This window comes from Megalobrama amblycephala, linkage group LG24 (assembly GCF_018812025.1).
Source record: "Megalobrama amblycephala isolate DHTTF-2021 linkage group LG24, ASM1881202v1, whole genome shotgun sequence".
NCBI classification, from domain to species: domain Eukaryota; kingdom Metazoa; phylum Chordata; class Actinopteri; order Cypriniformes; family Xenocyprididae; genus Megalobrama; species Megalobrama amblycephala.
Genome location: NC_063067.1, coordinates 16,257,149 through 16,377,636, shown reverse-complemented (window position 1 = coordinate 16,377,636; position 120,488 = coordinate 16,257,149). Strand labels below are relative to the sequence as shown.

Sequence of the window (120,488 nt, the reverse complement as noted above, 5' to 3'; positions counted from 1 at the left end):
TTAAAAAATGTAAAAATTAATTAACTAACTAATTTAAATTAATAATAAAAAATGTAATTTTTTATATAAATAAATAATCAGTACAGTAATATATCTGTATTATAATAAAATAACAACATAATAATGTAACTGAATAGAAACTAAATATTTTCCAAATAATATTTAGGATATATTTAGAATTAGAGTATATTTTTAATTGTATAAATTTGTTTTTTATACAAGAAACTATAGAGATGGCTTGTCTTTATTTTAAGATGGGGGTCCCTCGCACGAGGATGATCCACTTCGGCTTTTATTATGAAAGAACACATTGGCTTGTGGGCGGAGTTTCAGGCGTCACGCCACAGCAGCCACCGCTCACGCGCAGCACTGCGGATACTGTGAGCCGACACGGCACGGGTGGTGAAATTCGGTCCGTCTCAGAGCCGTGCAGCGGTCATCATGGCTCTCTATGACTATGTCACCCAAGAGCAACTCTCAGGTTTTGATAAGTATAAGGTGAGGCCCTTCTTATCCATCATTTTCTGCACAGTGTGTAGGAGTTTAGGGTGTCGGCTAGCCGTGCCGGGCTGGTAATGCTATCATGAGAGCATGAGGTCTGCCGGTGTGTGCCGCTCTACAGAAAGGACAACGGCAGATTTTTGTCACCTTTAAAGAGAAACTATATATTTCCCCTCGAATTCATATGAAGAATTGATACATCAATTTAGTTATTAGTGTTTATACATAAAATGTGAGAGTTCAAAAGACATATTAGTGGAATTAACCGGCTAATTCATTGGTGTGATACAGTGACTTGAAACCGCCAGTGAAAGTAGATCTTCATTTATAAACATTAGGCGACTGTGTACTTTTACCAGCTGGCCACAGGGTCCAGCTCTGTTTTAGTTGACCTACGTACTTTATGTTATGTTGGTTAGTTTGTAAACCGGGTTAAATTGTAAAGGGATGGGCTCCTGTTTCCGCCTCCAACAAGGATCTGTGGTTAGGACATAATTTGCATGTGAGTCACACACTCTCCATGCTTTCACTTTAATTGTTCGTTGTGTTCATTTAATATTCACGTATTACTAGTCTGCAGATGGCAATGTAGTGTCAGTGCTTTGATACAGTTTACAGTAGAAGTACCTGACACGACTGACATGCAAAGCTGTTTATCCATTGGTTGCATATATACACGACCTGTGACTTGTGTTCATGATCATTATAGTTTTACGATATCACAGTAAATTCTCCTGTGCATTAGCTTGCTTAGTCTGTGTGTCTTGGGTGGTGGTAGACGATAATTGGTTTTATCTATTTATTTTTGCATTATTATTATTATTTTTTTTTTTTACCAGTACTCACACTTAATCTGTTATTTGTAGATTGTAGTTTTTTTAATTATTTTTTTATTCAACAAGGATGCATTAAGATAATCAAAAGTGACAGCAAAGACTTTCAAATAAATGAACTTCCTATTTATAATCCCCAAAAAATGTTTCCACAAAAATGTTAAGCAGCACAACTGTTTCATCATTGATAATAATAAGAAATGTTTCTTGAGCATCAAATCAGTGTATTAGAATGATTTCTGAAGGATCATGTGACACTGAAGACTGGAGTAATGATGCTGAAAATTCAGCTTTGACATCACAGGCATAAATTGCATTTTAAAATATATTCAAATATAAAATGGTTATTTTAAATTGTAATATATTTCAAAATATTACTGTTGTTGCAGTATTTTTGATCAAATAAATGCAGCCTTGGTGAGCATAAGAGACTCCCTTCAAAAACATTAAAAAACAATTAACAGTCTTTTGATGATCAGCATTTTTTTTGGATCTCTAAATAATAGCCCCCAACAATGCCATGATATACCACTGTGTGTTCAACAGGAAACATCAGAAAATGTAACTTCCTTCCTTATTTAATGTTTTGTTTGTACTTGTTTGTCTTGCTAGAAGCAGGACGCATTTGAAGATCTGGCCCAAAAATGATCACAAGAATACCTGACTGCTCATATCTCAAACAGCTAATAACATTATTGTTTTTGTTGAAATTCTCATAATGCATATTATGTTTTTATTGTGTGGTGATTATTTATTATTGTGTTTAATACCTGGAATAAACAATTATGAATCAGTTTTGCATATCAGTTATTGGATGCTAAAAGATGATCATTGTTGGTTGCTAAACATTAATGATGGTGTTAGGCATCTCTGAACATGATAGTTTGGTTAAAAGGGTGTGGATCTACTAGCGGGGTCGAGAGGTTGAATTCCTGGGTGTGACGGAGAGTTTTATGCTTTTCTGAGTGGTTATATGTGAATGAAAGTGGCTTTGACTCTCTGTGTCTCCTGGTGTAATGTCCTCTTGGTCTGATAAGTTGTATTTATTTGCTCCCAGTGTTTTGTGCTGTTAGGTGTAGCCTACGGGCTGCTGAGTTGGTATGTGCTATTCTTGCTCTGCATGTTTGCACATACTTGTAGAGGTCATTCAACACGCATGACGTGCAGATTTTTTTTAACCCCTGTATCTGTATTGACACTGTTAAGCTAAAACAGTGTATCTCTCAAAATTAGATTTTTTGGAAAATGCAAGAGTGCCTGGCTTGTCTATTTTGACACTCACTGCCTTCCTGTAAGTTCTTTTAACATATACACAGAAACAACATCCTCCTATGACAGATACAAATGATTATAGTGATATTTGATCATTTTGAAAATTAGCAGCATTGGCTAATAATAACATTCACATCACTGATTAACATAACTGCATTTTAGAAAGCATGCTTTTCAGGGGTTCAAGGGTTTGAAACAGACTTTCCCAGATCCAGATGTTTTCGAGGCCTTAATGGCCACCCTGCCCCTAAGCTCCAAGTGTGACCTCACGCAGTGAACACATGCAGTTGAAAATCATACTGCACATTATAATATTCTGAAGTGAAGTTTCGTATTTGATAGATATTATTACATTCAGGCCATTCTAAATTGTCTGTAGGTTTGAAGTTTAGAGTTTATTTCCCAGTTGTGTCAGCCACTTGGGCAGAAGCTAATTAGAGATTCAGTGATACTATATAGTTAACATTTTTAATAATAATCTCATCTGAAGTTAGCAGAAACAGTGTGCCATATTAGTTCACACAGCAGCAACACTCTGTTGTGAGCACTTTTCAACATTCACACTTCTTGAGCTGGGTGTTAATGTGGCGTCTTACTCTTCATATTTTGTTGTCTTTCTCTTCTTTTCAGTACAGTGCAGTGGACTCCAACCCCCTCTCTATCTACGTCATGCACCCTTTCTGGAACTCAGTGGTAAAGGTGAGAACGTTCAGAGTCCTGACTGTCATTTTGGATGTTACCCAGAATGCACAAGGGCATTCTGTCCCTCAAATGAAAATAATAATATCACTTCACTGGATAGATCCATGTTTATTTGTACTATTTAAATAATAATTAATTATTTACACAAATAATGGATGCATTAAAACGCAAGACTGAAATTAGGGCAAGAATATGCAAAGGACACTTTCAAATATGACAAAACAAAAATATTTTATTATAATGTATTTAAATTATATATTTATTATACATTGAGCTGAACAAAACATTATGACCAGTCAGGTTAAGTGAGTATCATTGATTTTCTCCTAACAAAGTTCTCGTTGTCAACGTGTTGGGTGTAGGAGAAATGGGCAGGAAAAAGATCTGAGTGACTTTGACAAGGGACAAATTGTTCTGGCAAGGCAACAGGGTCAGAGTTTCTTTGAAATGGCAAGGCTTGTGGGTTGCTTCCGGTCAGCAGTGCTGAGAATTTGCCAACAGTGGTCAGAGGAGGGATAAATATGTTGGCAATTCTCTACAATAAGCGACTAAATCTTCACTCTGGGTGACTAAATAATCTCAATCATTAGCCATCGGCCAAACGGCAATCTCATTGGCTGGCGCTCATCTGTTACTGTCCCCGTTTTGATTTCAGCAAATCAGTTCGAGCGAACGCTGACAACGTGATTAATATTCATGAACCCAGCAACACATTGATCCTTAGTGCGTTGCATATTGTTATTAGTAGTAGAATTATCTTTTAATAATAATTACTATTATCTATTTTTTACAGAAACACTGAATGACCAACAACATCCTAAGCACCACCACCAGTCCTAAGTTCAGTTAAAATGACTAATTGCATTCATACATGGCTACCAAGTTTTACTTCTGATTACTAAAGTTCTATCATTAAATAGTGCTTAATTATCATAATATCATAATATAATGCTTGATTGACTGGTGTTAAGAGTGTACGTTTAGATATTTAAAAAAACTGCTATTTTACAAAGATAAGCTGATGTTTTGGCTCATTGGTGTATATTATAGTTAAAATAATATTTAATATAAATGTGTTGTTATTATATATTATGATACACAGATCAGGCATAACATTATGACCACTGACAGGTGAAATGAATATCACTAATTATCTCTTCTTCACGGCACTCATTAGTGGGTGGGATATATTAGGCAACAAGTGAACATTTTGTCTTCAAAGTTGATTTGTTAGAAGCAGGAAAAAAGGGCAAGTGTAAAGATTTGAGTGAGTTTGAAAAGGGCCAAATTTTGATGGCTAGATGACTGGATCAGAGCATCTCCAAATCTGCAGCTCTTGTGGGGTGTTCCCGGACTGCAGTGGTCAGTATCTATCAAAAGTGGCCCAGGGAAGGAACAGTGGTGAACCGCCGACAGGGTCATGGGCGGCCAAAGCTCATTGATGCACATGGAGAGCAAAGGCTGGCCCGTGTGGTCCAATTCAACAGACGAGCTACTGTAACCCAAATTGCTCAAGAAGTTAATGCTGGTTCTGATAGAAAGGTGTCAGAATACACAGTGCATCGCAGTTTGTTGCGTATGGGGCTGCATAGCTGCAGACCAGTCAGGGTGCCCATGCTGACCCCGTCCACCGCCGAAAGCGCCAACAGTGGGCAGTGAGCATCAGAACTGAACTATGGTGCAATGGAAGATGGTGACCTGGTCTGACCTGAGTCACGTTTTCTTTTACATCACGTGGATGGCTGGGCATGCGTCACTTACCTGGGGAACACATGGCACCAGGATGCACTATGGGAAGAAGGCAAGCCGGCGGAGGAAGTGTGATGCTTTGGACAATGTTCTGCTGGGAAACCTTGGGTCCTGCCATCCATGTGGATGTTACTTTGACACGTACCACCTACCTAAGCATTGCTGCAGACCATGTACACCCTTTCATAGAAACAGTATTCCCTGGTGGCTGTGGCCTCTTTCAGCAGGATAATGTGCCCTGCCAGAAAGCAAAAATGGTTCAGGAATGGTTTGAGGGGCACAACAAGTTTGAGGTGTTTACTTGACCTCCAAATTCCCCAGATCTCAATCCAATCGAGCATCTGTGGGATGTGCTGAACAAACAAGTCAATCCAATGGAGGCTCCACCTCACAATTTACAGGACTTCAAGGATCTGCTGCTAACATCTTGGTGTCGGATACCACAGCACACCTTCAGGAGTCCATGCCTCAATGGGTCAGGGCTGTTTTGGCAGCAAAAGGGGGACCAACACAATATTAGGAAGGTGGTCATAATGTTATGCCTGATCGGTGTATATTGTCGCATGTTTTTTTTGTTTTTTTTTAATAAAAATATGAGGATTTCTTGTCAATCTTTATAAAAACATTTTAAATCCATAAATGCATAGTGGTATTTCACATCAAAGAATAACATCACGCAGTGTTTTGCTTTCATTGAATTGCATATATGCAACATTAATGAATGTTCCGTCTGGATCTGATTACCTGTGAGGGGGAGCAGACCGTTTGCAACTTGCTAATTTCTCTTTCTCTCTCTATGTCTCAGGTTTTGCCTACATGGATTGCCCCAAACCTCATCACATTTACAGGGTTCATGTTCCTGGTACTAACCTTCACCATGCTGTCCTTCTTCGACTTTGACTTTTATGCCTCAGGTGAGGTCAATAAACTTTGGTGTGTATGATTGTTATAGTTTTGATGCACTAGTAGTGATGCATTATGTATTGTTGGTTAATGCCCTCTTCTTCTTTATCAAAGCTTGGAGCTCTTAACATATTTGTAATGATTACAACAATTACCAATTAATGATTATGTACAACGATAAAAAAAAAAGAAAGTGTTTTATAAGTATGTTTCGTTTTTATATGACAAGGATCAAGGTCTCACTTCCAGCTCATCATTCTTACAATTATCAACTAGTCATCATACACTGCCACACCTGCACACATTCACAGCTTCTCTCACATGTGCATAACAGAGCGTAAAACGCAAATATATAAATATAGACTCAAATATATAAATGATTAAACATGTATATTAAATTTAATGCTGTAATGTATCAAATAAATATGTAGCCCATTATATGTGGCCTAAATTTTATATATATATATATATATATATATATATTTTTTTTTTTTTTTACCCCAACACTAACTTTTATAGTATACTAAAAATTACATTAAAATTGAATCCTTTAAATAATGTTTTTATATATATATATATATATATATATATATATATATATATATATATATATATATATATATAAAATATATGAAATAAAAACAATAAATATAATTTTGGCGCTCTTTAATTTGGCGTGACAGATCACTGTAGTGCTTCAATTCAAGCGAAACGGCAGCGCGGAGCATGAGTGAACTGATTATCTCTTCCGCTTTACTACTAGTTACAACATATAATAAACATCAGAAGCTATGTTAAAAGATACAGTACAACTTACCAAAATCCTTATCATGTCTAATGTAATCTCTCAATCAGTATTTCAACTGTGGAAAGACATCAATAAAACGTAAACAATATATCACATAAAGTTACATTTACCTCAGAAAAGCTCTAGAGTGGAGCATTTTGCTAAATATACTATGCACTATATTACATATTCACTATATATATATTACTGTTCTTCAATATTTAATGGATGTTTGAATAAATCTGTCAAATTTTTAATTTTTATATATAAATATAAACTTTTTTTTAAATGTTTATATTTCAAAAAAGTAGAAACATAATTATGTATTTATAAAGTATTATAAAAACTTCCTTTTGTGTAATTTAAATGTTTCTATATAAATCAGTTAATTTCAACCTTCAGTATTATAATAATGTAGCACCACCTGATTCCCTGTATAGTTTACAGCATTAGTTGATTTTTTATTTTATTTTTTTCCTTGAGAAAATTTGCCAGGTACTGTACTTGATATACTGTATATATCCAAATTAACTGATATTAAATCGAAATCGAATCACAAGTTTGTGAATCGAATCCCAAGCTTGTGAATTGAAATTGAAGTTTAAAGCTCTTACTGAGTTTGTACCTCCTAACAAATAGGACTCATTATTTTGTGGGTGTTCTTGTGTGGCACAGGGAAAGGCTATACACATGTGCCAAGTTTGGTATGGATAGCTGCTGGTTTGTTCAACTTTCTGGCCTATACCTTAGGTAAGTGTTTTTTTTAAATAGTACTAATGTTAAGTGGTCAATCTTCTCTTAACTTGTGGTCTTACTGTTTTGGAATCCATTTGCAAAATTAATTCATTTGTTTAATTTAAGGCACATGTTCTTGCTTAATAGGGTTGTCAAAAAATATTTTAAAGGTGCCCTAGATTCAAAATTTGAATTTACCTTGGCATAGTTGAATAACAAGAGTTCAGTACATGAAAATGACATACATTGAGTTTCTCTTTCTTATGTAAATCTCATTTGTTTAAAAGACTTCCGGAAAACACGCGGATCTCAACATAACACCGACCGTTACGTAACAGTCGGGTGTACGCCCCAATATTTGCATATGCCAGCCCATGTTCCCAACATTATGAAAGGCATTAGACAAGGGCAGCCAGTAACGTCTGGATCTGCACAGGTGAATCATCAGACTGGGTAAGCAAGCAATAACAACAGCGAAAAATGGCAGATGGAGCAATAATAACTGACATGATCCATGATTACATGATATTTTTAGTGATATTTGTAAATTGTCTTTCTAAATGTTTCGTTAGCATGTTGCTAATGTACTGTTAAATGTGGTTAAAGTTACCATCGTTTCTTACTGAATTCACGGAGACAAGAGTCTTCGCTATTTTCATTTTTAAACACTTGCAGTCTGTATAATTCATAAACACAACTTCATTCTTTATAAATCTCTCCAACAGTGTAGCATTAGCCGTTAGCCACGGAGCACAGCCTCAAACTCATAGAGAATCAAATATAAACATCAAAATAAATACTTACTCACATAATTCGAAGCATGCATACAGCATTCATGACGAACATTTTGTAAAGATCCATTTGAGGGTTATATTAGCTGTGTGAACTTTGTAAATGTGCTGTTATATAATCGAGAGCTCGTGTGGCAGGGAGCACGCGAATTAAAGGGGCGGCGCGCTGAAAAAATCAGTGCATAGTTAATGATGCCCCAAAATAGGCAGTTAAAAAAATGAATTAAAAAAAATCTATGGGGTATTTTGAGCTGAAACTTCACAGACACATTCAGGGGACACCTTAGACTTATATTACATCTTGTGAAAAAGCATTCTTGGGCACCTTTAAAAAAAAAAAAAAATCACAATTCTTGTTAACAGCATAAACTAAAATGACAACAAAGACAACATTAGGTCTATTAGAGTGCGTTTGTACTAGGGCCTAATGCACATGTGTGATATTTTGACACAAATCAAATTTTTTCTCTCACCTGTGTACATTTATAAACCTACTGAGGTGTGCTATATACATTAATATCTCACTAGATGACCAAAACAGGGACATTTGAGCAGTATACAGCCACAAAACATGCATTTGCAAATGAAAATATGACCATGCAGCAGATTTGCTGAAGCATGCTTCTTAGCACTGTATTTTTAGAAGGGTAGAGCGGCGAATATTTCAGAGAATCTCTGAAACATGCGGATGTGACAGCAAGGGAGTGTGTGTTTGCCTACATATGTGACTTTTAAATATTTTTTGTTGTGTGTGTTCATGCAGATGGTGTGGACGGAAAACAGGCTCGCAGAACAAACTCCAGCACTCCACTGGGTGAACTATTTGACCACGGCCTGGACAGCTGGGCATGTGTGTTCTTCGTCGCTACAGTGTACTCTGTCTTTGGACGTGGTGATACGGGCGTCAGTGTGGTGACCCTGTATTATCTGTTATGGGTTGTCCTGTTTTCCTTCATACTGTCTCACTGGGAGAAGTACAACACTGGAATTCTGTTCCTGCCCTGGGGCTACGACATCAGTCAAGTGGTAATTTATTATGACCTAATGATAAGCTCATTAAAATATATCAATATTTGAATTGATATATTGCATATAATATTTAAAGTAAGACAATATTAATGTGATATAATAATATTCATTAAAATGTAAAAATGCCTAATATTAATTCAATATATTACAATATGCACTAGCATTCAAAAGTTTGGGGTTTGCAAGATTTTTTTGTTGTTTTTTAAAGTTGCTTATTCTCACCAAGGCTGCAATTATTTGATCAAACATACAGTAAAACACTAATATTGTGAAATAGTATTACAATATAAACTGTTTAGATAATATATATATATATATATATATATATATATATATATATATATATATATATATATATATATATATATATATAGTTTTCTATTTGAATATATTTTAGAATGTAATTTATTCCTGTGATACAAAGCTGAATTTTCAGCATCATTACTCCAGTCTTCAGTGTCACATGATCCTTCAGAAAACATTCTAATATGCTGATTTGCTGCCCAAGAAATATATATTTCAGGATTCTTCAGTGAATAGAAAGTTTAAAAGAACAGCGTTTCTTAAATGTAAACATTATAAAAGTGTTTACTGACATTTTAAGTGATTTAATGCATCCTTGCTGAATAAAAATACATTTCTTTAAAAATAAAATCTTGCTGACCCCAAACATTTGCATGGCAGTGTATTTTAAAAATATGTAATAAAATTCTTGCAGGTTAAATTTAGTTTCTTTGCACATCACACACAATAGATTAATACTCTATTGATCCTTGAATGAAAATAATTACCATAAAAAGGCATTGTAATGATCTTTTTGTGTTTGTTCTTTTCAGACTATCTCTATCGTGTACTTTATAACAGCGCTGGTTGGCGTGGAAACCTGGTACAAACCCGTTATTTGGAATATTTATTACAGAGATTTCTTCACTGTTATGATTGTCGGTGAGTGGACTCTGCCCTTTCATTGGCTCCTTTTACAGTTATAAAACATCATATGTTGTGTTTTCATTGGCTCTCAGACCAAACTAACAAATTAAAGGATAATTTCATGTTTTTAACAGGTTGTTTAGTTTGTTGTAACTTTGCCAATGAGCCTCTACAATGTCTTTAAGTAAGTTTCATTCCAGACCTCTTGCACCTCAATTAAAACGCACAGTACTGGTCTACGTTGAAAATGACTCTTTGTACTTCATTGATGCTCTATTAAATTTTAATTTGTTCTCACTCTTTCTATATATTTTTTTAAGGGCGTACCGGAATAACACCCTGAAGCACAGTTCGGTGTATGAGGCCTTGTTGCCGTTTTTCTCTCCCGTCGTCTTGTTTGTGCTGTCTACACTGTGGATCAGCTTTTCTCCTACAGACATTGTCCAGCGGCAACCCAGAATCTTTTATCTCATGGTGGGAACAGCCTTCTCCAACGTTACTGTGAGTGTGCACAGTCTCCTAGCTCTATGGTGTAGATAAACAAGCTGTGCGGCCATGACAATGGATGCCTTTTAGTTCCAGCTGAAACATTTAGCCAAATGTCTGCTCCTGACATGCTCTTTCTCTCCCTCAGTGCAAGCTCATTGTATGCCAGATGAGCAATACACGATGCAAGCCATTGAGTTTGTTGTTGTTGCCGATGACAGCTGTGGTGTTGCTAGTGATATCTGGGACTGTGCAGCAAAGTGAAACGGTTATCCTTTACATATGGACCGCTGTAGTCCTCTTTACTCACATACACTATGGAGTATCAGTGGTGAGTACAGACACACACACAGATAATTTAAATTTAAAATTTAATTTAAATTATTATAACAATTCCTTATGTGGTTTTTAATATTGATAGTTTTAATTAATTATTATATTTAATAATCACTAGTTATTGTTGTTAGTATGTATCATATATTAAAATATGAATTTTATATATATATATATATATAATGTCAAACCAAAAATTATTCTGACATTTTTTTTATATATTTTTACTAGTGGGTTCAGGACATTATAGTTCATTTATATAAGTGAGGATAGCAAAATAAGTAAATTGTGACATATTATATCCAAAAAGTGGACTACCAGTAAAATTGATAAAAATTTGGAACCAAAAATTATCCAGACACTTTGACCTGACCATGTTTTGCTTAAGTGTTATCTGACATAATTAAGATTATTTTTTCAGACACAGTTTAACTCTGAGATCCTGTCATATTTTATTTATTTATTTATTTTATATTCATTTTTTTAAACTATGGTGAATAAACTGTATTAATGAATGAAATGTTCAAAATAAATGAATACATTTTGGTTTGACTGTATATATAAATGTATAATTATATATAATATATAATTTAATAACCAATTATTATTCATCATATTAAATTAATATTAAAATAACTAATAAAAACATTAATTATAAATAATGATAGTAGTAATATAAATGTGATTATTCTTAACATGATGTAAATCTCCTTTGTTAGCTGTGATGTGTTTCTCATTGTCATCTTTTGTTTCTGTCTCCCTGTGCAGGTGAAGCAGCTGAGTGATCATTTTAACATATATGCTTTCTCACTGAAGAAGCCCAATTCGGACTGACAAAACGAGGAGAAAATCGGCCTGAAGGCTGCTGAGGTCTAAGCTATCTCGGTATGCTCTTCAGCTAGCCGACTCTCACCAATCACCAAGGAGACACAGCTAACACCAGGAAACCAAATTGTACTGACCAAACGCGCCTTTTTATTCCGAGGATGCTGCTCAATCAACGAGAGGGTGGAGCTGCACCACAGGGCCCACTAGTCCCTGAGGCAGAGCTGCGCCATAGGGCTCATCGAGCCCTGAGGCAGAGCTGCACCACGGGGCCCACTGTGCCCAGGGGTGGAGCTGTGCCATAGGACATATTGGGCTCAGACACACAATTACACAATGGGACTCAGTAGCTCAGAAATGCAGCTGTACAACAGGACCCACTGAGCCCAGGACCTACAGTGCCTCGACTTGCAGCAGCGTAACAGGGCCTATTCCTCGCAGAAAGAACTATATTGTGTTGCTCGCTCTGAGCGGAAACGGTTTGGTTGTGTGGTATCCGTGAAGCTGGGGATTTCGCTTGTTTCCTAAGGAAATGTGCTTTTCAGCTGAGATACTCGGAGCCTTGAATGGTTAATCTCACTTATACACTCTCTCTCTCAGATGAGTCACACTCACTCCCAACACACTCCATCACATCTAGCAAACCACATGATGATGGACACACACATAGGATGTGATGAATGTCTTTAGCTTATTCGATTTGAAGATTTTAATTGCATTTAATTTTGGCCTCAGTTGCTTAATTTTGGGGGGGAAATGTCTTTTAAATTCTTTCCAGTGTCATTAAAGCAAAAAGAGGCATTACTGAATTATGTTTCGATAACAGACAGTATAAGAAGACTGGGAAAACGGTCTAATTTTCAGTTAATATTAAAGCTTATTTATATGTATGAGGGAACAGGGATGTTAATTGCTTATTTAAAACTATGGTGCTTTTGCTGATCTCTACAACTATATAGAATTGTAATAATGACATAAGACAAATTTAAACCACCTCAAAGATGACTTGTTTGAAGACTTCACTCAATTACAGTGAACGCAAGCAAGTAGTTTATTTATAATATCACACACGGCTCAAATCACAACATCTGACGGTTTGAACTTGAACTATCTGGGATAAGTTTTTGTTTTTGTTTCCTTTTTACATTGGTGATGGTGTGTCTGCCTGCCGATTTTCAGTTTTTTTTCCAGTTTTCTTTTTGTTTGCTCCACTAGTAAGCTTTTATTGAGTTTATTTGTGCTTGAATGAAGAGTGCGCTTCAAACCCTGACCAGGAGAGGGTGCACTTGGAGTGAGCGAGTCAAACCTCGCTCCGTTCTTTAAACACGATAAAAGCACTAGTCTGTGTGCCACCAACATGTCTGTTAAACCTGCAAACTACAGGTGTCATGGCCTGCATCAAGCTCATTCCAGCATTCAGTCTTCTTTTTTTCTCTCACTTTCCTTTACTTTGTCTGTCTACGTATTTTGTTTGGTGGAATGACGGTTTATATGATGGTAATAGGATTTTTTTTAACTTTCACTAGGTGTCCGAAGTGTGCATGAGCTGAATGTATGTGTGTATGTATGTATGTATGTATGTATGTATGTATATGTGTATATATATATATATATATATATATATATGTATATATATATATATATATATATATATATATATATATATATATATGTATATATATATATGTATATATATATGTATATGTATATGTGTGTGTGTGTGTGTGTGAATATGGATGAGTGCCTGTGTGTATGTGCTTATGTACTGTATGTATATATCTGTGTATGTGTTTTACACATATATACACTCTCGCTCTGGAAACCTCATGCCTCCATACGTTCTGTTTCTATGAGATGAGAGCCAGTCAGCGAAACCAAGTGATTAATGTTTAAACATGTACAGCCTGTCCATGTTGCTATAACATTGTATTGCTGTTGTTCATCTTTTATTTTTTTTAATCTCATATACAGTGAGGTACATATTTCTTATCCTCCAAACACCTCCCATTTCATATGAATCAAGAAATGACATGGATTACTTGCATAACCGAATGTTATATCCAAAGCAAATTCTGTATTTGTTGTAATGTCAATATCTAAATACTGTCCAGTACACTTTTGCAATATATTATATTAAAGAACGGTTTGATGAAGCTCATTCCTAAGAGCACTCCTGCAAATTTAGATCGGAAAGCTTTTTTTTTATTTTTTAGACAGCAGATGGCGCTTTTTTCTTTGCATGTGGTAGAACTTTGACATTCTTTGCATAGTCTGATGGTCAAATTTACCTCACAAATTGGCACATTTTTTAAAAGTTATTAGTGCATGTATCGTCAGCGGAGACTGCTGTCAGAGTGGCTGCTTGATGCATTAATTTTGTTTCTTACTATTTTCATTTTTAAACTCTATCCCTCTTAAATGTGATTGTTTTCGAGCTATACAGGTGGCAGGAGTACTCTTAAGTGCTGTATAACTGCATTTGTGTGATGCTTTCGAGAACAAGCAATTGTATACATTTTCTTTTTAATCTAAAGTGGGATAAAAACACTCAAACCTCTGCATATTGTAAAACAAAATCCAGCCATGTTGTAACATTATCTTGTTGTGCTGCCCCATTAAATGTAAGTGTATCCACAGTATCATTTTGTCCTATTGCAGATTTTGACACGCCAGTCTCAGGACAGGCAGGATTTCACTCAGAGGCACAGTCAGTGCTTCTTCTGTGTTTCAGGTACTGAATAGCGCACCACCAATATTGTTTCATAACCAAAACCTTATGTGGTGCTGTATTAATTGATAAAACCAGTGTATTGTCATTGCACATTTTGATAACTTTGCATTTTATATATATATATATATATATATATATATATATATATATATATATATATATAATATAGAAAATTGTATCCCAAGAGAGGTTTATGATGTATGAAATTGAGTTTAAGAGAGTCCAGATGAGATATATACATACAGTACATATGCACATACACACAGGCACTCATCCATATATATTATATATATAGCCTAATGCAGGAATTTCCAAAATTTTGTCAGCTGAACTCCTTAAATGTCAAATATTACTTAAGTAAACCATGGTATTTTGTTATTATTTCAGCAACACACATTTGAATATTCACTGATATATATATATATATATATATATATATATATATATGCCTGCACAACATATATTGCAATTATTCTGTCATAATTTGTGATTATAACTGCAATACTATAAACATTTTACTTTAGCTGGAGTGTTTGAAACCTCTTTTTAGTTGTGCAGTCCAAATTATATTCACACTCGTGTTTTCTATGAACCCAATCAAATAACAATAATAGTTAGGCCTATTATTAGTTTTAACTCTAATTATAAAAATGAAGACGTTTTTTGTTACAAAAGTGTTAGCACAACCCTGTAGTGTGACTTCAGTGACATTCAATATGTTCAGAATTCAGAAACTGTTAATAATTGTTAAACCATATTTAGTAAAATCGCTTTAACACACGTGTTGCAATGTGTTTGAGGGTCAGGGCAATTTCACGGGATGATCCTGGTCTTAAACTGACAGTTAATCGGAGGTTGCATGAATTAAACAACGCCTGTGTCACTGTAATGTTCCTGGAGCGCGGTCCGTTTTGTGCGTGGCTGACCCGGTACCTCGAGTAGCACCGCACCGTCCTGCCCGGGAGAGCGCGCTCAATAATGCATGCACGTCATTAGAAACCGGAGAGGCCCGGTGTATAGCCCTTATTTCCTGGGAAACGCAAGTCAGGCCGAGGTGCTGACAGTCCAGACTCGACCGCACCTCACCTCACACACAAATCTTCGAATATGAGGACGTGTGGCTGTTTTCCCGCCTCGTGTAATAATGTTTGTAGTTTTTCATGCAGTTGTAAGTTTTGTTAAGTTTTACCTGGGTTACTTACTATTAGCCCCGAGCGGTGTCACTTCTGCTTGACCCAGAAGCCCTGGCACTCATCTTTAATTCAAACCGGGATTAACGGCGCGTACATCAGTGACGATAAACTCGAGGTTAATAACGGCTCAAACGCCGCGCGACCTTTCAGCTTACCAAAGCACGTGGGGGGTTAAAATTCTCGCGCTATTTGAGCCTTGTGCGGTGTTTTGAGATAGTTTGATATTATAAATAGTCAGCAAATTAGACATTCATTGAGGCATTTAAGTCTATGAATGAAAAATTATTCGTGGATATTTTTTCCCTTACAGAATTGTTTGCAATCAGGGAATGTCCATATGTGCAAGTCCATCATTTTTCAATTTGACTGGTGATTTATACATTATCTTTGGTGTTAAGCAAGTTTGGGCTTGTTTAATGCAAGATTGGGCTTGACAAGTGCCTGGTCACCTTGACACGGTCCATTGGATAAATTGTTATTAACATTCCTGTAGCTGGAACAGTAGAGTGTGTTAAGCTTGAGAAATCTAGGCCTATTCAAGGATATAAAGAGACGCGTAATAGTGTATTCTGTCCAACCACTTATTCCTGGACAAAAAGCAAACGTTGACATGATCTTGGTCTAAATGTATCACATCTTCATTCCCATGGAACTGTGAGGTGAAGCGCCTCTTCATCACTAGGTTGCCAAGTACAGTAAGATATCCCTGTAGAGTCTTTCCAGTCAAGTCACTCAGGTGGTACATATTTATTTTCCTCTTCAGTGTGTTTAATTAAAGCAGAGACAGATTGTCTTGGAGGTAATAGTAGCACCCTGGTAATGTCCAGACATTAGGTCTTTGGTGTTTTTGAGGTCAGACCACCAGTTGATGTATGGCTTGACATGTTCATATACTGTTAGACAACTAAGCCTGCACAGTTAAAATGAATGTCTTTGCATTATATAGCTAAATATTCAACCAACTGACATTTATTTTAAAGAAAATGAGCTTGCACTTAATTTAAAATAAATTAAAATAGAAAACGTGTTTTTTAAAGTGTTGTAATATTTCACGATACTACTGCTTTTACAGTATTTTTGTTCGAATAAATGCAGCTTTCTTTCAAAAAAAAAAAACTTTTTAAATGGTAGTGTGCACAGGGGTGTAGTTTGTGGGGGTGGGTGGGGTGGGGGGGGGGTGGGGGAAGTAACCCCCCAATATTCAAAGCCATCAGTTACAACCCCCCCCCCCCAATACAATACTACCATACCAACGTTCAACTCCCCCAAAGTTGAAACCAAATCTACGCCCTTGAGTGTGCATACACTAAAAATAACCTTGACGTCAAAGTGGGTTAAAAGTATTTTTGCAAAAAAGTAAATTGAGAAAAGAACAGCATTTGTTTGCAGATGCCACCATTTGATATGTCGTTACCTAATGCAATAAAATTGAAAAAAGTTGGATTATATATAATTTCAGGATGTTTAAGTGTCCTTAAGTTGGGGAACGATGTGGTTACAAGTCTGAGGAGAGGTGCAGACACGCCACACTCACTTCGGATCAATCTCTCTCCAGCACACATATCTATACACGCACACACAAAGGCCAAGCCCCCTCAGCACCATATCATGTACCAAAACAAAGTGTTTATAATTCATGAGCTCCTCACCAGTTGAAAAGAGGGAAAGATTCCTTTACATGTCCATTATTCAAAACCCTTCTGGCCATTGGGGAGCAGCCACAACACAGTTGCTCATTTAACATACACGTTACAAAACAGGCACACCTCAAATACTCAAACATTAGCCTAATTAGATGTTTACAATTACGCAAGCAGTCCAGAATTGTGTATCCTGACAATTTATTTGTAACACAAGTTACAAGTAAAAAAAAAAAAAAGAAAAAGATGTACCAAAATTACATTTCCACATTCCTGAACAATAGTTTTGTACTTCATTGAATTCTAAGTGCCCAGTAAAATACTTCAATTATATTAGCCATTTTACTCCTAAGCTGGCTTACGGATCCTCATCCTTTGGCACCGACTGGCATAGTTGAGTGATGTCATTGAGATGCATTCATTCATAAAGCGAGAAACATGATAGGAGCTTAAAACCTACAATGGGCATCAGTCAAATCCCAACCAGACAATTAAGAGTAGTGGAATTGTCCTGGGACCGAGGGATTAGGGTAGAGATAGAGAGGATGGAAGGCAAGAGGGGGGGTAATGGGAAGATGTTGATTATAATAAGATGACATCTTATTCTGCTTTTTGAAGCCGATAGCAATAATAATGTCGGCAATTGTGGCATAACGTTACCACAACAAATAGAGAGAGGCACTTGCAATGAAAGTGAATGAATAGGGTAAAAATTAATAGAACAAAAAACTAATAGAAATTATCACAGTACATTAAAAACAATCTCTTTGTTTTACAAGTTTAAATATGCAAATTAGATGTTATCTAATTACGTATGCACTGATTTGCATACATTTCCAAAACAGAAATCTTAACATTGGATAAAGCCAGATTTAACATTCTCATTTTATTTTGTTAAAGGTTTTTTACGGAAGAGGATTAGGGCCAAGCAATAATAAAAAAATAAAACCATCTCGAGATTAAAGTTGTTAAATTTAGAGAAAAAACTTGTTAATTTTCAAGAAAAAAGTCGAAATAAAATGTTGAGAATAAACTCATTAAATTATGAGAAAAATGTCGTTTAATTTCGAGAAAAAAGTCGAGATAAAATGTTGAGAATAAACATTAAATTATGAGACTAAAGTCATTAAATTACGAGAAAAAAGTCGTTAAATTATGAGAACAAATTCGTAATTTAATGAATTTTTTCTCGTAATTTAACTACTTTTTTCTCATAATGTAATGAGTGTATTCTCAACATTTTATCTTGACTTTTTTCTCGAAATTTAACGACATTTTTCTCATAATTTAACGAATTTGTTCTCATAATTTAACGACTTTTTTTCTCATAATTTAATGACTTTATTCTCAACATTTTATCTCGACTTTTTTCTTGAAATTTAACAAGTTTTTTCTCGTAATTTAATGATTTTATTCTCAACATTTTATCTCAACCTTTTTCTCGAAATTTAACAAGTTTTTTATCGTAATTTAACGAGTTTATTCTCAACATTTTATTTCGACTTTTTTCTCGAAATTTAACAACATTTTTCTCATAATTTAACGAATTTGTTCTCATAATTTAACAACTTTTTTCTCGTAATTTAATGTCTTTATTCTCAACATTTTATCTCGACTTTTTTCTCGAAATTTAACAACATTTTTCTCATGATTTAACGAATTTGTTCTCATAATTTAACAACTTTTGTCTCATAATTTAATGACATTTTTCTCATAATTTAACGAATTTGTTCTAATAATTTAACAACTTTTTTCTCGTAATTTAATGACTTTATTCTCAACATTTTATCTCGACTTTTTTCTTGAAATTTAACTAGCTTTTTCTCGTAATTTAATGAGTTTATTCTCAAAATTTAACAACTTTAATCTCAGGATGGTATTTTTTTTTTTTTTTATTATTGCTTGGCCCTAATCCTCTTCCGTAGTTTTTACAGAGGGGATCTCTTTTTTTATTACTCCATAAATCAAAAAATATATATTTTCACCATTTTTTTAGGAATAAAATGTTATATGAATATGAACAAACTCCTCTGTAAAAACCTTCAGAATTAAAATTTGGAAAGTTTGGTGAATTTTAGTGCTACTGATGTGGAGATTTCTGTCTTTGATCAGATAACATTTTGAGAAAACAGCCTTTAAAGACATGTATTGTACAGACGCAAATAGATAGACTTGTAAGTCCAGTAAATGTATATTTTAGATGTTTCTTTCCACTAGTCTGAAATAAGACAAGTTATGAAAACTGACCAGTGCATGAAAAAACAATGGTTTGCCTGTCTTGCCTTAAAGAAAATGAGGGACGAATGAACATGATTCATTTTGTAGTAATCAACATTGTCACAAATGCTGTCGAGCAAGCTTAACTTGTATTGAACCCAGAATACTCCTATTAGGAAGGCCTCAAATGTCACCCAAAATCCATTCGGAGTATTTCTGTCTTTTTGTCAGATTTGTTTTGTAAAGCAGACGGAAGCATTGGAAGGTTGAGGTCTGTTACTCTTCGCTGTATAGCCGTTCGCAACTGAATTGAGTTTCTTTTCGCTGTATTACTGGGGAGGCTTGTCCCTCCTACCCCTCCCGTTCCCATGTTCCTCTTCTCCTTTGCATGTCTCAGGTTTTTAATAACGAGAGCTTGTTGTCTTTGAGATGGAAACAGTGGCGGTTTGGACCCATTTACCAAGAAAGGCGAGGAGCCGGTGCCAGCCGTTGTGTGGCGCGTAAGGCCTACCCAAGTGACTTTTCTAGGTGCGGATTCTTTCAGCGTTCCAGTGTGACGTAGTCGCGGTAAGGGGGAGGTTTGTGTTGTGGTTTCCATGGCGCTGAGGTGGCGAGCATTGTAGGTTTTCTCCTCAATGGCCAGTAACAGATCCTTAAAGCGCTGTCCCGTTCTGGGAGAAGCCCCTTTCTCTGAGTAGAACGTCTGCAACTTCTCTAACTTGTCATCATGCTGATATTCACAGTCCAGCGCTTGATATTTGTCAGAGTAAGCCGGTCTCAGATCATGTGGTTTGATTGATGTTTTCATTGTCTGGGAGTCTCTAGAGGTGTCTATGGTTACAGTGGCATCACAAGGGGCAGAGTCACAGAGTTTGGTGCCGCTCTCCTCTCTGCAGGAACACTTAGGGGGTGAGACACGAAGCATCTCCTTTTCACCAAACGCTGAGACTAAAATACACACATATACAATTTCTGTCAGCTGAATATGCATTGTATGAATTTCAAAATTAATCAAATTATACAATCCGAATTCCGGAAATGTTGGGATGTTTTTTAAATTTGAATAAAATGAAAATGAAAACTAAAAGACTTTCAAATTACATGAGCCAATATTTTATTCACAATAAAACATAGATAACATAACAAATGTTTAAAGGGATCAATTTTACAATTTTATGCACAAAATGAGCTCATTTCAAATTTGATGCCTGCTACAGATCTCAAAATAGTTGGGACGGGGGCATGTTTACCATGGTGTAGCATCGAGGTTATGAGTTTCTGGAGTTTTGGTGTTGAAATTTGGTCCCATTCTTGCCTGATATAGGTTTCCAGCTGCTGAAGAGTTTGTGGTCATCTTTGATATATTTTTCTCTATAGGGGAAAGTTCTGGACTGCAGGCAGGCCAATTAAGCACCCAGAGTCTTCTACGATGAAGTCATGCTGTTGTAATAGCTGCAGTATGTGGTTTTGCATTGTCCTGCTGAAAGACACAAGGCCTTACCTGAAATAGACGTCATCTGGAGGGGAGCATTTGTTGCTCTAATATATACCTTTATATACCATTCAGCATTCATAGTGCCTTCCAAAACATGCAAGCTGCCCATACCGTATGCACTTATGCACCCCAATACCATCAGAGATGCTGGTTTTTGAACTGAACGCTGATTACACGCTGGAAGGTCTCCCTCATCTTTAGCCCGGAGGACTTTAGCGTCTGTGATTTCCAACAAGAATGTCAAATTTGGACTCGTCTGACCATAGAACACTTTTCCCACTTTGAAACAGTCCATTTTAAATGAGCCTTGTCTCACAGGACATGACGGCACTTCTGGACCATGTTCACATATGGCTTCCTTTTTGCGTGATAGAACTTTAGTTGGCATCTGCAGATGGCACGGCGGATTGTGTTTACCGACAGTGGTTTCTGGAAGTATTCCTGGGCACATTTAGTAATGTCATTGACACAATCATGCTGATGAGTGATGCAGTGTCGTTTGAGGGCCCGAAGACCACGTGCATCCAATAAAGGTCTTTGGCCTTGTCCCTTATGCACAGAGATTTCTCCAGTTTCTCTGAATCTTTCGATGATGTTACGCACTGTAGATGATGAGATTTGCAAAGCCTTTGCAATTTGACGTTGAGGAACATTGTTTTTAAAGTATTCCACAATCTTTTTACGAACTCTTTCACAGCTCTGCCCATCTTTACTTCTGAGAGACTCTGCCTCTCTAAGACATCCCTTTTATAGCTAATCATGTTACAGACCTGATATCAATTAACTTAATTTAACTTTTTTGAGACCTGTAGCAGGCATCGAATTTGAAATGAGCTCATTTAGTGGATAAAAATGTAAAATTTCTCAGTTTAAACATTTGTTATGTTATCTATGTTCTATTGTGAATAAAATATAGGCTCATGTTATTTGAAAGTCTTTTAGTTTTCATTTTATTCAAATTTAAAAAATGTTCCAACATTTCCGGAATTGGGGTTGTAATAGTATTGTAGTGTTCTGCAGGAAAGAGTCCAAAAACCCAGAAATTAGTGAGCATTTTTTACCTTTTGGTTCCATTGTCCCAAACTCAATGGGTTTTTTTAATTGGTTTTTGGTTAAATGCCTGAAATGAGGTCTGTGGCTATCGCAAGCTCAAGATATTTTCATGTTTTATTCTACGACATAAAATAAATCAGTAATCACTCATCTTTTATACAGGCGGTTGCTAACAAGTGGCTAATTGGGACATAGATGTTGTGTGAGCCATTTAACGTCATCACACCGAACTGGTAAACTCATCTACTCACTAGTTCACTTCCACAGCCTTGATTGTGTTTATAGTCACATTCTTGCCAACATTTTTTAACTTTTTGATTTTAAATAAAGATTGAATGAGTTGTCAAAAGCTTAATGAACAAAATGTGTAACAATGGTGAACTTTTGCTGGTCACAGAGCTTATTTTTGCCAATAATACAAAAGCCTATTGGTTTTTTGTCAAGGGAACCAGGGTGATGCTAACTTCCAGGTTGGCCTACAAAAATATATCATCACTGCAGCACTCTATTAAGGAAAAGAAAGATTGTTCCTATAAACATGTGCATTACCCTTAGGAATCAGTCCATCATGTGTCTCCACAAGTATGGCAATCTCATTAGTTGTATCCAAAGGGACTGAGGTTTGGGAATCTGCTCTGTCCACTAGGCTTGGCTGCTTTGGTCTAATAGTTTCCGCAGGCCTTTTCATGCCACTCTGTGCATCTCTGTCCTGTGATTGGCTCCTCTGGCTCTTACTGGCCTGTCTTGAGCTCCTCTCATTGGCTGTGTCACTCTGAGGAGACTAATGAAGGAAAGAGTGTGTTAAATGTTTTGTGTGTTCATGAGTGTTTCAGACACAAGATGCAATTCTTGAATATAGAAGTATAACTTGACCTATAAATCACCTGCTGCTGACTTTTTGCACTTGCATTGCTTCTCCCTCTCGACAGACCCTTATTCAGAAGATTCCATTCGCTGTTCTCTTCTCTCTGAGGACAATAACTGACATGTTAGCTGTGATCCAAAACCTAATGTGCCCACCTAGAAAGTATCATAGCATCATGTATTGTGATGAGTTTTGTCCTCCAAGATGGAGGACACAAGAAATGCTGATAATTATTCTAATGTTATGGTCAATAACTGATAAATGGTTGATATTAAAATTCATTATTATATTGTGTAAATAAAGTAAAAACTAAAATCAATCATTTTAAATGCTGCAAGTAAATTTAGGCATCACAATATTACAATGTACAGTATGAAAAATGGATGTTAATTTTGAGATTTGCTAAATAAATGCTGTTCTTTAAAATGTTCTATTATTCAAAAAGGATTTTCACAATTGAAATAGTTAATCCTGGGTCATTCTAAACCCTGGGCAAATGGAATTCTGGGTTATCTTGTGTTTCACGTTTTACCTGGGGTTAACAATTAATCCTGGGTATTCTTAAACTGATGTCACTACAATTGTCACATTTTCTGTTGGTATTTAACATTTTTTCCCACAAATGCTTGAACATATGTTAAAACAACACACTGTGTTTCAGTGACTGTCCAAAGCATGCGATTGGTTGTTGGTTGTTAAGCATCTAGCCATAGACGCGTACGCATTTGACGCAGTGAACGCAGTTCAGCACTTCCGTGTTTATGTCCGAACAGCGGCTCAGTATTGGCTGGCTCCAGCGTCAGCATCACACGCATGCATCTTGGTGCTCACGTGAACAGCTCGGCCAATACTGAACCGATGTTTTGACGTAAACACGGAAGTGCTGAACTGCGTTCACTGCGTCAACTACATACGAGTCTGGCAGGATAGGGAAGAAAACGTTATTTTTGTTTTGTTTTTGACACAAAAAGTATTCTCGTCACTTCATAACATTAAAGGTGCCCTAGAATTAAAAATTGAATTTATGTTGGCATAGTTAAATAACAAGAGTTCAGTACATGGAAATGACATACAGTGAGTCTCAAATACCATTGTTTCCTCCTTCTTATATAAATCTCATTTGTTTAAAAGACCTCCGACGAACAGGCGAATCTCAACATAACACCGACTGTTACGTAACAGTCGGGATCATTAATATGTACGCCCCCAATATTTGCATATGCCAGCTCATGTTCAAGGCATTACACAAGGGCAGCCAGTATTAACGTCTGGATCTGTGCACAGCTGAATCATCAGACTAGGTAAGCAAGCAAGAACAAAAGCGAAAAATAGCAGATGGAGCAATAATAACTGACATGATCCATGATATCATGATATTTTTAGTGATATTTGTGAATTGTCTTTCTAAATGTTTTGATAGCATGTTGCTAATGTACTGTTAAATGTGGTTAAAGTTACCATCGTTTATTACTATATTCACAGAGACAAGACTGTCGTTATTTTCATTTTTTAAACACTTGCAGTCTGTATAATTCATAAACACAACTTCATTCTTTATAAATCTCTCCAACAGTGTGTAATGTTAGCTTTAGCCATGGAGCACTATCAAACTCATTCAGAATCAAATATAAACATCCAAATAAACACTGTACTTACGCGATTAGACATGCTGCATGACGAACACTTTGTAAAGATCCATTTTGAGGGTTATATTAGCTGTGTGAACTTTGTTTATGCTGGTTAAGGCAAGCGCAAGCTCCGGGGGAAGGGAGCACGAGATTTAAAGGGTCCGCGCAGCCTGAATCGGTGCATATTTAAATGATGCCCCAAAATAGGCAATTAAAAAAAATGAATAAAAAAAATCTATGGGGTATTTTGAGCTGAAACTTCACAGACACATTCAGGGGACACCTTAGACTTATATTACGTCTTTTAAAAAGACGTTCTACGGCACCTTTAAGGTTGAACCACTTTAGTCACATCATGGACTATTTTAATGATGTCTTTAGTACCTTTCTGAACCTTGAATGACAGTAATTACGTTGCTTTCTATTGGGGATAAAAAAAAACCTCTTGGATTTCATCAAAAATATCTTAATTTGTGTTCCAAAGATGAACCAAGGTCTTACGGGTTTGGAACGACATGAGGGTGAGTAATTAAAGACAGAAATTTTATTTTTGGGTGAACTAACACTTAAAAAAAAATCTTACTGACCCCAAACTTTGAAATGTTTTGTCTTCATATATCATTTTACCTTCATGGTCTTCACAACTTTCTGATGCCTGTTGAGTTTTTTCAGCAGCAGATGGTAGCAAGCTAAGATGGCAGACGGCTTGTTACTGATGACAGTGTGGATGATTTCAGAAAGACCGTAGCCTAGAGATTCAGTCATGTAGTTAAGCACAGCTGAATTTAGATCCTCAGGACGCAGCCTAAAGAAGCAACATGTGTATACACATAAGAAAATGTTGAATGGATATTTTAAGATATCTGTGTCTTTTTCTGAATCTCTGTTCCTTTAGGTAACTTTAGCATTAGATTTCATTTTGCAGGTACCTGTTTTTATGAGTTACAGTATGGAGGGGTCTCTTGGCATAACCCTCATTTAACCATTTATCCTCCATTGCTGCTTTTACTGTTGGCCTTTTTGCTGGTTCTGGCTCCAGCAGAGACAAAACAAACTGTACAGCCGCTAGAAAGACAAAAAAGAGAGAGAACACTGACATCTTAACACTGCTAAAGGAGTCTCAAAACTCTGTTTTAACCTTACACAGAAGATCTCAACACTGATTTGTCAGAGCAGTGAGTGAATGTGTGTGTGTGTGTGTGTGTGTGTGTGTGTCCGACCCAGACTGAACTTCTCAAGGTTTCTCTTACAGAAGGGCAGATCAGATTCAAGAAGCACTTTGCTCCCCTGTGCCACCTTCTCAATCTGGGGGGACTCCTCAGATCAGAGTGCCAGTTTGGCACTGCGCTGGCCTTGTGTGTGTGTGTGTGTGTAAAGGTAGTGTTTGTGTCACTAGACAGTGACGATCACATTTACTCATTCATTTAGAGTGCCATTACAGCAGCCTCAGGATGCCAACAAAACACACAAAATGACATACCGTAAGCTTCTATTATACTTCATTTCCACCACAGTTCATCGACAGTAATGACTGTTTTACACTGTAAAAAGCTCTCAATTGTTAGATTAAAGAGCTACAGTCAGACACCTTGAACATTTCATTCCTTAATACAGTTTATTCACTATAGTTAAAAAAAACAAATGGTAATAAAATATGACAAGATTTCAGAGTTAAACTGTGTCTGAAAAAATAATCTTAATTATGTCAGATAACACTTAAGCAAAACATGGTCAGGTCAAAGTGTCTGAATAATTTTTGGCTCCAAATTATTATCAATTTTACTGGTAGTCCACTATATGAAGAATTTTTTGGTATAATATGTCACAGTTTACTTTATTTTGCTATCCTCACTTACATAAATGAACTATAGTGTCCTGAACCCACTAGTAAAAATATATCAAAAATATCAAAAATGTCTGAATAATTTTTGGTTTGACTGTATTTCTAACTGATTTAACACTTAAAAAGTTGTTGGTATAAATTCAGTGATGTTAAATAATATATTTAATGTAGGTGTTTTTTCAGTGTATGTTTATTTTATAGTATTAATTATTATGCTAAATGATGTCCAGCACACACTTTTGAGTTTTTGAGTTGATTCAGCAGATGTTGTCCAACATCACACTGCTAAATGACTAATTAGTACATACTGTAGATAAATGCCCTTGCATCTGTTCCATTAACTTCCTTTACTCTGATATTCTTCTTTCTAATAAACAATGTATTAGCTAGTTAAGAGAAACAGGAGGCAATTCACCATACGTAATGTACAAACTACCTTACAATGATGTAATGTAACCTGCAATGGAATCGGGGAACCCAGCCGGGTTCTGTTCCACTAGCAGACATTTTGCGTCACCGTGTTTGTAGTGTATCTATTTTTGTGATTGGTGAATATACTCTGTTATTAATATTCATGAAGATTAATATTAATGTGCCGGATCAGATGATCTCTTGATCTGATTGAGACGGAGGACTACTGCACTCAACACCTTTTATCTCTTCTCTCGTTCTCTTTTCTCATTCTCTCTCTGTGTATCTTTTGCTGATGAAGAACTCCTTAGGGATGAATTTTAAATGTGTGCATATACAGTACCGTTCACAAATCTGGGGTGAATATTATTACGATGTATATTACTTTTTTTTTTCTCAGATTTAATATATTTTAAAATGCAATTCATCCTGTATGGAAGAGGATTAGGGCCAAGCAATAATAAAAAAATAAAACCATCTCGAGATTAAAGTTGTTAAATTTCGAGAAAAAAATCGTTAAATTTCAAGAAAAAATTCGAAATAAAATGTTGAGAATAAACTCATTAAATTACGAGAAAAAACTTGTTAAATTTCGAGAAAAAAGTTGAGATAAAATGTTGAGAATAAACTCATTAAATTATGAGAATAAAGTCATTAAATTACGAGAACAAATTCGTTAAATTATGAATTTGTTCTCATAATTTAACGACTTTTTTCTCGTAATTTAACAACTTTTTTCCTCATAATTTAATGAGTTTATTCTCAACATTTTATCTCAACTTTTTTCTTGAAATTTAACGACTTTTTTCTCATAATTTAATGAATTTGTTCTCATAATTTAACGACTTTTTTCTTGTAATTTAACGACTTTTTTCCTCATAATTTAATGAGTTTATTCTCAACATTTTATCTCGACTTTTTTCTTGAAATTTAACGACTTTTTTCTCATAATTTAACGAATTTGTTCATGTAATTTAACGACTTTTTTCTCATAATTTAACGACTTTTTTCTCATAATTTAATGAGTTTATTCTCAACATTTTATCTCGACTTTTTCTTGAAATTTAACGACTTTTTTTCTCATAATTTAATGAATTTGTTCTCATAATTTAACGACTTTTTTCTCGTAATTTAACGACTTTTTTCTCATAATTTAATGAGTTTATTCTCAACATTTTATGTCGACTTTTTTCTTGAAATTTAACGACTTTTTTTCTCATAATTTAATGAATTTGTTCTCATAATCTAATGACTTTTTTCTCATAATTTAATGACTTTATTCTCAACATTTTATCTCTATTTTTTTCTTGAATTTTAACGACTTTTTTTCTCATAATTTAACGAATTTGTTCTCGTAATTTAACGACTTTTTTCTCGTAATTTAATGACTTTTTTCTCGTAATTTAATGAGTTTATTCTCAACATTTTATCTCGATTTTTTTCTTGAAATTTAACGTCTTTTTTTCTCATAATTTAACGAATTTGTTCTCGTAATTTAACGACTTTTTTCTCGTAATTTAACGACTTTTTTCTCATAATTTAATGAGTTTATTCTCAACATTTTATCTCGACTTTTTTCATGAAATTTAAGGACTTTTTTCTCATAATTTAACGAATTTGTTCTCGTAGTTTAACAACTTTTTTCTCGTAATTTAACAACTTTTTTCTCATAATTTAATGAGTTTATTCTCAACATTTTATCTCGAATTTTTTCTTGAAATGTAACGACTTTTTTTCTCATAATTTAACAAATTTGTTCTCATAATCTAATGACTTTTTTCTCATAATTTAATGACTTTATTCTCAACATTTTATCTCGACTTTTTTCTTGAAATTTAACACGTTTTTTCTCGTAATTTAATGAGTTTATTCTCAACATTTTATTTAGACTTTTTTCGAGTTTTTTCTCGAAATTTAACAACTTTAATCTCAAGATAGTTTTATTTTTTTATTATTGCTTGGCCCTAATCCTCTTCCGTAATCCTGTGATGACAAAACTGAATTTTTAGCATCATTACTGCAGTCATCAGTGTCACATGATCCTTCAGAAATCATTCTAATAGGCTGGTTTGCTGCTCAAGAAACATTTCTTATGTTGAAAACTGTGATGCATCTTTCCAGTATTCTTTGGTGAATAAAGAATACTGCATTTATTTGAAATAGAAATCTTTTGTAACATTATAATTGTCTTTACTGTGACTTTCGATCAATTTAATGCATCCTTTCTGAATAAAAATATCAGTGTCTTTTTAAAAAAATCTTACCAACCCCAAACATTTGAATGGTTGTGTATATGATGGGGATCAATTTCCCCACATGGATAGTAAAATCACCTTTCACCTAGTGAAATCACCTTCATTGTATGGAGGTTCAGGTTAGGAATAGCAGAGGATAGTAATTGTCAAGAAAAAAAAAGTCAATGGAAAGTTCCCACCATAATAGAAAAACATTTGTGTGTGAGTTTTGTTGGCAGAGGATATTTACACTAACTCCACCCATCTATTTGCACTAACTCCGCCCACAATTGTCTGATTGAGCCAGGCAAAATTACAAAAGAAATGTCACTGGTAACAGGAGCAGTGGCGTGGAGAGGTGGATGGTGCGCTAGCTTTTGAAGCAAATGACCCAAGTTCGAATCCGCCTTTTTCCAAACTCATTCTTCTTCCTTTTCCCAACGCATATCAGTTCGGAGTTTATTTTAAGTAAAAATTAAGAAAATGGAAATAAATTGCCTAAAGATTATTTAATAGTGGGAATAAAGTGTTGAACAGGTTGGGTTAGGAGTAGGTGTAGGGGAGGACTTTAGGGATGGAGACAAGGCAGCATCTATTTATGATTTTAATAAATATAATCAAATACACTGAATATGTTGTTATTGTTGCATACTGTTTTGTAATATACAATACACTGCCACCAGTATAAATAGCATCTAAAAGCTATTTACACTTAGTGCAAAGAAAATACTGCTTTTTTCACTGCCATACATTTTACCTTTGCTGATGTCCGACGGTATCGCATTGATTTCTGCATTCACCATTTTCTGGTGAAGTTGCTTGATGTTGAAGGGTTCCACCGTAAACGGTAAAGTGCCAGTCAACATGGCAAACATACTCACACCCCTATGCATAAACACAGAAACACACAGAGCTGCATTAAAAAGACATCATCTTCATTTACAAACCCACAATCAGTTTTGCCATTTCTAGAAGACATACACATATAGTTTGTGTACTCACACAGACCACACATCCACTTTAGGGCCGTACTTCCTGTGGGCCAGCAGTTCAGGAGCAGCATAAGCTGGGCTGCCACACTGAGTGTTCAGCAGCTCCAGAAAGAGAGAATCTGCCTTCAGAGTGTTACTCAGACCAAAGTCTATGCACAAACACACTTGTATGTTAGTGTACTTGAATGAACAACCACATACAACTGTCCACTGTTTCTGATACAGATACTGTCAATTGCAGACTGTATAATAAACTAATTCTCTATTTGCTTTTTCTTTCTTAGATGTTTTTGTACTTAGGCATTAAAGAATAAATCATACAGATTTCAAAAGCCTAAAATGAAATACATGAAGGCGACAGAGAAGCATAGCACTGACCCATTCAGTCTCATTACAGTGATTGTGACCATTTCATGGGTTGATGCTACTACTTATATTCCTCATTGGTAATTGATACGTTTTGCTAAATGACTTTAAATGAGATGTCTCTCCTAAGTGCTTGCATTGCATTTATGTGTACTACTGTAACCATAGTAGTTGGTTATGAGTCATTCTTAGAGGTATTAATGTATTACAGTAAAAAAGCATTGACAAAAACTTTCCTCGGATTAAATTATGTACATTTACACACTATGTAAAAGGGTCAAAAGGCAAGACATACTCACCAACTATCTTAATGTTGTTGTGCTCATCCAGTAGGAAGTTTTCAATCTTCAAGTCCCTAGTTAAAACACACAGTATTCAGAGACAAGGAGGTTAGTTAAAAAATAACTCCTACATAGCGGGGTCCAAAATTCTGATATCACACTTAAAATCTGTTTTTCTCTTTTCTTTTCAAATTTAAATCTGGAAATAAACTGTTTTAGGCTTGTGAACACTTACCAATGTTGCAAGAAAAAATAAATAGGTAATATTTGGCAATATTTCTTGGTCACCGCTCACAAGAAAATTAAGCAAAATAATATTCTTGCTTTCATCAGTGTTATTTTAGTATTATTTATATACAGTACTATTATAGTATTGAATTAGCTTTTATTTTTATATTTTCAGTTTTTATATTAATTTTAAGTTTCAGTAATTTTGTTATTAGCTTTTGTCATTTTTAGTCTTTCAAGTTTAACCTATAATGTAATTTTCACAAGATTTAATATAAGTCTCTGGTGTCTCCAGAATGTGTCTGTGAAGTTTCAGCTCAAAATACCACACAGATCATTTATTATATTTACCCCTATTTGGGTGTGAGCAAAAACACGCCGTTTTTGTGTGTGTCCCTTTAAATGCAAATGAGCTGCTGCTCCCCCCCGCCCCCTTTAGAGAAGAGGGCGGAGCTTTAACAGATCACACTTTGGTTGCTCAACAACAACAAAGCTGGAGAATCATTTGTGAAGCAGTCCGGCGTCAAATGACGGCATGGCAACAACACTCTACTAAACAACTCTTCTCTAAAGAAGCCAAACTTTGTTGTGTGTTCCCGTGGGCAGGGTTTATGCAAATTTTGCGGTTTGTGAAGTCACCAACCCAGGTAGAAGCTCAGTGTAGTCCCTACCAGCTGTTTGTTGTAGTCCTGTTTACTAGTTTTAGTTAACAATAACAACACTGGTTTCCATAGAAGCACAAGATGCTCTTTGGATCAACTTTCAGTCAGGCTTTTAATTATGATAATATAATGTAATACATTAGGGGGGGAAGCTAAACAGATGCATTTTTACTAGTGGTCTCAGACTTTGGGACCCCACTATACACAAACACGCATGTGGGTCCAACTGATGGGGAACTCAGATCAACTTTCTCCATGTGCAGGAATACATGACCAGCCAAGGACCTCTAGCAGCACACAAAATGTAATGAAAAATGTGAATTAAAAGGGGATTTGTACTAAAGAACAGACCTAGGAGAGTTATTGTTGGTGATATCACAGCTTGGTGGTCCTGGATGTTCTGTCATTCTGCCAAGTTTTACTTTTACACTCTCCCCTCTCTTTTTCCTTTTATCTTACTCCCTCTTTCTCCCTTTCTTTCCACTTCATAATAAACACTCACACTCACTTTGACGACCGCACGCTCCTCACATATAATATGAAATTATATGAAAAGCCTATAAAAATATCACAGCCCTCAAAGCTATTTTCATTTCCCTCCATTTTTACTGACATGGCTGACATCTCAAAGCTCAATGGGCGGCCTAACGTTCCTTAACACACTCACACACACACACACACACACTGTCCCTAAAATGTCCAAAAAAGAAAAGGCTTAATAGAGTTGAAAAACTACTCTGAGAATCTGCCAGTATTAAAGTTCTCTGACAGAAATGACGTGTATTGGGGAAAACTGGACCACCATCCAGCAGTTTTTGGGGGTATTATTAGTGTGTGATAGTTCAGCAGAGACAGGCTTAAATACATAAAGACAGTGTTTGTGGAGCCAGTTGATAAAATAGTTTGATTTGGGTTGATTAATGTCATTTGAAGTGGGTGAACTTTTGAACTGAAATGGACATGAACCCACACGCTCCTTTCGTTACCATAGGGACTGTATATGTTGACTAACCCCGAAGTAGTCAAGTGTGTGTGTGTGTGTGTGTGTGTATGGCGTGTAGGCTGATGTACGTCCTTTGATGCTTGACATACTCTAAAAATGTCTCTTTACTGAGTGGATTGTGTGTGACACAGACCTCAGCATTGCTTCATCCTGGGACTCCATTAGTAAGGAAGTCAGTGAATGATGTGTTAACCATAGTGGATCTGGCTGATGATGTCATGAGAAGCTAATGACATTCCCACTCTTGCCTCAATTAGGCTTCACTTGCAGACCAAAGAACTGCACGCACACACATATACAGATTTACTTGTTTAAATGAGGACATACTTTAGACTTCTGTTGTTTTTATTATTTTAGGTTCATTTTTACTCTAACCCTACCCCTAAACAACAAAATGTGTTTTTAAAATGTATTAAATGTATTTAATTTTTATTTAATTTGATCATTTTAGATATTTTTATACATTTTATATTGGAATAGTAATCTTATAAATAAATTATATCAAATCCTAAAATTAAAAATATTAACAAATTAATTACATTTTGAACTGAGATTTTTTTATATAATTTTTATTAAAAATAATTCAATTGTATTAATAATCTTTAATTTAATTAATTAAATACTAAATGTATCCCCCAAGTATAGCTAAGTAAACCCACACACATACACTTGCTCTTTTATATTGGTCATATTTTATTTAAAATATATATATATTTACATATAATTAATTGTAATTTACATTATAAGTGTATAATAATACATAAAAAAGATAGATTTTTTATACATTTCGTATTGAGGATATTAATTATTTAACATAAAATATAAGACTAAAATGAACAATATTAACAAATTTCTTTTTCTTTTTTAGAATTTTATATTTATAACAATATATTTTACTAATAATATTTAATATCTTTTATTTATTTATTGTAAAACCATTTCAATTTTTTTTATTGACAATGTATCCTCAGAATATAGCCAAGTACACTGACACACATACACTTGCTATTTGATTTCATCCTTTTTTACACACACACTTCTCTCATCTATGACACATTATTTTAAGGCTCTTATAGCTAGAGTCTGCTATAGAGCAAAGCACTCAGCGTTTTCCTTTCCTTTTCCCATTCCACCCCACTATACCTACATCCCTTACGCTCCATATGATCTCTACACTTCATTTTCGTGGGTGTAATTACGTCAATTAAAGGGTTAGTTCACCCAAAAATGAAAATAATGTCATTTATTACTTACCCTTGGCCGATTTCAAAACACTGCTTCAGGAAGATTCGGAGCACAAATGAATCAGTGTATCGAATCATGATTCAGATCGCGTGTCAAACTGCCAACGGCTGAAATCACGTGACTTTGGCGCTCCGAACAGCAGATTCGACACACTGATTCATCTGTGCTCCGAATCTTCATGAAGCAGTGTTTTGAAATCGGCCATCACTAAATAAGTCGTTATTTTGTTTTTTTTGGCACTCCAAAAATATTCTCGTCGCTTTATAATATTAATATTGAACCACTGTACTCACATGAACCGATTTAAATATGTTTTTAGTACCTTTATGGATCTTGAGAGAGGAAGTGTCATTGCTGGCTATGGAGGCCTCACGGAGCCATCGGATTTCAACTAAAATATCTTAATTTGCGTTCCGAAGATTAACGAAGGTCTTACGGGTGTGGAACGGCATAAGGGTAAGTAATAAATGACAGAATTTTCATTTTTGGGTGAACTAACCCTTTAACATGTCCTATCCGTACCTGTGAACTATCCCGTGTCGGTGCAGGTGTTCCACGGCAGACAGTATCTGGCGGGTGTACCTGCGGACCTCTCTCTCCTCCAGCCGTTTGCGCTCACAGATTCGGTCCATAAGGTCTCCTCCTCCACACAGCTCCATGGCCATGTAATAGCAGTTCTCTGTCTCCAACGTCTCCAGCAGCAAGACAATGTTGGGGTGACGGATCAGCTGGTGAATCCGAGGTTCACGCTTCATGTTTTTTAAAACGTATGAATCCTGACGAGCCTTCTTCTTATCTATCACCTTGATCGCCACCTGACAGAAACAGAGAGAAATTATGCTTCATTTTCTCAGGTGTTTCTCGTAAAACTTATTGGAATAAATAAAGATGTAAGAGGACAATTTAGTCTTAGAAGTATTTAAAGGGTTAGTTCACCCAAATAATTACTCACCCTCATGTCATTCCACACCCGTAAGACTTTCGTTCACCTTCAGAACACAAATTAAGATATTTTTGATAAAATCAAAGGCTCAGTGAGGCCTGCGTCGCTAGCAATAACACTCCCATTTTCAATGCCCAGAAAGCTACTAAAAACATATTTAAAACAGTTCATGTGACTACAGTGGTTCAATCTTAATAAAACGACGAGAATACTTTTTGTGCGCCAAAAATAACAAAATAGTGACTTTATTCCACAATATCTAGTTTATGGGCGATTTCAAAACACTGCTTCATGAAGCTTCGAAGCTTTACGAATCTTGTTTCAAATCAGTGTTTCAGAGCACGTATCAAACTGCCAGAGTCACGTGAACTATTGAAGTTTCAAAACGAAGCCTCGTTTACTGAAATCATGTCATTTTGGCGCTCCGAACCACTGATTCGAAACAAATGATTCGTAAAGCTTCGAAGCTTCATGAAGCAGTGTTTTGAAATCGCCCATCACTAGATATTGTGGAATAAAGTTGCTATTTTGTTATTTTAGACACACAAAAAGTATTCTCATCGTTTTATAATATTAAGATTGAACCACTGTAGTCACATGAACAGTTTTAAATATGTTTTTAGTAGCTTTATGGGCATTGAAAAAGTGAGTGCTATTGCTGGCGATGCAGGCCTCACTGAGCCATCGGATTTTATCAAAAATATCTTAATTTGTGTTCCGAAGTTGAATGAAGGTCTTACAGGTGTGGAACGACATTTTGGGTGAGTAATAAATGACAGAATTTTCATTTTTGGATGAACTAACCCTTTAATAAGAAATCTTTCATTTAACTTTGCAGCTGTTTCTCCTTAAATTCCTGGAGATCTCACTTGATTTTTATATTCTATAAGACAATATTGTGCAAAGAAGACTTCTATAGTATATAAAACTGATTTAGGTGAGCTTGCCATCCTTAAACGGATAGTTCACCCAAAAATGAAAATTACCCCATAATTTACTTCTAACTTTCATAATTTACTTTATGACGTGACATACTGTAACGTAGGACATAGCATAGTACATCAGGAAAAGTATGTTTTATGATCGATTTATAAAGAGCATTAACTTCCGTGACAATGTACACAATGCCATGACGTTCTACGCTATGGATATTTTTAATATAACTGATTGTGTTTGGCTGAAATGAGAAAGTCATATACACCTAGGATAGCTTGAGGGTGAGTAAATTATGGGGTAATTTTAATTTTTGGGTGAACTATCCCTTTAATGGCAGAGCCATAGCACTGCACACTATAGCTCAAAGTCCCTCTCTTTAGGAACTCCATGATAATAATTTACATTCTAAAATTCTAGGATTGTGCTGGGGGTGATGCGTGCTTACGCATCACCAAAGCAACCTGTTCAGGTAAACAGAGTGGTCAGGAAGGGCTCAGTGATGTGTATAAGAGCTGGTAACATTCACACACACAGGCCACAGTTACTGACCCATGAAAGCTCAGGTCACCACAGTGAGGGGAGGAGGATAGATTGAGCTAAAACTCTCTCTCTCTCTCTGTTTGTCTGAGTCATGATGAATCCAGAAGTTTTCAAATTTCCAAAAATGTACTAATTATTGATATTCTTGCAATTTATTTAGTTATAAATAAATAATGTCATTTATATGTAAACAATACATGCACACAACACATTACATGCAAATGCAAATTCATTCACATGAAATAAGTGGCATGACAAAATTCATGTGAGATTTTTCACTCAAGTCAAGTGAACAACACTGATGTAGGCGCATGTGAAATGTTTTCCAGCAAAAGATTAAAAATTTTGCAGCCCATCACTAAAACAATAATGATCTAAAGTATCACGGCATATAATTACCATCTATTATAAGTCTGCAGACAAAATACAGGTAACATCTGCAATTCTTAACATTAGTTAACTAGAATTAACATGAACTTAAACAGAAAAATTATTCTGAAGCATTTATTAATGTAATGTTTCAACATTTACTAAAAGTTGTATCTGTTCATATTATTTAATGGACCTGAGTTAACATGAACTAACAATGAATAAATTATGTTAACGAAGTTACATTCATTGTTAGTGAATGTTAGTTAATGCCTTACTGTAAAATGTTACCAAACTACACACTAGTTTAGCATGTATAAAAATCCATCAGCATAAATACTGAAACACTACTACTAATAGATAAAATGCACTACAATTAATAACTGATTAATGAACTAACTCAAGCTGAACAATGACACTATTTTCTTCTAGAGCTGCTATACAGCCGAAAACAAACTTTGTTGCATAATTTTCCTGTTATCACTGTAAAGCTGCTTTGAAACAACCTTGTATTGTAAAAAACTAAAGATGACTTGACTACTAGCCAACACACACAATTCATGGTCATCCCACTAAACATAAAGTGCCTTTTGTACTAATAAACGTTTCTAGCGTGTGTTTGTGTGGATGGATTATTACTGCGGTGCGTGTCAGAGATTAGGCAAGACGGAGTCGCTATGAAAGCCGAGACAGCGAGACAGCATGAAAAATGGATGACAACCCTTCAGCGCACTGATGACTGACACCCTTAGTGTGTGACACTGTGCCTTTGATTGACAGGCGTCTGCGTGTAAGAGACTGGGTGTGTGCCTGTTACCTTCTCTCCTGTACTGATGTGCATGCCCAGCATGACTTTGGCGAACGAGCCCTTGTTGATCATTTTGCCCACCAGGTAGCTGCCCACACGCTTAGTGTGAGGAAAGTTTTGGAGCAGGTCGCGGGGCACTTTTCCAAGACAGGGAGGTGCCGCCTGTTCCAGCTCCCCTGAATCTGTCATGCTCCCATCCAGAGATGACTTCAACGCAGCCGGCATGATGCCAGTAATGTCCGTCTGCTAGCAGATCCACAGGATGACACTGAGCGGACAGGTAGAGGATGGTGGAAGACAGGTTGGCAAGGGAGGAAGGGCATGTGTGATGGAGGCTGGTCTCATTGGTTCTTCTTTAGCTGCTGGTGTTGGTCTGTCCTGTCAAGAAGGAGAATATCCACTCTTCGCTCCTCTCGTGTTTTTTCTTTAGTCCTGATGCTGATCCACAATCACATGTCCTTGTGGGACCAGGTGCCTGTCTTTTACTTGTCTCTAGCCTCAGATCTACCTCTCTTTATCGGTGTTTTTCATCTAGACTGTCTCTTTTCGGTCCAACGGAAGGTTCTTCTGTCAGTCTGGTTAGTTCATGCACCCTTGTCTTTGTGTGTGTGTGTGTGTGTGTGTGTGTGTGTGTGCCTGGTAGATAATTAACTGTATCTGGTCTCAGGTTGATGCTGTGAGTCTAGCGTAGTCAGAGGACACACTACACCGTAATGACCCCCCACCTACACACACTCACACACGCAGAAGAACGCAAACTGAAAAACACAGCTCCCAAAAATAATGTTATTGAGTTTTAATTTAGAAGTGCACAAGTGGGATTTAAGATATAAGGGAAAAAAGTTAGAATAATTTAAGAATATATATTTGAATATACAAGTTTGAATAATTTTTTTAAAAATATTTGAAATATTCTATGTATATTTTATATATATATATAGTTTGTGATATTTTAAAAGGCTGTAGTGTTATATTTATATTAATATATAAATATAAAAAACAAGTTAAACAAAAAGTCATTAAGCACATATTTTAAGATACCTGACAAAACATTTCTACAGTGTAGTAATATGTATTACATACTTTATCAGCCAACATCTTTTCGAATTTAAAGGCATAGTTCACCCAAAAAATTTAATTATCCCATGATTTACTCGCCCTCAAGTCATCCCAGGTGTATATGACTTTCTTCTTTCAGACGAACACAATCAGAGATATATTTAAAAATATCCTGGCTCTTCCAGATATAATGGCAGTGAAGATATATAATGGCAGATATATAACCAGCTTCCGGTGGACGACCGTATGCATACTGCGCAAGTCGACTTGTGCCAAATGAGTAACCCCCTGACGCGATGCATGACGCAGGATGTAGAAGTATCGTAAGCTTAGACTCTCGTGATTTAAACAAATAGAGCTGTGCAACAAACTCAAGCTAATCTTCTCTTATATATTGGATTCCTCCGAAATTTCTTTTTAAAAATTATTGTTTTAGACTTCTAATTTGTGACCGGTGTTTTGTTTTGCTCTATCCTCTGCGCTTCCGCGCTCATCATTACGTCATGTGTCGGGTCAGAGGTTACTCTTCCACCGCAAATCAATGCGTACGGCCGTCTACTGGAAGCTAATTATTATAGTTAATAAAGTTTTAGATATGTATATTTTTCATACAAAAACCCATCGCTTCACTTCAGAAGGCCTTTATTAACCCCCAGGAGCCATATGGATTACTTTTATGATGAATACATCTTTTTTTTTTTTTTTTGGCTTTAAAAAACCCTTCACAACCATTATAAATCTTGGAGGTGCAAGGATATTTAGGGGCCAAGCACCGAAGATGTGGAGGCACCTATTGTATCTGTTGGCGTTCTTTTTATTTTTATTTTCGATTATTATTCTTCTTCTTTTTCCGCTCTTGAAGTCTATGGCAGCCCATAGAACCGCTTGTGGGAAAGTTGTGAAATTTGGCACACAGTTAGAGGACAGTCTGACCTTTGTCCATAGCAAATTTGGAGTCTCTAACTCAATCCCTCTAGCGCCACCAGCTGTCCAAATTTGCACTTATGTTTATGCTAATAACTTTTGAACCGTAAGGGCTAGAAACAAAATTCTTTTTTCCTCTGATTCCTTGGGTCAAGAACCCTAATGCCTCCTAGGCCATTACTCAGATTTTCATGAAAATTGAACCAGATCATCTTCAGACCATGTCGACCAAAAGTTATGGAATTCAAGTCGATTCGTCAAACCGTTTTCGAAAAACATGCGAACAAATTTAATGTTGCGCTTGCGAAAATAGACGTAAGGCTGTATCTCCGTAACACTTTATTGTATTCAGACCAAACTTGGTACATGTCATCACAAGCATGACCTGAGGCATCATGCAGTGTTTCGGCACAGCGCCACCTACTGGTGTGGAGATATGGAAAATGGCTATTTTTGCTTATAACTTCTGATGGCTTTGTCCAAAAATCATAAATTTGGTCCCGTTAGATTCAGGGCATCATGCCGAGTCAAATGATATCAAATTTCTACATATCAGCCATTTTGGCCATCGGCCATTTTGAATTTTGTGCTAAAATGCTGTAATTTACAAACGCATTAGCGTATCGTTACGAAACTCGGTATGCGTCTTTGGCACCATGTCCTTACAATACTCAAAAAGTTTTGGTGTAGCGCCACCTTGTGGTCAAAAGTTATAACAAAATTTACAAAAAATGCTAATAACTTTTGACTATATTAATTGTAATGAAACTTGTCTCAGATTCCTTGGGTCATGCTGAGAACATAGATATCAAATTTGACATAGTCGGCTGAACTTCCTGTCCGCCATATTGTTTTTCTTTAAAAACATACTTTTTCGAACTCCTCCTAGACCGTTGCTCCGATTTTCACCAAAATCGAACCGTATCATCTTCAGACCATGCCGACAAAAAGTTATGGATTTCAATTTGATATATCAAACCGTTTTCATATACCGGAGCAACGATTTTGAGGCATGATGCAAAACTCACTCTTTAAGCTGTATCTCTGCAATGCTTTGACATATTGACACCAAACTTTGCAAGTGTCATTGTCACCTCACTCTGACCATACCACAACAATTTGGACACAGCGCCACCTATTGGTCGAAAGTGATGAACCAGTAAATCCTCGTTTTTGATCATTTTTCAGCTCGTTTGCCTAGAATGATCTTAATAGGTCTTTAATTGCTCACTGTTGCAGTTGGTCTGATGCTCACAGCCATGTTGGCTGGCTTATTGTGCTGTTTTTGTGCTTGGCCCCGTAATTGCTGCTTGCAGCTATATTTTTAAATATATCTATGATTGTGTTTTGTCTGAAAGAAGAAAGTCATATATACCTAGGATGGCTTGAGGGTGAGTAAATCATGGGATAATTTTCATTTTTGGGTGAACTATCCCTTAATTGCCAAATAATTTTCATATATTGCTCCAATAATGTTCTTTTTTTATGTGTCTGTCTCTCTAAGGTCCAGTAATATATTTCTTGGATAAAATCTGTACATTCAGTATCTATCAACAACTGAGATTAATATCCTCCACTGCACCAGAAATTTAATTATGAAGGAAATAATCACCCCATTAATCACATAGTCAAATTCCCCCCTAATTAATCTTTGGCAATTATTAACTCATCTTCTAAAACCTCTAGAATGAGGTGGACAGATTTTATTGGCTAATAATGTCATGCTGTAATGAGGGTCTTGTCATTGTGACTATCATTTGAGATAATATAATGACGATGAGGAAGTAACAGCGGCATTGATATTAATGCCATAAATGATTTTAGAAAGGTAAGTGCACATCTGGTTTTGGCCTTGGACCAGAGTGTGTTAGTAGGGGTCTGTGTGCTTGAATGAGAGGCCATTGTTGGATAAGTGTGTGGTTGGGGTCAGGTTTCTTTATTTCTTATTCGCTCGCTCCATTCATCCACCGGAGAGGGATGAACTGAGCAGCAAGGGGCTGGAATATGAGACCACTATACTGTACACACACACACACACACACACACATACATATATATACACTGCAGAACGGTAAATATCTCTCATTCATATCTACCATATCCACTTTGAGAAAACAAAGAGAGACCCTATATGGCAAAGCTTTGTGTGTGTGCCTCAACAGTTTTATATCCATGGTTCAAAGCAGGCCATGACAAAGGGAGCCAGAATGTGCAAACACACAGACGCACAGAACAGAAAGTTTTGCGTTCACCCCCAAAAAATGTGTTCCAGCCTCGAGGCTTTGGCAAAACACTGCGTGGTCAAATTAATAGTGCTGAAAACCTCCGTCCATTTCCTGCTCTGTAAGAAACCAATCCCCAGCAATCCATTAAAGCATATCTTAACACTAAATAACTTTTTAAAACCCTTCTGGAGCATCTCCGCGCCTATATGCTAGCATGCTAATCTTCACGCCGAAGAATATCAGCAAAAACATCTCCCTGCAAAATGTACTATCATGGAAAAAACAACAAAGTAAACAACATAAAGTAAAGAATAGCTGAGGGATCAAACAAAGCAGATACATGTGCAGTCTGTTTTGTCTTTTAAATGGGCAGTTCACCCAAAGATTTAATTTCTGTCATCTTTTACTCATCTTGTCATTGTAAACCTGTAGAACTTTCTTCTGTAGGACAAAAAACCTTAGCAATTAAACAACATTGGAGTCCACTGACTCCCATTGTATGGACAAAAAGTCATTCAGTTTTGGAAAACATGAGGAAGGTGTGTAAATGATGACAAAAAAATTACTTGTAACAACTAAAATGATTGATTTTGGTTTTTAGTGTTATATTTTTTGTTTATTTAGACAAATATAGTGTCAAATAATGTATTGGTTAAATATTATTATGTTATTTTAGTATAATATAATAAAAAAAAAACTTATTTTATGTTCATTCAGTTCACAACATGAGGAGGGTGAGTAAATGATGACAAAATGTTCATTTTGGGCTTGACTATCCCTTTAAGCTTGCATAAGTCATACAGCATGTTCTCAACAACATGTGCTCATGCTTTGAACAGCAGTTTACACAGTCTGTCAGCTTTCATCAGAATGAACAAGTACTAACCATTGTAAAGGTTGCCCTCTTGTGGCTGAATTACACATGGAAATATATTATTTAACCTTTCCCCCCTCTGTTTATATTATACTACATCCCTAAGTCATAGTAGAGCATGCAGCTAGTTGTCACACATTTTTACTCCAGTAAATATTTTTAAGGGTACAGTATGGTTTACTATAATCATACATATATGGTGTTGTCAGTATGGAAATGTGCCATTAATTTGCCTAAATTAAGATATCTTAAAGGTGCTAAAGAGGATCTTTTCGTCGACTGAGAAACCAAAGACTGTTAGTGAGTTTTTGAAATGAGCGCATGCGTAAGAACAACCCCCTCCTTCACAGCTCATTTTGAGGAAACGCCTCCCAAAACTCATGCACGAGTATTGGAACACGAGTGTTTACCACCGGCATTCACTGTGTCGTGTTAGTGGATTCATTATGTCGGACTCACCGCAGGTATTACTCCTGTCTCCTGACAAAAACATTGCATGTGGCGCCTGTAGAGTGTGGAAAGTTACTAGAGCGGGCAGCTGCGCTCGTCTCTCACAAGGAACGTCATGGCAGTAATTGACAAGCCAGAGGGCCAATCCGCGCACGTCTTTCACAAGGAACATCACGGCAGTGATTGACAAGCCAGAGGGCCAATCGTTTACGCGATCATCGCGTAAACGATTGGCTGATGTTTTTAAGGTCCTACCTCGTGCACAGATGATTTATATTAATATTATTCCTTTCAGTGCACCTAATAAATAGTCTTTTATCAGTTAGTAAAGACAGTTTCAAGTAATATTGCAAAAATGTATAAAACAAAACATCCTTTTTAGCACCTTTAAAGGTCCAGTGTGTAATATTTAGGAGGATCAATTGACATAAATGCAAAATAATATACATAACGTTTTTCAGTGGTGTACAAAGACCTTACATAATGAACCGTTATGTTTGTATTACCTCAGAATGAGCCATTTCTATTGACATATAGTGAATTAAGGATGATTGGGACACTATTTGCCAATGAGATGAAATAGAAAAAGTGTCCCCCCACATGGAAAAAACCTATATAAACATATATGTTTTAATATAGGTTTTGATATAGGTTTTTAATATATGTGCCGTTTTCCTATATTATATGTACATATATGCACAAATATATATATATACACATATATGTACACATATATACACACATATGTACACATATGTACACATATATGTATGCATATATATACACATATATATGTTACATATATTTTGTTATTTCCTTCTTTTCCACTATCTTCAAACAAGAAAGAATTGACCTTGTAAATGTTTCTGGAAAATGTGTAGATATCATAGTTAATATATCATGTTAATATATTGCCATAGTTAAATTCCATAACATGCCAATTACATGTGATACCAAATTCACGTGTTCACACATACATAAGTTCTTGCATAATTTTTTTCGTTAATTCTTAGTTTTTACCTTGATAATAGAAAATATGAGCTAGGCATCATGTATGACAGTCAAAAATGAGATATGAGCTACAAAATGACCAGATCCTGCCATTAGCTATATAGAAGACATATCTTGTATGTATAGGGCTTATATGTGGATATGAAGAAGCAATACAGGAGACCTATATTTCCTGTATATGCACATATATGCACCTCAGTTTTGCCTATATGTGGCATATATATGCATATATGCAGCATATATGCAGTATATATACGGCATATATGCAGCATATATGCAGTATATATACGCATATATGCAGCATATATATTATCATATATGTGCATATATGCAGCATATATGTGCATATACACTGCATATAGGTTTCATATATGTGCATATATCCACATATAGATTCTTTCCATGTGGGCCAATCAACCTGAATTCACCCTACACCGCGGGTCCCCTTACATGTTAAGTCACCATTCACTGTTTTGCGCCGGCACGTTTCTACAGTAGCATTAAACTGACAAACTGCTCTACAGAGCGCATTTTGTCACTATGTTGGTGTTTTTAGAGGCAGCTTGCATTGTCACTACATTGAATATGCACAAATTAGTAGTAGTAGTAGTAGACGTTTGGTTTATTAAAAGCAGAGACCGTTCTTTGTTAGAAGTAAGACTGACTATGCATTGCTTGACTGGCTACTCTCTGCGGCTACGACATCTTTGTCCTGTGTCGGCCACCATAGCTTCTCTATGTGCTCTGAAAGGGAGGGGTGAGTGGTGGACTGAGCCATTGGTTGCAATTCGCAACCTCACTGCTAGATGCCGCTAAAATTTACACACTGCACCTTTAAAGGTGCCCTAGATTCAAAAATTTAATTTACCTCGGCATAGTTGAATAACAAGAGTTCAGTACATGGAAATGACATACAGTGAGTCTCAAACTCCATTGTGTCCTTCTTATATAAATCTCATTTGTTTAAAAGACCTCCAAAGAACAGGCGAATCTCAACATAACACCGACTGTTACGTAACAGTCGGGGTGTACGCCCCCAATATTTGCATATGCCAGCTCATGATCAAGGCATTACACAAGGGCAGCCAGTATTAACATCTCGATGTGCACAGCTGAATCAACAGACTAGGTAAGCAAGCAAGAACAATAGCGAAAAATGGCAGATGGAGCAATAATAACTGACATGATCGCTGATTACATTATATTTTTAGTGATATTTGTGAATTGCTTTTCTAAATGTTTCGTTAGCATGTTGCTAATGTACTGTTAAATGTGGTTAAAGTTATCATCGTTTCTTACTGTATTCACGGAGACAAGAATGTCGTTATTTTCATTTTTTGCAGTCTGTATAATTCATAAATACAACTTCATTCTTTATAAATCTCTCCAACAGTGTATAGCATTACCCGTTAGCCACGGAGCACCATCAAACTCATTCAGAATCAAATGTAAACATCCAAATAAACAGAGACACCGTTGGCACGGGGGACAGGGGGGTCAGGACCCCCGCAGTTTTGAAAAGATAGAAGTTGACCCCCGCACTTTTGATAAGGGCTGCTTCAATTAGTCACACTATATCATCTTTTAGCTTAGGATATTTTCTTTCAAATGAGACCATTTTCACGTTTCTGTAAGCGATCCGTTCGTAAATAATCAGCTGTTTTGTCGCGGATGTGAACAGGAGATGCGCTCTCGAATGGAGAAACACGCGATCTCCAAACCATCGATCAAAGCATGCTAACGTTTTAGGACAGGTCGATGGTATATAAATTATGTCCAAACGTTAGCGTCTGTCAATCAAGCCAAACCGTCCATTCAGAAACCGAGAAATTTGACACTTTAAGGCTGATCTCTCAGGTTGACGCGAGAGCTGGCTTGACTGAAGTTTTCGTGAGGATTTATAGTTTATGGACTGTTTTGATTTCGGTAATTACATCTTGAAAGGCAAAAGCATTGATGGCACCTATAAAAGAGATATCTGAAATAGAAACGAAAGTGATATTGCCTCATCCAGTGGAGGACGCGGAAAGCAGTTTGGTCCCCCTCACTTTGAAAATGTCTCCTGCGCCCCTGCAAAATAAATACTGTACTTACGCGATTAGACATTCTGCATGATGAAAACTTTGTAAAGATCCATTTTGAGGGTTATATTAGCTGTGTGAACTTTTTTTATGTTGTTTAAGGCAAGTGCAAGCTCTTGGGGCGTGGAGCACGAGAATTAAAGGGGCCGCACACCCTGAATCGGTGCATTTATAATGATGCCCCAAAATAGGCAGTTAAAAAAATTAATAAAAAAAAAACTATGGGGTATTTTGAGCTGAAACTTCACAGACACATTCAGGGGACACCTTAGACTTATATTACATCTTTTAAAAACATGTTCTTCGGCACCTTTAATTCACTTGTAACATTTGAAATGAGTGATTTTGGTTTTTAGTGCTTTATTATTAATTTATTTAGGAATAGTGGTGAATTTAATAAACAATTTTTGTTTAAATGATATATATAACATAATATTATATAATATAATAATACAATCCTGGTAAACCATACGTTGTCCTCACAAGCATAGTAATACCAGTAATTTTTTTTACCTTGTGGGGACATTTTTTGGTCCCTATGAGGAAAACAGTTAATAAATCATACTAAATTTTTTTTTGTTTTTTTGGAAATGTTAAACTGCAGAATGTTTTCTGAGAGTTGTGGTTTAGGGAACAGAATATACAGTTTGCACAGTATAAAATCATTATGTCAATGGAAAGTCCCCATAAAACATGGAAACCCAACATGTATGTATGTGTGTGTGTGTGTGTGTGTGTGTGTGTGTGTGTGTGTGTGTGTGTGTGTGTGTGTGTGTGTGTGTACAGGTTTATATTACATTGTGGGGACGAAATAGTCCCCACAAGGATGGTAAAACCTGAAATCACCATCTTTCAATAGTATATGGTGGATACTGTCAGCAAATGTGTTTAATATTACATTTTGCCTGACTCAAACACACAGTACTAATCATACAATGTCCTGACGCAGCCTTAACAAACACCTTCATTGACTGCCAGCATCACAGCTTGTTTAGAGGCCTTGCGCTGTCAACAGAACTCTCCGCAAGAAAGACAAGGAAAGCAAATAAAACTGAGGAACAGAGACGGAGAGAGAGACTGTCCTGTCTGTAAGCTTGTAGAAGGGATCGAGTTTAAACCATAATTACATTGAAAATGCTTCAACACAGCTAATGAAGACCTGCTGCACGCATGCACACACACACACACACACTCACACAGAGTAACATGGGGCAGGGTGATGACAGCAGTGAAGTGAAGCAGTCATTTCCTGAGCACCATGGCCAGATGTCTCACACACTACATCTCTGAAATCTCACTCACACACACACACTGGTGTGTAATAAGTCAGACATTTAGTTCTCATTAATACCAATGTTCATTCAGACATAGCTGCTCAGCAAAACTTCATTACGACGTTCCGCTAAAGGGCGAACCGCACTATTTCGGGACATAGGTGGGTAAAATAACAGAGTGATGTTTTAGTGAGTGTTCTGAGTAGTGTGTGTGTGTGTGTGTGTGTGTGTGTGTGTGTGTGTGTGTGTGTGTGTAATGCAGCTTGTGGCTTAATTACTGTGTGCTAATGAAAAGCTGTGTGTGAGTTTGTGAGCAACTCAGATGGTGGAACTGCCACGCTGCGCTCACAGCTCGTAAATTGCACACCTTCTAAAGGATGTGGGCTGTTACTTGTGTGTGTGTGTAGAGGCTAAAAGCACAGACTTTAGGGCCCAAATCAACAGAGCGCAACTGCAGAGATTAGTTGGTGTATAGTGGATGTTATTCTGAATTGTTAGAGTGAATGACGTGCTGACGTGGATGTGCTGTAACAGATATGAAAATGTTAAACTTGAAAATGTATCATTAATCATGTAAGAATGCATGTGGATGTGAGAAACAAAGACTTTTCCATTGCATATGGGAAAACATGCATAAATCCCAGATGTTTTCAATAGTCTGTTTTGAGCTATCAGAATTTTTCTATGAAGTTGCCAGAAGAGGGCATTAGAGGGAAACATCTTTAACACTTTTGTTTGAGAGAAAACATCATTTTTGGGTCAAAATACTTGGTACAGTACAGTAGTTTGTATACAGCACACAGAATGTTGATTCTAAACATGAACGTTAGCATGCTAGCCTATATATATATATATATATATATATATATATATATATATATATATATATATATTTTTTTTTTTTTTATATTTTTTTTTTTTTTTTTTTATTCCCTGGGTAATATTTGACCTGAACACCAAAATATTTGACATTTTGTAATATACAACATTAAATATAAATTAGTCACATAATATATTATACTTTTGTTTTACATATTAATTTAGCCTTTTCAGTTTTCTAAGGAATCTGAAGGCATTCTGACCTAATATAACACTAAGATTAGGATTTCATGGTTTTTAACCTTTTAATACAGGTCGAAAATGAATCAATCAGCACAAAAAAGTTTATAAAGAGACCAAATAACTTACAAATTCAATGTTGTTTGGATTGGAACTCCACCGTAGTCCTGTAATATAAATCATTTGACACAATTCATTTTGTGGTCACTGTAAAACTCTCACTAAAACAAGCCATTGCTGAATTAGCTTTTTCTTTAATGATTCACACTCTGAACAACACATAAAAATGCAGCTTTTAAGTTTCTCTAGGAAATCGTTTTAAAAGGGCAAGCACTGAACAAGAAAGGGGCTTTTGTTCTGTGCATTTCATTAATTGCACATGCAAAAAACAGTGTTTATACCCCTTATGCATTTGCGAGTCTTATTTCCAGGCCATTCTGTCACTGATTAGCAGCAAGCTGTGACAAAAGCATTTTTTATGCAAAAAAAAAAAAATCTTCCCAAAAAATGACTTCCATGACATCCATCTCTCCATAAATGTCCCTGACTGTAAATTCACAATTATTTGACTCTCTCTGCCTCATTTTGAACACACAGATTTTTTTTTTTTTTTTTTTTTTACCACAATACCAGTGATTTCCTGCTCATATGGTCATCCATGCACCCAAAGTCAACAGGAGAGAGACCATACAGCATAATGGATGTGTTTTATGGAAAGGGTGTTATATTGAGTTTAATAGCAGTGTGCGGTGAGCTAATGGCTGCCTTTGGCTTTCCTCCTGAAAATAGAACTGAGGGTGGGTTTGGAGGGATTCCTCTGTATGTGTGTCTTAGCGAGAGAGAGATGTATATGGACAGTTCTAGATATAGAACATGCAGACATATTGAAAAAGTGTGACACATGAAAATTGAATGGAAAAAAATATTAAAAGGAAAAAACCATTTTAAATGTTCCATTTATACCATTTTGCTGGGGCAGGGCTAAATAAGGACATAAAAGAGTATAAAAAATATACTTACACTGTAAACCCTTATGCTCAAAATACTTAACTAGTTTAAGTGGGACAAACTTAAATTAAACAAATTAGTTCAGTTAAATTAACTGTTATGAGTATTTAGAACTTTCTTTTTCTTTCGCACTCACATATTTCAAGTAAACTGAACTGTTCCATTGTTTTGAATTGAATGAACTCATTTCTTTTAATTTAGACTGACTTAAGTTTAACTGAAACTGTGCTGGGATTTCTATTGCCCAGCATGCTTTGCCCATGGCACTCGAAAGGGAGAGTAAATGCTAAAATTAAGTGTTATAATGTTTTTTTGTTGAAGATTAATGATAAGGGAGATTTAGTAGTGATTAATGTTTTGTTATGCTAATTTAGAAGAGTTTCTGTTAAAGTTGGTTTTTGGAGAGTTCCCGTCATGGTGACAAGCGGTGCATGCTGCTTGGTTTGAGAGCAGGTAAGTTACATGTTTTAAGTTGCTGTACTCATTCAGTAGTGCTATACCATGCTATTGTTAACACGATGTTAGCAAATTAGCAAGTTGGAATTTTCTGAATTAGTTTGTTATAGCTAGCATAATATTTGTTAAATATAACCTGATCATTTTAAGTTAAATGTATAAAGTACTCAAATATTTCAAGTTAAAACAATAAAAATCTTACTTAAACTTTGAGTTTCTTAACTTAAAAAATTCTAATTCAACTTTTTTGAGTTTGACAACTTAAAAATGTTAATTAACTAAATATTTTATGTTAATCGCTTTCAAAATGTATTTAGCTAACTCAGTACTTCAAGTTAGGAGCAATTAACATGCATGAGTACTACGAACTCAAAACATGATAGTTCTGCTTACTTAAAATTGGGAACATCATAACTCAAAAAAATTGATGTAACTGATTACCTAGTTTGCCCCACTTATTCAGGTTAACAGTGTATAGATAAACAGCCATATATAGTACCGTTCAAAAGTTTGGGGTCAGTATGTTTTTCTTTAATTAATCTTTTTTTTTTTCATCAAGGATGCATTAAATTGATTAAAAGTGACAGTAAAGGGATTTATAAAGCTACAAGAGATTTCTATTTCAAATAAATGCTGTTCTTTTGAACTTTCTATTCATCAAAGAATCCTGAAAAATAAAATGTATCATATATTTCCACAAAAATATAAAGCAGCACAACTGTTTTCAACATTGATAATGATAAGAAATGTTTTCTGAGCACAAAATCAGTATATTAGAATAATTTCTGAAGGATCATGTGACACTATTACTTTTACACTATTACTGTTTTTTGCTGTATTTTTGATTTTACCGACCCCAAACTTTTAAACAGTAATGTGTCTGTGTTTATATAGACAGCTTTTATCAATCTCGTAACCTCTGATCTGATGTTTATGCGATTTGGGCTTTGGGGTTTGTATGTGTGAATGGTCGATAATGGGCTATAATATATTGTAGCCCACTCTTAATTTAGAGGCAGTTTTAAAGGCGCATGAAAATTACAGCAGTAAAATATTCCCTGTGCTGTGCTGAGTACGCCTCTATCACCCTCCATTTACAGAGACTTAATTATTTTAAGAAAAAAAAACGTCTGAAATGCTCTGCTGAATTACTGACGTATCTATCTTTCTTCATCTGCCCATTTCTCTGTCTATTTGACTAGCTCCCTTTGTTTTCTTTCTTTAACTAACCTGCATCATTTTATCAGAAGCGGTCTGAAATGAAGTGCTAAGTGTCGGGTTTTATTGAAAGGAAACAGACTGGAACAACACGTGTGTTTTCTCAGGCCTGTAAAGACTCCTCTGCTCCTCAGGCCAAATATGAATTACAACCTGCGTACTGATGAGTCCTCACTACAGACTCATACCTGCTGAGAGAGAGCAAAAGAGATGAGGGATGATTTGAAATGTACTGCTAATGAGCGTGCGTGCAATACACGTGTGGTTGTGGGTTGATGAAATCATTAATGCATCATAGTGTTAACAAAAATCTGCTCTTAATTTGGCAAGATTTTAATGTACATATTAAATGTGTTGCCAAACTTAACAGCAGTCATGCAAGAGACTGTCTGCTCCACTGAACAAAAGATTTCTGCTAATCTGTCGTTAACTCTAAATGAGTGCATGAAACCATGTGAGAATGCCTTTCACTGCAGGCACATACAGAAAAGTGTCTATAAAGCATATAAATGTTAGGTTTATTATAAAATTATTTTGATTTAATGAGAAAGGGATTGATGAGTAATATGACATGCACAGTTTATCTAGTTCACAGCTTTGTTTTAGAATTTAAAACTTTAAACATATTTTTAATTGCCCTTAAAATGTGCTTTGGCTATCTTCTATTAAAATAAATGCCTCTTGGTTTGATATTTTGTAATATAATATAGTGCATTCATATAATTTATGTGTCTAAATATTTTTTTAAACCACAACAGTTGGTGAATAAATATATAAATGTTAATAATCATATATAAATACAAGCACTAAGTAATAATAATATTAAATATATAATAATAATATATATATATATATATATATATATATATATATATATATATATATATATATATATATATTACAGTCCAAAAGTTTTGGAACCACTTTTTTTTTTTAAAAGAAGTTTCGTCTGCTCACCAAGGCTACATTTATTTAATTAAAAATACAGTAAAAAACAGTAATATTGTGAAATATTATTACAATTTAAAATAACTGTGTACTATTTAAATATATTTGACAAAGTAATTTATTCCTGTGATGCAAAGCTGAATTTTCAGCATCGTTACTCCAGTCTTCAGTGTCACATGATCCTTCAGAAATCATTCTAATATGCTGATTTGCTGCTCAATAAACATTTATGATTATTTTCAATGTTGAAAACAGTTGTGTACTTTTTTTTTCAGGATTCCTTGATGAATAGAAAGTTCAAAAGAACAGCATTTATCTGAAATACAAAGCTTCTGTAGCATTATACACTACCGTTCAAAAGTTTGGGGTCAGTAAGAATTTTTATTTTTATTTTTTTGAAAAGAAATTAAAGAAATGAATACTTTTATTCAGCAAGGATGCATTAAATCAATCAAAAGTGGCAGTAAAGACATTTATAATGTTACAAAAGATTAGATTTCAAATAAACATTGTTCTTTTGAACTTTCTATTCATCAAATAATCCTGAAAACAAATATTGTACACAAATATTTTGTACAATTGTACACATTAAATGTTTCTTGAGCAGCAAATCAGTGTATTAGAATGATTTCTGAAGGATCATGTGACACTGAAGACTGGGGTAACGATGCTGAAAATTCAGCTTTGCATCACAGGAATAAATTACTTTGTCAAATATATTCAAATAGAAAACAGTTATTTTAAATTGTAATAATATTTCACAATATTACTGTTTTTTACTGTATTTTTAATTAAATAAATGTAGCCTTGGTGAGCAGACGAAACTTCTTTTAAAAACATTAAAAATCTTAGTGGTTCCAAACTTTTGGACTGTACTGTATATATATATATATATATATATATATATATATATATATATATATATATATATATATATATATATATTTATTTTTTTTTTTTTTTTCCAGATACAATTTTTTAACTTGTTTATATTTATCTGCACTGCCTGATAAACATCTCTATTCCCACTCTTTCCTCTTTTTTGGGGCACATGGTTTCAAGATACTGTGGCTATGCCACATCAAACCCAAACTCAGCAGCTGGCCGTGTGGTTAAAGAGTGTGTGTTGGAGGGTGATGGTTGCCAAGGAACCAGTATTTAATAAAGTCATCGGGTCTAAGATGGGAAAGAAACCGCAGCTCAGCTCAAGAGAAATGAGAAATCGACAAATGCCACCCCCACATCCGCATTGGCTTTTCTCTCACTTTCACTCGGTGAACACTGTGCTGCTGCTGCTGCTGCTATAAAGCAGATCTAGAGACATTGACTGTGCTGCCAACTTCTGCCACTAATACACGATGAGAAATGCTTCATTTAGACAGAAAAACCATGAGAGATGTATTGATTTAGCTCTGCTTTAGAGTTTATGTACGCGTGTGTGAGTGAGTGTTTTCACTCTCTGATATTTCTGTGTGTTATGTTGTTAATGGCACACCTTGTTTGCCAGGCAGAAACAGCCAATTAAAAGCAACTTGTGTTAAACTGGGTCCATTTTCAGTGGTATGCCTCCAGGACCCACAAAAACAATCTTCAATGTGTGAGTGTGTGTCTGTGTGGGATGGGGATTTACACCTCACTAATGATGTGTGAGTTTAATACTCGTAGCTGTTTTCAGCTTCACATGCAACAGGTTAACACCTTCAGTGCCACGGCTGGTGAACAGAATGTACACTCTGAATTGAGTTTTTACACTGTAACAAAGGGGTTCAGGATATGAGCAGTAAATCCGCAAATCATATGGTGATCCATTATTATTAATAACAGTCATTTTCTGTCATTTTTTCAGTACTGTTTTGTAAGTTTGACAGAAATAGCTAGAGAAGCCTTCTTTTTACTTTAGGACTTTATTGACATTTCTGACCATTTCTGAATGTGTTCAATTTATTCCAAAGACAGAAAATGTCCTGTTTCTTCCTCAGAACTTCCTGCTTACCAACTCCATAATAATTATTGTAAATACTGAATATTGTGAATATAAACATTTTGTCATCATTTACTCATGCACATGTTTTTTCCAAACCAAAATTTGACTGAAAGAACTGAAAAGAACAATATAATTGCTTGTTCATAAAATATATGAACCTGCAAAGAAATAAGGACATTTTGGAAAGTTGTAAATCAGATAAAAGTCAGTATTGTTTTAATAAACACTGTTCTATTTTCAGGTTCTGTGTAAGGATATCCAGCCATAAAGAGGAGGAAAAGAGGAGCACAAGGTAAATTCTGTTATTGGAATTAGGTCACTAATTAAATACAGTGAGGTTAAATGGAGTAAGACTGGCTGCGAAGGAACATCGTTAGCACATTGGCATGACGGGTTGCAGTAATTAGGGGGTGTGGCCTCACATCACCAATCACCCTGCTGTGTTTGGTGCTTCCTGCTGATTTACAGTGTGCAGACTAAGATGTGGCTGTTTTAGCAGGTCATAACTCGCTAAACACACATACACACAACACATTTGCTAAATGAGTGTCAAGTGCACACACACACACACACACACACACACACACACACACACACACACACACACACACACACACGAGGCTTACGGATGCCAGACACACACACTCCCCACACCTGACTGTTTTTTGTTCTCTCTCACACTTTTCCTTCCTCTGCAATTCCCAGAGTGAAAACAGAGGCCAGTATACCAAGATGTCTTGAATATCTGGACAGTGACCCAGGCTATAGAGAGCTGAGGAGAAAAAGGAGAAGAGGAACAATGGAGCTACAGCTTCAAGTTGTGCTGGTGTGAATGTGCTGATCTGTTGATTTGTGAGGGGAGACTTTAAAGGGTTAGTTCACACCAAAAATGAAAATTATCCCATGATTTACTCACCCTCAAGCCATCCTAGGTGTATATGACTTTCTTTCTTTCAGCCAAACACAATCAGAGATATATTTAAAAATATCTAGGCTCCAATGCCCATAAAACCCTTTTTGAACCCCACAAAAATGCATCCATTCATCATAAAAATAATCCATATGGCTCCAGGGGGTTAATAAAGGCCTTCTGAAGCGAAACGATGGGTTTTTGTAAGTACCTAACTATAATAACTTGCTTCGGCAGACGACCGTACGCATACTGCGAATGTCGACTTGCACCACAAGAGTAACCCATGACGCAGGATGTAGGAGTATCGTAAGCTTAGACGCCTCTTGTGATTTAAACAAATCTGTGCAACAAACTCAAGCTAATCTTCTCTTATATCAAACATTAAACATTTATCTATCCTCTGCGCTTCCGCATTCAATATTACGTCGTGCGCCAGGTCAGAGGTTACTCTTCCACCACACATCGATGCGTACGGCTGTCTGTTGGAAGCTAGTTATTATAGTAAATAAAGGTTTAAATATGGATGTTTTTCTTACAAAAAACAATCGCTTCTCTTCATAATGCCTTTATTAACCGCCTGGAGTTATTAACCTCCTTTAACACCCTGGATTATTTTTATGATGGATGGATGCATTTTTTTGGGGCTTCAAAATGTGGCAGCAATTATAAAGCTTGGAAGAGCCAGGATATTTTTAAATACATCTCCGATTGTGTCTGAAAGAAGATACACTCTAAAAAAATGCTGGGTTAAAAACAACCCAAGTTGGGTTGAAAATGGACAGACCCAGCGATTGGGTTGTTTTAACCTGGGTAGTTTTATTTAAACCAACTATTGTTTAAAAATTGCTATATGGCTAGCTTAAAATGAACCCAAAATAGTTGGGAAAATAAAAACCAGATGCAATTAGAGGCAACAATAATAGACAAAAGGTGAATGTTTATTAATAAGCTTTAATATTTTATTAATATAAATTTAATAGTTTATTAATATAAATCTATTAATAAGCAATTTAATAAATGTTTATTGTTTAATAATTATTCATTGAACATCAATAAATGTTCATTTCCAACATACTTTGGGTTCATTTTAATTAAGCAATACAGTAATTTTTAAACAATAGTTGAGTTAAATAAAACTACCCAGCAGGTTGGGCAAACATTTAACCCTACCGCTGGGTTACACCAACCCAATTGCTGGGTGTGTCCATTTTCAACCCAACTTGGGTTGTTTTTAACCCAGCATTTTTTAGAGTGTAGTAATATACACCTAGGATGGCTTGAGGGTGAGTAAATCATGGGATAATTATTATTTTTGGGTGAACTATCCCTTTAAAGAACTTGCTTTAAAATACATTTATTTAACATGGATGTTCAAAGACCATATAAGAGGTATATATAAACCAAATACTTGAAATTATAATATACAAAAAAAAAGTTTGGTGTCAGTATTTTTTTTGAAAGAAATTAATATTTTTATTAAGAAAGAATGCATTTAAATTATTTTAAAAAATGAAATTCTCAATAAAATGTATCACAGTTTCCACAAAAATATTAACTGTTTTCAACAATTATAATAACAAGAAATATATTTCATGAGCATCAAATCATCATATTAGAATGATTTCTGAAGGATCATGTGACACTGAAGACTGGAGTAATGATGCTGAAAATTTAGCTTTGCATCACAGGAATAAATTACATCTTAATATATATTAAAATAGAAAAAAAAAATCTAAATTGTAATAATATTTCATAGTGTTAATGTTTACTGTATTTTTGATCAAACAAAAGCAGCCTTGAACCCCAAACTTCTGAACAGTACACACACACACACACACACCAAAAGTCAAATATTCAGAGTTATTTCTATGCTAACAAGAAAACTGTGTAATTAAAGTAAAATAAAATGTTCTTTAAAAGACATCCAAGACCATTAAACCATTTCATCAGGGAAACCCCACTGATGTGAAACAGTCATTCTATTGCCCATTTCTTCTTTGTAAATTTTTCTTTCATTTCTAAAAGCTGAAGAACTTCCTCTTTTGGGAGACGCATGATGGGAGGATTGCTCTTTAGGCATCAGTGTGTGTCTATGTGTCTGTGTAAGTTCTCATCTAAATAAACCCCAGGGTGCAGAGACGGCAGCGCTGCAGGTGCCAGGCTAAGGATCACAGACCACACACACAGAAAAACATACCATGATCAGACATACCTCGCTCATTTGCACAAAAGTTCCTTCTTAACAATTTAGGCGCAGTCCATGACCATAAAATGTAAAAGGGACAGATCATTATGACAATGAGATCACTTCTTTTCTAGTTAAAGCACAAGCTTCTATGCACACATGGATAACACACACACGGATAACACACACACACACACACAAACGCAGCAGAACAGCCCCGCCCATCTCCATCTCTCTGTGAAGTTCAGACCATCATGCTTGAGTGCTCAGAACAAGTTCGGGTCGAGTCGAGGGGGATCAACAGGGCCCAGGGCCCTTGAAATCCCACTGGAGAGCAAATTAAAAACGACTGCTTCAAGAGCTGGTTAAAATTCTTATGTTTTATTACTCCTTTCTCTCACAGAGCTGTTGACAAAAAAGAGAAGAAAGCAGCGAGAAGTGCGATGTCGAAAGCCAGAAGTAATTCCGCATAGACGTTTTACGATGGAAACTTCAGCGAAATGTAATTTCAGCGCTCATTCACTCCAGAAAGAAAAATCCCATATTATATGAGAGAGAAAAGTGTGTGTGTGTATGTGTGTGAGAGAGAGAGAGCGAGAGACCTTGGTTCCTCATCTTTTCTGATGAAGTTTGAGCAGCTGAAAGCGGCCAGAGCGTCATCTGCTACATGAACTAGAGAAGCCCTGAGTGGATAAACAGTTGAGGGTGTAAGCGTGTCATAAAGGACAGTCAGGATCAGCTGAACCCTGCTTACCAGAGACCAGAGACAAAGTGTCTGACATGATTTATGACCGCCGTATTCCCATGACAATGAACCTGATTTCATGGCATTGTTAAAATCCAGGGCTTTGTATCATTTTAGATTTTCATTTTCATTCTTTTAGGTTTTACAGTGATGTTTCTATTGTTAACGTTATTTATAAAAAGAAAATCAAATTATAATCATATATTTTATATTATAATAATCAGTGTTGGCGGTAACACATTACAAGTAACTTGAGTTACGTAATCAGATTACTTTTTCAAGTAACTAGTAAAGTAACACATTACTTTTTTAATTTACAACAAAAATATCTAAATTACTTTTTCACATGACAAATGAAAGGTTCGTTTGAGCTGCGTTCCTCTACTGCACAGGCGTAAATATACAATTTCCTTCAGCCTGAGGCTTATTCATTTCACTACTGGTGTGAAAGGGCCTTAACATTAGCCAAAATAAGAACTTTTTTTGTTGTTATTAAAAAACAAACAAGCAAGCCCAGCCCAGGTGAGAGAAAAGTAAAGCAAAAGTAATGGAATGTATTACTTTTCATAAAAAGTAACTAACGCAATTAGTTACTTTTTTTAGGGAGTATTGCATTACTTTTAAACGTAACTCTCCCCAACACTGTATATATTATCATACATCATAATATGTGATACTGAATAATAATAATTGTTAACACTTTATTTTAAAGTGTCATAGTTACACGTTACTACATGTACTTGTAGTAATAACAGTAAATTAAGCATAATTACAAGTAACTAACCATAAAGCGAAAGCTAACCCTAACTCTACATGTAGTTAATTAATATTACTCAGTACTTATTTAGGTATGTACAATGTAACTGTGACCTTAAAATAAAGTTTAAGCTAATAATTTAATAATAATTATTATTATTATTCATTAAAGGTGCCCTAGATTATGTTTTTAAAAGATGTAATATAAGTCTAAGGTGTCCCCTGAATGTGTCTGTGAAGTTTCAGATCAAAATATCCCATAGATTTTTTTTTATAAATTTTTTTTAACTGCCTATTTTGGGGCATCATTATAAACGCGCCGATTTTATGCTGCGGCCCCTTTAAATCCTATGGTCCACGCCCACAGAGCTCGCGCTTGCCTTAACAAAGTTCACACAGCTAATATAACCCTCAAAATGGATCTTTACAAAGTGTTCGTCATGCATGCGGCATGCATGCGTCGGATTATGTGAGTATTGTATACTGTTATATTGTTTACATTAATTCTGAATGAATTTGAGGCTGTGCTCCGTGGCTAACGGCTAATGCTACACTGTTGGAGAGATTTATAAAGAATGAAGTTGTGTTTATGCATTATACAGACTGTAAGTGTTTAAAAATGAAAATAACAACAGTCTTGTCTCCGTGAATACAGTAAGAAACGATGGTAACTTTAACCACATTTAACAGTACATTAGCAACATGCTAACGAAAGATTTAGAAAGACAATTTACAAATATCACTAAAATATCATGATATCATGGATCATGTCAGTTATTATTGCTCCATCTGCCATTTTTCGCTATTGTTCTTGCTTGCTTACCTAGTCTGATGATTCAGCTGTGCACATCCAGACGTTAATACTGGCTGCCCTTGTCTAATGCCTTTTATAATGTTGGAAACGTGGGCTGGCATATGCAAATATTGGGGGCGTACAAATTAATGATCCTGACTGTTACGTAACAGTCGGTGTTATGTTGAGATTCGCCTGTTCTTCGGAGGTCTTTTAAACAAATGAGATTTATATAAGAAGGAGGAAACAATGGAGTTTGAGACTCACTGTATGTCATTTCCATGTACTGAACTCTTGTTATTTAACAATGCCAAGATAAATTCAATTTTTCATTCGAGGGCACCTTTAAGATTTAGTAATTATATTATTTTTATTTATTTATTTATTTATTTATTTACACTGACATAAAAAAATGAAGACTACATTGAAAATCTATTTGCCCTATTTTATCAAGGAAGTAAACAGACTTTTTTTTTTTAGAATTTTGAATACATTAAAATTAAGACAAAAAAAAGAAAAAAAAAGAGATATTTATGAAATTGTGTATAAATATAGAAGCATTTTCACTAGTGGTTTCAGACTTTTGGAGCTCAATGTATATTTCAATTATTTTAAGAATTTAAAAAAAATAGATGACTTATTTTTGAAAAAGGTCTGTTTTGACTGTGTGCTGACATTCCACTTAAAGTCTGATGATGGCGCCATGCAGCCAGCATGAGCTGATCTGGGAAGGCAGCCATTCTCTTTCTTCAAACATGTCATTAATGTTCTTTTGCTTTTACTCTCTCAACAAGGTCAGAAGTGAGTGCAAGAGTCTTGATGTTTGACATTAAAATAAGTATTTCCCTTTTGCTGGCTCAATCCAGACACAAACAAATTTCACTACACTATCCACCTAACAGCCATCAGATGTGAAGACCAGGGCCAAAAACATGTGGAGGTAAACAACACAGACAGCAAAATGGGCATTATGAGTAACAAACGAATCATCAGCACTTTGGAACGCCAATGTACAAACCAAACCCAAGCTGTCTGGCAAATTATTTCGATTCATCCATCAAATAAAAGCCACTATACCACGGTCTCCTCAGTCCTTGGTTATCCACACAACATTACCTTTCAATGCAAATTAATTTTGTCCCCACAGAGCCACCATAGACATCCTGTAGCCTGTTAAGTTAGCCCTCAGTGTGATATGAATAGAAGGAGAGAACAAAACCGCAGCTTTTCTATCATATTTCAGCGCAGATCCCGAGTCCTCACCACAAGGCCACGTGACGGCGAGGATTGCTTTGTTTTTACTATGCGGCTTCGTTCTTCCAGTGATTTGATTTATGAAATGATCAGGGGGAATAAAATGATCCACCTCCCCACTGAGAGTCTGTCCACAGGTTCAGTATGAAATGAATTATGCCCAGACCACAGCAGCACAACAGTGTGGTAAAGAACAACTACAAGACAGTTATTATCAGTGTATCCACCACATGAAATAATACGCTTCTACATAAAACATAGTGCCTTTCAAGCAAATAAGAATTAAACGTGAGAAACATTAAACACTCGTAAGACTATAATTACTCTGTCTCATTCAGAACCTGTTCAGTCCAACTACTGTGCTTGTGCGAGTCTGAAATCACTGCCAGACAGTGCCAGACGTCTAAATATGGTAGTCTGCAAAATAGTTGGATATTGGCAGCAGAGGCTTAAATCCAAGAAAGGACCAAAACAAAATGCTGATTGACCCTGACACATCCAAATGGATCATTTAAACATGACTAAAGTTTGTTCCTGATTTAAAAGTACTTTCTGCTGCCATATTTAAATAAGCATGTTTATATGGTCCATTTGGACGTGTCAGGGATAGTTACATGTACACTACAGTGCAAAGGTTTGGGGTCTGTAAGTTTTTTTTTTTAATGTTTCTTAAGAAAGAAGTCCCATATGCTCACCAATGCTGCAAAAATACAATAAAAACAGTAATATTGTGAAATATAATTACAATTTGAAATAACTATTTTCTATTTTAATATATTTTAAAATGTAATTTTTTCCTGAGATGGCAAAGCTGAATTTTCAGTCTTCAGTGTCACATGATCCTTCAGAAATCATTCTAAATATGCTGATTTTGTGAAGAAATATTTCTTATATATATATAAAACAGTATATATATATTTTTTTTTTATATATATATATATACAAACCCGATTACAAACCCGATTCCAAAAAAGTTGGGACACTGTACAAATTGTGAATAAAAAAGGAATGCAATAATTTACAGATCTCATAAACTTATATTTTATTCACAATAGAATATAGATAACATATCAAATGTTGAAAGTGAGACATTTTGAAATGTCATGCCAAATATTGTCTCATTTTGGATTTCATGAGAGCTACACATTCCAAAAAAGTTGGGACAGGTAGCAATAAGAGGCCAGAAAGTTAAAAGTACATATAAGGAACAGCTTGAGAACCAATTTGCAACTTATTAGGTCAATTGGCAACATGATTGGGTATAAAAAGAGCCTCTCAGAGTGGCAGTGTCTTTCAGAAGTCAAGATGGGCAGAGGATCACCAATTCCCCCAATGCTGCGGCGAAAAATAGTAGAGCAATATCAGAACGGAGTTTCTCAGAGAAAAATTGAGTTTGAAGTTATCATCATCTACAGTGCATAATATCATCCAAAGATTCAGAGAGTCTGGAACAATCTCTGTGCGTAAAGGTCATGGCCGGAAAACCATACTGGATGCCCATGATCTTCGGGCCCTTAGACGACACCGCATCACATACAGGAATGCTACTGTAATGGAAATCACAACATGGGCTCAGGATTATTTTGTCAGTGAACACAATCCACCGTGCCATTCGCCGTTGCCGGCTAAAACTCTATAGGTCAAAAAAGAAGCCATATCTAAACATGATCCAGAAGCGCAGCTGTTTTCTCTGGGCCAAGGCTCATTTAAAATGGACTGTGGCAAAGTGGAAAACTGTTTGTTTGTTGAAAACTGATTGTTATCAGCGCTCAGTTCAGAAGCCTGCATCTCTGATGGTATGGGGTTGCATGAGTGCATGTCGTATTGGCAGCTTACACACCTGGAAAGGCACCATCAATGCTGAAAGGTATATCCAAGTTCTAGAAAAACATATGCTCCCATCCAGACGTCATCTCTTTCAGGGAAGACCTTGCATTTTCCAACATGACAATGCCAGACCACATACTACATCAATTACAACATCATGGCTGCGTAGAAGAAGGATCTGGCTACTGAAATGGCCAGCCTGCAGTCCAGATCTTTCACCCATAGAAAACATTTGGCGCATCATAAAGAGGAAGATGCGACAAAGAAGACCTAAGACAGTTGAGCAACTAGAAGCCTGTATTAGACAAGAATGGGACAACATTCCTATTCCTAAACTTGAGCAACTTGTCTCCTCAGTCCCCAGACATTTGCAGACTGTTATAAAAAGAAGAGGGGATGCCACACAGTGGTAAACATGGCCTTGTCCCAACTTTTTTGAGATGTGTTGATGCCATGAAATTTAAAATCAACTTATTTTTCCCTTAAAATGATACATTTTCTCAGTTTAAACATTTGATATGTCATCTATGTTGTATTCTGAATAAAATATTGAAATTTGAAACTTCCACATCATTGCATTCTGTTTTTATTCACAATTTGTACAGTGTCCCAACTTTTTTGGAATCGGGTTTGTACATGCTGTTGATTACTGCTGTAGTTGCAGATTATTGTTGCTGTTATTGCTGCTACAGAGCAAGTACAGGAACTTGCTACTGCCAATACATACGCTGATACACTGCTGTGCGTATGTAAGGCTGCGTTTACACATGGCATTAACATGCAACCTGTATCTGGATGTTGTCCACATGCGCATTGAAAAGACAAGTGTAAACGTTTTTGTGATCGGAATGTTATCCGATCAACGCGTCCTGGTTCCGAGGTAGTCGAGGACGCATTAAGATCTGATCTTAGTGTAATGTAAATGCAATCTAGCCATCGTATCTACATCCAGAGGGCGATTTCATATAAATCCCTGCCCAGTCTCTCCGCATGGCTGTCAGAAAATAATGGACAATTTTGACAAGGAATTAAACTTATTTGAACTTTACAATTAATGTCAATCTTTAAAACAGTTTATTTAGACTTGACATGATACCTTGTGTGTCATCTAAACGAAGCGATCACTTATGTTTGTATTGTTTCAGTTTATTAATCTCCTCCTTGCACACTATAACCTTAAACCCGGATGATGTGACTTGTTTAACATGATCAACCCAGTTATTTTTGCATGATCACCTCTGGAAGTATTTTTTCATTTAAAAAAAGTTAATTTGATCTAAGACTGGAGATTAAAGTAAGTGAGTGAAAGCAATGGGACAATGTTTAATTTTTTTTTAATAATATTTTTAAATTTTTTTAATCTTTATTCTTAATCAGGTGTCATATAGCCTACCCTTGTTTAGTTCTAATTAATGCTCTTTAATGTGATGTGCGTTCTTTATTTCTTTAATGCAAAGTGTTCAGATTTTGCCGTTTTCTACATATTACACAAACAATAAATGCTTGGGCACTCCTTTCAATCATGAAATGCGTCGGAATAATTACTATCTTTTATTATCATACAAGACTAATGTTGGGAAACTTAAATTGGTAGATTAAGTACTCTATTTGTGATCGATTGTACTTTTGTTGAATAAATCACAAAAATTCTGTGCTGTGTGCACTGCATTGATAAAGGCTAAAATGAAAGTTGTTTTACTCTATGAAGCCATTTGAAGCAAATGCCTTTCGAACGCACCTAATTTAAATATTGTGCGGGAAAGATAATTCCGATCGGTTAGCCAGATACAGAGGCCACTTAATGTGAACACACCGTGTCCTGATTGGCAAATGATCCGATCTGCTTGATGTGATCATGGTGATCCATGTTAATGTCAAGTGTAAACACAGCCTAAGATATACTACTGCTGCACAAATAGCATAAATAAAATTACCAATAGCAGATCAACTGTATACAGGTGGAGCTGGGGATGGTGGAGGGTTTCAGAGGAACTCTGAAAGCATGCTGCAAACTGCTATAGTGAATGCTAAACAGCTATTTAAATATTGTGAGCAGCAAGCTTATTGGCTGCAGATGTGATATGAAGCAATCAGCTTGTGCCAAGTAGTTAATGCTGAGAATATCATCAGTTTGCGTTAAGGACCCATCAGCCCATCAGCTATGTATACATACATAATCCAAAAAATTAACCCAAAATAGGTTGGAAATTAAAAATCAGACACATAATTACTAGAGGTAACAGTAATAACATAAAAGGTGAACATTTGTTAATAAGCAATTTAATACATTTTTATTATTTAATTATTCAACTTATTAATAAATTTTCATTTATTAAACATATTAATAAATGTTAATTTCCAACCTTTTGGGTTCATTTTAAGCTAGCAATATAGTAATTTTGAAACAATAGCTGAGTTAAATAAAACAACCCCCAGATTGGGTCAAACATTTAACCCAACCGCTGGTTCAAAACAACCCAATCGCTGTGTTTGTCCATTTTCAACCCAACTTGGTATATTTTAACCCAGCATTTTTTAGAGTATATATATATATATATATATATATATATAAAATTATCTTATTTACATGAGGGTTCCTGTTACAATGTCTAAACTATTACTCCAAGTTTGTCTTGTTTTTGATGGATATTTTCCCCTTGTAAGAGATTGTGCTGAGGCGTGTATAGATTTGGCAGGAATCAAGAGCTGGAAAAAGCCTGTTTTGTGTTTTTTAATGCAGCAGATTAAATTGGTTTAGACAAGCAGCATGCCAATGGTTCTTAGTGTAATGATAGGGATTTTATTTGGTCAAAACTCTGTCATCAATTTGTTGACATAAATATGTATTTAGATGGCCAGTTTTTCAATTATTAACAGACGTTTTTGGGGTTCAGCATGGCCTGATGATGTTCGAAAAGTTGCAAATGCTGTGTGAGTTCTCAATAGTCTGAATTGTAAATGGTGAGCTAAATGGCTGTTTACGAATTGAGTACAATTACGCTATTATACAAGATAGTATTGTGATTACATCCACAAGTGAAATGTGTTGGACAAGCACAGATGTGCAAATAGTTATTTGGTTGTTTGTCAGAACTTCAAGAGCAACATTTTAAGATAGTTAGTGAGCGTTCACCACAGGCAATTAGAGGTGAATAACAATCCGAACAAGGACACTTACGCAAACACAAGCACTGACAAACAGATTTACACACACAATACATTCAATTACCGTTCATTTAATCACTTCCGCCACATGCTAATATGTAAAATGTTTTTATGCGCATCATAAAAACACAAACACGCACGCATGAGGTCTTGTTTTGTCTCATTATGTCCAGCTGTGTTTTTGATAAACACTGAAGCGTTAGCCCGTAAAGACTGATCTCCTCACATCATCTACGCGTTGTCTGGCTTTATCTTTCACAGTGTTTTACTCTCATATACTCTAACATCACACATACTTCATTTCTCCCCCTCTCTCTCTCTCTTATTAGATTAAAACCCAACCACAGCTGCTAATGAGCGCAGTGACTAAGAATAATGACATCCACCTGTTTCAACTTTTGTCCACTTGATTTTTCCTTACTTTATTTTTTTTTACTTATTTACCTTACTTTCTATTCTTTCCTTTCATTTTAAAAATCGACTAAATCATACTCAATGGGAACCATAACAAAGTGTAACACCAACAGAACTGGATGCTTGCTTTTGTTCTGGAGTTTCACAGGTTTGTAAAAAAAAAAAAAAAAAAAAAAAATGCATTGGTTTGACCACATGTTGAGAATAATGCTTTTGAACTGGTGAGATCTGGCTGATTATGTGATAGCATCATTGAGAAGAGAAGGTTTATAGGAGTGACCATATGCCGTAAAGTGTATGTGTACACTACCATTCAAAAGTTTGGGATTGGTTTGATTTTTTTATGTTTTTAAAAGAAGTCCCTTATGCTCATTAAGGCTGCATTTATTTGATCCAAAATACAGTAAAAACAGTAATATTGTGAAATATTATTACAATTTAAAATAACTGTTTTCTATTTCAATATATATTTTAAAATGTAATTTATTCCTGTGATGGCTAAGCTGAATTTCCAGCATCATTACTCCAGTCTTGTGTCATGATCCTTCAGAAATCATTCTAATATACTGATTTGATGTTTAAGAAACATTTTTTATTATTATCAATGTTGAAAACAGTTTTTTTAGGATTATTTGATAAGTAGAAAGTTCAAAAGAACAATAGAAAGCTTTTGTAACATTATAAATGTATTTACTGTCACTTTTGATTAATTTAATGCATCTTTGCTGAATAAAAGTATTAATTTCTTTCTAAAAATCTTACTGACCTCAAACTTTTGAACGGTATAAAATTACCGTGATTTTAACAGTAAAAGACTGTAAAAATGCTGCGGTGAAAAACTGTCAATTGGTTTAGAGAAAGTTTCCGTACTATATACGGTGAATAACTGTAATAGATCTAACGGTACATTTAATGTAATTTTACAGTAAAATACCGTTAAATTCACAGTTTTTGGAAGTGAAAAATAACAATTCATTGTAAAATTTACAGTGAAAAACCGTAAATTGACATTCCCACAATTCCCTGCGTGACACTTCACATTTGATATATTTTCGTTGAAATAACTCTGTTTCTTCTTAGTTTTTCTCATTTTTTTCTAATCAGTTATGTACATTAGGGTTTTATGTTACATCTAATGTTGTTAAATTAATGTTTATTGCATTTTTAAAATTTCATGCATGTTACCATGATGGTGTTTAGTGTGTGTGTGAATGACACTGTGTGCACCTTCTATATGTTAGTGTTGTCCTTCTCAGCTTGTGGAAAAGCTACTTGTTATGAACTTTGATTCATCATGTGACTCTTATCACCACTGTGTTTGGTGACTGTCAGTGTATTATAAAGGTACAAAACAGATATTAGTACTTCATTAGGTTGGTAAATTAACATTATATCAGTTAATGAAATACGTTATTTTACCGTAAATTTAACAGATTTTTTTTTTTACGTTGCTACTGTATTTTTTACGGTAAAGTTCTGGCAACCACAGCTGCCGGTTTTTTACCGTAAATTTTACTAGGATTTTTTTTACAGTAGTGTATGCATGCGTTTTCTAGGGGACGGGGGTGTTTTGTGACCACATTTGACCATGAAACAGCACAACTGGACTCTGGTCTCTTAAAATGACCCTGCAGAAATATGTCATCTCATGCTGATGACCTCATTCTAACAGAACGTCCAAGTCATGCCAGTCCAGCTGGTCTTTACGACGCCATTCCATCCTCGAATGTTCCAAACATTCTGTGCACAGCCCAATAAAGAACAACTCTAAAAATGTGCTGGTTTAAAAAAAAAAAAAAACTGGTCTTGGATTAGCATGAATCAGGAACTGAGATTTGGGTTTATGGGCTCTCTTAAAGGTTGTCTGTGATGACAGCTGAAGAATGAAGCATGATGAAAGATGATTGACACTGATAAGGAGTAGAGTGGCGCAATTGGGGTGGCTATGCCAGTGCAGTGCCAGTGTAAGGCCAGCCATTGCCAGTTAAAGGCTCTAATGTGGCAGTGGTTTCATGGTGGTTGGCTTTGAGCAGCAGGAAAGGGAATAAAGGGGCATATAAAACAGGAAGAGAGAAAGGGAGAGGGAAATGGGACAGAGTTAAAGAACTTTGCTTTTTTCTGTTAATTTATTCAGTTTATTTCTTCATCTTCTACTTTTCCTACTTTTTTATCTTTCCTTTCCTTTATATCTCACATTTAGTACACAAATATGCAGAGAAAAGCCCTCAGTTTAGCAGTTTAGTTGTATCCACCCATCTATTTTCTCTCCACATACTGTAGAGAGGAAAGGAAAGCTGAAAAATCAAAAGAAATAAAAACATGTTCCTTTCCCTATCTTTACATTTTATTAATTAAACCTGTCTGTATATGGATTTCCTAGGCCTCTTCAAATGTGTGTGCAAGAGAGATAGTGGGTGAACCTATACTGGAATATAGAGAAAAGAAAGAAGTTTTATTTCACTTGCCACGTGTTAATCTTAGGCTACTCTCTTGTCGTGTTTCTTCCTTTCTTTGGCACACACACAGATATAATGACTCACAATACAACACATCTCATACTCACCCACTTAATCACTTCAATACTCTTTCAGTCTCTGGGGCCAATCATAAAAGAAGACTTTACAACATACTGTGGAGTCCAAAAGTCTGAGACTATTGAAAATGTTTCTGTTTTTATATTTTGGGGATTTTTTCAGTGACTCTTTCTGAAGGTAACATCGTTACACCAGTAGGTGGAGACAAGTAACTGTCTTTATGAGTGACTCATTGATTTGTTCAAAAACACTTAAACAAATGGCCGACTGAATCATTACCTCAATTTGTTCACAAACACTTTAAAAAAACAAACAAACAAAAAACAACAACAACAACTGATGGACTGAATCTGAAATAACATATATAGCCAAAATAGTGATAGTAGTATACTTTCATAATTCTGTCTTTATAAGTGAGTCACTGAATCATTCACAGATTTGCTCATGAATTCATCAGGGGGGAAACAAGTGACTGATTCATTGAATCATTCACTCAATTGATTTGTTCAGAAACACTAATCTGAATTCATAATTTTCTCAAAATCCTAAAACAATATTCTGAATCCCAGATTATGAACCTCACAGCATGTCAGTCTGTGGAATCCAGCCTCATCGCACACTCACTCACTCACTGCCTACACGTGCTCTTAAAATACAATGAGTCAGATTCTCAAAGTGTTCCATATGTGTGCTGTGTGAGAGCCCTTCTGATGACAACCTGAAGGAAGAGAAAACAACTTTTGTGTGTACATAAGCACACGTGTGATCTCCCTCTCACTTTCTTTCTTTAATCCCCAGTATCTTCTCATCCTTTCCTCTCCTCTCCTCCCATTCATAAAATATCAAACAGTCCAGGTCCCGGAATAGGGCTGCCCTGCGGCTGCCTGACAGTGTGGATATTTTCAGTAGGTCCTTGCGGTGTTATTGCAGGTGTCCAGGCAGGATGCCCTTGTGAATTCGGAGAAGACATCAGACACAGTATAATTCTATTAGTCCTATACACAGATACGTATATTAAAACCATACCCGGCCAGGGGATACTGCAGCGATTAAGGAGCATGGGACAGAGAAACCCATCCTTAAATATGAAACAACAGAGTGTGTGTGAGTGTATATGTGTTAATGAACTGTTAAAGAAAGACTGACGGACAAAACAGATAGCTGATGGATCGCTGGAGGGAGGAATGTTTTGTGTGTGTACCAGTTCAGTAATTCTCAACTCTTTGGTCTTTTTTGCTAGTTTCTTCCAAAAGTCCAGTAGTATACCATTACATTCAATTACACACTCTAAAATGTCTAAAATAAGACTTGCTGTGTGTGGGTATGCTTATGCATGTGTGTGTGAGAGCATGAAACACACATGAAACACTTAACATACTGAAGTATATATGTGCTTCTAAAATAGGAACAACCTCTCACTTTTTAGTTTAATTACTAAATCAACGCTGCATTGTATTCTCCATATATATATATAACATTTAATAATAAGAATCAATGCAGATGGAAGAACTTTTTCTCATGCAGCAAACCTATATATTGGTTTATATTGGTATTTATTTCATCTTTAAATTGATTTGATTTTAAAATGACTACCTTCGGCTGATGTTCTTCTGATCTTGGTTTGCATACAGAAAGGCTGCAAATCTTTTCTAAATAACGAGACCCATAAATTGCAACAATAAGTTTAAAAATTCATTCCTAAGCACATTCTAAGAAAAAGTGTCTTTTGTCTTTTGCTCCTTATTTATTCTTCCTCCTTCTACTTTCCCCAGTCATTTCCTCTGAGCGGCTCACTCATTCATGATTTTATTGCTTTTGGATTTAAATCGTTTTCACTATCTTTTCTCAAGAGAGTAGAGTTCATAAAAAACACCTGCTTGCTCTTTACTTTTTTCTAAACTTTTCATTTTATTCTCTTCTCCCCCCAATCTGACCTACGATCTCTTTCCTATTCTCTATTCAACACTTCCTCTTTCTCCCTTCCTTCCTTGTGCTCTACAAAAGGGAGTATTTCTCTGTACTTCATCCGTCCAGTGCTAATGTTGTCCCAAGAGGAATGGAGACCCTCTGAGTGATGCTCACGCTCCCTGCTGTGGGTCTACAGAGTGAGAAACCATTTCATCACCCTCTAGAGGCTAAAATGAGAAACTACCACCATTTTCTCCAGTCTCAAGTAAAATATATCAATCTTTCCCAAAAACATAGATGCCAACAGCCCTCAAACACTGTCACCAACAAAACCAGTGGCTTTAATGATTGGGAAAAGAATTTACAGATTCAACAAATCACAATCTAAGCAAACCAAAAAAGGGATAGCTATTACAATCCTTAAACAGAGAAAACATTTTCTTTTTGAACCAATCAAACCACACGAATAACCATTAAAACAACACAAAATGACACATACTTCCAACTCCAGAGAGCCTGTTGATTATTTCTATCCATCCCTTCTTATTTGTAATGCATTCATTCATCCATTTAACATATTGTTAAGATGAAAAAGACAGTGACTAATAAGAATGGATCACAAAACCAAAAGCATTTAGAATCAGAATAGCTTAACTATAGGCCTATAATATTATTCAGCTGGTTTGTAAGTTTTAGATCTGGTCTGTTAGCAGTTTTTTTTTTTTTTGAAGGGATTCTGGTCAGACTGAGAGGCCAAAGGCCAGCAAACCAGATTTATTTTAACAAGGGCATCCTAATAAACAGTCTAATATTAACTTGTCCTGTGAAATCTTGTGTGACTAAATTATCCCCATCATTTTTTCACCTTTTGGGCTGCAAGGAATGACAACGATAGGACATATTTCATGCCAGCTCAGCTTCCTTGCCCTTAATAATTTTGTCACACAAACAAAGTTGACCTCTGCCCACGCGTGTTTCGCTACACTCCCGCGTGACAGGTCGTAACGCTCAGCGCGGAAATCCAATGTCAATACCGGCAGAGTCGCTGGGGGTCCCTGTCCGCGCCGCCCCATAAAGACTGTCATAAATACGGTAAATGCATCAGGGTATATGGTGCACGTTAAGAAATACCGCATTTTCACGGGGAGATTAACTTTATGAATGGGTTTGTGGGTCACGGATGGTTTGGCGTGTCGTTTCATTTGAGGCGGATTGAGGATGCTTCAGTGCCCTCAGACATTTAACCGCAGGTTACCGGTTCTGTGATCGGCCTTTTTCTCATATCTGCACACACACATAACGGTGGCAGCAATGGGTCGCAATGGGGTCTCTCTAGTCCTTCTTTCAAAGGACTTTTTTTTTCTTAATAGTTTTTTCTTCCTCCCATATACCCGCGTTCCTCGCGCTGCCACTTCCGCTATAAAGCCCTTGGCTGGCTGCCACGCGGCCATTAGCACTAGCAAAATAACTGTTAACAATATGGTGCCCAGACACAGCAATTCCGACTCTAAAGTTTAACCAGCCGACATGGTTTGAGTCCAGTGATGCCAGAGGTTACAGAGCGAGGATTAGTAAACAAACGCGTTTTACACATGAGTGCAGTCTCATCTGTGCAATCAGTGCACACATCATTTTCACTGATGCGTCACAAGAGACAAAAAGGAACACATTCATTTGATTTATTGTGAAGACGTTTGTAAAAAAAAATATTCTGCTCAATGCAATTATAAATAAGCCTAAATTTAGTTGTGCGATGCCGAGTTAATCACACAGAAATGTGTTAATTGCGAGCTGCGAAATATAAAAAAGCGCATGCAGCATTTCCTCTTTTTTATTGTTATTATGAGCTGAAAAGGCCCGTTGTTATTATTAGGGGCGTGATTGAACTAACTCCACACATGCGTTAAAGGTGCAAGAAAAACAGGAACGAAAGTATGCTCAAAAATTAATAAAATAAAGGATATGCTGGTTTGCAAAAAAATACACATATTCAAACTGGAGGACAAAAAATAGGCTAAACAGTTTTTGCAACAGGCTGCGATCAGCTTATCATTATAAAAAGATTAAAGCATTTAAATGTCGTTGTATATTAGGTAGAAATATAAAAGCAGCATAAAGGCATAGAAATTCAAAATATATAAACGCTTGTTGCAAATTATATATTCAAAATCATCATAGCCTACAAAAAAAAATTGAAAATCGAATTAGATAATCGTTTCATAAGTGTATTCGTTTGCTTCAAATTAAGACGTCCAAATTGATTATTATTATTATTATAATTAGGTAAAGGATGTATTATTGTGATCATATTGTGATACAGTCGTCATAATAAAGCCACATTAACAGGATAAATTGTTTCATAATTTGTTAAAATAATCAAACCTAATTATTATAACAGACCTCGAAATAATTTAAGTAGGCATAATCAGTTAAATCTCTTTAATAATGCACTGTACAAATAATAAAAAAGGTTGTTACAAAGTCAAGTGTAGTTAGCCTACAAGGTTTTGTTTTCCATATGTAAACAGTTTTCACTGAATGGCCAGCCTCGTGCAAAGTTTAGTTCAAAATGAAACTCTTTAACATCAGGTGCAGCTCTCCACGCAAACTCTTACCTAATATTAACCATAATTGGTAATATTAATAACCTAAATGTTATTGAAAAATACACATTTTAAATAAATGGACTCAATTTCTATCGACTAAAACGTTTAGGCTACATGGGCAGCCCAGACCAATCAGGTTCAAAGTATTTAGTAAGGCTGAATTTTAAATCATTAGCCCCCATTGTGTAATTTATTCAAATTAAATCATTAGCCCCCATTAACTAAAATAAAAGTGATTTTTTTCTAAACCTAATAATAATAATTCGTATTATTATACAAAACAGAAACTTCTAAATATATGTTTTATGTAATTTCTAAAAAAATAAATGCTGAGTTGTTAGACTATGTACCGCCACGAAATAAATCATTATTCCTCATGCTTTACACATTATATTCTGAAGGGCAAAAAAAAAAAAAAGTTAAAAGGAGATGCTCAATCAACAGAAGAGGATGTGCAACAAAAAATGTTCAAATGTTCATCTCAGTTGAAGACAATGTGCAACACACTCGAGAAGAAAAGACTAGAGTTTGGATTTTATTCGTTTAAAATGTTTCGGCCATTGTCAAGGCCTTCATCAGACATACTGCAATTAGAAAACAATCAGGCTATTGTCCATAAGTGACATCAACTTCAACGAAGAGTGAATTAAGACAGCTGCTGCTGGTAACTCACTGGAGTGTGTGGTAAACTGGAAATACTCAACTGTATATTAAAACTGTACGTATATTTTTCTTCCACATGTCCCAATTGATCAATAATGAATGACTATATTATGCCTTATACAATTTGTATGAATTTTTTTTAAAGATTAGACTTTATAAAGTGACGACTGTCATTTGGACATTAATTTTTTTATTTGTATTAATTGTAATATTATTTTATAATGAAACTGTGTGTGTTCTCCAAGTTTCATTGCACGAATTCTCCAATGGCAGAGCAATAATTTACACGTTTCAAACGGCGGGAATATTAAGGCACTGTACATTGGCTACATAAAACCCACAAGATGCTCTAAAAATCACATGGGTTTAAAAGATCGAATCGTTTAAAAGCATGATAATTTACGCGACTTATGTGTTTATCTGTGAAAAAACATCTCGCTAAAATAGGCAAGAAAAATTGGTTCATGAGCAAATAAATAAAAAATAAAAAACTTATTTGAAACCATTTGAAATAGGCTAGTTTTTCCTCTCGAATTCAGTATAGCCTAAGTAGGCTAAATAACAATAGTAAAACCAAGAAACACAAACAGCATACACTATCGATATTTATTTAAAGATCAAATGCCTTATTTAAAGCTAAAAGCTATTTATAATCGCCTTGTAAAATGTCTAATTTATATTTATAAATTGTTGCATATCAATAAATGCAAACATTATCTTTCTTTTAAAAATTGTATCGTAATTTGCATTCAGCCGTTTCAATTTTTTTCAATAATGTATACAATTAACAGTAATAGTTCCTTTTTTTGGCTTATTTATAGTACCAGGAAATTGTGTCTCGTAGTAAAAATGAGTGCTTCTTGGGGACTTGTATTTAGAAACTGTATACTGCAAGTCTCAAGTCAGGTTAGTTTGACATGTCTTATTACTGGGCCTCACGCGCAGATACAGGCGTAGATTTGGTAATAATTCTACAGGATTGGCTCACGAGGGCTAGTGAGGAGGTAATGCGGAAGCATGTGGAGTATGTGCAGCCGCAGTGTGAAAATGATCGCAATGCCGCGAGCATGACTGGAGCTCAGTGAGTGAGAGATGATTCATTCAGCCAGGCCGCTTTACCACGTATGGGCGGAACGTTCCGCACGAGGGGCCGAAACGCAGCGCGCCTATTGGCCGAGAGCGCCGGTGATTGACGTGAGGCAGCCCAGCCCATCTTCTGCCCTGGTTATTGGCACTTTAACGAATCCCGGCCACTGCCTCGGTGTCTGTGCGCGTTGACAGACCGATGAGACTGTTTTAAATAGTCTGTCGCTTCGTTTTCAGCGTCTTTGTCACATCGCCCGTGGTAATTAGCTACTGAAGTGGACTATTCTGACTCAAGGAATGCTAGATTAAGTGCTGTTGCAAATGCACTTCTGGTGAACTTCTCGTCCTCGGCCAATCTGTCTTCTAGGTTTGTAACCATGGCTGAGAAACGACGGTCACCGTGTACTATGAGCCTCAAAGCGCACGCATTCTCGGTAGAAGCGCTTATTGGCACGGAGAAAAAAAGAAAGCTGGAGGAGGACAACGAAAACTGTTTTGAGGAGGTAAACGAGGTGTCGAGCCTGACAGAAAGTCCGCAACCCCAGACTAGGAGAACTTGTCCCAGCACCAGGAGTTGCGATATAGACTGCGCAAGCGACGAATCCCGTAAGTAGACTTACTTGAATAACTAAAAAGCTCAGAAATAGTTACGCACGAAACAAACCACAAATATAAAGTAGTCTAAATCTATATTTGTAATTATCTCGGATGAAAAGGAACACGGTCATAGACAATGTTATTCTGTATTTCATCTAGTTTGTAGCCTGTATTTTATTTTTTTTTTTGTAAATAATAATAGGCTGCTAAATAAATACTAACCAATAATTACATTAAAGAAGACAGTCTTCCACTAAGAAAAACTTGTAAAATATCAATAAATTCTTAAGTAAATACACCTCTGTAATTTAGACGTGTAATTGAGTGAAGTCAGGGTGACAAAGACGAAAAATACAGTATAGAAACACAAAATAACACAGTTATGAGCCTCATAAATATGGGCACTAAGAGAGTGACTAATCTATTCTGTGTTTATGAGTTTGGCCACAATCATAAACACAAATCAAATTAACTTGCCATCACGAAAGCCTAAATAGGCCTACTTGCAAAAACAAAAACAACAAAAAAGAAAGAAAGAAAGAAAGATAGAAAGAAAGAAAATATATTTTGACAATGGTATAGAGCTGGAATAAAATATGATCTCGATAATGCATCACAAATTCTAGACTTAAATTCTTAATTCCATAACGGATATGGAGTCAAACCAAAAAATGGGGGAAATGTAGGCTACTTATAATTGCATTGTAATATTTAACAGCATTCAATTAAAAATTATAAACATAGTTTGTAAATACAGGCAGACAGTACGATACAGAAAATCATTGCAAAACACTTTTGCATGCCACTTCATCACTCGTTTTTGCAATAACAAAAGGCTAGTTGAAATAAAAAGGGTTCTGCAGACTGTTACAATATGCAATCATTAAGACCAACTCTTTCTGTCTTTCTCAGCGGAGTCTGAGGACGTGTTGTTGGATAGCCCACAGCCTGCACCCCAGGGCGCGCAGCTCCTCGCGCAATCAGGCACGAGCTCCGGAGAGGAGATGCGCGTGGATTTGCAGGGCTCAGACTTATGGAAGCGCTTCCACGAGATAGGAACCGAAATGATCATCACCAAAGCCGGCAGGTGCATCACACAAAAACACGCTTTTCAGTGTTAAAATATTTAATGATAATTGGCTAAAATCACCATATTCAATATTTACATTTGAAAAAAAAGTGGTAACATAAAGACACTAATTTCTTTTATATAGTAAAATACGCTATATATGACTCGTTTTAATTTCTTTATTTTATTTAATTTCTTTATGACTCGTTTGTTTTTATTTTTAATGCAACCAAACATGAATTCTTAATCCAAAACGCATTTACCAAAGTCTGAATTAAATTGCTGAAATATCCACAGTCTCTTTTGAGGGATGGTAAATGTGGTTACTTTCAGATATGGACTTTGGGAATTAAATACTGAATTAAACTAGCGATTTGGACGAAAATGCCAGATATTTAATACTATATTTAATTTTTTTTCCCGACATTTGATGAATTTTATATTATATTAAGCCTGCTTTTGTACATTACAGCTACTTTTATGTGTAGTATTTATTTAGCCTGACAATTTATTTAAATTACCTGACTTAACTCTAAAAAATATATAGGCTATTTGGGAAAACGTAGGCGATTTGACGTAAACTGGCTGTTTTATATAGAAAAATGATGCCTGCACATAAAGGTAGAAACTCTGGGAATTTTTTTCTTTTGCAGTTCTGGATTGCCTCAATATTATGTAGTCCTTATGAAAATATTAATATGAAATGTCATTTTATCCCAGGCGAATGTTTCCCGCGATGAGGGTTAAGATTGCGGGACTGGATCCTCATCAACAGTATTATATTGCGATGGATATTGTTCCTGTCGACAACAAACGGTACAGGTGAGCAATTTACGGAAGCTGTCTTCCCAACTGGCCGCTGCAGGACAGCCTGCTGTAGGCTATTGATTCTGACAAATGATAGAAACAGTCTAAAATGTGCAAAACATAATATTGAGCATTTTGAACTAACCGTCTCCACAAATGGCACTCCGGGACTTTGTTGACTTGTTCAGTCCGGCCTTTTGCGATGCCCTTTTGGGAGCTTGACCTCGTGGACCTGAAGGTCATGAGACAACTGCAGTCAAAACAAATTCATAACGCGTTAGTTTATGGCGGGTTGCTCTGTGTATCTGAACATTTTGTACAGCTGTAAAGACAGATTGCGGATGGAGTCTTTAAGGTCGGAGACGGTTTGCTAACAGTGCTAGAGTCACCACCAGAAATTTACGTTGCGCGCGACGAAACTCAAATACATTTCGTCTAAAACTTTACTGACAGACATTGCTTTTAAAAGTCGAGCCGTCTAAAATTCACATTAAGTAATGACACTGACTCCTTTTTTCTATTCCAAGGTACGTCTACCACAGCTCGAAGTGGATGGTAGCGGGTAACGCCGACTCTCCTGTCCCTCCGCGCGTCTACATCCATCCTGATTCGCCTGCTTCCGGTGAGACGTGGATGCGGCAGGTTATAAGCTTCGACAAACTCAAACTGACCAATAATGAGCTCGACGACCAAGGCCATGTGAGAGAATCTCTTATTATGTGTCCAAGAGTGATTTACTGAATTTTAATGTTTCGTTTTTATACATTTGAATGAGGAAAACTGCATAATTCTTGTCTACACACAAAAAAAGAGGGTTTAAAATGGTACCTTTAGGGGTACAACAGCTTGTCGCTGGGCCAGTAGGCCTACCTTTAAAAGGAAATTTGTGTACCTTTTTCTCAAAAAGGTACTAATATGTACCTTTTTGGAGTAAAAAGGCACACAAATGTCCTTCTGAGGGTACTGCCCTAGCGACAAGCTGTTGTACCCCTAAAGGTATGAATGTTTTGTATATTTGAATGAGGGAAAACTGCATAATTCTTGTCTATGTTAGGCTTCTAAGGAAAACCTGTCAATACATTAAGGCTTCATAAGTTAGTTAGCAGAGCAGACCTTCAGATTTTCCCTCTGTGATCCTGAAATAAATTAAATGTTATAATTAGACAACTCTTTTCATGCACCCCATTACACACATGCTAGCCATTGTCGCCCGGTGTGCATTTTGTTTTGCTGTATTATTTTAAAGGTCTAAACATGTTGTAATGTGGAGGGTTGTAAACAAACTCAATTGAAAGCATCCCCAGGGCGAGGCAGTTAAAGGGCCGTTTGGCCTTTGAAAATGGAGGCATGTGTGTTTTTATTGAGGTAGAAAACTGCTTTGGTAATTCCTCCGTTTCCCACTCTAAACACTGATGCGCAATGTAATGTTTTCCAGATCATTCTGCACTCCATGCACAAGTACCAGCCCCGTGTCCACGTCATCCGTAAGGAGTGTGGTGAAGAACTTCGCCCGTTAAGGCAGTTCCCACTGGGGACGGTGTCAAAGCATTCTCTTTCCCTGAAACTGTCTTCACAACGGTGACTGCATACCAAAACCAACAGGTAATTCCTGGCAATAACTGTCCTATGCACAATTTGATTACACATCACAGAAGCTTCAAATAAGGATCAGATTGTTTCTTGAAATTAAATGAAGAGGAATTTGTTGGGCTCAGTACCTTTTATTTTTATTGGATTACATTATTACGGCTTGATTTTTTATAAAACAAATGAACATGTAGGAAAGCCATGCCTGCCGCAACAAACCTTGCTTATTTATTTTTAATAAGTCCAAGCAAGCAAGACAAAATGTTAATGTACACAGGCTTTATCACTGCTTTAGAAAGAAAACAGATAAAAAAAAGCAAGCACAACATAAGCACGTATATCAACAATATAAATAATATTATTAGGATACAAGATATGCAAAATTCAACCTATTTTAGAATAGTCTGGACTCAATACCAACCTTTATGAAAATGTATAAAGCAGAGCTGTTCTGTTGTGAAAAATAAAATACTTTTTAATATGTTTTATTTTTATAATAAACTTGCAGAACACTCTTATTTAGGTTACACTGGAATTTAGATATATTATTGAAATAATTATATAAAATCGTTTAAAGTTGGACTCTACATTCATAGATCAAAGCCTCTATGAGACTGAAAGAATACGCAGCACCTCATAAAGGGCAAATTTATTTATAAAGAGCACATTTATTTTGGCATATGTATTGACTTTCTTTTGCCAACAGTTCAGAAGCAAAATATTGATGAATTTCTAACAATTTAGAAATTGTTATTTTATATATTGTTTGATGAAATTTATTTGTTTTCATTTGCTATAGCAGATTAATACCAGAGCATGTTTTAGATAAGTTAGAGCTTGAAATCTTATCATCATTTTCATGTTAACTGCCAAGTTTTAGAAATTATGTCATCCATTTGTCTGAGCTTATAAAAACAACACATGCTCTCTCACACACACATACGGAAGAAAAAGCTTATAAAATAAACCCACACACATTGCATTGTGGGATGAGGGTCACTGGTGCTAGGTCAGGGAATTTGACATTACAGGCTTTGGGTCAGTAAAGAGAATGTGTTTTGTGTGTGGATCTTTTACAGATAACAAGACTGAAGATCGACAGGAATCCATTTGCAAAAGGATTCAGAGACTCAGGAAGAAATAGGTAAATATATTCAATTACTGTATATGTACAGATCTTTGCTTAGCTCTGGAATGCCAAAGGCTTTGCCTGATTTTGAGTCGATGGCATTGTACATTTTAAAAAGCAGTAACTGCACCAATACTGGAACTGAGAAATGGGGCTTCCAAGGTTTTCATTAAATTTTATTGATCGCAGTTGAGTCAAACCCATATGTCACCGAATAGATCATAGTCTGAGAGCCCCAATATCTAACTTTTGACCAAATGTGTAGTTTCTTCTTTTACCTTTTTGTGGGGCAGTACAGAAATGACACTTCATTACATTTTTCTTTGGGCAACAAAAAGGTTTTTGTTCAACTTCACACTCTCTTTCTCTTCTGACATCAGTGTAAAGTTATTTCAGAACTATCAAACCATATTAAAGGATTATCAGATCCGAAGGGAAAAGCCTTATTTTAGCCAGACTGAAACTACCACAAGATTCCAGCGAGGCCCAGACAAAATAAACATAAAAAGTCACATTAAAAGCCATTATTCCATGTACAAAAACAAATGTATAAATGAAAATACACAGCACAATAAAAATAATCTCCATCTTCACATTACACAAGAGAAATAAATAATAAACGTGCAAACAGGAAATGGAGGCTGTGCAGAAATAAAGCTTGCACGACGCTGATTTGAAAGCTCAGCGGGGAAGTTTAACTCTGCTCATTATTTTTAAACGAGAGTGATTTTAACACCCCTCTGAATCGCAGCAGACCACATACATCCAGTTTTCCTCCGTCCCTCTGCGAGGTCTCGCAGAGCACTTAGACCGAGCCCCGTGGCTCAGTGTTACAGGAAAAGTTAAGCAGTTTGCTAAACAAACTCGGCCACTTGATAGCTCAAGTGGTGTGACTGATAAAACTGGGGCCGAAACAAGTTGAGGCATCTTGTGTGAATTATCGCCTGAGTGGTACTGCGGAGGGGGTGGGGTAACGTCCACGCTAACAAGGCGCACCGAACACCACCATTACTTCCAGAAAAAGCAAGAAAATACCCCTCCACCCCTCTCTCTTTTTCTTTCTCTCTCCTCGTAAAGCTTTAACTATGGCTTCCTGCACTCTATGTCTGATCCCACCGATAAAGCTATGTGAAAATAATTATAGCCTTGCTGTCGCACACACACACACACCAACACACACACTTTATGTTCTTCATTACCTGCTCTGCTTTACTGCCCAAATACATACTGATAAGGAAAGGGCCTAGCACTAAGATGGCTGGCAGGATTGAACGCATTGTTGGAAAGGTTAGCCAAATCATTTTCTGTTAAGTGGGATGAGAGCTTTACTCAATCAGTCTTGCCTTTGTATTTGTAGGCATATTGTGTGTTCGTATATCTTTAGATAGTACATGTTTATTGATCAGAATGCTCGTGTGTTGTAGGATGGGACTAGAGGCTCTGGTTGAGTCGTATGCGTTCTGGCGGCCCTCTCTGAGAACTCTGACATTTGAGGACATCCCTGGAATCACTAAACAAGGTACCACGTGTGTGTGTGTGTTTTCTCTGTCACATTTATCATTGCACAATATGTTTCTGTAAATAATTACATAAATAAGACAACGTTTTTAAAATTGGAATATCAGTGTTTTTTTTTTTTTTTTAAATATACTTAACATCATGTCATTTCAAATATATATGACTTTATTCTGTGGAACAAAAAAAAAGAGAGAATATTTTGAAAAAAAAAATTGATGATGCAATGAAAGTCAATGGGGTCCAATTTTGTTTGGAATAGCATGAAGATAAATAAATAATAGATTTTTTCATATTCAATTCCTGAATTTGATTTAAATAAATAATTGAGAATTGAAACTTGAATTTGAATGCTTGGAAGCAAAATTAAAGAATTCAAAGAAATTAATATACAATAACAAAAATTTTAACCAAACAGATAACTAGATGAATCGTGAAGTCATCTTGTGATTTAAAAATGAGCCAATTCTTTAAATATGATTTTTGCACAACCATGGTACACATGAAGACCAGAAAAATGAATTAAGAAATTAAATAAAATAATTTTTTTAATAAATTAAAGGGTTAGTTCACACAAAAAATGAACATAAATTACTCACCCTCATGTCGTTCCAAACCTTCATTCATCTTCGGAACACAAATTAAGATATTTTTGATGAAATCCATGAGCTTTCTGGCCTCTTGTGGTGTTTGCTACATCAACAGCGTAGGAGACTGACATGGAAGAGAAGAAATTGTTTATTATTTATAGTTATTATTTTTGTTTGTTTTTGCGTGCAAAAAGTACTCTCATCACTTCATAACATTAAGGTCGAACCACTGTAGTCAAATGGACTATTTTATAGTACCTTTCTGGGCCTTGAAAGTGGTATTAACTGTTATAAAGTATATCGGAGGCCAGAAAACTCACAAATTGAATCAAAAATATCTTAATTTTTGTTCCGAAGATGAATGAAAAGGTCTCACGTGAGTAATTAATGACAAATTTTTGGGTGAACTAACCCTTTAAGACTAAATCGATTTCATGTTTACTTTAGATCTCTGTATTGTGAATACAATATATTTATTTTATATATATTTTATGTGTACATGTTATATTTATGATGTGTCATTATGACTGCTCAGGTGCAGCTGGTTCTCACGGTGTTGTTGGTTCTTCAGCACACACACATCTGCTGTCCTCGTCCTCCTGCTCTTCCCCTACATTCCACCTGGGTTCCGGGGCGGGGCCAGTGTGCGATTACTCCACCTGCAGTCGAACAAGCCACCCACTCCACCGCTACGCCCCTCCCCTCTCCGCAGACTCCTACAGTCGACTGGCCAGCCCCGCAGCAGATGCGTTTTCCACTACTCGGAGCTCCACGTATGTGAGCGGGACCGAAGGTGAAGCGTTCTCATGCGCACAGACTGGCCTGCCGATCCAGATCCACAGCATGCCAAGCACAACCTCCCAGCTGCAGTACCTAATGCCCGGCCATACCCATAATGCATTTTCCACCAACCAGAGCACACAGGGATCCTATAATGGGTTCCGCCTGCACAGCCCGTATGGTCTCTATGGTTACAACTTCTCCACTTCTCCCCGCTTGGCCACCAGCCCTGAAAAGGCGGCCGCCACGCAAAGTTCATTCCTTGGCTCCTCCCCTAGTGGGACGCTGACGGACAGGCAGGTTCTATCCTCTGTGGACGGTCTGCACATGCTCAGTAGTAGTCAACAGAACCTTTTTGACTCACGGACTTTGGGGCTGACAAGCTCCACCTCCCAGGTGACAGCCCACATGGCTTGACCTGTGACCCAAAAACTTTGACGGACTTCAAAACTCAGCTTTCTTTGAGTATAAACCAGTTTTTGGGACTAGTCACATGCATAATTTATAATCCGTCGGAAGAGTTGAGAGAGGGATATACTGCTATGATGAGCAAAAGAAACAGATGTACACAATGTAAAGAACTGAGAGCAATCTGCAATATCATTTATGTTTTGTGAAAATGACAGCTGAAGATCACATTGAGGATATTTTTAAAAGACTTTATATCGTTAAAATCATTCTGATGAAGCAGCACAGACCCTTATTGGACACCAGGGTATGGAAATGCCTGAAGAATCACGCGGGAAACCTAGAAAACACTTTACAGACACTCTTGCGCACAATCCTGCTCAGTTTCACGGAATGAAAGGACATCAGCCATCGGATCTCATCAAGGTTCAATGAGACCCCTGAACTGCTGCTAGGAGTGTGAGGACTTTAACAGATGACTTTTGTGAGGCTGGACTCAGCATCTTATGGACAATAAAACAGAGTTTGGCACTTAAGAGTGAGCAGACTGAAAAAAAGACAGGAAGTGATGTCACAAAGAAGTATGAAACTAGCTTTGATGACTTGAATTTTTAACTACATGATTTGCTAGGTGACAATCAGGTAACTGAGGTTTTGAGGACATCCGATCAGCATTTATGGCAGATAATGTGGTTTAATCTGAAACTGGACAAGAAAAAACTAAATGTGGGCTTGTGTTTACAAATTCTCTCCAAGTCGAAGGGTTTTTGTCTGGATCAGCGCCGCTGTCTGAGTCTTGGAACAGACAGGGCCGAATGACATCTGATCTGAGATGATAATTCTCACACTTTATAAATACAACCATTGGCATTCTTCAGAAGGATTATAGTCCTGCCATGAGATACATGCTGATTCCAGGTCAGCTGTCTCACTCTGAATCCAAGACTGAAATGAACGCTTTTCCTTTGCTGACATGTTAGCTTTTGCTAATTACTTATTAAATGTAATTTTTCACAAATATGGAGAATATGAATATTATTGATACTGTGTACAAATTTCACTTGCACTTATGGCAATTTTAAATACTTGCATTTTAATATTCAGGCTTTTTTGCCAGAATGGCCACAATTGACACTTCCTCCATGTTTGACTCTTGTTGGCCTGATAATTAGAAAACCCTTTGAGCCAAATAAAATATATATCCATATGGCAAAGGATAATCGAGGAGTTTATGCATGTGTTTCAGCATCAGATGCTTCTCTTGGGGTCAGGCAAAGGTTCTGAATGCCTAACAAATGAAAAATACCACCAGGGGCTCCTAGAGAGGCACACACACGCAAACAGAATGCATTCACGCGCATGAAAGACATAAAGTTTGAACTTGCAACCTTACAGTTTAAACAATTAAATGTGAAATGAGAAAAACAAAGTGTTTGCGCTTTTGTCCCCGAGAAATCATACATCAAAAGGTTTCTGTTTGTGCGAATCGGTAAATGAGTGTGACATTACGCACATCATCTTCATGTACTTAGGTTTCAGGTAAGAGTGTGTGTTCATCTAAAGCAGGTTATGCAAGACCTTCTGAAGGCTTCTAACTTTTAACACCTTTGTGTACTGCAAACATAAAAACAAATTAGGGGACTTGAAACAGGTAGTGTGTGAACTTTGCCTATTTTTTTTACTTTGAAAATACTCAAACAGCACTAAAATCGGGTCCGTTTTCAGAACCAGAACCAGTGAGACACCTGTTTTGGACTGAAGATGACAGACAAACAGCATATGCAGAGAGAGAGAAGGTTGTTGGGTGCTTTTTTATTTTAGAACAGAGGAATGGTTGGCTTGCTGTATCTCACTAACAGGTGACAGCACCCCCCCACCACCCCCCATACACCAATATCCTTGTGCACACACACTCACACACCTCACATTACTGGCTCATTATCAGTAAACCTTAGGACATTAACACTCCGAGGCCAGTAAAGAGCAGTGTGTGTAAAATGTATACTTAAATTATAAGGTGTACATTTTAAATGGACTCAATAATGGACTAATTTATTCATAACGTATATATATACATACACACACACATATATAATATTCCTTTCATCCATTATCAGTCAACTTAAATGGCAGTAATGACTTAAATAAGCAAATGAGAACTAAATTACAAAAGCCTGTTTATTTTTGCCCATAATGATTTTCATATCCAGCAGTAAAGTGTAATATAACTCAACTACATATGCTTTTTAGATTCACTGGCTAACATGCCTTGTGGTACTGGTCACCACCATTCTGCCAGGGCTCTCTTTTCATGTCAGTGTGTTGGCATACGGGATCATGTTTCGGCCCCTCTGTGCCTGGCATCATCGTCTCTACACACGGCCAACACAGTGTTACATTTTCACACTCCTGAGTTTGTCTCACAGGTCATACAGACATCAGTTATGGACTTCTCCAGCATTTATATTGATTGTGCAATCGTTGCACATTTACATCTGTTCAACATTCTAAGTACAGAAAGTTACATCAGACCTGAAGTCATTAAGACCCCAAAACAACTTAGAAAGGGCGGAACATTATATTCGACCGTTCGCACAAATCATGAATAATTCATTCTTTTTTAACAGCTCCTCATACGTCCATTATGGTTTGGGAAGAAAGCAAGCCTTATTTCCATCAGTGCAACCCGGGCCACATTACGTAACCATGCACTGTTTCATATATTCATCTGTGTGTCTCCTGGTACATTACCAAACACTCTGACATTCAACTTCAATACCCACTAATAGCACGCTAGTTCACTTTAGCGAGGAGCCTCGTGTTCTGCATTGCATATGAGTAATACAAACGCTGGATACTAGATGATATTATAGAAATTCATGTCATTCGCTCTATGTTATGGTCAAGCACTCGTGACTAATCATAAAACCAACACAATCTCATGGCAATTCGTAATTTTATGTTTTAGCAAATCAATGGCTATGAAATGGCTCATTTGTATGTTTTCGTACGATCTGTTTACGCTCCAGTGACTAAGGTGGACCTTCATGCTTACTTTTTTCTAGAAATCATACGTTTTTGTACGATTCACATTGTATGAATTCATATGAAATCACCACCTCATAATATAGTTACATTTTCCCGTGAAAACAGCTAAGTGCCCATTAACCTAGAGAAAGTTTTCTTTTCTTTTTTTCTATCAAATCCTCAAAAAAAGTTTGTTGAAACAACAAAGCGGGAACAGATAAAATTCATTTTTATATAAATTATTTTTTCTTGGTTACTTTATACTTTTCTGCTGTCCAATTGTTTTTAAACTTTGAGACAACTATTAGGAATTTTGTACACCAGTTCTCAATACCAGTGGTCATTTAAAGGGTTAGTTCACCCAAAAATGAAAATTCTGTCATTAATTACTCATACCTGTTCGATCATCTTCAGAACACAAATTAAGATATTTTTGATAAAATTTGATTGCTCAGTGAGGGCTCTATTGCCAGCAAGATAATTAACACTTTCAGATGCCCAGAAAGCTACTAAAAACACATTTAAAACAGTTCATGTGACTACAGTGGTTCAACCTTAATGTTATGAAGCGACTAGAATACCTTTTGTGTTCCAAAAAAACTAAATAACGACTTTATTCAACAATATCTAGTGATGGGTGATTTCAAAACACTGCTCCATGAAGCTGCAAAGCTTTACGAATCTTTTGTTTCGAATCAGTGGTTCGGAGCGTGTATCAAACTACCAAAGTGACCCCCAGTGGTAAACCATTGAAATGTCTAAACACTTATGACATAACGAAGCCTCGTTTACTGAAATTATGTGACTTTCGCGGTCCGAACCACTGATTCGAAACAAAAGATTTGTAAAGCTTCGAAGCTTCATGAAGCAGTGTTTTAAAATCGCCCATCACTTGATATTGTTGAATAAAGTCTTTAGTACCTTTCTGTGCATCTGAAAGTTTTAATTATCTTGCTGTCAATGCAGGCCTCACTGAACCACCGTATTTTATCAAAAATATCTTAATTTGTGTTCCGAAGATGAACGAAGGTTTTACGGGTGTGGAACGTAATTAATGACAGAAATGTCTTTTTTGGGTGAACTAACCCTTTAATTTAATCGCAAATGCATTAATTAATGTTTATGGTCATAATATTGTGATTTAATGTCCCATGTTGCACAATATAACCCTATTTAAAGTAAATTTTGTGAATACATAATTTAGGGATTTATTATTTATATTTCAAGAAATCGGTAACACATTACAATAAGGTTTCATTTGTTAACATTAGTTAAAGGGTTAGTTCACCCAAAAATGAAAATTCTGTCATTTATTACTCACCCTCATGCCGTTCCACACCTTCGTTAATCTTCGGAACACAAATTAAGATATTTTAGTTGAAATCCGATGACTCAGTGAGGCCTCCATAGGGAGCAATGACACTTCCTCTCTCAAGATCCATAAAGGTACTAAAAACATATTTAAATCAGTTCATGTGAGTACAGTGGTTCAATATTAATATTATAAAGCGACGAGAATATTTTTGGAGCACCAAAAAAACAAAATAACGACTTATTTAGTGATGACCGATTTCAAAACACTGCTTCAGGAAGCATCGGAGCACAGATGAATCAGTGTATCGAATCAACTGTTCGGAGCGCCAAAGTCACGTGATTTCCACAGTTTGGCAGTTTGACACACGATCCGAATCATGATTCGATACACTGATTCATTAGTGCTCCGAATCTTCATGAAGCAGTGTTTTGAAATCGGCCATCACTAAATAAGTCGTTATTTTGTTTTTTTGGCGCTCCAAAAATATTCTCGTCGCTTTATAATATTAATATTGAACCACTGTACTCACATGAACCGATTTAAATATGTTTTTAGTACCTTTATGGATCTTGAGAGAGGAAGTGTCCATTGCTCCCTATGGAGGCCTCACAGAGACATCGGATTTGAACTACAGTAATATCTTAATTTGTGTTCTGAAGATTAACGAAGGTCTTACGGGTGTGGAACGGCATGAGGGTAAGTAATAAATGACAGAATTTTAATTTTTGGGTGAACTAACCCTTTAACATATTAACTAACATGAACTAACCAATATTTGAAGTGCAGTTCATTATTAGCTCATGTTAACTAATGTAGTTAACTAATATTAACTAATGAATCCTTATTATAAACTATTACCAAGACATCTAAACTACAATTTCACCTGTATTTTCACTATTCTTAAGGTTCACAAACATAAATAACATACTCCTTTGTCAGAAATAGCCTTTAGATGAGGCAGTCAAAGGGAGTGTGTCAAGCCCTTCTGTGTGCAGGACATTTCACTCACATGGAAGAATTTCCAGCAAGTGTAAAAGGACAAGTGGACAGTGTGTGTGTGTGTGTGTGTGTGTGTATGTCCACTGCCGTTCATGGGTGTTCCAGGAAGAGCACCTGTGGTGTGCAGGGTCGAGCTGTGCTGGTGGCGCTGATATGTGTGTGTGGGGGGGCGAGAGGGTCTGCGTGACCCGTTAATGGCCTGGGGGGTATTTGATGACAGTTGCAGTAATCTGAAGCTGACTGGTGTCTCTTACACTCATTTAATCTTTGTCATCAAATCCTACCATTCATCTGATTAATGGTTATAGTTCAACCCTGTTTTCAGAGCCTTATATTTTGCCATGATGAATGTCGATCTATGGCCATATTCTCCTCTAATATAACCAAGAAAATCTATTACGGAAGACTTCCTCATTCTGTGAAACTCTGTTTGTATGTGTGTGTGTGTCCGAGAAACTGATCTCTTCTATAAACGTCTTCTCTGTATCTTGCCAGGGGTCTAAACGATCTGTGGCTTGGATAAATCACAACTGAAATGCAAATCATAGCTAAGGTCAGCTCAGCCCTTTCCGGAGTGACGCTCCAGTCAGCTCTCATCATACACTAGCACTATCACACACTCATAAACGACAAGCAAACACATGGTATGAAAGTTATATGCTTTTGTTATTTTACACTTCTGAGACTGTTATGAGGTTGTAATATTGTGACTTAAAATTTAGGATGGTTTAGATTTAAATACGCCTGTATATATAGCCTAATAACAATGTGTCACAATTCTTTGCGCTACATTTGTGCAACATTTCTTTAATTCGACTTCATTTTTCATACCTGCGCAGTCTAGTTTTCATTTATTTTGGTGCAGTAGAAAGTCCAAGGCCATTAAAAGATTAAATATCCAATATCAGCTAATATATATATATATCTACTATAATCTACTGATATGCTGGAAGAAAAAAAACAAACAAACATAAAATCACGAATTTCAGGCAATAACCAATATGATCCTGGTATATTATAAATATTAGTATATTTAAAGTCCCCCTGTGGTGAAAATCAAACTTTTAATGTTGTTTCATATGTCTATGTGGTGTTTTTAATATGCTTTAAAGGTGCCCTAGAATTAAAAATTGAATTTATATTGGCATAGTTAAATAACAAGAGTTCAGTACATGGAAATGACATACAGTGAGTCTCAAACACCATTGTTTCCTCCTTCTTATATAAATCTCATTTGTTTAAAAGACCTCCGAACAACAGGACAACATAACACCGACTGTTACGTAACAGTCGATCATTAATATGTACGCCCCCAATATTTGCATATGCCAGCCCATGTTCAAAGCATTAGACAAGGGCAGGACATCTGGATCTGTGCACAGCTGAATCATCAGACTAGGTAAGCAAGCAAGAACAATAGCGAAAAATGGCAGATGAAGCAATAATAACTGACATGATCCATGATTACATGATATTTGTAGTGATATTTGTAAACTGTCTTTCTAAATGTTTCGTTAGCATGTTGCTAATGTACTGTTAAATGTGGTTAAAGTTATCACCGTTTATTACTGTATTCACGGAGACAAGAGCCGTCGCTATTTTCATTATTAAACACTTGCAGTCTGTATAATTCATAAACACACCTTCATTCTTTATAAATCCCTCCAACAGTGTGTAATGTTTAGCTTTAGCCACGGAGCAAAACCTCAAACTCATTCAGAATCAAATGTAAACATCCAAATAAATACTATACTCACATAATCTGACGCATGCATGCAGTATGCATGACGAACACTTTATAAAGATCAATTTTGAGGGTTATATTAGCTGTGTGAACTTTGTTTATGCACTGTTTAAGGCAAGCGCGAGCTCCGTGGGCGGGGAGCGCGAGATTTAAAGGGGCCGCAGCCTGAATCGGTGCATAGTTAATGATGCCCCAAAATAGGCAGTTAAAAAAATGAATTAAAAAAAATCCATGGGGTATTTTGAGCTGAAACTTCACAGACACATTCAGGGGACACCTTAGACTTATATTACATCTTGTAAAAAAAAACGTTCGATGGCACCTTTAAGAAAAAACATGTGCAAATTCATAAGTGAGTGGAGGCGGGTCTAATTTGCATATTCGTAGAACTGCATATACTAAATGAGGCAAGGGTGTAGAGTTACATTCAAGCTTTTTTAAGGCATGAAGACTTTTTTATCCAAGGAAAAAAGATTTAAATATGTCAGTTTTAAAGGGTTAGTTCACCCAAAAATTAAAATTCAGTCATTAATTACTCACGCTCATGTCGTTCAACACCCGTAACGTCCTTCGTTCATTTTCGGAACACAAATTCAGATATTTTTGATAAAATCCGATGGCTCAGTGAGGTCTGCATTGCCAGCAAGATCATTTCCTTTTTCAATGCCCAGAAAGGTACTAAAAACATATTTAAAACAGTTCATGTGACTACAGTGGTTCAACCTTAATATTATAAAGTGACGAGAATACTTTTTGTGAGCCAAAAAAACAAAACAAAATAGTGACTTTATTCAACAATATCTAGTGATGGGCGATTTCAAAACACTGCTTCATTAAGCTTTACAAATCTTTTGTTTCAAATCAGTGGTTCAGAGCGCCAAAATCAGAGTAAACGAGGCTTCGTTACATCATAAGTGTTTAGAAATTTCAATAGTTCACGTGACTTTGGCAGTTTGGACACGTTCCGAACCACTGATTCATATAGGTACATGTATAAAATAGATACAAGACAGAAGAGACCAATCACAATTCGATATGCAAATATATGTAACACAGAGCACCAACCACAAATTTAGTATGCAAATATTATGATGATATAATTGCTGTCAGTTGCATTTTCAGTGTCTACCTCAGTTAATGTCTAACAAAATGTCACATTTTGTTAATTTAATCTTAAAAATGTACAATTTAAATCACAGTTTAATCCAATAAGGGATGGAAAAAGCAAGTTTGTTTGTAAATACCGGTTAGTTAACAGCAAAGGCCATTTGTCTTTTGCACGCAGCATAAATAGTGACACCCACACGCACACACACATTTAACTTCTCTCGTCCCATTAGCAGTAGAATGCGGAGGGCCGGCATCCCGCCCTCCCCTGTTCAGTCCCCCTCCTTAATGCTATGGCCAGACTTAGCACTGTCATTTATAGCACAGCACACCATCAATCTTAATAGAAGTGAGAAGTGCAAAGAGCTGATGAAACAGCAGCCATGATCACTATTTCAGCCTGGGAGAGGAAGGGAGGAGTAGGACAGGAGAGAGAGATGGGTGTCCAAGCCAGTAAAAGAGAGCAGGGGAGGGGAGAGAGAGAGAGGGAGTCCTGCGAGAGGTTTTCACGTTCCAGGAGAAAAAAAGATGAAAATCGGATCATTAGGTGTTTACATGATTCAGCTGATGATAAGAATGTGTGTTTTGGCACAAAATGTGTTCCCATTTATGAATGTATTTTTGTGTGTCAGATCTGAGGGTCCTAAAATTATATTTGACACGTGATTTTTAATTATGCTGTTGGGATTAGCAACAGCAAGGTCATAGATCTGATTCCCAAGGAACACACACACAAAAAAACTAATGTTGTATACTGTAAATGCACTGTAAAAAAGGATAAATATATCAGCCAAATTCCATAAATGTAAATGTCTGCCAAATACAACACTAAGGGATGTGTATGAATGAACAGAAATGAATGAACTGACATTTTCAGAAGGAAATAGAAGGAAGCCCATGCAAGGAACCAAAAAAGGCAGATGAAGTTAGGCAAGCATGAAATGCTGTGAATTTTTTTTTTTTTTTTTTTTTAAAGTACGCATGAATAGGATTATTTTTATAAAGTATGATTTTTTTTTTTTTAAAGTATCGGCATCGATTAATATTGGATATTTCTTTGCTAATATTCAGTTGTGGACTAAATATCTAAAATAGGTAGAAGCCAGAAAAGACCAATCACAATTGAATATGGAAATTTGTTTTAAAAATATTTCCATATATATAAATATATATATATATATATATATATATATATATATATATATATATATATATATATATAAACAGTTAATGAAAATCAGAAATAGACACCACACCTACTGTAAGTGTTTATAAAAATGAACAGTTCGGAAAGTAACAGACGAAAGCAACAAAGGACAGAGCAGAATGAGTGACGCTGAGAGGTTGAGATGAGTGGAATAGAGGAAATTTTTATCTCTACAAGGTGCAACAATTTTAAACTCCCCACAGCTAAATGAGTGTGTGTCATGATGCAAAGCATTCTGGATATATGGACCGTGACCTTTGAGTCCTGCATTCCTCAACAGGCCAAGGACACAGCGATATGAATACAGACTTACACACACACACACACACAGATATGAGTGACTGACTGCATTAAACCTTCATGGTTAAAACAAGCTCAAGGTCACTTATGCCATCTTGTGCCCTTACACACACACACACACAAACATGAGAAGCATGTCATTTTCGGCTGTGGAAAATAACATCCTCATTAAATCTGCACCACATGTATGCACCCACACACGCATTATATATATATATATATATATATATATATATATATATATATATATTCACACACACAACATTTGAACTAATACAACTCCATCACTTTAACATTTGCTTATTATTCATTGTCTGAACACTTGTCAGTTAACAAATTTTCCAAGTATGGATATGCAATTGATACACAGGACAAAGAAACTGCAGTAATAGCATTTTGGCAGACTATGGGCTATATATAAAGGCTCGCAGAAATGTATGTTTCTCCCTCTCTCGCTTTCTCTCTGGTGGGCAGTGAGGAAATCTTGGTTTATTTAGGTTTTTGAGAAGAGCTCCGAGTCCCCCCCGGTTCCATCCGGAGGGTTCCTAGACTAGAGTCCACTCTCCCATGACAGCTACATCAACGAGCCGCGGCCCCAAACACACGCTCTCATATGCATATAATACACTCACACACACATGCTCTCACACTCAGACTCTCTCTCTCTATACACACACATACACACTATTAAAAAAATTCTATGTTGTTAATAAAAAAAGATTATTGAAGTACATTTTACACGAAATTTCAGTATTTCTACTTCTACTTCTTTATAATTATTTGTGAAATTTAATAGCAATTTCTGAGTGAAAATTGTTTCAAAGTAAATTCATCACCAATTATAAAAAAATGATTATATGTACAGTACAGTCCAAAAGTTTGGAACCACCAAGATTTTTAATGTTTTTAAAAGAAGTTTCGTCTGCTCACCAAGGCTACATTTATTTAATTAAAAATACAGTAAAAAAACGTAATATTGTGAAATATTATTACAATTTAAAATAACTGTGTACTATTTAAATATATTTGACAAAGTAATTTATTCCTGTGATGCAAAGCTGAATTTTCAGCATCGTTACTCCAGTCTTCAGTGTCACATGATCCTTCAGAAATCATTCTAATATGCTGATTTGCTGCTCAAGAAACATTTATGATTATTTTCAATGTTGAAAACAGTTGTGTACTTTTTTTTTCAGGATTCCTTGATGAATAGAAAGTTCAAAAGAACAGCATTTATCTGAAATACAAAGCTTCTGTAGCATTATACACTACCGTTCAAAAGTTTGGGGTCAGTAAGAATTTTTATTTTTATTTTTTTGAAAAGAAATGAAAGAAATGAATACTTTTATTCAGCAAGGATGCATTAAATCAATCAAAAGTGGCAGTAAAGACATTTATAATGTTGCAAAAGATTAGATTTCAGATAAACACTGTTCTTTTGAACTTTCTATTCATCAAATAATCCTGAAAAAAAATATTGTACACAAATATTTTGTACAATTGTACACATTAAATGTTTCTTGAGCAGTAGATCAGCATATTAGAATGATTTCTGAAGGATCATGTGACACTGAAGACTGGAGTAATGATGCTGAAAATTCAGCTTTGCCATCACAGGAATAAATTACTTTGTCAAATATATTCAAATAGAAAACAGTTATTTTAAATTGTAATAATATTTCACAATATTACAGTTTTTTACTGTATTTTTAATTAAATAAATGTAGCCTTGGTGAGCAGACGAAACTTCTTTTAAAAACATTAAAAATCTTAGTGGTTCCAAACTTTTGGACTGTACTGTACATATCTCCATAGTATTCTAAATAGAGAAACAGCATGTTTTATATGCCAGGGAGATATGTTGGAGCTCAGAGATCTTGCATTGCGTTACCCAGATTCCCTGGAGTGTCTTCTGATTGGCTATAGATGTGTTTACATCTGAAAAGGAAGGATCAACATGGCCACCCAGGTAGCCAGCAGCCCTCAGAGCTGTCAATCAATCAGCACCACGACTGACAACTTTTTAAATGCAACAGCCAATCACAAAGCAGAGCTCCAGTAACCAACTGGCACTCAGCTTCCAGTGCTAAGACTGACATCCAATCTAAAAAAAATCTACAACTTAAAATAAACAACTTAAAAAAAAAAAGTCAATTCTGCTTATAATTTCTTTTTGTTTATATTATCTTTGTGATGTTCCAAACCTGTATGCTGTTGTTTATCTTACTGTGGACCATAAAAGAATAATTTTAAAGAATTTTCCATTTGTGTGTGACTACAAGTTGTCAAACTACACGAAAGCAATGTAAAGAAGTTACCATAAAAGTACACTGTATATGTCTATATTTTGTGCTCTTTTCTGAAGCCATGCAATACTGTAAGCCAAAATGCAATTATTTACTGATAATCTATAGCTCTGTTGCAGCTCGAAGATCAAAATACAGCACCTGATATATGGTAAACCTGTTGTTGTATCAAAAAGGTTTCTACTGAAAATAATAACAGCATGAGCAGGGTTGGGGAGTAACGAAATACATGTAACTTAGTTACGTATTTAAAATACAAAAATTGAGTAACTGTATTTCATTACAATTACATTTTAAATGGGTGGTAGGTTACACCTGAAAAGTATTTTAGATTACCAAAGTGATTACTTTTAATTTTAATGTCATTAAACATTAATGTAAACTGTGGCAGGCAATTAATGTAAACAGCAATTGGTGATTCTCCGACTCTGACAGTCTGCAAAAGCATCCTAAGCTATTCACATATATGTGAATATGTAACATTTTAATCATTTTAACAAAATAAGAGGGATCATAAAAATTGCATTTTATTTTTATTTAGTCCTGTCCTGAATAAGCTATTTCACATAATAGATGTTTACATACACTCCACAAGACAAAATAACTGAATTTATAAAAACTGCCCCATTCAAACATTTACATAATCTTGAATCTTAACTGTCCTGTCATTACTGGATGACCCACGACTGTTTTCAGGTTTTGCGATAGTTGTTTGTGAGTCCCTTGTAATTGTAAAAAAGGTAATTGCAACTTTTTATCTCACAATTCTGACTTTTTTCTTTCAAATGCGACTTTTTTTCCTCAAAATTGTGATAAACTCACAATTGCAACTTAAACTCACAGTTGCAAGTTATAAAGTCAGAAATTGCATGATTTAAAAACTTGCAATTCCTACTTATTTCTCACAATTTTGAGTTTAAATCTCACAATTATGACTTTTCTTGCAATTCAGACATTTTTCTGAAAAAATACGAGTTTCTCACAATTATGACTTTTCTCAAAATTGATTTTATATATCAGAATTCTGACTTTTCTCAATATTGTGAGTTTATATCTCACAATTCTGACTTTACAACTCGCGACTGCAACTTTATATCACACAATTCTGATAAAAAAGTCAGAATTGTGAGATAAAAACTCGCAATTGCCTTGTTTTTATGTTACATATTTATTAGTATTCCAAAGTATTCTAAAGTATTTAGATTAAGTTACAAAACTTGGGTAATCTAACGAAAATACGTTATAAATTACTTTTTAAAGCATGTATTTTGTAATCTGTAGTGAAATACATTTTAAAAGTAACCTACCCAGCCCTGAGCATGAGCATACAGGTTTGAAACGACATGAGGGTGAACAAATACACAGAATTTTCATTTTTGGGTGAACTATCTCTTTAACATGGGCGATCATGCCAAAGATATCAGAGGTTAAACAGTTACTAAAGCCCACGACACTAAAAAAAGACATTTATAGGGACAGAGAGTAGGCCAACATGTACATGTGTGTTTATTATTGAGGAGATGACTGCTGAGAGTAACCGATTTTACTGAAAAACACACAGAGTCTGGAATGATAACACGCACACAGACATACGCATACAGAGAAGTAAGATAATGTTTTAAACTACATTCAGAGGCTAAAGGATTGTGTTTTAAAGTGTATAAATCTGTGTTGTGCACGTGCATGCGTGTGAGTTGAGCAGTTTACATTTAAATCAGCCATAATCCGAGAAGTACCAAGGAGGCACACGCTCAGGAGGAGTAAAAGAGCATAAGAAATGTCCCACAGGACTACAGTAACCACTTCTGATATGCACACACTCTCTTCTACACCCACACACACACACACACACACACACACACACAGTACAGAGTGTGTACAGTACCAACTCAATCCACTGTAACAATAATCAATATTAGGATTAGAAAATCAATCAGATTCTCTTGTCCCATCTGTTTCTGTTGAATCTAGTTAAACAAACCAAAATTACAGTGAGGTGAATACAAGCAAACAGTGCTAGATATGGTATAAGAGCTCTACACAGATTTCAATCCATCTGTAATTATATATAGGGTGTGAAATTAATGTAATGTAATGTAAAAGTATCATGGTTTCCATAAAAATATGTGACACTGAATACTGGAGTAATGATGCTGAAAATTCAGCTTTACCATCACAGGAATGAATTACATTTATATTAAATATATATTAAAATAGAATTAACATATTAAAATAGAAAAGTGTTGTTTTTAAAATATTTTTTATTAATATTGCCTGTCTTTTGATCAAATAAATGAATTTATTAAAGGATGTCATGTATATTATATATACATGACCCTGGTTCACAAAACCAGTCATAAGTCGCAGGGGTATATTTGTAGCAATAGCCAACAATACAAAATTAGTCAATATTATAGATTTTTCTTTTATGCCAAAAATCATTACGATATTAAGTAAAGATCATGTTCCATGAAGATATTTTGTAAATTTCTTATTGTAAATATATCAAAAATGTATTTTTGTGAGAGGATATACATTGCTAAGGTCTTCACTTGTACAACTTTAAAGGCGATTTTCTCAATATTTTGATTTTTTTTTTTTTTTTTTTTGCACCCTCCGATTCCAGATTTTCAAATAGTTGTATCTCGGCCAAATATTGTCCTAACAAACCATACATCAATGGGAAGCTTATTTTTTATGTATAAATCTTATGACTTATGATTTTGTGGTCCAGGGTCACATATATACTGTATATATATATATATATATGAAGACTTCAGATGCAAAAGCCTCTAAATGCTGTCTGAAATGCTTTTCTTCTAAAATGAGCATTTTTATCAAGCTCGTATGTTTAGGTTCAGCAATTTCACTTTAATGGCAATTAATAGGTTCTTTTCATTGCCATTAAAGTGAAATAACTGAACATAAACATACAAGCTTGATAAAAATGCTCATTTTAGAAGAAAATTTCAGGCACTTAGAGGCTTTTGCATCTGAAGTCTTCATATATATTAAAATATATATATCTTGTTTTAGTAAAAAACTAATTTAGCAAAGTTTATGCGGAATTATAATTTTTAAATCATATATTATGCATTTTTTTCAGGTAACTATTATGTTTAAGGATGCTGACCTATTTATCCTGGAAAACAAGAAAAAATATTCTGATAAAGTTTTGTGTATAAGCTGTGTATATGTGGAGGAGTGAGGTTAGCTTTTTGAGAGAGAGAGAGAGAGAGAGAGAGAGAGAAACAGGCGATCACATCATTATTGCTGGTAGCCGGATGTGTTGGTGACCCCAGAGGTCAGACACAAGCACGGATTATTCCCTAATCCCTGTGTGTGGGTGAGTGCCGTTGTTAAAACATACTGGAGTATATTGTGACTGCAGGTAGAGGAAGCTGGGCTTTGAGTTCCACATTTTGTTTACATCTGAAGGAAAACAGACATAAGCAGACCAGCCAGACATTCAAAAGTCAATAAAATACAACATTCAAAAGCAATGCTAAACTTAGTGTTAGTTGATATTTAATTACATAAAATGTGATTATTATTGAACTTAGTGTTACTAGCATTACATAATGCTTGTACACATAACAATGCTACAGTATATATTTAACTATTTATTCGTTTTACCTTCTTATTTACGGAAGAGGATTAGGGCCAAGCAATAATAAAAAAATGAAACCATCTCGAGATTAAAGTTGTTAAATTTCGAGAAAAAAAAGTCGAGATAAAATGTTGAGAATAAACTCGTTAAATTACAAGAAAAAACTTGTTAAATTTCGAGATAAAAGTTGAGATAAAATGTTGAGAATAAACTCATTAAATTACGAGAAAAAACTCGTTAAATTTCGAGATAAAAGTCGAGATAAAATGTTGAGAATAAAGTCATTAAATTACGAGAAAAAAACGAGTTAAATTTCAAGATAAAAGTCGAGATAAAATGTTGCGAATAAACTCGTTAAATTACGAGAAAAAACTTGTTAAATTTCGAGATAAAAGTCGAGATAAAATGTTGAGAATAAACTCATTAAATTACGATAAAAAAGTTGTTAAATTACGAGAGCAAATTCGTTAAATTATGAGAAAATTTTTGTTAAATTTCGAGAAAAAAGTCGAGATAAAATGTTGAGAATAAAGTCATTAAATTATGAGAAAAAAGTAGTTAAATTGCGAATTTGTTCTCATAATTTAACAACTTTTTTCTCGTAATTTAATGACTTTATTCTCATAATTTAATGACTTTATTCTCAACATTTATCTCGACTTTTTTCTCGAAATTTATCGAATTTATTCTCAACATTTTATTTCCACTTTTTTCTCAAAATTTAACGAGTTTTTTCTCGAAATGTAACAACTTTAATCTCGAGATGGTTTTATTTTTTTATTATTGCTTGGCCCTAATCCTCTAAAGTTGTTAAATTTCGAAAAAAAAAAGTCGAGATAAAATGTTGAGAATAAACTCATTAAATTACGAGAAAAAAACGTCGTTAAATTTCGAGAGATAAAAGTCGAGATAAAATGTTGAGAATAAACTCATTAAATTACGAGAAAAAACTTGTTAAATTTCGAGAAAAAAGTCGAGATAAAATGTTGAGAATAAACTCATTAAATTACGAGAAAAAACTCGTTAAATTTCAAGATAAAAGTCGAGATAAAATGTTGCGAGAATAAACTCGATTAAATTACGAGAAAAAAAACGCGTTAAATTTCAAGATAAAAGTCGAGATAAAATGTTGAGAATAAACTCATTAAATTACGAGAAAAAAACGTGTTAAATTTCAAGATAAAAGTCGAGATAAAATGTTGAGAATAAACTCATTAAATTACGAGAAAAAACTGGTTAAATTTCAAGAAAAAAGTCGAGATAAAATGTTGAGAATAAACTCATTAAATTACGAGAAAAAAAACGAGAAAAAAAACGTTAAATTTCAAGATAAAAGTCGAGATAAAATGTTGAGAATAAACTCATTAAATTACGAGAAAAAAACGCGTTAAATTTCAAGATAAAAGTCGAGATAAAATGTTGAGAATAAACTCATTAAATTACGATAAAAAAGTTGTTAAATTACGAGAACAAATTCGTTAAATTATGAGAAAAATGTTAAAATGTTAAATTTTAAGTTAGAGAAAAAAGTCGAAATTACAAGAACAAATTCGTTAAATATGAGAAAAATGAGAAAAAGTCGAATAAAATGTTGAGAATAAAGTCATTAAATTATGAGAAAAAAGTAGTTAAATTACGAATTTATTCTCATAATTTAATGACTTTTTTCTCGTAATTTAATGACTTTATTCTCATAATTTAACGAGTTTATTCTCAACATTTTATTTCGACTTTTTTCTCGAAATTTAACAAGTTTTTTCTCGAAATTTAAAACTTTTATCTCGAGATGGTTTTATTTTTTTATTATTGCTTGGCCCTAATCCTCTTCCGTGCTTATTTCCACACAAAGTATGATTCATTTATTGTCTAAAATGTGTGATTGTTTTGTTTGTTTTTGTTTCATTTTTGGAGCTCATGCACAGCACTACAAATCCACTCAAAGAGATGAATCAAGAGATTTCGATGTGTAAAAGAGACACCAGCATTAAAGGAATGTATCAACTTTGCGGATCATAAGATCTGTGAGAAGAGCAAACCGCATGGGTGTAACAGATGACATCTTCACCCGCACACAGTCTCCACCGCTCACTGTACAGCTTATCAGCCTGCAGTCAGATGGGCAGCCTCTGCAGGCTCCAACAGGCCTACGACAAAGACTGGGATCAGAGACAGACACAAACACATTTACACATGACCTTGTTAATTAAAACTAAACTATAACCTCCTATGAAGCAAAACACACACCCATAATGTTGCAAAACACACCTGAGCACCCAATCAAGAGAGAGAACATCATGATGAAAAATGTCTTGGTGGTTGCTCAGCAAATGTGATTTTAATCACATGTAATAAATGATCTAATTAATTTGTGTTTGTTTACATACACCTTCTTCAAGAACTTCAGGCAACTTTCAGCCAAACAGAGCAAAGGAGACTTTCTGCTTCCAAAAATCTGATCAATTGATGATTCACAAACACAGACATGCACAGAGATACTCACATACATATTCTTGACACCACACACTTACATTCAGAAGTACTTCTTATCTGTACACAGGCATGTCTGAATAGCAGGGAGTATCCGTTGCAGCTCTAAGGTTTTCCGGAGTGTATCACATTTGTGATAGCACAAATGTACAGCTCAGTAGCTCAGTACATACACCACATTCATACACATGTACACACAAACACCTACGCAAACTGCTCATTTGTCATCTGTTAGTAGTTACTGTGCTAATCTTAAAGTCCCCCTGAAATGTACGTTTTTTAGCTTTTAGTATGAATATGTTAGCTTTAAGGTTATGAATAAGCTGGTGTGTTCCAAAACAATGACAAAATTCACATTTAGGAGATATAAGCATTCAAAACGTAGTCACTCACTTCCGCTAAAATGGATCACGGATTTTCATGACATCACTGCAGACTTCAGATTCAAATCAAATCTTCTGTCCAATCAAATGCTCTCTAGAATCTGAAGTCCCGCCCCTCCTACACTATAAACAGACGCTAAAGTTGCGGCTGAAATCAATAATTTGTTCACACATTTAGTAGTTTCTATATGGTGAATGGCACATAGTGCACTATATTGAGAATAGGGAACGATTCAGACAGTGTAAATGTGCTTGATGCGAACGAAGTCCGTTTTCATGTTAGTGCCATGTGAACCGTGACGTGAACAGTCAAATGTTCGGACACATTTGAATTCTACAAACAATGATATTTTAAAGCGATTTGGAGGAGAAATGGTTAGAGATTATGAGGAAAATTTTACGAGCTGACCTGTGATCTAGGCGAAATGCTATTGGCTATTTTGAAAAAAAGAGGAGGAGCTTCTAGATATATCCCACCCTCTCTTCCTGTTTCATTGGAAATTACGTCAACACAGTCTACTTAGCTTATAAATCTACTTAGCTTATAAATATAAATAATTTCAACCAACACAAAAGAAAAAAAAGTGTCTGTTTGTGCCTTATATGTCAATAATTCATATATTATATATAACTGATATAATCAAATCGTGTTTATTGAGTGTTACTAAATATTTAATATATATATATATATAAATAAAATTAAATATTTAGTAATGTATTAGTAATTTACAATTTATTATATATATTTACTACTTATAATTAGGGCTGTCAAACGATTAATCGCGATTAATCGCATACAAAATAAAAGTTTGAGTTTGCCTAATATATGTAGGTGTACTGTGTGTAATTATTATGTATATATAAATACAAACACATCCATGTATATATTTGAGAAATATTTACAAGTATATGTATTTATTTATATTTTTATATAATTTATATTATATATAAATACATTTTTTGTACATAAATAACATATTTCTCTTAAATATATACATTAATTTGTGTGTATTTATATATACATATTATTTACACACATTACTCACACATATATTATGCAAACTCAAACTTTTATTTTGTATGCGATTAATCGGGATTAATCGTTTGACAGCCCTACTTATAATTACATTACATATTTTATTTAATTATCTTAATCTTCACTATTATTAATTATATACAATTACACTCAATACAACATTAGATTAAAATGATAATTAATTGAAAATGATAATTAATTAAAATTTAAACAATTATAAAAAGCTGATTAATAAATGAATTAAATAAAATAAATGAATTGTAATTATAATATGCTGATGAATTAATAAATTACTAGAAAGACAGACACAGACAAAGTGCTTCACCATTCCTTCAGCTGCTCTGGACTTTTGTCCGGGTGAGCAGGTTATTGAATCTGGGGTGTTCTGAATTGACAGATGATTTGTGTAAATGTTAAAGGCCAGCGGGAGCAGACTGGGGTTGTAGAGAGCAGGTTAGTGGTTTTACTGGAAGATTTTACTGGTTTGATCATTACTGGCACCTAGAGATTCAGACAGATGTTGAGAAACTATTAAAGAGACACCACAAAACCATGTGTGAGTAAGTGAAAAGAGAGAAAATGAAAGAAAGTAAATGAGAGGACAAAGAGAAAGGCGTGCGTTTGTGTGTGTGTGTGTGTGTAGACTTGTTTTTTTAATATCAAGGTAACAAAGTCAGACCACATGAAGTGAACACATACAAACAGTCACACGCAGGCACTTGCACAGACAAACACATCCTTGTCTTGCTTGTCAACACCCTTTATCCTGGCTTTGAACTGCAGGGATCCGGAATGACAAACAGTGGCGCCTTCATCCAATCCTAATCAGAAGATATATCTCATTCACACCCCTACAAACCCTCATTTACACACACACTCACTCACTTCTCACCCTTATCCAGATCTCGTTCTGTTGTCATCCAGCATTTCTACACTTACTGATGTGAGCAGTGGGGCATAACAATCAGAAGAGAATTTGTGTTCTGATTGGATGACTGTAACGGTAAGGGGAGGGGCTACAACACGATCCCTTACTTTTCCTGAGAAGGATATCAACTTCAGAAAAAAGCATTTCATCTGAGGACGCTAACAAAAACAGTTTTTAAAGAGCTTTATACAGTTTTTGTAGTCTATGTGAAATACACTGAAAAAAATCTTTTATCTAGGATTTACTTTGAAACAGTTTTCACTAAAGAACTGCTAGTAAACTCCACAAATAATTAAGTCAGCAATTAAACGTGAAATTTAGAAGTACTGAAATAGTATTTTCTTAAATACACCAGCAATCTTTGTTTTATACGGAAGAGGATTAGGGCCAAGCAATAATAAAAAAATAAAACCATCTCGAGATTAAAGTTGTTAAATTTCGAGAAAAAACTCATTCAATTTCGAGAAAAAACTTGTTAAATTTCGAGAAAAAAGTTGTTAAATTTCGAGAAAAAAGTCGAGATAAAATGTTGAGAATAAACTCATTAAATTACGAGAAAAAAGTCGTTAAATTATGAGAACAAATTCGTAATTTAACAAATTTGTTCTCGTAATTTAACGACTTTTTTCTCATAATTTAATGAGTTTATTTTTAACATTTTTTCTCGACTTTTTTCTCGCAATTTAACAACTTTTTTCTCGTAATTTAATGTGTTTATTCTTAACATTTTATCTCGACCTTTTTCTCGAAATTTAACGAGTTTTTTCTTATAACTTAATGAGTTTATTCTCAACATTTTATCTCAACCTTTTTCTCAAAATTGAACGAGTTTTTTCTCGTAATTTAACGAGTTTATTCTCAACATTTTATTTAGACTTTTTTCTCGAAATTTAACAACATTTTTCTCATAATTTAACGAATTTGTTCTCGTAATTTAACGAGTTTTTTCTCGTAATTTAACGAGTTTATTCTCAACATTTTATTTCAACCTTTTTCTCGAAATTTAACGAGTTTTTTCTCGTAATTTAACGAGTTTATTCTCAACATTTTATCTCGACCCTTTTCTCAAAATTTAACGAGTTTTTTCTCGTAATTTAACAAGTTTGTACTCAACATTTTATTTAGACTTTTTTCTCGAAATTTAAAAAGTTTTTTCTCGAAATTTAACGAGTTTATTCTCAAAATTTTATCTCGACCTTTTTCTCAAAATTTAACGAGTTTTTTCTCGTAATTTAACGAGTTTATTCTCAACATTTTATTTAGACTTTTTTCTCAAAATGTAACAAGTTTTTTCCTGAAATTTAACAACTTTAATCTCGAGACGGTTTTATTTTTTTTTATTATTGCTTGGCCCTAATCCTCTTCCGTAGTTTTATTTACAACTTTGAAAAATCATTTTCAAATATGTGATTGTTAAATAATATTAAAAAAAACTTATAAGTGTACTTTTTTTAATTACTGTGTGTGAAAATAATTAACTTTTTGTACCAGAAAAAGTGTCTCAGACTGTGCTTTTTCTATATTCAATAACTGATTGAAACAGAATGTTAAAATGACATTTTATTTGCTAAAATTTTAAAGCCGATGTGTTTGTGTTTGTCAACCTGGTTGTGTTTGAACAGGTTGATTGACAGCTTCCTACATGCTTCTGCTGTGTAAGGAACAGCATGATAAATGGCTCTGATGGCACTAACCAACCATGATAAAGTGGGCCTCCTCACAGAGCCGACTCAGAGAACTACTATAAAGTTCGTCCCTCTGGTGCAGCTGGAATGCATGTCCTCACCATTACTGTTAGTGGTCATGCTGGTAGATGAGAGACTCAGAGTTCACTGCCATGACTGTGACATCAGACACTGCGGGATGGGAAATCAATACACCAGGGCTTTGAATTCAAGACTGGCAAGCTGTAAGTCAGACAAATTTGGCAGAATATACAAATGTATATAACCTGCTTAGTTATTTGAAGCTTAATCTTAATTTGCTTATGTTAAAATGCTTTCTCCTATCTGTTACAGTATCTGTAAACGATACTAAAATTCAGCATTATTACCCTTTCATGCCATATGTCAAATCCATCATTATACTCAAGCTCTGAGGATCATATTACTACTGGTTTTTGGTCGTTAGTCATAACCTATTAAGCAAGTCTCCAACTGGAGCATTGAAAAGTTGTTGACTTGAGAACAACTGCAATAGGATCAGTCCTGTTCACGAATGTCAGGGAGATCTGTGAACCAATTCAACAGGTTCATCAAAAGAATCAAAAAGATGATTCAAGATTTCTCTAATTTGATTTATTTTAATGAAATATGGAGTTCCACAGTAAGATATTGTGCTTTGATATGTAGTGAAGTAAAAGTTTTCCAAAATAAAAATACTGTGATAAAAGACAGATATTTGAAAAATGCAATAGACTTCAGTCAGTGGAGCGCCATGTTAATTTTTTTACAGGAATGAAAATGAGGCTGTGAGGGATAGAAGTACAGTGCATTAAATGGATTATACTGTTGTTTACCGACTGTCCAGCCGATGAAAGTTTTTCAAAAAAAAAAAACCTTTTAATAAGTTCTGAGTTATAAAAATGACATGATCTAGATTTATTCAGTGCGCGCCATAGTAAAGATTAAGATATAATCTCTCACAGCCTCGTTTTCATCCATGTTAAATTCAATATGGTGTCTAACCTGAATAAGGTCTATAGAGGGTATGCACGTGACATCACCGTCGGCCGTTATGACTGCGGTTACGTCCACTGAGTGGCAAAACGAGTGGCAGCATTGGTTTTTGGCATGAATGTCGCAAAAAAACACAAAACACATCCAAAACGGGAAAAAGCTTGACTGTACAAATAGATTTGACAAGAAATCTGAGAAATATTTTTACAGACTGTCAAAAGCTACAGAAAAAGTAAACAAATGGATCTCTGCAATTCACAAAAACAACTGGACTCCATGATTTGCACTTATTATTGTGTGTCAAAATGTTGGATATTGGGGTAAAATCATACCCTATTAGTTATATTGTTATATATTGTGTTGACAACTCATCAGTTACATTTTTACCATCTTATATTCTGCATAATTGGGTGTTTTTAAATAAACACTGACAAAAACTATACAAGTTTTAAGGCTGGACGATATGATGATATATATAACATTGATATAAGTGATCACTCCGATTTAGACCTACCTATATTGTAGTTATATAAAGCGTTCACAGGCAGATTTGCTTTATGTATCTCCCTGGCGGCGAAATCAGGCACATATAAATGTCAGGAAACACGATTCCTGGCTGCATGTCAATATCCATAGATTAGGTTTCTTCGACATGATATAAGAAACACTTTCGAGCCCAATCTTTAGTGCAATCGTTTGTTTTACTTGCGTTTTCGCAGTTTCCCCTATTAAATCCAGTCATGCAGCAGGTTCTTTTGCCACTCAGTCCAGCGGAGGGAGCGTGTTCCGGCGGAAAAGTGACATCAATGCATACCCTCTATTAGGTTACAAAGTAAAAAAAAAGTTCCATTTTTAAAAAAATTGGTTTATATTAATGATTCAATGATTCATTTAGCCTACTTTAATTGTTTCATTACTGGATGAATCAGCATTTTTGAACAAATCTTTTGAATGAATGATTCAATGACAAATACATTTTTTTTAAAACTCACTTGTCGCCACCTACTGGTGTAACAACGTAATTGATATAATCATTATTTGAAGCACCAAGTTACTTTCAAAAGGGATTTGCTCTATTTTGGTCGCTTCCATAGACATCAGTGTTTTTATCTCAGTAGTTCTGTAATAATTTGAATTATTCTAGCACAGAAATAATGGTACTGTGTGGTTGAAAAAAAAAAAACTGTTTGTGAAGCTGTTTCATACCTATACATGACAACAGCTCTCTCTGGCTCAGTGGCAGCGCCACCAAGTCCTCTAATGCAGAATGTACCACCATTTTGCTACTTGCACAGTTTGCTTACTCTGTATTCTGAATTAGCAGTACACTAGCTTCAAATGTTCCACTGGAAACAAAAATATTAGAGTTGCACAGAATTGGTCAAACCTCAAACTTTCCTGTTAATTTATCAAACACAAACAAAATATCCACAGCTGACACTTAGATGTTAGCGTTGGACCTTGGCGCTAGCGAATTTGCCCGAATAAACGTATACTTTTAAGGGCAGTAGCTGAATTCAACAACAACCACAGGATCTCATCAAAATCCCATTACGGGATTGCAAAACATGTTAGGTGTTGAAAATTCAAGACTGGGTCTACAAAAAAGGAGTGGTTAGAGCTTGATGCGTTTATGTTTGTGCCAAAGATGGTAGCTGTTAGCATTAGCAGGCAGCTGCTTACGGGTGTATGAATTTACTGGGTTATAGAGACCAGTGAGGAAATCTCAGTCAGCAGTCTGGTCCAACTGAGCGTGCTTGGTTCCCATGACGACCTCCTTCCCCTCTCGCTGGCTCCAAGCATTGCAAATGTAGCATGGAACTCTGCAACGCCCAATAACCCATCACCGGGGGCAACGGCCAATATCCCATTGCCATGGGCGACTAGTGATGCCTAGAGAAGCAGGACTGCATTAGGGGAATTGGAGGGAATACTGTAGGGGAATTCTGAGAGCATAATTGAAATAAAATGGAACATGTGTCTTAAAGGTTGAGACCTGCTGGTGCAAGTGGAGTGGAAATATGGTAGAGAGAGTTAACACTGAGACTGTTTGTACAGGGACACACAATTACAGACTTAACCACAAAACTCGCACACAACCGCATACACATACACCTATGAACAACCACACATATAAATGCATCTACATTTGCATCAAAGATATTTTTCCATTCCATTTCCATAAATACACAGATGTCTTTGTGGTCTCCACTGGTTTCAAAAGGAAAATGCATTCTCAGAGTATGAAGAAAACATTAAAGAAGGAAAAAGCAGTGAAAGACAGCATAACATCTAATCTGCAAAATACATTGTTAAGCATGTCGAAAAACTATCACCGAGCGAGACGTTGCAAATACCTCATCTTTTTTTCTCAATTTCACTCATGCGTTTTTTTTTATAATACTGCCCTTTTTCTTTCCTGTTCTCTGTTTCCTTTTCTTGCTCTCAATTTCTGTCTTTTTCTCTCCTTTTTCCTTTATTGTGTGTGTGTGTGTGAGATAGAGAGCATGTGTGTACACTATGTGCTAAGTTTATTTTCTCTTGGTGCTAATGTAAATTCCTCATGAACACCTTCCATCACACACTCAATGATCCACAACGCAAGTCTCCACAAGAGACCGCTTCATCACACATCTTACACACACACAAAATACATACTTCTTACACCATTTCACCTCAGGGACGACACACATGCACATATACTGCTATAAACGCTCTCAAACCGGAGTCACATTTGTTTGAACTGAACTGCAGTTTCTTAATCAGTAGCTATTTTTGTCTTGTTTTCCAGTACTAACATCTAATATCCTTGTAACAAGATAAATGTAGGAGAATATATATATATATATATATATATATATATATATATATATATATATATATATATGACGAGTTTGCATCTTTTATTCTCCTACAATTGCGAGATTTAAACTGATTCTGAATTTTTTCTGGCAATTGCGAGTTTTTATCATGCAATTCTGACTTTATAACACGCAATTCTGACTTTTTTTTCTCAAAATTGCATGATAAACTCGCAATGGTGTCCTATAGTCAGAATTGCGAGATATAAACTCGCAATTCTGAGAAAAAACGTCAGTCTTTTTTCCCTCACAGTTGGACATTATAACACAAGTTTACATCTCACAATTCTGAGAAAAAAAGTCAGAATTGCTAGAAAAAAGTCAGAATTGCGAGATATAAACTCGCATATATTCTATCTGAAAAGACGTCTTCTTAATATATGCAATTTGGCTTCTCATTTAATTGTATATTGTTGCAAGGATGTGTAGTTATATTACTGGAAAAAACTTGTACTTAGCTGGTCTTAAAAAGCATATATTGCACAAATATAGTTTTGAGAGGTTTAAGAGTTTTTTTAGGAGTGAAAGTTTGCTGTTTGCGGCTATTTGTACACCTTTGACACCACATCTCCAGACAGACGCGTTAACACGGAGCTTGTGCGTCGTGTGTGGCCTGTGTGTGACCTCTGTCGGTGTGTGTATCTGCCTGTACATAACCCAAATTTAATTTACACCTGATACAATGGCTCCCATGTTACCTGTTGCCATTCCGCTCAGAGAGACATCTGCATTGTACACACGAATGTGATTCATCTGCATTAAAGATAAAGTGTGAGTCGTGCATTCCTGTAGTGGGAGTTTGACCAGCTCTGCTCTATCACACTAAAACAACAGACCACATACACCACCTTTATTACTAGCCACAAATCACACAGCCAACTCTCTCATTCGCCTTGCCCCTTTGCCCCTTCTTATCGCCATGTCTCATTCGCTCTCTCCCACACTTTCACAGTTCTCTAGAAACCTGGTAATATCTAACAACCCAGAATTTTCGTCCATAACGCTCCCAAGATAATAACCCAGAGCCCTTTGGGAGCTTTGTTGAGTAGCCGACAAATTACTAAGACAACAAATTGCTTCATCCCAAAGATGGACTGGTTTCCTTTTTTCTGTCTTTTGTTAGAGAAGTTGGTATGTTCTATATGTCTATATTTAACTCAAGTCAAAATTTTTCACAATACACATTGCTTCAAAGCAGCTTTAAAGAAAATCATGATGTTGATGTTTATAATATCTTAAAGTGCCCCTATTATGCTACATTAAAGGTGACATCGATCGTTTTTTTACAAGATGTAATATAAGTCTAAGGTGTCCCCTGAATGTGTCTGTGAAGTTTCAGCTCAAAATACCCCATAGATTTTTTTTAATAAATTTTTTTAACTGCCTATTTTGGGGCATCATTAGAAATGCGCTGATTCATGCTGCGGCCCCTTTAAATCGTGCACTCTCCGCCCCCAGAGCTCGCGCTTGCCTTAAACAGCATAAACAAAGTTCACACAGCTAATATAACCCTCAAAATGGATCTTTACAAAGTGTTTGTCATGCATACTGCATGCATGCATCAGATTATGTGAGTATAGTATTTATTTGGATGTTTACATTTGATTCTGAATGAGTTTGATAGTGCTCCGTGGCTAAATCTAACATTACACACTGTTGGAGAGATTTATAAAGAATGAAGTTGTGTTTATGAATTATACAGACTGCAAGTGTTTAATGATGAAAATAGCTACGGCTATCTTGTCTCCGTGAATACAGTAAGAAACAATGGTAACTTTAGCCACATTTAACAGTACATTAGCAACATGCTAACGAAACATTTAGAAAGACAGTTTACAAATATCACTAAAAATATCATGTAATCATGGATCATGTCAGTTATTATTGCTCCATCTGCCATTTTTCGCTATTGTTCTTGCTTGCTTACCTAGTCTGATGATTCAGCTGTGCACAGATCCAGACGTTAATACTGGCTGCCCTTGTGTAATGCCTCGATCATGGGCTGGCATATGCAAATATTGGGGTCATACATATTAATGATCCCGACTGTTACGTAACAGTCGGTGTTATGTTGAGATTCGCCTGTTCTTCGGAGGTCTTTTAAACAAATGAGATTTATATAAGGAGGAAACAATGGAGTTTGAGACTCACTGTATGTCATTTCCATGTACTGAACTCTTGTTATTCAACTGTGCCAATATAAATTCAATTTTTAATTCTAGGGCACCTTTAAAGGTTCCTAATTTTGTTTTTGGAGGTGTCCTACAATAGGTTTACATGCATCCAAGGTCAAAAAATAAAATGTTCTCATAATATACATTGGAGAATCACCTCTTTTCTCAGTGTCTGAAACAGTTCAATAAAGGACTCGGTCTCTCCAAACTCCTCCTTTCCTAGAGCCTACTCTGCTCTGATTGGTTAGATGGCCAATCTGTTGTGATTGGTCTACAGCTTACAGCACCTGTTGGAAACGAAACGCCCATTAACATATCTGAATTTCAGCTCCGGAGACTTCCTCAGTGCCTATGTACACAGTGATAAGAACAGTAACGATGCCATCGGTTTTAACATATCAATCCGAGCCCGAGTCCTCATCCTTTGGAAAAGCATGCAAAGTTGGTTTGCTTTCGCAGTGGAAACGAAGCAAACTCTTCCAGGCCTCAGCTACAACTACACTGTTTAAGTGTGGGTCAAAGTATACATTGTTCGCAGGCAGCCAATGAAGATCATAGACTGGCATTATGCAAATGTGTTACAAATCTACGAAGGTTTATAACAGGAAGTGAGACTGAAATTGCTGAAGACTCGTTTCAGCAGTTCAGAAATGATTCTTTCTTTTAGGAGACCATAAGTTTGTTTGATCTTTAAAATTTTGCAGACCTTTTACATTCACAAACTGCAATATTACACATTACATGAAAGGTAATATTCAAAAAAGGATTATAGGGGCACTTCATTTAGAAGATTAGAGCTGGGCAATAATATAGTTTACATTTTGTGACAATACAAGCAATCAAACCATTGAAATATTCTATAGAGTATATATCGCCCTACACAAGTATACTGTATGTATGGATGAAGTTGGATATCTAACTTTATATAAAGAGCTGTCTGAAAATACAGTTACATTTTGCGACAAAATAAAAGTCAGCAGTTGAGATTTGCTATATGTTGTGTATATGTATTTATACATACATATGTTTGTCTATGTGTCCAGTGCCAACAGAAGGGGACGTTTGATGGACTCTGAGGTTTGTCCATAAAGAGCCACATGTTCGGGTCCTTCATAAAGTGTAATGACAGATCGGGAGGTTTGCGCTGCATTGTTACCACATACATCGTGTCATTACAGCAGATCTGAGCACTGTGGTGGAAGATATTTACAATCAGGCAGTTTTTAGATGCCCTCAACCAAACTTAGAGCTTTAACTACCCAGACCCTGCATGGCTAGAGTAGCTAATTTAATCTAGAGAGGAGAGGAATGCTTAAAATACACACGTACAAAACACATCAGAGAAACATAACACACTTCAGTTCCTCAAGCTGGCTGAAAAGGCAGTGTCAGCAATGTTTACACCTGAAAGCTCACGAACAAACGTGTAAAAAACATGGGGAGTATGTGTGCGGGTGGGCGTTCAACGCAGCCCACTATGTTCAAGTGAAGAAACAAGCGAGACAGTGCTGACACCACATGGTGAGCTCTGAGGTCAAAGATTAAAGGTCAGGGCACGAGCAGTGGGTTGCTCTGTTAGGAACATGTATTTACATCAAGGAGTAACCTGTCAGACTTTCCTCAGGTTAAAATAATGACAACAGCAGTCAAGGTCAGTCTATATTCTTCTCTTCTTAAAAAGGATTTATAATTACACAATACTAAAACTGAAACATTTTTACTTGTGGATTTTGATCTTTTACAATTTCTAAAAGTACTTATCCTTATTCATGTCTGATTATATTTAACCCTAAGTATTAAACTTCGGCATGTAACCCATTGGCATGACAACATCTAGTATATTTCATTACCAGCAATATCTTTGTACATTTGTAAATATAGAGTTATGAGTGAATTTTGATGTTTACAGGGCATTCGGATTTAGTGAGCAGCATTTATCATCACTGTTTATATTCCACACATATTATGTTAAAGGTGCAATATGTAGGATTTCGGTCCGCTAGCGGTCGCTAGAGGCCTATTCAAAACAAAAGCGTAGCTTGATGACAACAAGTTTGTGTGCGGAATCTTGGGACATGAGGTCTTCACTTCACAGCCGGTGCAAAAGAATTGGGATAGGGCTCAGGAAGAAATCATGGTTAAGGAATGCGATTATTAACGTTACTGTAGTATGAAGCAGAGCAGGATTGAGTGTTGTGGGAGCTGAACGAGGCCGCTGGAGCGATTGCGCAACACACGCCTCACGAGCAGCTGAACTTTTATTATGTCACAGTCGCCGGCGCTGCTTCCGCTTTTACGGTCATGAGTATGAGGTAACGCAGCTCTGTTTATCATATTAGATACATTTGAGAGTGTTGAAAATGATGTTATAACGTTACTCTGTGCATTCGCTCGGCGACAGACACTTGTTTGAGACACACTGCAGTAAGATAGATCGATTTTAGAATATCATATTAAATGCTGGATGGCTTGTGTTGATAAATGGCATGCAATTAATTTTAAAACGTATTGTATGATGGAGAAAATTCTGTATTACTGTTACTAAAAATAAAGCTTCATCTGATTATGCCATGTTAGCTACTTGACAAAATAGTGTTTTTCTCTGAGGCATGGTAAAGCATGGTACTCGCAAAAAAAAAAAAAAAAAATCTGTCTATAAATGTAACCAAACAGTTGTTCCCTTGCCTATTAAAACATGTAATATATTAAAGCATCTTTGGTGTTTCCATGGTTTCTACAAAATAAAGCCAGAAACCGAGGATAACGCGGGTATGACGCAATTGACAGGCGACTCCTCGCACGTCCCGGAGCCTTGGTTAAAATTGCAATTTTCTCAATATTTACAAATAGTTGGAAACATTTGGGTTATATTGTAAGTAGTCAAGTGAACAAAATATATAACACTGGCCTAGTGGTTTTTGGATATTTTACTGCGAAATTCTTACATATTGCACCTTTAACATATTTACAATATGGATTAATAACACCAATGTGTAAATTGTTTTAGAAAAGAATTACTCATGTCACTCAAGACACTATACTGTAAAATGACAAATTAAGAGTACTGATCAAATCATCAAATGTATGTACACCACCGTTCAAAGGTTTGGGAAGAATTTTGTTGAAAGAAATTAATACTTTTACTCAGCAAGGATGCATTAAATTGACCAAAAGGGTCTGTAAAGACATTTATAATGTTACAAAAGATTTATATGATAAATAAATGCTGTTCTATTGATCTTTCTATCCATTTAATCATGAAAAAAATATATAATGTTTTCCACATAAATATTAAGCAGCACAACTGTTTTCCACATTGAAAATATTAGAATGATATGAAGTCCAAATCTCGATACACTGTACATTAAATATTATATATGTTTTCCCATGCATTTCTCTCCTATTCACACTCTTTTTTCAGACTCAAATTCTCATTGTTCACTTTTTTCTCTTTCTTGATCTCCATATACTATGTTTGCTCTATCTGTCATCAGGCCCACCTCCTATCTACACGTTCACAGAAAGGAAAACAGAGTCTCCCTCCATCCCTTTATATGTCTCTCCTGCCATTCCTTCATCCATCTCAGAAACTCTGGACTAGTCAAAATAATGCTATCGCTAAGGAAAACACTGCCATGAGGTGCCGCCACGGCTATGGGCGATGACAGCGTCTGCTCGCACATTCCACCCGGGAACTATCAAGGGGGACCATCTTCACACACACAAACACATCACTGAAGACTGAAGTACACAAACAGTACCGCTTCAGTAATACCCTTCAAAGGAATAAATCTAATCAAATGACATATTATTTCAAAAAGGGAAGCGGTTTCAAATGTTAACATCACAAAGAAACTGAATGTCTGAAAGGCAGTTTGTGTTCACATTGTTTATCAGTGTGTATGGTGTATGGAGATCAGAGATCAGGAATGTTGCCATCTGAAAATTGATAAACTATAATAGTGTTGATCTGAAACAGGATTGGTATCTCTCCATACTCTAAAAGGATTCAGTCACACTAACAACCTCAAAAACAAACATAATCTGACCTCACTCAGCAAAACAGGTTGAGGTTTCATCCTACAATCACATTTAACACAAGCAAAATAGTAAAATGTCACAGAATCTTAAAGGTGCCCTAGAATTAAAAATTGAATTTACCTTGGCATAGTTAAATAACAAGAGTTCAGTACATGGAAATGACATACAGTGAGTCTCAAACACCATTGTTTCCTTCTTCTTATATAAATCTCATTTGTTTAAAAGACCTCCGAAGAACAGGCGAATCTCAACATAACACGACTGTTACGTAACAGTCGGGATCATTAATATGTACGCCCCCAATATTTGCATATGCCAGCTCATGTTCAAGGCATTACACAAGGGCAGCCAGTATTAACGTCTGGATCTGTGCACAGCTGAATCATCAGACTAGGTAAGCAAGCAAGGACAATAGTGAAAAATGGCAGATGGAGCAATAATAACTGACATGATTACATGATATTTTTAGTGATATTTGTAAATTTCTTTCTAAATGTTTTGTTAGCATGTTGCTAATGTACTGTTAAATGTGGTTAAAGTTACCATTGTTTCTTACTGTATTCACGGAGACAAGACTGTCGTTATTTTCATTTTTTAAACACTTGCAGTGTGTATAATTCATAAACACAACTTCATTCTTTATAAATCTCTCCAACAGTGTGTAATGTTAGCTTTAGCCATGAGCACTATCAAACTCATTCAGAATCAAATGTAAACATCCAAATAAATACCATACTTACGCGATTAGACATGTTGCATGACGAACACTTTGTAAAGATCCATTTTGAGGGTTATATTAGCTGTGTGAACTTTGTTTATGCTGTTTAAGGCAAGCGCGAGCTCCGTGGACGGGGAGCGTGAGCATTTAAAGGGGCCGCAGCCTAAATCGGCTCATATTTAATGATGCCCCAAAATAGGCAGTTAAAAAAATTTATAAAAAAAATCTATGGGGTATTTTGAGCTGAAACTTCACAGACACATTCAGGGGACACCTTAGACTTATATTACATCTTTTAAAAAGATGTTCTACTGCACCTTTAAGAATGTACTTAATTAAAGGGACAGTTCATCAATTACGCACCCTCAGGTTTTTTCAAATCTGTATGAGTTCAAAAAAAGAAGATATTTTAAAGGATGTTGGTAATCAGAGAGTTGACGACAGCCGTTGACTTCCATAGTAGGAAAAAAATACTATAGAAGTCATTGGCTACCATCAAATGTCTTGAATTAGGATACATTTATTTGTCATTATTGACAGAGGTATAGAAAATTAAGAGTTATTGGCACCATTTAATCAACATTTTTTTCATAACACATATTGGGCTCAAAATAAATATTGTGTAGCTAAATCTCAAATTAACACACAAAAAAATCCACTTTGACAGATGATGTCTGAAAATATCTTAATTGATAAGTAAACTGGTTGAAAAATCTATCATCAGAGATCACAAACACATAAATGCATTATTATTGTTTTTAACTGAACATGCACTCTGATTGCACAATAAATATCACTGACATTTATGAGATCTCTCAACTTAAAGACATCAACAATCTCTCCAGCATATTCGGCCTCTTTCAGAGAACGGCTGAAAGAAAACCACTTCAAAGAACGGCCAATATTAAGTAACGCCTGGAGTTTGTTAGAAGCTAATTGACAAAACCTGAAAAGGTTTAAAAGAAAACTTTGTGGTCTGATGAGTCTAAAGTTCAACTCTATATCAGGAAAGCAAAGCACTATGTTTGACATACACAAAATACAGATACCCTGGAAACACCATCGCTACTGTCAGACATCATGCTCTGGAGTTGCTCTTCAGCACGAGGAGCTAGAAAGCTTGTTCTCTTCAAGAACAACACTACTGAAGGTAGAAAAAAAATTCTGTGTTACAAATCCCATGACTGGGGTGGCCTTTATAAAACACTTATTTTATGTTCCTAGAAACCATTTCTGTGATATAATCTTGCTGAAAGGTCCAATCTGTGGCCAAGTCTGAACCTCCTGGCAGAGGCAAGCAGGTTTTGGGCAGTTGTGGTAAAACTTACTAAAAAAAAATACATTGCCATTGAAAATTTTAAGGCATTATGGGATGTCATTTTGGACGCTGTATGTTTTATAGGACATAACCATATAATATTTAATGTTAATATAACATATTTGATCTACTTACGGTAAAATATACTGATAGTGATAGCCACCATAGTAAAAGTGGTAAAACAGAAAGCCACATGATGACTTAAAATTCATCAAAACTGGCCTTTCTCTGAACAGAGGCTAATACAAATGCATAAAAAATAAGTCTTACCCATAAAAGGGTAAAATTCCATCAGGGTAAAGGCCCTTTAAAGGTGCCATCGAATGTTTTTTTTACAAGATTTAATATAAGTCTAAGGTGTCCCCTGAATGTGTCTGTGAAGTTTCAGCTCAAAATACCTCATAGATTTTTTTTAATTCATTTTTTTAACTGCCTATTTTGGGGCATCATTAGAAATGCGCTGATTCATGTTGCGGTCCCTTTAAATGCTCACGCTCCCCGCCCACGGAGCTCGCGCTTGCCTTAAACAGTGCATAAACAAAGTTTACACTGCTAATATAACCCCCGAAATGGATCTTTACAAAGTGTTCGTCATGCATGCTGCATGCATGCGTCGGATTATGTGAGTATTGTATTTATTTGGATGTTTACATTTGATTCTGAATGAATTTGAGGCTGTGCTCCGTGGCTAACGGCTAATGCTACACTGTTGGAGAGATTTATAAAGAATGAAGTTGTGTTTATGCATTATACAGACTGCAAGTGTTTAAAAATGAAAATAATGACGGCTCTTGTCTCCGTGAATACAGTAAGAAACGATGGTAACTTTAACCACATTTAACAGTACATTAGCAACATGCTAACGAAACATTTAGAAAGACAGTTTACAAATATCACTAAAAATATCATGTTATCATGGATCATGTCAGTTATTATTGCTCCATCTGCCATTTTTCGCTGTTGTCCTTGCTTGCTTACCTAGTCTGATGATTCAGCTGTGCACATCCAGACGTCCTGCCCTTGTGTAATGCCTTGAACATGAGCTGGCATATGCAAATACTGGGGGCAGACGATATCTTCTGTGTATTCTAAGCTTGCGCTTGTCTGTCACTTTAAATGCTCGAGCTCGTTACAGCAGGCTGGATAAAATCATTCTGAAAGCAATTCCAACAAGATAGTTTCTCTGTGTCGTTATCATTTTAGCTGTGGTGTGAACTTTGCTATTCTTAAATATTGAGAATGATTTTTTAGAACTGTATCTTATTGTTATCTATATAATATCAATGATATTATACATGTGCAAAAAGGTCATTTTTGGTGTCATCTGACCACAAGACACAATTCCAGTTGAAATATAACTCCTGGCAAAGGCAAAGTTCAGACGCAGCAGTTTGTGGTTTGTGCTCAGTAATGGCTTCATTTGTGCATCCTTTCCTAAGCACTTGTTGACATTGATTTGTCATCTAACAGCTGATTTTGAAGTGTGGAATTCGAAAACTATGACCCCAGTCTCCCTCACTCAGTGTGGGGGCAAAATCCCCATGCATAATTTTCTGGCAAATCTGCAGTTGTTTCAGACTTCTGAAAGGTTTTGATTTTAGCCTTTGTGCTTAGCGGTATTTTCAACTGTTTATGTATTCTTTTATATCTGTTACCTGATCTGAGCCGTTCAACAATCATCTGTCACTTTTCTGCTGAAAGCTCCGCGGTTTAACCCATGGTGATGGACAAAGGTATTTTACATGCGTGCAAACTCATATTTATACCCCAGGGAAATGAGTATTGGAGAAATGCAGCAATACAGTTCTTGGAAATGGAGACCAACTGTAAAGCATAGGATTTCATAACAGCCGCCACTTTGTTTGGCTTTAAATATTCTTTGAGAGTGCCAATAGTTCTGAACCCATATTTTGGAGGAATAAAAAAACATACTATGCAATAAAATACAACTTTCAAAAATTATAAACAAAACAAAAATTATTAGAGTGTTTTACAAGAAAATAGTACTTCAGTTTTCTCAAAATTTCACATTTAATTCAATCCATTTCTTTGTAATTATTTGTGAAATTTACCAACTTTCTTTCAGTGTACTTGAAATATATTGTGTTCAAAAATATGTTTCTATCTAAAATGTGTTGCTTATTGTTACATTTATGGATAGCCTACCTATTCAATTTAGCATTGATTTAATGAATGACTTCAATTCTATGTCCATAGGGTGTTCAGGCACCTGAACTCATGAAATGCAAAGAGACTTGCAGTTTCCCTCTCCTCCCCTTTGTTTAGGGCCAGGTTTTTGGAGACAGCATGGTTCTCCCTGTCATTTCGTCCTCCATCAGCGGAGGTTGTGGCTTTGCACTTCTCTCTCTCTCCTCATCACTCTCTCGGCATAAAGAGGTCCAGATGGAGCAGCCCAGCAGCAGCTGCTAATTGAATGGCACATAAAACAATTTTGCCATTGTCTCAGGAAGTAACCAAATCAACAGCACATTTATGACCACTGATGACCAGTTAAACATACAGGGAGCGAGAGAGAGAGAAACTAATTAGCTGGGCTTACAAAAACACTCTTGATATCCTGGAGAGAGAGCGAGGTCGGTATTTTGTCTGTGGTTGTGGTAGGTAGGAGGTTTTTCTCCAGATTTAATGAGGCTGAGATAGGGAGGTCATGACTGGAGAGAAATGTAATGGCTGCCTGTTTGGAAGCACCTGGATTAACGCTACAATAATGTCCTGAGGTTTATTAGCTGAAGCATAACACATAAAAGTCTGTAAGGATATTCAAGTG

The 120,488-nt window shown here is 35.6% G+C and overlaps 4 protein-coding genes across 5 annotated transcripts; 2 read left to right on the top strand and 2 right to left on the bottom strand.

Moving 5' to 3' along the window:
• Nucleotides 1–304: 304 nt before the first annotated feature.
• Nucleotides 305–14,515, top strand: selenoi (selenoprotein I). Its single transcript, XM_048177897.1, is given in 11 exon segments — nt 305–498; nt 3,237–3,305; nt 5,863–5,971; nt 7,423–7,497; nt 9,037–9,299; nt 10,139–10,247; nt 10,367–10,374; nt 10,376–10,416; nt 10,553–10,733; nt 10,867–11,049; nt 11,820–14,515. Coding segments are annotated over 11 exon segments (1,203 nt in total). The 5' UTR covers nt 305–441; the 3' UTR covers nt 11,928–14,515.
• A 4,867-nt stretch (nt 14,516–19,382) lies between these two features.
• On the bottom strand, nt 19,383–78,099 carry LOC125260235 (hormonally up-regulated neu tumor-associated kinase homolog). Of its 2 annotated transcripts, XM_048178483.1 has the most exons (11): nt 77,961–78,062; nt 77,598–77,702; nt 34,486–34,778; nt 30,844–30,899; nt 30,189–30,327; nt 29,944–30,071; nt 25,628–25,763; nt 25,326–25,503; nt 23,090–23,173; nt 22,755–22,986; nt 19,383–20,605 (listed from the first exon to the last, which is right to left on the bottom strand). In XM_048178483.1, the coding sequence occupies exons 3-11, from the start codon at nt 34,716–34,718 to the stop codon at nt 19,848–19,850; spliced, it is 1,944 nt and encodes a 647-aa protein (XP_048034440.1). In that variant the 5' UTR covers nt 34,719–34,778; nt 77,598–77,702; nt 77,961–78,062; the 3' UTR covers nt 19,383–19,847. The 2 variants fall into 2 exon arrangements, with proteins under 2 accessions (XP_048034440.1, XP_048034441.1); XM_048178484.1 differs by having other exon boundaries at nt 77,598–78,099.
• Nucleotides 37,402–38,198, bottom strand: LOC125260237 (hormonally up-regulated neu tumor-associated kinase homolog A-like). The gene has a single exon (XM_048178486.1). The coding sequence runs from the start codon at nt 37,782–37,784 to the stop codon at nt 37,500–37,502; it is 285 nt and encodes a 94-aa protein (XP_048034443.1). The 5' UTR covers nt 37,785–38,198; the 3' UTR covers nt 37,402–37,499.
• On the top strand, nt 74,707–84,906 carry tbx18 (T-box transcription factor 18). Its single transcript, XM_048178485.1, is given in 9 exon segments — nt 74,707–75,585; nt 76,489–76,663; nt 77,366–77,467; nt 77,980–78,151; nt 78,888–78,954; nt 78,957–79,054; nt 80,119–80,183; nt 81,593–81,687; nt 82,809–84,906. Coding segments are annotated over 9 exon segments (1,665 nt in total). The 5' UTR covers nt 74,707–75,356; the 3' UTR covers nt 83,471–84,906.
• The last annotated feature ends 35,582 nt before the right edge of the window (nt 84,907–120,488 follow it).

Coding starts and splice junctions, on each gene's coding strand:
- LOC125260235 (XM_048178484.1), bottom strand. CDS start 34,718: ATGAAGCGTGAACCTCGGATTCACCAGCTGATCCGTCACCCCAACATT. Junction 23,174..25,325: donor AAGTTGTGAAGACCATGAAG/GTAAAATGATAT, acceptor TATTGTCCTCAG/AGAGAAGAGAACAGCGAATG. Junction 22,987..23,089: donor GTGCAAAAAGTCAGCAGCAG/GTGATTTATAGG, acceptor TTCCTTCATTAG/TCTCCTCAGAGTGACACAGC.
- LOC125260237 (XM_048178486.1), bottom strand. CDS start 37,784: ATGCCGGCTGCGTTGAAGTCATCTCTGGATGGGAGCATGACAGATTCA.